We start from the raw sequence: 144179 nt of genomic DNA, 5'->3' as shown, positions 1-144179 counted from the left end.
ATGTAATTGGACCAAGTTTCACTAGGACTTGTTGCAATAAAACCACAGACATTTCTCACAAAGCAGGGCATCCAGCTGAAGGATGTAGACGATTTATTTAACATTGGTGAATACACAGCCACAGGGATCCAGAAGCCAGAACAAAACTAAGCACAAGCAGTAAAAAGTGCAGCAGCCAAAAAAGGGGCTGAGTGGGCAACAACGAAACCAGGAAATGCAGTGAAAGCTCCTCTTGCATTCAGTCATTCAATTCACAGAGGTTCAGTCATTCAATTCACAGAGGTCCACTGAGCAATCGCTACTGCAAAACAATCGTGCTGATCTCTCTCATTGCTTTTTAATCAATTGCATGTATCTTCCACTTGTTTTTCGTTTTTCAAAAAATGTTTTGAACACAAAGATCAGTTCTCACAGTATTCTTTCTCCGTTACAGCATTCGGCACAGTGCTTTGTATTCTAGTTCTTAGCAGTAGTTTTTGGTCTTTGCCAAGTATCAGAATATGATGGAATGGAAAGAGTATTGTACCTTAAGTAAAAAGACATGGGTGCAAATCTTGTTCTCCCATTCCACTGTACAATTTGGGTATAGTATCTAACCATTCCAAACTAAGTTCCTCAAATCCAATGTGAGGATAAATATGCAAAAGTACACCAGCAATAACCAATTTGAAGATACAGTAGGGAAAATAAGATATCAAAACTTTAAATAATCATTAATTACAAGAAATAATTCAGTTCAAAATACGTGAGATTCATGTAGATAAAGCTATAAGAATCTATTGAGAAATATAAAGACGATACAAGATACTAAGAGAATATGCTTCTTCTGGTTGGGATTATCAATTCTTTGTCAATTGTTTTTTTTTTTTTTTTTTTCAGTACGCGGGCCTCTCACTGTTGTGGCCTCTCCCACTGCGGAGCACAGGCTCCAGACGCGCAGGCTCAGCGGCCATGGCTCACGGGCCCAGCCGCTCTGCGGCATGTGGGATCCTCCCGGACCGGGGCACGAACCCGTGTCCCCTGCATCGGCAGGCGGACTCTCAACCACTGCGCCACCAGGGAAGCCCGTCAGTTGTTTTATGAATCAGCAAAATTCTAAAAAAAACACTTGATGAATTTTTAAGAGAATTTAATAAAATGATTTTAAAGTTCATTTAAAGAAGAAATAAGTAAAAATAGGTAAGAAACTTTTAGAAAAAAGAGTTGATGTGGAAGTTACCCTACCAGTTCCGATAAAATATTAAAAAGCCAAGATTAAAAAGAAAAACGCAAAATCACTAAAATAATACTGTATCAATACAAATATGAAAAGTGTTAATCAATATTAATCCTGGGTAGTGGGAATCTGAATGACTGTTATATTATTCTTTTGCTTTTTTACATTTAAATTTTTTTCAAATATAACTTAAAAGAGCCAATTGATGAGACGGTCAAGTAGTTAAGGCAACTGACTGCTAAAAGAGCCAATAAAAATATAGTTACCACTTAAAGAAGAAATGGATGAATTAACATAAATAGTCCATGCAAACCTTTGCATATGTAAAAATTTAATACATGATAGAGTAAGCATCATAAAACAATGGAAAAGGAATGAAATATTCAAATTATGTCAATGAGAGAAGTATTTATACAGAAACAATTCTTTAGATTTCTCATACCATACACTGAAATACATTTTAAGTTGCTTTCAGAAATCCACACCCCAAAAAACTATTTTAAAATAGAAGAAAATTTGAAAGAATATCTTATTTCTGAAGGAAGAAATGCTTTCCATGAAACTAATGGGAGAACTAAGAAAAGTGTCAGTGTATTTTAAATACAGGCACTCCTTGTTTTATTGCCTTCATTTTTATTGCACTTCACAGATATTGCGCCTTTTACAAACTGAAGGTTTGAGGCAACCCTGCATCGAGCAAGTCTACCGGTGCCGTTTTTAAAATAGCATTTGCTCACTTCAAGTTTCTGTGTCATATTTTGATTATTCTCCCAATATTTCAAACTTTTTCGTCACTACTATATTTGTTATGATGATCTGTGGTGACCTGGGGGCACCGTGCCCATATAAGACAGAAAACTTAATCTATAACTGTATGTGTTCTGGCTACGCCACCAACCAGCCATTCCCCCATCTCTCTCCCTCTCCCTGGACCTCCCTATTCCCTAAGACACAACAATATTGAAATTAGGACAACTGATAACCCTACAATGGCCTCCAAGTGTTCAAGTGAAAGGAAGACTCACACATCTCTCACTTTAAATCAAAAGCTAGAAAATATTTAAACTTAGTGAGGAAGGCATATCAAAAGCTGAAACAGGCCAAAAGCTAGGTCTCATGTGCCAAACAGTTAGCCAAGTTGAGAATGCAAAGGAAGAGTTCTTGAAGGAAATTAAAAGTGCTATTCTAGTGAATACAGGAATGAAACAGCCTTACTGCTGATATGGAGAAAGTCTTAGTGGTCTGGATAGGAGATCAAACCAGCCTCAACATTCCCTTAAGCCAAAGCCCAATCCAGAGCAATGCCCTAACTCTCTTCAATTCTATGAAGGCTGACAGAGGTAAGGAAGCTGCAGAAGAATACTTTGAAACTAGCAGAGGTTGGTTCATGAAGTTTAAGGAAAGAAGCTATCTTCATAACATAAAAGTCCAGGTGCTAATGTAGAAGCTGTAGCAAGTTATCGAGAAGATCTATATAATTAATGAAGGTGGCTGCACTAAACAGCACATTTTCAGTGTGGATGAAACAGCCTTATGTTGGAAGAAGATGCCATCTAGGACTTGCATAGCTAGAGAGGAGAAAATGTCTTGCTTCAAAGTTTTAAAGGACAGGCTGACTCTCCTGTTAGGAGCTAATGTGGCTGGTGACTTTAAATTGAAGCCAATGCTCATTTACCATTCGAAAAATCCTAGGGCGTTTTAGAATTATGGTAAATTTACTCTGCCTGCACTCTATAAATGGAACAACAAAGCCTGGATGACCTCATTTTTGTTTACAATATGGTTTACTGGCTATTTCAAGTCCTCTGTCGAGATCTACTGCTCAGAAAAAAAGATTCCTTTCAAAATATGGCTTATTGACAACACATCTGGTCACCCAAGAGCTCTGAGGGAGACGTTCAGTGAAATTAATGGTGTTTTCATGCCTGCTAACACAACATCCACTCTATAGCCCATGGAACAAGGAATAATTTTGCCTTTCAGGTCTTATTATTTAAATGCATTTTGTAAGGCTATAGCTGCCATAGATAGTGAGTCCTCTGATGGATCTGGACAAGTAGATTGAAAATCTCTGGAAAGGATTCACCATTCTAGATGCCATTAAGAACATTCATGTTTCATGGGAAAAGGTCAAAATATCAACATTCACAGGAGATTAGACGAAAATGATTCCAATCCTCATGGGTGACTTTAATGGGTTCAAGGCTTCAGTGGAGGACGTAACTACAGATGTGGTGGAAATAACAAGAGAACTAGAATTAGAAGTGGAGCCTGAAGATGGGACTGAACTGCTGCCATCTCATGATAAATCTTTCACAGATGAGGAGTTGCTTCTTATGGATGAGCAAATAAAGTGGTTTCTTGAAGTGAAAACTACTGGTAAAGATGCTGTGAAGATTGTTAAAATGACAACAAAAAAAATAGAATATTACAGAAAATTGGTCGATAAAACAGCAGGGTTTGAGAGAATTGACTCCAATTTTGAATGAAGTTCTACTGTGGGTAAAATACTATCAAACAGCCCTGCATGCTTCAGAGAAATCGGTTCATGAAAGGAAGAGTCAATCAATATGGTGACAATGTCAGTCATCACTGTCTTACTTTAAGAAATCGCCACAGCCATTCCAACCTTCAGCCGCCACCACCCTGATCAGTCAGCTGCCACCAACATCAAGGCAAGACCCTCCACCAGCAAAAAGATTACGACATGCTGAAGGTTCAGATGATAGCATTTTTAGTAATAAAGTACTTTTAATTTAAGGTATGTACATTGTATTTTTAGATATAATGCTATTGCACACTTAATAAACTACAGTATAGTGTAAACATAACTTTTATATGCACTGGGAAACGAGCAAGTTCATGTGACTCACTTCTTTGTGGTATTTGCTTCATTGCTGTGGTCTGGAAGTAAACCCACAATATCTCTGAGGTATGTCTGTAGTTTTTTGTTTGAAATTTTAGTTTCTCAAAAATATCTAAAGTTAAAAGACATAGAGCAAATCAGGAAAATATATGCCATAATATTATACAGGAGAATTCTCAACATGTGAAGAATTCATGGAAATTGAATAATGTAAACATATCTAAGAATCAACAGATATATGAGAAATGAATATTGGTAAAGTAATTAAACAAGGAAACCATTAGACTGAGATGGCTCTAATACCTTGGCAGCCTAGTAAGCAAAGTGAAGCCAGCCTAAGCCAGAGTTGATTCCTGTAAATGCCTCAAGTTAAGGAATTGAAAATTAAGACCAACCAGTCACAAACAGCCAAGGAGATTTTCCCAAATACGCTAACTGCTTAAGCTATGGCCAAACAATTCCCTTGCTTGTTTCCGCATCTGCTCTACGAAAGCCTTTCCCTTGGCTCCTGCTGGTGAAGCACTGCGAACCACTTCCGGTTTGGCATTGCCCTATTCAAATGGATGTTTGCTCAAATAAACTCTTCAAAAGTATAATGTGCCTCAGTTTATCTTTTAACAATATGAATAGCCAACTTATGGAAGAGAAATGAGAAAAATGATTCCACATCAATAGTCATTTTAAAAGTGCAAATTGAAATAACAATAAGATTTATTTTCACATATCTGAGTAGCAAAAACATTTTTTTAATGTTAATTATCTTGGTAAGGTGATGAGAAAACATACATTCTCCTACAATGTTTGTGGGCATATAAATTAGTACAACTTTCTGGAAGCAATTTATCAATTTTAAGAGCCTTATTCTCTTGCTCAAATAATAACTAATTCTAGAGATCTACCCTAAAGAAATGGTCAGAAATGTGGTCAAAGATTTATATAAAAAGATGTTCATGGTAGTACTATCATAGCAAAAGCTGTCCAAAAATGAGAAAATGACTAATGAAATTATGGTAGATGCATAATGGAATACCAGTCATTGTTTAAAAGTATAATCATAGATGTACTTCTTTTGACAAAGAATGACAGTCACAATATATTGTTTAGTAAAAGTAAGTATATAGAAATGAAAATAGAGTATAAATCTCAACCATACAAAGATATTCACATGGAGAAATGACTACTAAGTGCCACCCTAAAATATTAATAGTGCTTATCTCTTGGTTGACAGGAGTATAGGTTAGAATGCAGATTCCACTCCTGTATAAAGGCCCAAAACTGAGCATACAGAGTTTTTGGCTGATACAGTGGCTTCACACTTGAGGGACTCAAGCTCCTTCTATCTCGTTTGTTTAATATCCCTACAATAGTTCACATCTTCTTAATGTGAATGAAGAGTGTTGCCTTCATTCACATCAAAAAAAGTTCAGCCCTGCATTTACATTCCAGATAGCAGGAAGGAAGGAAGACAGATCATGATGGCTACCCTTCCTCTCTTTAAGGGTACAACTCGAAAACTCCATACATAACATCCACTCATATCCCATGGGCCAGAGCTTAAACACATGGCCACATGCAGGTAAAGTGAGGCTGAAAAGTGAAGTCATAAGTTGGTTGATTTTGTGATTAACCAAAAAGTCTATTACTGTGTAAAAAGGAATAACATATTAGGAGACAATTTCTGCCACAGTCTACCTCTTTGGCCACCTCAAGACCTATGTGTTCTTTTCCTCACATACATAGAACACGTTCACCCACTTCTCAAAAAAGACAACCCCAAAATTTCAACTGTTTGTTAAATGTAGCATAAAGTCTAGGAATTCTGGGAGAGCTCAGTCCTCTCCATCAGATTGAGGTCCTACAAAATAAAAGACAAGTTACCTTCCTCCTCCACCTAACACACATAATATACAATGGTTGGATAGAAACGGGGCAGCTGCATCAAAAATTCCCATTCATACAGTTGCTCCCAATAAAATAAAACTTACCAAATCATGTACACAATCTGTATGCTGAAAATTAAAATGCTCATGACAGATATCAAAAGAGACAAAGAAATGGAGATATAGACTGTATTCATGGACTGAAAGACTCAACACAATAAAGATGTCAATTCACCCCAAATTGATTTATAAGCTTAATGCTCCTACCAAAATCTCAGCAAGGAAATTTTGTCTATGTTTTTTCAGACAGAGACAAACTTACTTATTCTAAAATTTGTATGGAAAGGCACAGGTGATAGAATAGCTAGTACATTCTTAAAAAATAAGAATAAAATGGGAGGAATTACTCTATCCAATATCGTGGCTTACAATATAGCTATACAATCAAGACAGTTTGGTGTTGGCAGAGAGATAGACACATAGACCAAAATAAAAGAATAGAGAAATTATAAATAGACCCACACAGATATTTCCAACTGATTTTTGACAAAAGCAATTCAATGGAAGAAGTCTTGCCTTTTAACAAAATTATGGTAGCACAATTTGACATCCATAGACAAAGAAAAAGAAAGAACTCAACCTAAACCTTACACATTATGAAAATTAACTCAAAAGGGATCCCAGATTAAATGTATAATATAAAACTGTAAAACTTTAGAAAAAACATAGGATAAAATCTTCAGGATCTAGGTCTAGTCAAAGAATTCTTAAACTTAACACCAAGCCATGATCCCTGAAAGGAAAAATTTATGTTAGACCTCATCAAAATTTAAAACTTTTGCTCTGTGAAAGTCCCTGTTAAGAAGATAAAAAAGACAAGCTGCAAATTGGGAGAAAATATTTGCAAAACACAAATCCTACAAAGAACTAGTATCTAAAATACACAAGGAACCCTCAAAACTCAACAGTAAAAAAAAAATCCAATCAAAAAATGAGCTAAAGACATGAACAAACACTTCATGGAAGAGAAAAAATTTGTGGGAAAGAAACACATGAAAAGAAGTTCAACATCATTAGCCATTAGGGAAGTGCAAATTAAAACCACAATGAAGTATCACTACTGCAATATTGTGATTTATAGGAAAAATATATATTTGATCTTCTTTCACAGTTCCTGGCTCACAGCTTACAAAATCCTTGAAATCTCCCCAGTGATCAGAGCAATGGAATAATAGTTGGTCTCTTGTCCTCAGTTCCCCACCCAAAGGTGGGGGGCTGGTTGCAAGAGAATCAACCATGTGATTAGAGGGTTCGCAATTTCGGTCTCACGCGATTCTCAGGTAGGGGAGAGGGGCTGGAGGTTGTATCGATCGCGTTGACCAATAACTTGATCAATCATGACTATCTAACGAAGCCTCCATAAAAACCCAAAAGGACAGATTTTTGGCCTTTCTTGGAGAGCTTCTACACAGCGGAACCAGAATTCTGCATGCCACATGTTCCACAAGGACAGAAGCTCCTTAGTTTGAGACCTCACCCTATGAATCTCTTTGTCTGGCTGCTGATTCCTGTCCTTTAATATCTTTTTATAAAAAATCAGTAATCTAGTGAGTAAATAGGTTTTACAGAGTCTGTGAACCATTCTAGCAAATTAATCGAACCCAAAGAGGGGTCATGGGAACTCTGATTTATAGCCAGAAATAGAGGTAACAACCTGGACTTGCGGCTGGTGTCTGAAGTAGAGGGTGACCTTGTGGAACTTGAGCCCTTTTCCTGTGGAATCTGATTCTATCTCCGGTAGATAGCTTTAGAATTGAGTTGAATTCTTGGACACCAGCAGGGTGTTGTTGTGGGGAAGCCTCCACGTACTTCAAAATTGGGTTTGGGAACCCTTTTCCAGTACTACATGCTTATCAGAATGGCTAAAATAAAAAATAATGACAACCCTACACGCTGAAGAGGAGGTGAAAAAACTGGACTATTCACACGTTGCTAGCAGGAATACAAAATGGTATAACTGTTCTGAAAAATGGTCTGGCAGTTTCTTACAAAACTACATTTGCAATGCAACTACCATACGACTCAGCAATTGGGCAGTTATCCCAGAGAAATGAAAACTTAAGCTCATACATATTTGTAGAAGCTTTACTAATAATAGCCAAAAACTGGAATCAGCCCAGGTGTCCTTCAACTGGTGAATGGTTAAACAAACTGTGGTACATCCACACCAGGGACTACTACTCAGCAATGAAAAGGAACATCACTGATACATGCAATGACTCTACTGGATCTTCAGAGCATTATGTTGAGTGAAGAAAGTCAATCCTAAAAGGTTACATACTGCATGATTTCACTTATACAGCATTCTTAAAATGACAAAATAATAGAAATGAAGAACAGATTAGTGGTTGCCAGGGGTTAGGGATGGTATTTTTAGTGTTTATGGCAACTCTACTCATAATAGCCAAAACCTGAAAACAACCCAAATGAGGTATATCCATACAATAGAATGCTATTGTATGTTCACAATTTAAAAAGGACTACAATACACACAACAACATAGGTGGACTTCAAAAACATTGTTAAGTGAAAGAAGTCACACATCTATTTCTATGAAACGGAAACCAGGTTCCATTTACATGAAATCCAAATAGAGGCAAAATTAATCTACAGAAGTAGGTGTGGAGGTGGGAGCAGAAAGAGGCAGAAAGGGGCCCGTGGGAACTTTCTGGAATGATTAGAATTTTATCTTCTTCTGGTAGTGGTTACAAAAGTCTATACAATTGTCAAAACTCATTGAACTGGACACTTAGATCTATTTATATCATGTTATTTTATATCACAATATTTATATCATGCTAATTATATCATGCTACTTATATCATGTTAATTATTAATCTATTTTTTTAATGTAACTGATTGTGAGGTTAAATTGAGAGCCAATCTCCATATGACTTCACTCTGGTATCTCCACGGTCTAGGACTGTTGCCTTCCTGAGCCTCCAGCTGGATTCAAATAACTCCATGTTCATCTCACAGCCCTTGAGTTATTCATTCATTCAGTAAACATTTCTTGAATCCCTACTATGTGCCAGGCACATTCCGTAGGCACATTCTTCTCTCTTCCAACATCTCAAGGTTGGTGGAATCTGGAAAGAGAACTAGTTTGGGAACAGTGCCCAGACAGTCCTGACCCACGTCATCCTCCTGAGCCTGGAAAGAAAGACTGCAGTCTTGCTAAAGAGCAGAGAGGCCCAACAGACGCGTGTTGCTTCATGTCCTTTTATTGTAACTGGTGACTAACTAGACACATGCCATTAAATATATTACCACCTTCTGTAGCATATGCAACGGCTGAGCACATCCACGAGCCCTGTGGGCTGCTTAAGAACAGCAGAAATTCCCCACAGGACTCCGGAGCAGAAGAATGTCAAAGATGCCAGGTCCTGCCTTAGAAAGACAGATGAAGTTTTCAAAGCTTCTTTGCCTCTCCCCCTCTCTTCTCCTTTTGTTTTCCTTTGTTTTCTTTTGCTTTTTCATCCTTTCCAAAACAAGTCTACTCTCGCCTCTCATTTCCCATCTTGTTTTTAAAATAATTTGAATATCATAAAATAAAATCATATTTAAAGTTGTAAATGTCCTTTACAGGGTCTTACTCCTCTAAAAGGAGGCCCTGATAGATTAACACATTTTCGTAATAAATGAAATCACATAGGGAGGATCCCAACATGAAAAGAAAGCATAAAATACAAATTTTGAAAAAAGAAGCCAAATCAGGGCAATATAGTTGAGAAGAAATAGTGACCTTCTATCAAAGCTTAAAATGAGAAGCTAAAAAGGGTAAAACTTTTAATATCATTATGAACAATGTCATACACTGGAACTGTAGAAAGAGTGATCCATTTCCCTAGTATGGAATAATCCTAAGTTTTAAAAGCAGAGGTAATGTTTAACAACAACAAAAACTGCCAATGAAAAATATGAGCCTAGGGCTCCCCTGGTGGTGCAGTGGTTGAGAGCCCGCCTGCAGATGCAGGGGACACGGGTTCGTGCCCTGGTCCGGGAGGATCCCACATGCCGCAGAGCGGCTGGGCCCGTGAGCCATGGCCGCTGAGCCTGCGCGTCCGGGGCCTGTGCTCCGCAACAGGAGAGGCCACAACAGTGAGAGGCGCGCGTACCGCAAAAAAAAAAAAAAAAAAAAAAAAATGAGCCTAATACTATCAGTAATTTCAAAGGGTAGATGTGAAATCAGGTATAATTAAAGTTTCAGGAAACATAACATGCCAAGACATAATTATAAGCAGTAGTTTCTTAATCCTTGGCTTATTCACATATTTAGGAGGTAAGCATTCCCATAGAACATGGCACAAGGTCTTAATAACTTGCTTTGATGATTAGACAGTAACTGAATCATGGATAGAACCTAGATTTTCTAGCTCTTGGTGTCATGGCCTGGCTCCAGACTAGAGAGATATACCTTGTCCTTTTAAGACTCAACTTTGCTTCTAAGAGTTCTCTAAATGATTTCATGGATCACCTCCAGCCAACAGCATCTTAAATAGCACTTCCCATTGTACCAAGCTAGCAGCTTTTCCAAGCAATATCTTTGTTACTCATTTCTCATTTGACTCAAAGGAGATCATTTAATATCGAATTTTTAAAATAATTTTGTGCTGTTAGGATCCAAGCCATGAATTCAAAAAGGATAAATCAGCATATTATTTTTTAAAGAAAAAAATCAGGAGCTTATGTTTTAATATGTAAACTACAATAAAGCCATTCTCAGATCATAATATCAGTATTGATTTTTGGATTAGTTGTTGTAGACAATCATCCAAAGAGCTCAGAGACCCCCAAATCGTTCTACAAGAGGCAAACTATCGGTTTCTTTAGAATCCTCTCATTCATGCCCAGCAGGAGACCATGCCCTAAATAGGGACAGAAAGCTTGCCTTAATAAACTCAATATTTCATAGAAGCCAAAGATGGGATTATTTAATTTAATAGGAAACAAGCATTACAAGAATATAGGAAAGTAGCACAACCTGCGGTATTGATTGTGTTACCACTCATTTTACTAAACAGAATTCTGGCCCAGTAGTGCCAGCCTGAAACAACAGTGGCATAATTTTGAAACCGATGCCTTGGAAGACAACACGGCATAGGAATTCTCACTCAGGTTAATTTAATCTCTCCCTAAGATTTCTTATTTTTCTCTCTTATCTGCAAACACAGTAAGTAATAAGAATGATCATCCAGAAGTTGGTTTACTAGCATTTGTAAGAAAACCACGTAGGACTTCCCTGGTGATCCAGTGACTGAGACTCCACGCTTCCGCTTCAGGGGGCATGGGTTTGATCCCTGGTTGGGGAAGTTCCACATATCGCACAGTGCAGAAAAAAAAAAAAAAAGAGTTCCACATAATTTACACAGCGTATATAAATCTATCAAAGTTGTTGACGTGGGTAATTCTGCAAGAAAGGAAGGAGTTATAATAATACCAGGGAGCCACTGGTATAGATGTTAATCAGTTCAACACTATCCCATTCTGCTTTAAGAGTGAATAATCTATTTCTTACTGATTACCGGGAGATAACCTACTTTAAACGTCCACACTCTGTAAAGTTGTAATCTAAATCGAAAAATATGGACACACAGAAACGGTCAGAAACAGTGCTATTTCACATCGAAAACTTCAGGAAAATAGGCATACTTCAGCTTTGCTAGTAAAATACCATCAAGATTCTACAAGGCAGAAGACAGTAGTAGAATAACAACATTACCAGGCAGAGGAGGGCCATGGTAACACTTAACGTATAAGATGTTTTCCAAGAAGAGCAATACCCTCTTCAAGAATCTTCCTGGATTAATTCTAGGTCAGGTTGATTTTTCTAGCATCCCATCAACATTTATATATTGGTCTAGAAAAGTTGTGATCAAGGCAAAATGTCTACATGTATGCTATATCTCTTTCTAATGGAAAAGGCAAAGTTTTGATATAAGAGAGACCAGACTTTGAATCCTGGTTTAACTCTAATAAGCTGTATGATATTGAACAACTGACTTTTCCCATCTGTAAACAGGGATAGTACCTGTTTCAGGGGCTTGCCGTATGGCTTTTTTGGGGGGGAATAACATTTTCATGTTATTATTATTCATAAGCCAGTGGTTGGTAGAGAGTGGATACGTTATAAATATTAGTTCCCTGTCTTTTCCCCTCATGCTGAGAATCAAGGTTTCTATAACTTTTCTGATTCTTCCACAACTTAAAGAATTCTACATACAATGCACACTCAATAATTGCTGAGTGATGACATCAAAATATCTCAGCAAGACTGAATATGCAGGTTTTAGCCACTGCTACCTCCCTGTAAACCGGAATTCTACAGTGTGATTACAACTATAGATACACAAAAAGGATTAATGATCAAATTAAAAAGCAATAGAGGATTTCCCTGGAGGCGCAGTGGTTAAGAATCCGCCTGCCAATGCAGGGGACACGGCTTCGAGCCCTGGTCCGGGAAGATCCCACATGGCGCGGAGCAACTAAGCCCGTGCACCGTAACTGCTGAGCCTGGGCTCTAGAGCCCGTGAGCCACAACTACTGAACCCGTGTGCCACAACTACTGAAGCCCGCATGCCTAGAGCCCGTGCTCCACAACAAGAGAAGCCATCGCAATGAGAAGCCCGTGCACCGCAATGAAGAGAAGAGCAGTCCCCACTCGCCGCAACTAGAGAAAACCCGCACTCAACAACGAAGACCCAACGCAGCCAAAAATAAAATAAATAAATAAATTAAAGAAAAAAAAGCAATAGATATCTATGGCTTATATTGAAACAAATCTTAATGGTTCTAGAAAAAAATTTTTGAATTGAGAGATCAAGAGCTCTACCTCCTCCCCTCATACCTAAGTTAAATAGTGCCCAAATATATAAACATATAGTAGACTAACAATACAATTCAATATTGATTTGTTTGTTCAAAACACATAAAAAGCAAACCTTATGGAGAGTTTTACGATGTTAATAGTTTGCCTAATCACATCATTTGGCATACACTTTATTTTAAAATGAGTATAGAGCTTCCAGGAAGATGGCGGAAGAGTAAGACGCGGAGATCACCTTCCTCCCCACAGATACACCATAAATACATCCACACCTGGAACAACTCCTACAGAACACCTACTGAACGCTGGCAGAAGACCTCAGACCTCCCAAAAGACAAGGAACTCCCCACGTACCTGGGTAGGGCAAACGAAGAAAGAATAAACAGAGACAAAAGGATAGGGACGGGACCGGCACTAGTGGGAGGGAGCTGTGAAGGATGAAACGTTTCCACACACTAGGAAGCCCCTTCGCAGGCGGAGACTGCGTGTGGCGGAGGGGGAGAGCTTCGGAGCCACGGAGGAGAGTGCAGCAACAGGGGTGCGGAGGGCAAAGCGGAGAGATTCCCGCACAGAGGATCAGGGCCGACCGGCACTCACCAGACCGAGAGGTTTGTCTGCTCACTCAGCGGGGCGGGCGGGGCGGGCGGGGCTGGGAGCTGAGGCTCGGGCTTCGGTCGGAGCGCAGGGAGAGGACTGGGGCTGGCGGCGTGCACACAGCCTGAAGGGGAATAGTGCGCCACGGCTAGCCGGGAGGGAGTCCGGGGAAAAGTCTGGGCCTGCCGAAGAGGCAAGAGACTTTTTCTTCCCTCTTTGTTTCCTGGTGCGCGAGGCGAGGGGATTAAGAGCGCTGCTTAAGGGAGCTCCACGGACGGGCGCGAGCCGCGGCTAAAAGCGCGGACCCCAGAGACGGGCATGAGACGCTAAGGCTGCTGCTGCCGCCACCAAGAAGCCTGTGTGCGAGCACACGTCACTATCCACACCCCGGTGCCGGGGAGCCTGTGCAGCCCGCCACTGCCACGGTTCCGGGATCCAGGAACAACTTCCCCCAGGAGAACGCACGGCGCGCCTCAGGCTGGTGAAACGTCATGCCGGCCTCTGCCGCCGCAGGCCCGCCCCGCAATACGTGCCCCTCCCTCCCTCCCCCTCCCCCCACCCCACCCTGGCCTGAGTGAGCCAGAGCTCCAGAATCAGCGGCTCCTTTAACCCCGTCCTGTCTGAGCGAAGAACATACGCCCTCCGGTGACATACACGCAGAGGCGGGGCCAAATCCAAAGCTGAGCCCCTAGGAGGTGAGAGAACAAAGAAGAGAAAGGGAAATCTCTCCCAGCAGCCTCAGAAGCAGCGGATTAAAGCTCCACAATCATCTTGATCTACTCTGCATCTGTGGAATACATGAATAGACAATGAATCATACCAAATTGAGGAGGTGGACTTTAAGACCAAGATTTATGATTTTTTCCCCTTTTCCTCTTTTTGTGTGTATGTGTATGCTTCTGTGTGAGATTTTGTCTGTATAGCTTTGCTTCCACCATTTGTCCTAGGGTTCTATCCGTCCATTTTGTTTTTTTTTTAATTTTTTTCTTTTTTTCTTAAAAATTATTTTTTTATTTTAATAACTTTATTATATTTTATCTTACTTTATTTTATTTTACTTTATCTTCTTTCTTTCTTTTTTCTTCCTTCCTTCCTTCCTTCCTCCCTCCCTCCCTCGCTTTTTCTTTCTTTCTTTCTTTCTACTTCTACTAATTCTTTCTTTCTACTTTATCTCCCTTTTATTCTGAGCCGTGTGGATGAAAGGCTCTTGGTGCTGCAGCCAGGAGTCAGTGCTGTGCCTCTGAGGTGGGAGAGCCAACTTTAGGACACTGGTCCACAAGAGACCTCCCAGCTCCACATAATATCAAATGGCAAAAATCTCCCAGAGATCTCCATCTCAACACCAGCACCCAGCTTCACTCAACGACAAGCAAGCTACAGTGCTGGACATCCTATGCCAAACAACTAGCAAGACAGGAACACAACCCCACCCATTAGCAGAGAGGCTGCCTAAAATCATAAAAAGTCCACAGACACCGCAAAACACACCACCAGACGTGGACCTGCCCACCAGAAAGACAAGATCCAACCTCATCCACCAGAACACAGGCACTAGTCCCCTCCACCAAGAAGCCTACAAAACCCACTGAACCAACCTTAGCCACTGGGGACAGACACCAAAAACAACGGGAACTATGAACCTGCAGCCTGCAAAAAGGAGACCCCAAACACAGTAAGATAAGCAAAATGAGAAGACAGAAAAACACACAGCAGATGAAGGAGCAAGATAAAAACCCACCAGACGTAACAAATGAAGAGGAAACAGGCAGTCTACCTGAAAAAGAATTCAGATTAATGATAGTAAAGATGATCCAGAATCTTGGAAATAGAATAGAGAAAATGCAAGAAACATTTAACAAGGACCTAGAAGAACTAAAGATGAAACAAACAATGATGAACAACACAGTAAATGACATTAAACATACTCTAGATGGGATCAATAGCAGAATAACTGAGGCAGAAGAACGGATAAGTGACCTGCAAGATAAAATAGTGGAAATAACTACTGCAGAGCAGAATAAAGAAAAAAGAATGAAAAGAACTGATGACAGCCTCAGAGACCTCTGGGATAACATTAAATGCACCAACATTCGAATTATAGGGGTTCAAGAAGAAGAAGAGAAAAAGAAAGGGACTGAGAAAATATTTGAAGAGATTATAGTTGAAAACTTCCCTAATATGGGAAAGGAAATAGTTAATCAAGTCCAGGAAGCACAGAGAGTCCCATACAGGATAAATCTAAGGAGAAATATGCCAAGGCACATATTAATCAAACTGTCAAAAATTAAATACAAAGAAAACATATTAAAAGCAGCAAGGGAAAAACAACAAATAACACACAAGGGAATCCCCATAAGGTTAACAGCTGATCTTTCAGCAGAAACTCTGCAAGCCAGAAGGGACTGGCAGGACATATTTAAAGTGATGAAGGAGAAAAACCTGCAACCAAGATTACTCTACCCAGCAAAGATCTCATTCAGATTTGATGGAGAAATTAAAACCTTTACATACAAGCAAAAGCTGAGAGAGTTCAGCACCACCAAACCATCTTTACAACAACTGCTAAAGGAACTTCTCTAGGCAAGAAACACAAGAGAAGGAAAAGACCTACAATAACGAACCCAAAACAATTGTAAAAATGGGAATAGGAACATACATATTGATAATTACCTTAAATGTAAATGGAATAAATGCTCCCACCAAAAGACACAGATTAGCTAAATGGATACAAAAACAAGACCCATATATTTGCTGTCTACAAGAGTCCCACTTCAGACCTAGAGACACATACAGACTGAAAGTAAGGGGATGGAAAAAGATATTTCATGCAAATGGAAACCAAAAGAAAGCTGGAGTAGCAATTCTCATATCAGACAAAATAGACTTTAAAATAAAGAATATTAGAAGGGACAAAGAAGGACACTACATAATGATCAAGGGATTGATCCAAGAAGAAGATATAACAATTGTAAATATTTATGCACCCAACATAGGAGCACCTCAATACATAAGGCAAATACTAACAACCATACAAGGGGAAATCAGCAGTAACACATTCATAGCAGGGGACTTTAACATCCCACTTTCACCAATGGACAGATCATCCAAAATGAAAATAAATAAGGAAACACAAGCTTTAAATGATACATTAAACAACATGGACTTAACTGATATTTATAGGACACTCCATCCAAAAACAACAGAATACACATTTTTCTCAAGTGCTCATGGAACATTCTCCAGGATAGATCATATCTTGGGTCACAAGTCAAGCCTTGGTAAATTTAAGAAAATTGAATTTGTATCAAGTATCTTTTCTGACCACAATGCTATGAGACTAAATATCAATTACAGGAAAAGATCTGTAAAAAATAAAAACACATGGAGGCTAAACAATACACTACTTAATAAAGAAGTGATCACTGAAGAAATCAAAGAGGAAATCAAAAAATACCTAGAAACAAATGACAATGGAGACACGACAACCCAAAATCTATGGGATGCAGCAAAAGCAGTTCTAAGAGGGAAGTTTATAGCAATACAATCCTACCTTAAGAAACAGGAAACATCTCAAATAAACAACCTAACCTTGCACCTAAAGTAATTAGAGAAAGAAGAAAAAAAAAACCCCAAAGTTAACAGAAGGAAAGAAATCATAAAGATCACATCAGAAATAAATGAAAAAGAAATGAAGGAAATGATAGCAAAGATCAATAAAACTAAAAGCTGGTTCTTTGAGAAGATAAACAAAATTGATAAACCATTAGCCAGACTCTTCAAGAAAAAAAGGGAGAAGACTCAAATCAATAGAATTAGAAATGAAAACGGAGAAGTAACAACTGACACTGCAGAAATACAAAAGATCATGAGAGATTACTACAAGCAACTCTATGCCAATAAAATGGACAACCTGGAAGAAATGGACAAATTCTTAGAAATGTGCAACCTGCCAAGACTGAGTCAGTAAGAAATGGAAAATATGAGCAGACCAATCACAAGCACTGAAATTGAAACTGTGATTAAAAATCTTCCAACAAACAAAAGCCCAGGCCCACATGGCCTCACAGACAAATTCTATCAAACATTTAGAGAAGAGCTAACACCTATCCTTCTCAAACTCTTCCTAAATATAGCAGAGGGAGGAACACTCCCAAACTCATTCTACGAGGCCACTGTCACCCTGATACCAAAACCAGACAAGGATGTCACAAAGAAAGAATACTACAGGCCAATATCACTGATGAACATAGATGCAAAAATCCTCAACAAAATACTAGCAAACAGAATCCAACAGCACATTAAAAGGATCATACACCATGATCAAGTGGGGTTTATTCCAGGAATGCAAGGATTCTTTAATATATGCAAATCAATCAAAGTGATAAACCATATTAACAAATTGAAAGAGAAAAACCATATGATCATCTCAATAGATGCAGAGAAAGCTTTTGACAAAATTCAACACCGATTTATGATAAAAACCCTCCAGAAAGTAGGCATAGAGGGAAATTTCCTCAACATAATAAAGGCCATATATGACAAACCACAGCCAACATCATCCTCAATGGTGAAAAACTGAAAGCATTTCCACTAAGATCAGGAACAAGACAAGGTTGTCCACTCTCACCACTCTTATCCAACATAGTTTTGGAAGTTTTAGCCACAGCAATCAGAGAAGAAAAGGAAATAAAAGGAATCCAAATCGGAAAAGAAGAAGTAAAGCTGTCACTGTTTGCACATGACATGATACTATACATAGAGAATCCTAAAGACGCTACCAGAAAACTACTAGAGCTAATCAATGAATTTGGTAAAGTAGCAGGATACAAAATTAATGCACGGAAATCTCTGGCATTCCTATACACTAATGATGAAAAATCTGAAAGTGAAATCAAGAAAACACTCCCATTTACTATTGCAACAAAAAGAATAAAATATCTAGGAATAAACCTACCTAAGGAGACAAAAGACCTGTATTCAAAAAATTATAAGACACTGATGAAAGAAATTAAAGATGATACAAATAGATGGAGAGATATACCATGTTCTTAGATTGGAATAATCAACATTGTGAAAATGACTCTACTACCCAAAGCAATCTACAGATTCAATGCAATCCCTATCAAATTACCACTGGTATTTTTCACAGAACTAAAACAAAAAATTTCACTATTTGTATGGAAACACAAAAGATCCCGAATAGCCAAAACAATCTTTAGAACGAAAAACAGAGCTGAAGGAATCAGGCTCCCTGACTTCAGACTATACTACAAAGCTGCAGTAATCAAGACAGTATGGTACTGGCACAAAAACAGAAAGATAGATCAATGGAACAGAATAGAAAGCCCAGAGATAAACCCACGCACATATGGTCACCTTATCTTTGATAAAGGAGGCAGAAATGTACAGTGGAGAAAGAACAGCCTCTTCAATAAATGGTGCTGGGAAAACTGGACAGGTACATGTAAAAGTATGAAATTAGATCACTCTCTAACACCATACACAAAAATAAGCTCAAAATGGATTAAAGACCTAAATGTAAGGCCAGAAACTATCAAACTCTTAGAGGAAAACATAGGCAGAACACTCTTTGACATAAATAACAGCAAGATCCTTTTTGACCCACCTCCTAGAGAAATGGAAATAAAAACAAAAATAAACAAATGGGACCTAATGAAACTTCAAAGCTTTTGCACAGCAAAGGAAACCATAAACAAGGCCAAAAGACAACCCTCAGAATGGGAGAAAATATTTGCAAATGAAGCAACTGACAAAGGATTAATCTCCAAAATTTATAAGCAGCTCATGCAGCTCAATAAGAAAAAAACAAACAACCCAATCCAAAAATGGTTAGAAGACCTAAATAGACATTTCTCCAAAGAAGATATACAGACTGCCAACAAACACATGAAAGAATGCTCAACATCATTAATCATTAGAGAAATGCAAATCAAAACTACAATGAGATATCATCTCACACCAGTCAGAATGGCCATCATCAAAAAATCTAGAAACAATAAATGCTGGAGAGGGTGTGGAGAAAAGGGAACCCTCTTGCACTGTTCGTGGGAATGTAAATTGATACAGCCACTGTGGAGAACAGTATGGAGGTTCCTTACAAAACTACAAATAGAACTACCATATGACCCAGCAATCCCACTACTGGGCATATACCCTGAGAAAACCATAATTCAAAAAGAGTCATGTACCAAAGTATTCATTGCAGCTCTATTTACGATAGCCCAGAGATGGAAACAACCTAAGTGTCCATCATCAGATGAATGGATAAAGAAGATGTGGCACATATATACAATGGAATATTACTCAGCCATAAAAAGAAACAAAATTGAGCTATTTGTAATGAGGTGGATAGACCTGGGGTCTGTCATACAGAGTGAAGTTAGTCAGAAAGAGAAAGAAAAATACTGTATGCTAACACATATATATGGAATCTAAGAAAAATAAAATGTCATGAAGAACCTAGGGGTATGACAAGAATAAAGACACAGACCTACTAGAGAATGGACTTGAGGATATAAGTTGTGACAAAGCGAGAGAGAGGCATGAACATATATACACTACCAAATGTAAGGTAGATAGCTAGTGGGAAGCAGCTGCATAGCACAGGGAGATCAGCTGGGTGCTTTGTGACCACCTGGAGGGGTGGGATAGGGAGAGTGGGAGGGAGGGAGATGCAAGAGGGAAGAGATATGGGAATATATGTATATGTATAACTGATTCACTTTGTTTTAAAGCAGAAACTAACACACCATTGTAAAGCAATTATACTCCAATAAAGATGTAAAAAACTAAATAAAATGAGTATTAAAAAAATCAATATTTTCTCCCTGCACTATCTGTATGCTGCCTCCACACTATGCACTAAATTTTCCAAGAGTAATTTCAAATCAAAATTGCATCCAAGAGCCACCTACATTGGCTTCATTTGGACTTGCCATGAGATTATTGTTACAATACAAGCTACATTTGCATACATTAAAATACAGCAGAAAAGGTAGCCACTCTGCATGCCAAATAGTTGTTTTTCCTAAACTTAAATATCTCAGGTGGCTCGCTTTTATTCCCCAAGCCCCTAAGGTTATTTTTCTACATTAAAAATTGCTTGCATCCCAGGCAATTATTTGCAAAAACGCGAATCAACAATACCTTTGCTTATTCACGATATTGTCTCTATTTTTCTATGTCTGTTTTCAAGCTGCAAGGCTGCCATGAAAGTTGAATCTTTACAAGTTCATGTTCTCCTGCTGTTTCCCTCTCACCTCAAGTCAGTCTCTTCCGTTGCAGAGGGCATGGGCTAATGATCCAAGTCACAAGTGATTATATAGAAGAAAAAATGAAAAGGTTATAATCACATTAATGAAATGAAGAAGGGAGGTTTCAGGCAGAAAGTCTGCAAGGTTTTGAGCAGTGCCCCATTGTCATTCACACTACCTCTTCTACCTACTCCTAATCAATGCCAGTCTCCTACCTACAGCCTGGTTGATCCAGGGCCACAAGCTTGTAGATGTTCATACGTGGAAATTGTTATTCATTAAATACACTGTTCTATTTTAAACCACACCTCTTATTGCAGGCAGGTGTTTGCCTGAAGGTAGGTCATTGAAAGTCAATGCAAATGAAGGCAGTTCCACAGCAGGGAGAAAATTAACTTGGGGAACTTTGTGGGCACAGGTCTTTCTCAAAGCAGCACCAGTGGTGCCCTTTACGATGAAGCCCCATCACCCAGGTGCTGAGCCAAAGCCTCCAGACTGATTACTGAGAGTGAAGTCCCTCCCTGTAGATGGCTCCCATGGTGATTTCCAGTGACTCTGGGCTGCCATCACTGTAAATGAAAATAAGAAGGGTTACAGTGAGAGACACAGGATACCCTGTACAGTATGGTAATTACCTTGCTAGTCACTCTTCTACCTTGAGTAACATTCACTAGAAACTGTAAAGCACAAATCACATTAGAGGAGACACTACCCCTAACTAACCCTATCTTACGAGCTCTTGAAAGTCATAGAGAATATAGAGTTGAAAGCTTGAGTTTCTGGGGAACCTGAGTCTTAAGTTCCACAGAGAATGCAACCTCCTTTCTCTAGTCTCGGGGGCTCCCAGCTCAGATGAAGACATTGCTGTTGCTCCCAAGCTCCAATTTGAAATTGGAGGCTTATAAAAAGCCACAGGGTTGGGAAGGGGTCCTCTTTGAAGATTTCTCAGCTGGCTCTAGACCACTGGCTCTCAAACTTGGCTGTACACTTGGAATCACATGGGGGAGTTTTCAGAAATGCTGAGGCCTTGGGTGTGACCTTCAGAGATTCTGGTTTACTTGGTATGGATGGCTGGGCAGAGTTACTAGACAATTCAATTCTACAGAAAAGTTCAAGAGCGACTGCGCTAGACCAGTGGTTCTCAAAATGTAATGTACATGTGAGTCATCTAGGGGTCTTGTTAATTTGATTTGATTCAGCAAGTCTTTTTTGGGGTCTTAGATATCACTTTTTTGACAAGTCCCAAATAGCTGTCAAAGCTCCTGACCTGCAGACCAAGCTTTAAGTAGCAAGGCTTTGGGGACTTCCCTGGTGGTCCAGTGGGTAAGACTCCGCCAAAGCTCCTGGCCTGCAGACCAAGCTTTAAGTAGCAAGGCTTTGGGGACTTCCCTGGTGGTCCAGTGGGTAAGACTCCGCACTCCCAATGCAGGGGCCCCGGGTTTGATCCCTCGTTGGGGAACTAGATCCCACATGCATGCTGCAACCAAGAGTCCACATGCCGCAACTAAGAAGCCCCCATGCCGCAGTGGAGATCCTGCATGCCTCAACGAAGACCTGGCACAGCCATAATAGATAAATACATAAATAAATATTAAAAAGAAAAAGTAGTAAGGCTTTAGACTGAGTTGGTAATGCTGGCAATGAGATAATAAATCCCCTTTATCAATAACCTGAATCCTTAGCTTTAATCACACTAGTAACCCATTCTGGTGAATGTACAATGACATATGCAAATGATATGTATTTGCACTTGCTTGTAGTTGAAGAAGATACTGTACTGGAACAGCCAGCCACTAAATCTGGTACTGGGGGTATCATCTGCCAGTGAATATGATTCTGTTCTATGTTCAATTTAACACAAAAATATTTGTTTTGATATCAGGCAGATGTTTTGGTCTACTGCACCAAAAATTTAGGCTGAATCTTAAAACAATAAGTGCTACTGAGGAGGAGATTGGGGAAGATGGCGGAAGAGTAAGACGCGGAGATCACCTTCCTCTCCACAGATACACCAGAAATACATCTACACGTGGAACAACTCCTGCAGAACACCTACTGAAGGCTGGCAGAAGACCTCAGACCTCCCAAAAGGCAAGAAACTCCCCACGTACCTGGGTAGGGCAAAAGGAAAAAAGAATAAACAGAGACAAAAGAATAGGGACGGCACCTGCACCAGTGGGAGGGAGCTGTGAAGGAGGAAAAGTTTCCACACACTAGGAAGCCCCTTCGCGGGCGGAGACTGCGGGAGGCGGAGGGGGGAGCTTCGAAGCCGCGGAGGAGTGCACAGCAACGGGTGCGGAGGGCAAAGCGGGGAGATTCCCGCACAGAGGATCGGTGCCGACCGGCACTCACCAGCCCGAGAGGCTTGTCTGCTCACCCGCCGGGACGGGCGGGGCTGCGAGCTGAGGCTCTGAGGCTAGGGTTTCCGTTTCGGACGGAGCGCAGGGAGAGGACTGGGGTTGGCGGCTTGAACATAGCCTGAAGGGGTTAGTGCACCACAGCTAGCCGGGAGGGAGTCCGGGGAAAAGCCTGCACCTGCCGAAGAGGCAAGAGACTTTTTCTTCCCTCTTTGTTTCCTGGTGCGTGAGGAGAGGGGTTTAAAAACGCTGCTTAAAGGAACTCCAGAGACGGGCGCGAGCCGCGGCTAAAAGCGCGAACCCCAGAGACGGGCGCGAGCCGCGGCTGAAAGCGCGGACCCCAGAGACGGGCGCGAGCCGCGGCTGAAAGCGCGGACCCCAGAGACGGGCGCGAGCCGCGGCTGAGGGCGCGGACCCCAGAGACGGGCGCAAGCCGCGGCTGAGGGCGCTGACTCCAGAGACGGGCGCAAGCCGCGGCTGGAGGCGCGGACCCCAAGGCGGGCGGGAGACGTTGGGGCTGCTGCTGCCGCCACCAAGGGGCCTGTGTGCGAGCGCAGGTCGCTCTCCACTCCCCTCTTCCGCGGAGCCTGTGCAGCCCGCCACTGCCGGGTTCCCGGGATCCGGGGACGACTTCCCCGGGAGAGCGCACGGCGGGCCTCGGGCTGGTGGCCGGACTTTGCCGCCGCAGGCCCGCCCCGCATTCCGTGCCCCTCCCTCCCCGCCGCCGGCCTCCGTACGCCAGAACCCCCGAATCAGCGGCTCCTTTAACCCCGTCCTGTCTGAGCAAAAAACAGACGCCCTCCAGCGACCTACACGCAGAGGCAGGGCCAAATCCAAAGCTGAGCCCCTGTGAGCTGTGAGAACAAAGAAGAGAAAGGGAAATCTCTCCCAGCAGCCTCAGAAGCAGCGGATTAAGCTCCACAATCAACTTGATGTACCCTGCATCTGTGGAATACATGAATAGACAGCCAATCATCCCAAATTAAGGAGGTGGACTTTGGGAGCAAGATCTATGATTTTTCTCCCTATTCCTCTTTTTGTGAATGTGTATGTGTATGCTTCTGTGTGAGATCTTGTCTGTATAGTCTTGCTTCCACCATTTGTCCTAGGTTCTATCCGTCCATGGTTTTTTCTTAAAATTTTTTTTCTTAATAATCAATTTTAATTTTAAGAACGTTATTATACGTTACCTTCGTCCTTTCTTTCTTTCTTTCTTTCCTTCCTTCCTTCCCTCCTTTAGACAACGAATCATCCCAAATTGAGGAGGTGGTCTCTGACAGCAAGATTTATGATTTTTCCCCCTTTACCTCTTTTTGTGAGGGTGTATGTGTACGCTTCTGTGTAAGACTTTGTCTGTATAGCTTTGCTTCCAACATTTGTCCTAAGGTTCTATCCGTCCCTTTTTTTTTTTTCTTCTAATTAAGAATTTTTTTAATTCAATAACTTTATTATACTCTATTTTTACTGTATCTTCTTTCTGTTTTCCCTTCTTTCCCTCCTTCCTTCCTTCCTCCCTCCCTCCCTTCGTTCCTTCTTGCCTTCTTTCCTTCCTTGCTTCTTTCTTTCTTCCTTCCTTCCTTCCTTCCTTCCCTCCTTCCTTCCCTCCTTTAGACAACGAATCATCCCAAATTGAGGAGGTGGTCTCTGACAGCAAGATTTATGATTTTTCCCCCTTTACCTCTCTTTGTGAGGGTGTATGTGTACGCTTCTGTGTAAGACTTTGTCTGTACAGCTTTGCTTCCAACATTTGTCCTAAGGTTCTATCCGTCCTTTTTTTTTTTCTAATTAAGAATTTTTTAATTCAATAACTTTATTATACTTTATTTTATTTTTACTGTATCTTTTTTCTTTTTGTTTTTCCTTCTTTCCCTCCTTCCTTCCTCCCTCCCTCCCTCCCTCCTTTCGTTCCTTCTTGCCTTTTTTCCTTCTTTGCTTCTTTCTTTCTTTCTTCCTTCCTTCCTTCCTTCCTTCCCTCCTTCCTTCCCTCCTTTCCTTCTTTCTTTCCTCATACGTCTACTAATTCCCTCTACTTTTTCTCCCTTTTATTCTGAGCCGTGTGGATGAAAGGCTCTTGGTGCTGCAGCCAGGAGGCAGGGCTCTGCCTCTGAGGTAGGAGAGCCAACTTCAAGACACTGGTTCACAAGAGACCTCCCAGCTCCAGATAATATCAAACGGCGAAAATCTCCCAGAGACCTCCATCTTAACACCAGCACCCAGCTTCACTCAACGACCAGCAAGCCACAGTGCTGGACAACCTGTGCCAAACAACTAGCAAAACAGGAACACAACCCCACCCATTAGCAGAGAGGCTGCCTAAAATCATAATAAGGCCACAGACACCCCAAAACACACCACCAGACGTGAACCTGCCCACTAGAGAGACAAGATCCAGCCTCTTCCACCACAACACAGGCACTAGTCCCCTCCACCAGGAAGCCTACACAACCCACTGAACCAACCTTAGCCACTGGAGACAGACATCAAAAACAGGAGGAACTACGAACCTGCAGCCTGCAAAAAGGAGACCCCAAACACAGTAAGATAAGCAAAATGAGAAAACAGAAAAACACACAGCAGATAAAGGAGCAAGATAAAAATGCACCAGACATAACAAATGAAGAGGAAATAGGCAGTCTACCTGAAAAAGAATTCAGAATAATGATAGTAAGGTTGATCCGAAATCTTGGAGATAGAATGGACAATAGAATGGACAAAATGCAAGAATCAGTTAACAAGGACCTAGAAGAACTAAAGATGAAACAAGCAACGATGAACAACACAATAAATGAAATTAAAAATACTCTAGATGGGATCAATAGCAGAATAACTGAGGCAGAAGAACGGATAAGTGACCTGGAAGATAAAATAGTGGAAATAACTACTGCAGAGCAGAATAAAGAAAAAAGAATGAAAAGAACTGAGGACAGTCTCAGAGACCTCTGGGACAACATTAAACGCACCAACATTCGAATTATAGGGGTTCCAGAAGAAGAAGAGAAAAAGAAAGGGACTGAGAAAATATTTGAAGAGATTATAGTTGAAAACTTCCCTAATATGGGAAAGGAAATAGTTAATCAAGTCCAGGAAGCACAGAGAGTCCCATACAGGATAAATACAAGGAGAAATACGCCAAGACACATATTAATCAAACTGTCAAAAATTAAATACAAAGAAAGCATATTAAAAGCAGCAAGGGAAAAACAACAAATAACACATAAGGGAATCCCCATAAGGTTAACAGCTGATCTTTCAGCAGAAACCCTACAAGCCAGAAGGGAGTGGCAGGACATACTGAAAGTGATGAAGGAGAAAAACCTGCAACCAAGACTACTCTACCCAGCAAGGATCTCATTCAGATTTGATGGAGAAATTAAAACCTTTACAGACAAGCAAAAGCTGAGAGAGTTCAGCACCACCAAACCAGCTTTACAACAAATGCTAAAGGATCTTCTCTAGGCAAGAAACACAAGAGAAGGAAAAGACCTATAATAACGAACCCAAAACAATATAGAAAATGGGAATAGGAACATACATATCGATAATTACCTTAAATGTAAATGGACTAAATGCTCCCACCAAAAGACACAGGCTAGCTGAATGGATACAAAAACAAGACCCTTACATATGCTGTCTACAAGAGACCCACTTCAGACCTAGAGACACATACAGACTAAAAGTAAGGGGATGGAAAAAGATATTCCATGCAAATGGAAACCAAAAGAAAGCTGGAGTAGCAATTCTCATATCAGACAAAATAGACTTTAAAATAAGGACTATTAAAAGAGACAAAGAAGGACACTACATAATGATCAAGGGATCGATCCAAGAAGAAGATATAACAATTGTAAATATTTATGCACCCAACATAAGAGCACCTCAATACATAAGGCAAATACTAACAGCCATAAAAGGGGAAATTGACAGTAACACATTCATAGTAGGGGACTTAAACACCCCACTTTCACCCATGGACAGATCATCCAAAATGAAAATAAATAAGGAAACACAAGCTTTAAATGATACATTAAACAAGATGGACTTAATTGATATTTATAGGACACTCCATCCAAAAACAACAGAATACACATTTTTCTCAAGTGCTCATGGAACATTCTCCAGGATAGATCATATCTTGGGTCACAAATCAAGCCTTGGCAAATTTAAGAAAATTGAAATTGTATCAAGTATCTTTTCTGACCACAACGCCATGAGACTAGATATCAATTACAGGAAAAGATCTGTAAAAAATACAAACACATGGAGGCTAAACAATACACTACTTAATAATGAAGTGATCACTGAAGAAATCAAAGAGGAAATCAAAAAATACCTAGAAACAAATGACAATGGAGACACAACGACCCAAAACCTGTGGGATGCAGCAAAAGCAGTTCTAAGGGGGAAGTTTATAGCAATACAAGCCCACCTTAAGAAGCAGGAAACATCCAGAATAAACAACCTAACCTTGCACCTCAAGCAATTAGAGAAAGAAGAACAAAAAACCCCAAAGCTAGCAGAAGGCAAGAAATCATAAAAATCAGATCAGAAATAAATGAAAAAGAAATGAAGGAAACAATAGCAAAGATCAATGAAACTAAAAGCTGGTTCTTTGAGAAGATAAACAAAATAGATAAACCACTAGCCAGACTTATCAAGAAAAAAAGGGAGAAGACTCAAATCAATAGAATTAGAAATGAAAAAGGAGAGGTAACAACTGACACTGCAGAAATAAAAGAGATCATGAGAGATTACTACAAGCAACTCTATGCCAATAAAATGGACAATCTGGAAGAAATGGACAAATTCTTAGAAATGCACAACCTGCCAAGACTGAATCAGGAAGAAATAGAAAATATGAACAGACCAATCACAAGCACTGAAATTGAAACTGTGATTAAAAATCTTCCAACAAAGAAAAGCCCAGGACCAGATGGCTTCACAGGCGAATTCTATCAAACATTTAGAGAAGAGCTAACACCTATCCTTCTCAAACTCTTCCAAAATATAGCAGAGGGAGGAACACTCCCAAACTCATTCTACGAGGCCACCATCACCTTGATACCAAAACCAGGCAAGGATGTCACAAAGAAAGAAAACTACAGACCAATATCACTGATGAACATAGATGCAAAAATCCTCAACAAAATACTAGCAAACAGAATCCAACAGCACATTAAAAGGATCATACACCATGATCAGGTGGGGTTTGTTCCAGGAATGCAAGGATTCTTCAATATACGCAAATCTATCAATGTGATAAACCATATTAACAAACTGAAGGAGAAAAACCATATGATCATCTCAATAGATGCAGAGAAAGCTTTTGACAAAATTCAACACCCATTTATGATAAAAACCCTGCAGAAAGTAGGCATAGAGGGAACTTTCCTCAACATAATAAAGGCCATATACGACAAGCCCACAGCAAACATCATCCTCAATGGTGAAAAACTGAAAGCATTTCCACTAAGATCAGGAACAAGACAAGGGTGCCCACTCTCACCACTCTTATTCAACATAGTTTTGGAAGTTTTAGCCACAGCAATCAGAGAAGAGAAGGAAATAAAAGGAATCCAAATCGGAAAAGAAGAAGTAAAGCTGTCACTGTTTGCAGATGACATGATCCTATACATAGAGAATCCTAAAGATGCTACCAGAAAACTACTAGAGCTAATCAATGAATTTGGTAAAGTAGCAGGATACAAAATTAATGCACAGAAATCTCTGGCATTCCTATATACTAATGATGAAAAATCTGAAAGTGAAATCAAGAAAACACTCCCATTTACCATTGCAACAAAAAGAATAAAATATCTAGGAATAAACCTACCTAAGGAGACAAAAGACCTGTATGCAGAAAACTATAAGACACTGATGAAAGAAATTAAAGATGATACAAATAGATGGAGACATATACCATGTTCTTGGATTGGAAGAATCAACATTGTGAAAATGACTCTACTACCCAAAGCAATCTATAGATTCAATGCAATCCCTATCAAACTACCATTGGCATTTTTCACAGAACTAGAACAAAAAATTTCGCAATTTGTATGGAAACACAAAAGACCCCGAATAGCCAAAGCAATCTTGAGAACAAAAAAAGGAACTGGAGGAATCAGGCTCCCTGACTTCAGACTATACTACAAAGCTACAGTTATCAAGACAGTATGGTACTGGCACAAAAACAGAAAGATAGATCAATGGAACAGGATAGAAAGCCCAGAGATAAACCCATGCACATATGGACACCTTATCTTTGATAAAGGTGGCAGGAATGTACAGTGGAAAAAGGACAGCCTCTTCAATAAATGGTGCTGGGAAAACTGGACAGGTACATGTAAAAGAATGAAATTAGAACACTCCCTAACACCATACACAAAAATAAGCTCAAAATGGATTAAAGACCTAAATATAAGGCCAGAAACTATCAAACTATTAGAGGAAAACATAGGCAGAACACTCTATGACATAAATCACAGCAAGATTCTTTCTGACCCACCCCCTAGAGTAATGGAAATAAAAACAAAAATAAACAAATGGGACCTAATGAAACTTCAAAGCTTTTGCACAGCAAAGGAAACCATAAACAAGACCAAAAGACAACCCTCAGAATGGGAGAAAATATTTGCAAATGAAGCAACTGACAAAGGATTAATCTCCAAAATTTACAAGCAGCTCATGCAGCTCAACAAAAAAAAAACAAACAACCCAATCCAAAAATGGGCAGAAGACCTAAATAGACATTTCTCCAAAGAAGATATACAGACTGCCAACAAACACATGAAAGAATGCTCAACATCATTAATCATTAGAGAAATGCAAATCAAAACTACAATGAGATATCATCTCACACCAGTCAGAATGGCCATCATCAATAAATCTAGAAACAATAAATGCTGGAGAGGGTGTGGAGAAAAGGGAACCCTCTTGCACTGCTGGTGGGAATGTGAATTGGTTCAGCCACTATGGAGAACAGTATGGAGGTTCCTTAAAAAACTACAAATAGAACTACCATATGACCCAGCAATCCCACTACTGGGCATATACCCTGAGAAAACCGAAATTCAAAAAGAGTCATGTACCAAAATGTTCATCGCAGCTCTATTTACAATAGCCCGGAGATGGAAACAACCTAAGTGCCCATCATCGGATGAATGGATAAAGAAGATGTGGCACATATATACAATGGAATATTACTCAGCCATAAAAAGAAACAAAATTGAGCTATTTGTAATGAGGTGGATAGACCTAGAGTCTGTCATACACAGTGAAGTAAGTCAGAAAGAAAAAGACAAATACAGTATGCTAACACATATATATGGAATTTAAGAAAAAAAAATGTCATGAAGAACCTAGGGGTAAGGCAGGAATAAAGACGCAGACCTCCTAGAGAACGGATTTGAGGTTATGGGGAGGGGGAAGGGTGAGCTGTGACGGGGCGAGAGAGAGTCATGGACATATACACACTAACAAACGTAGTAAGGTAGATAGCTAGTGGGAAGCAGAGGCATGGCACAGGGATATTGGCTCGGTGCTCTGTGACAGTCTGGAGGGGTGGGATAGGGAGGGTGGGAGGGAGGGAGACGCAAGAGGGAAGAGATATGGGAACATATGTATATGTATAACTGATTCACTTTGTTATAAAGCAGAAACTAACACACCATTGTAAAGTAATTATACCCCAATAAAGATGTTAAAAAAAAAATAATAAATAAATAAATAAAAAAAAAAAAAAATAAGTGCTACTGAGAGTAGTCATACATGCAAAAGTATTAATTAGGTGGTAATATATTCATTATAGTATCTTTTGAATTCCTAATATTGTGTTTATCTAAATGACAAGTTCAATAGAATCACCAAATCTATCTTATTTTTAATCCTCTTTACTTTATCCCCACATCCCAAGATTGGAAGCAGGTTTTTCAAAGACATTGCCTATCAGATTCTAATAATCTCTCCTATCTTAATGCTAAAATGCATCTAGAGTATTTTATATCTATTAAAAAATAAAGTACTTTTAGGAACATAAAAATTCACACCACAACTAAGACCTAAAAGTGACAGTTTATACTAGTAATTGGGGATATTTTTCTCCTAAAAGGTCAAAGGAGTTGGATTAAGAATAATAAATAGAGGACTACCATGTTTCACCTCAATAATGATAGCTTACTGTGTGCCACATGCTTGTTTTAAATACTATATATCTATATATCTACCTGTTTAGATAGATAGAGACAGAAAGATAGAGAGATACATGAGTGTGTGTGTGTTTATGTGTGTATTTACACTCATTTAACCCTCAAAGGAATCCTACAAGATATTTTAATCCCCATTTTATATCTGAAAAAAATTGAGATATAGAGAACTTAAGTAACTTACGCAAGACCAAAGGGTTAAAAGTGTTGGAGCCAGACTGGGATTGACATATATACACTAATATGTATAAAATAGATAACTAATAAGAACCTGCTGTATAAAAAAATAAATAAAATAAAATACAAAAACAATGTTGTAGCCAGAATTCAAATACATATTTTCAGGATTTAGATCTCTGCTTGTACCCACTCTGTTACAATGCCTTTCAAGAAAAAGAGCAAACCTCTTCATCTGAAAGGTTGGAAGCTACGCTGACCATTCCTCCACCCTCAACCCCTTGCTCAGCAAAGCAATTTCCGTAATTCTGAGGGCTTGTCCCTCTAGGTACAAGTGATGTTTTTTGAGATAATCAAATGGCTTACCTGCTTCCCCACCTCCAGTTTTTCTAATTCCTTTGCAAAACTTCGATTCCAGGTGAATTAGAATCAGAGAGAATTTAGATGGCCACAGGATTTCTAAAACAACTAATATCAGCAGTTCCCAGGTAGAGTGGGAGTGAGGAGAAGGGTGGCACTTGGGTGCTGAAAAGCAGAAAGACTGGAATGGTTGCTCTGAGGGATTCATAATCCAAGGAATGAGGATAAAAACAGGATACTTGGTGTTACCAAATGATGGAAATTGTAGAAACCTCTGATTATTGAGGGTCTTAGTTTTCTCTGGAGCCTATGGTGACTGTAGAACTTTCAGCAGCTAAAGTCTAGATTGATTTTTGTGGTCTGGATATACTGCTGAGTAAAAAAGTATCAGAGAGAGACACCAAGGTAATGGCTGCTGTCAGAAAGAATTCTGAGACATGCTTAGAAAATTAAGCTTAACAGTTTGAGGTCCCATCCTGGCGTCTAGGTACTGAAAGTTATCAGAGTCAAAGATTAGTGCTATTCTGACTGAAATCAGGAGTCAGTCATTGCTGATAAGAACTCATTGTAACCAAGAAATAGAAAAGAGCATTCTCATGTTAAAAGTTTATTTTAGGAGCTAGTGATAAAGATGATTCTAAATGGCAAAACATTGGACCCTTGGTAATTAAAGACAGAAATAGGAGATGCTCACTATCATTGCTATTTTTAACAGTGTTCTGGAAATCTTGGCCAATGCAAAAAGACAAGATATATATACACGTTGCAAAGGAAAAGAATAAGAAGAAGTGTCCTTGTTTGAAGATGACAAGATGATCAGAAGGAAGCTTTATAAATCAATAGAAAGACTATTGAATCTATTAAGAGATTTCAGTAAATTAATATATTTAACAAAATAAAATTTTATGTATTACTTATAAGCCTTAATATATAAAAATCTTTTACAAATGAATAACATATGCAAAGCATGTTAATATCATGGGCAAAGTAAATAAACATAAACAATACAATTGAGTATATAAGAATCTCCTAAGTAAAAATTGAAATGTAAGTTTAAAAATATGAGATAGCAATATCAAATTGATAAAAGTATTTTTAATATTTTTAATAAATATAAAACACATAGATAATATTTTAAAAGGTAATTTGTCAAAACTCATAGAATATACAACACCAAGAGTGAACCCTAGTGTAAACTATGGACTTTGGGTGATAGTGATATGTCAATATATTGTCATAAATTTTAACCTATGTACCACTGTGGTGCAGGATGTCTATAGGGGAGGATGTGTGCAGACAAGGGATATACGGGAACTCTGTGCTTTTGGTCACTTTCTTTAATTGAAAAACAGTAGATGTTCAATATTGTGTTAGCTTTAGGTATACTAATTGTGATTTGACATTTGCATACATTATGAAATGAGCACCATGATAAGTCTAGTAGTCATCTGTATTAATACAAAGTTATTACCATATTATTGACCATATTTTTTATGCTGTATATTATATTCCTGTGGCTTATTTATTTTATAACTGGAGTTTTGTACCTCTTGTTCCCTTTACCTGTTTCTGCCCTGCCCCTCTTCTGGCAACCATCCATTTGTTCTGTATATCTAGGAGTTTGTTTTCATTTTGTTTTGTTTGTTTATTCCTTATATCAATTCATGCAGAAAAAGTATTTGACAAAATTCAACATCTCTTCATGATAAAAACTCTCAGCAAACTGTGAACAGAAAAGAACTTCCTTAACTTGATAGAAGACATTTGCAAAAACCTATAGCCAACATCGTACTTCATGGTGAAAGACTGAATGAATACTTTCCCCTAAATTCAGGAAGAACACAACTTCAGACTTCCACCATATTTGTCAACGATGGGTACATAATACCTTGCTACTCAAAGTGTGGTCCAAGGACCAATAGCAAGGGTAATACCTGGGAGCATGTTAGAAGAGCAGAATTTCAGGCCAGGTCTAGACCTACTGAGCCAGAATTTGCAGCTTAAGGAGGTCCCCAGGTAGCCCATATGTACATTACAGTTGGAGAAGCCCTTGTGTAGGGTACCAGAACAAAGCCTTGGGTTTCAATCTCATCTCCACTACTGTGCAGCTTTGGGCAAGTCACCTAACCTTTCTGGGTCTCTGATTCCTCAACTATGAAATATAGAAAACGATATCTCCCTTGCCGGGTTGTTATAAAGATAAATGACCTGGTAAAATCATGCTCCAAATTATGCAAGAAGCCTGGGACATATCTGCCATTTCTTTTATAATAACCATAGCTTGCTAGTGGGTAACAAGATAAGTGCAAAGGTGTAAATAGACAGAGAGAAAACTAACGTTTCCAAAACTGATAGGGAAAAAGCGAAAACAAGAACTCAGGTCTCCTGAGTGCCAGACTATCACACACTATGTTTGACTTTACTGGGCCCTTATCACAATGTTCATACTCCCCCTCCACGCAAGCTGTGTCCTGAATTGCTGAGTTATAAACTCCTGGGCATTATATCACAGTCACAGGTAACATTGCTCTATGTGTATATAGACATAGTATTGCTGTCATTTCTAAAGGCCAAATGGAGACCTAGGTAGGATATCTCCCCCATCTATCTACCTTGTCTTTCCCAACTTTAAAAAAGAAAGTTCCTTATTTCAACCTTGATAGCTGCTGTTTTTCAAACTGGCCACATACACAGAAGGCAAGGAGAGACTGAAGAAAGAGGCAGCCCACTCCAGGTTGGTAGGTGGCTGTTTAAATAGGCAAGGGAACTTAATTACAAGGCTTGTCTTGGGGAGCTGCAAGATGACTAGCTCTCCATATCCACCCACCAGCATCTTAAAAGTTTATATAGAGGCCTTAACAGGGTTCAGTCATATACATAGTCAGATGGGCTTGACAATACCTTACTCTCTCAAGGCTATGTTCCCACTGTGGGAATGGTGGGCAGAGTATACATTCCAAGGACAGGGAAGGGAGTGAGGAGTATCTTGGGTTCAGCTTGCCAGCAAACATGTCCTCTCAATGGTCTCCTCCAACAATAGCTTTAAAAGAAAATAGTAAAAATATCTTATCAGAGTGAAAAATGCAAAGTGGCAAGTGGAAAAGACCCATCCTAGAACTCATTTCAGCTCTAAACAGAAATGAAAGGAACAGAAAAATGAATTCCATTGTTCGTATTGGTCAACAGTGAAGAATTAATGGGCCTAAGGGTTGGAACAGGGCATCTTACTCTTAATTCCAATATTTTAGGAAACTTACAGCCATCATGTGTTCCTTCCATCTGATTTATTACCTTCCTCCTGCTGCTATTTTAGCCAGTGTCCCCTTTCTGTCCTTAATGACAATGTAGTACATTTGGTCACCAGTCATCTTTGCAAAAAGTTCCTGTGCCCTTATTCAATCATCCCTCACCTTTGTCCTCTTCAGCTTTGCTAAATTTTATCTTATGAACAAACCATTTTTCCTGTTGTCTTTCATTCAAACAAGATACCAAATCCATCCCCTTCTCTTTGTATTTGCCTTAAATCTGTTTCATCCTTTGAGCTTCTGAAATTGGTGTTTCTAGAAAGAGCTGTATAGCTCTCATCTGCCTCTTTAACCTCATGCCCTCTTCACCACACTGGGGGATGACCTCCTGCAGGGTCTGACACCAGATCCTGAGCAGTGCCAGTAGCCACCAGGGCCCCTCATCACTACTCAGTACTGTTGTGTTGTCCCACACCAATCCCAAACCCTGCCCATCAGACACTGCCCACAGTAACAGGAGGAAAACGAAGATACTACACTGAGTTTTCATAAAACTGTATTTACAGTAAGTTCCCTACATACAAACCTTCAAGTTGCAAAATTTCAAAGATGTGAACGTGAGTTCGCATGTCCAGTTACGTAAGTTCATGTGTCTGGAGTACATTGTCACGGGCATGCATCCTCTACAAGTGGCTGTGTTTTGTATAATTTACTGTACAGTACTGTATAGAGTACAGTAGTACAGTATCTTTATTTCAAGCCCAGGTTGTCTGGAAGCAAATGTAAAAGCAGTGGTATATAGCCGATTGTGTTAGTTGGGTACTTAGGCTAACTTTGTTTGACTTACGAACAAATTGAACTTACGAACGTGCTCTCGGAACGTAACTCATCCGTATGTAGGGGACTTGTTGTATTTCCATGGAAACAGTGACCTTGTATTCTGAGATTACGTGTTTCTCACTTCTGTTTTCTTCTTTTGTTGGAATAATATAATAACACTGCCCTCCTTTTTAAATGATCTTGCTTTGCAAAACTAAAATATTGCCAACCCTCTGTCAGGCTCTTCATCTTTGCCGTTGTTTCTTTTTTACTACTCTGTGAAATCTCAGAGTCTGGGTGTAGAGGTTAAGAGCACAAACCTTAACCTCTGTGGTCTGAGGTGGATTAGAATACCTGCTCTGCTTTCTATTGATGAAGAAACCATAGACAAGTTGCTAAACCTCTCTAAGCTTTTGGTTTATTCATATTACAATGGAGAAAACAGTACCTACGTTTGAAAAAAGAAATAAATAATATATGCCAAGTGCATAACATAGTACCTGGCACAGAGTAACAGATCAATAAATAGTAATTATCATTATTATTATGCTTCCTTGAGGGTTACTTGGCCAAACATTTAAAATAAGCTCCCATCTGTTGTCAAGGCCCCACTTCCCCTTAGGAGAGGAAGACCAACATGCCATCAACCTTAAAATCTCACCTTTGATTGCAGGTCGGTCCTACAGGACAGGCTGTAGGATAGAAGTAGAGCCAGTGTATTAATCATATATTTTTTCTATATTTTATGACACTTTGGCATCTTGGGGAACCTGTGGACCAGAGGAGGGACTGCTCCTCCCAGGGTTAGCTAATTCCTAGAGGTAGCAAACAATTTGCCTGGGAGTGCAACTTTGATATGCAAACCAACAGATCCAACCCTAAACACTTCTTTTAACTAAATCTCAAACACCAAACCAATATTTCCCCTGTTCTAAATCATCCCAGTCCAAGTACCAGACAACTAGAGATCATCCCTATAGCCTAGAGCCCACTGAAATTATTCAAACAAGCCAATCCTAAGGTGCTTACCCCACCCTGCCTTGCCTTTCCCGCAGAAACCAAAATAAAGGCTTGTGGTCATGCTTTCCCCTCACCCCTCTGCCTCCTGACTGACCCCGGCGCTTCCCCATGTGGCCCTGTATGCCATGCTTCCTGTTTCTAGGCAACTGGAAGTAAAAGCTTCTTCCTTCATGGCAGTTGTCTCCTGATCTGTTGGCCTCATCACATCTGACTAAATCAAATTCAGGGTACATTTTAATGTAGTCAGCAAATCTGACCTGTCTCAGATGATATTTTGGGCTGAATACCCCCTTAAACTTAAATATACCAAAATGTCACTATCAGTGTAAATATATGCCTCAATGATAAACACCTCCCCACCTCCACTCCAAATCCACATGGTACTAGACGTGTATATCCAGAATGACTAGAGAATACTTGGTTTCCTAAGGGTAACTTCCAAGACGTAGTATCATCCACATGGAAAGTCGGGCCAGGTCCAGACCCACCTCTGAATTGCAATGACAGGGTATTCACTTCAGAGAATTTTTGAAGAATAGGTTTCAATTATCTTACAATTGTCCTTTATTTCCTTGGAGTCAATGGCAATGCAGAACAAGCCGCCTACAAAGAATTAAGAAACTTAGACGCTGTTTTAAATAGAAGCTAAAATGGGGCAAAAATTGTGTTTTGCTTGTTTCCTGGGAAGAAACTCGTTTCTTATTTATTTACTTTCTATACTTTGATGGTGTTAAAGGTCCCTTTCAGATCTTAAGTTATATGATTTTATGACTATTACCATCATTTTATTTTCTCACCACTTTGGATCTAGTTCGCCGAGATATCACCAAGAGGTATGAACTGTTATTGTTAACAGGTAAAACTGAGCACAATATGTATATTTGTTCCATACAAGAAATAACTCTGTGAAAAAGTTCAAAAATGTAGGGCTGAGTTTCTTCCTATACCACTGACTCCCCTAGAAAAAGTCTTTTGGCCAAAATGAAAGTTCTCCGTGATCACCTAAGAAATTGCTCACCTTCCTGAGTCTCTAATCCCCTACCCACCACAGCCATTGAGGGTGGTAAATGGAGCACAGAATTTTAGTGGCTCTGAATCCCTCATGTTCTTGATCCATTCTGGACGTTGACCAGAATAACCTGCTAGGAGACCCCAATAAAAAACTGCCTAGGGCTTCCCTGGTGGCGCAGTGGCTGAGAGTCCGCCTGCCGATGCAGGGGACACGGGCTCGTGCCCCGGTCCGGGAAGTTCCCATATGCCGCGAGGAGCGGCTGGGCCCGTGAGCCATGGCCGCTGAGCCTGCGCGTCCGGAGCCTGTGCTCCGCAGCGGGAGAGGCCTCAACAGTGAGAGGCCCGCGTACCGCAAAAAAAAAAAAAAAAAAAAAAAGCCTTGACAAACCCTTTGCCTTTCCCTTCATTTGTAACTGAGGTGGAGCTTGTCAATAAAGCTTTCCAAAGGTTCTTCACCACAATATTCTTAGACAAGTATTTACATTCTTTCCTCCTCCCCCATCAAAAGCAAGACCATTAAAGAAATGAACAGGAGTAGAAAGCCATCGGAAGCAGACCTTAGCTTTTCTATCCCGGTATGAGTTTGAAAGATACCCACTCTCACAGAAATACATCCTGGACGATGCAAACATGCCCCACTTTTTCCTCCTGCTGTAGCTCTTGTGATGTGGTCTAAAGGAATTTCTAAAATGAGGTCCTGAAGTCCTTTTGCTGGGCAAACTGTCTGTTGGGCATATTCCGTGCCTTTTTTCTTTCTCTTTTTTGGTAACAAATGAAATAAATTACTGCACTCGTGCCCAGTTTTTTTCCCACTCATTGTTCTTATTGGTTTCCTATGCTTGTGTTGACATTTATGAAAATGAGCCTTTGTAGACTCCTGTTAAAAAATAGTAAAGTAAAACAGCTACACGACCACATCCCTTGTCTTCATCTTGTCAGTCACCCTCACCGTCTCCCACTGCATACACAATCACCAAATACTCAAGTAGTTCTTTTCTCTCCTTGTAATATTTACTTTATTTAACCTCAAAACGTATGCAAATAAAGATTAATTGTGCCCAGACTACGTAGATCATTTTTTAATTAGCAGAGTTCATTGTACTTAGAGAATATGGTGATTAAATAGGACAGCGAAATGGCTAATCCATCATAAAATTTGTAAGTTCCTCACCCCCCAAAATTTCAACTTAAGATGCTTTTATTCATCTGAACAGTTCAGCCCTGCAGTAAAGAAGGCAACTAATGTGAGCTAAAGCCCCGTATTTGCATTAGCATCAGTCAATAGAAGAAAACAACATAACCTATTTTTAATTACATTCAAGGTGTTCGTCCTATTAACCTGAAAATTAAACATGCAAAAATGAATTCCACCTGTGAAATATTACTTTCTAGCATGTTAGAAAAAGAAATAAAATCACTCTGGATATAAAGCAATGTGTGGCGAATCCTTCTTACAAACTCTTGCATGGTGGTTTCCCGGGAAACCAAAACTGCAGATGTACAAACTAAAATGCAGATGTGTGCATTTCAAAGAACTAAATCCAGTTTTTATTCCTAATGAAGCCAACTCATTTTCTGAGTTTACACAAAATGCTATGTCCCTCTAAATTGGAATAAAAATCTGGTCTCCTAAGCATGAACAATAATGTTGTTTGAAAATTAACATTTATTCAATCAAATTTGGTTTTTAAACCCGTATAATATATGATCTCCATAGACTGGCAACTAGTAAACCACTAGGTAACCTTGTTCTTTGGTATCTCACCAGGGGCCCTGCTGAATCATTGCCTTACAGGTTGTGTGCCAACTATGGAACAAACACAAATGTATATTTCCTTTCCAAATGCCTCACTTCTGCCAGGAAACTAACAGATGCACCAACAAATGTTGCAAGTCTGCCTATTAAATGGGGAGCTCATTGAATTTCTATTGCATTTCTCCAGCACAAGTGCATTTGGGGTAAAGAAAGAAATTAAAATGAAGTCAGGTGTCATTCAAGAAAATTACAGTCCCACGGAGGATAGTTTTGAGTTGCAGCTTTGAGTTGCCATGCTGTGCCTTTCACAGCTGCCTACAGTTCTTGTCATTAATAATCAGTAAATAAGATCTGCAGGTGGGCCTGGAAGGCACCCCAAGCCAAGAAGACGGTAGTTAGGGCTTCTGTCTCTAAGATGGGTGGCCAGGCTCATTTGCACTACCCAGCTTATGTTTCCACACAAAAGTGCAACCCTACTTAGCATAGCTTCAGGGAAGCTGCCACAATATAGGGAATGCTAATTACTGTAACCAACTGGCAACGATGCATCCAAAATTAAATGGCCTGTGACTGAGCAGATGAACAATTTTTATGGCCCAAAGATCAGGGAACAGGGATAGTTTGTTAAATTAACTGACAGCCTCTTTGGTCTAAGTAGGTGAGTTGAAGTCATTTGAAAGCCGTGTTTGCATGCAGTTACACACCAGAGTCTCTCCTGTGTAAGTACAGTTCCCCCTGCAGTTTTATGTGGGAGTATGGCTACAGTTAGCACATAAAATTAAAAAAGTTCCCCAGTTCAGTTCATGAATGACCAGGAGATGCTATTCTGAATCCCTATGGGATTGATTTTTCACACACAAAGGTTTGATTATCTTTAAGTTCACCTGAAACGAATTCAAATAGTTGCATAGAGAGGTTTTTAGTAAACCTATAGAACCCTGCATGAACAAAAGCTTTTAACTTCTAATTTCCAACATTGATCACACTTAGAAACCAAGCCATTTCACTCGCATATCACAAGTTGCTGTTATTATAAGTTCATTCCCAACTGTTAATGCAAATCTAAAAGTCTTCCTGAAAAACAATACAGAGATGAGAGCATACATAGCCTCTAAAATTTCCAAAGCATTCCTTTTAGTAAACACTTTTCATGTCACAATTTAGGCCATTATTTCTGCCTCTTCTGCTACAGGATTTCTCAGCTTCGTCACCACTGACATTTTGAACTGGATAATTATTTTTTCCTTGAGGTGGGAGAGTAGGGGGCAGAGGGAACGGTGCTAGAAGGACTGTCCTGTGCCTTGTAAGATGTTTATCAGCATCCCCAACTTCTACCCACTAGATACCAGTAGCAACACCTCCTCCCAAGTTGTGACAATCAAAAATACCTTCTGGCACTGCCAAATAAACTCTGGAGAATAAAATCCTCCCCCCAGTTGAAAATCACTGGCCAAGAGTTGAACAAATATTTATTGAATCATTATACCAGACTCTGTGCAAAGTGAGGGATGGGGTTAGGGTGAGGCTGAGAAATAACCTGTGTCAAATCATAACACAGTTGTGACCTGGAGGAGAGGGTAGTTCAACAAAAGAGACAGGCACATGAACAGAACGTTTCAATGATATATGATAAAGCATAACTTAGAGTGTGTACAGGGTGCTCTGGGAATAGAGGAGAGGTGAATAACTCCTGAAGGTTCTGATGAGATTTACTGGAGGAGAGTCTGAGTTGGGGCTTGAAGAATGGGTTAAAGTTGGTCAAGTGAAGAAAGATGGAAAAAGCATACTTCAGAGGGCACTCCACGGACAAAGACACAGAGGTGTGAACCAGCAGGGTATGTGTGAAGCACTGTATCCATTTCTAAGCAGTTCTATCCATGGATACTACAGTTTTTAAAAGCACATTTTTTTTTTTTTAAAAAAGGCAAGAACACTGAGAGGTAAGAGGGGAGTATGGCTTTTTTTTTTTTTAGAAGATGTTGGGGGTAGGAGTTTATTAATTAATTAATTTATTTTTGCTGTGTTGGGTCTTCATTTCTGTGCGAGGGCTTTCTCTAGTTGCGGCGAGCGGGGGCCACTCTTCATGGCGGTGCGCGGGCCTCTCACTATCGCGATCTCTCTTGCTGCGGAGCACAGGCTCCAGACGCGCAGGCTCAGTAGTTGTGGCTCACGGGCCCAGTTGCTCCACGGCATGCGGGATCCTCCCAGACCAGGGCTCGAACCCGTGTCCCCTGCATTAGCAGGCAGATTCTTAACCACTGCACCACCAGGGAAGCCCTGGCATGATTTTTGATGTTACAAGGAAGTTCTTTCTAATCATTAATTCAATAAATATTCATTTACTATCAAAGATATATATGAGACTCCTTGCCATCTAGATGCTCACCATTTGGTGAGATATGAGAAGTACAGGTACGACTCAGATATGTTCTAAATTGCAGACTAAACTACAACTCTCTGTGTCACTCCAGCCTCTAGAATCTTCTCCTCATATATTGAATTTCACCAGGAAATATTAAAATTGCCAGATTTCTATGACAGTCTTATGGGAGAATGTGAAGAAGGTGAAGACATACAGCCTACAGGAAACTTACAATTTGGTTAAGAAGATAAAACTCATGAAAAGGTAATGAATCACACAAATTATGAAAAATGCCAAAGAGGAGGTACAGACTCTTAGAGTAGCAGAAGAGGCAGGAAAATGGTAGCTCTCCATGGGCAGACGAGAACTTGAGAAAGACATGGAATTTATTCTGATCTTAAAAAATGAGTAGTATTAAAATCATAGAAAGGGGAAAACATTTTAGGCAAAGGGAAAAAATGGCAAGTACAGTGAAACAGATGTTGGTCCATGCCTAGCATTGTAATGATAGTGAGAAAACACACCTAGGTAGGCAAAGCAATGAGTTCCTACAGAAAGGAAGAATTAAAAGTAGACAGTAGCAAGATATGGAGAACCTTCAAGCTAAATAGTTGGGGTATGGGATAGGCAGGAGGTTAGACAGTATTTATGCCTACCATTGAAAGATGGATAGAATGATGATAATACTTAGGGGGAAATACATAGACAGTGGCAAGGAGGTGGGAAAAAGTGTATATCCAATATGGCATAAAGTTCCATCGGGACTTCCCTGGTGGCACAGTGGTTACAGATCTGACTGCCAATACACGGGACACAGGTTTGAGCCCTGATCCAGGAAGATCCCACATGCTGCAGAGCAACTAAGCCTGTGTGCCACAACTACTGAGCTCAACTACTGAAGCCCGGATGCCTAGAACCCGTGTTCCACAACAAGAGAAGCCACCACAATGAGAAGCCCTACACTGCAACGAAGAGTAGCCCCAGCTCACCACAACTAGAGAAAGCCTGAGCGCAGCAACGAAGACCCAACGCAGCCAAAAATAAATAAATTAAAATAAATAAATTTTTAAAATAAATTCTAAAGTTTAAAAAAAAAGTTTCATTGGCTTTGGGTGGTCTCATGCGGTGGATGAAGGGGTATATTGTCTGCCTGCAGTCTTTTTGTATTTCATGAACACCATTTCTGTTTTAGCATTGTGCTAACATAGTGATTCCCATAAACAATTACAAGAAAGTTTGTATTTTGTTAGGAAAATATTAAAAAGCCATGCTTTTTAATAGGCGTCATACCTCTGCAACCAAATGCCAAACCTCTAGGAAATGACTTCTGCCATTCTTCTCCACTCCTTCTGACTTCAATAAAATGACATCCACTTTTCTCAGCCCCACAGAATAGGCAGCAAATAATGCCTCCTAACCACAGAAGCCTCTGCCCCACGCCCCTTAGGGACTCTGTTGCCTGCAGCCAATAGACTTAGGTGCATTCCTGCCTAGAGCAGGTAATAATCAGTTAGCATCCTGCAAGTTAACACCTTCTCTCCCAGAGGCAGGTGTGGGAATCTCTTCCTGTTTTCCTTATACTTTCTTTGGAAGCACATAATTTTGATTGTAAAAGGCATGAGATTGGATATAAATTCTGCCTTCCTGTGACCCTTTTCCCCCTGCACAGAGACCAGTATTCATAGTCATGACTGACCAAACGTACAAGAAAAGACATTTCTGCCCACAGTTCTCAAATTTGGATGTAAATGAGAGAATCACATGGAGAACTGCAGCCTAGAAATTCTGATTCAGTAAGTATGGGGTTGGAAACAAATAACTGCTCTTACTTAGCTGGTTCTGATTTTTAGAAAGTTTTTAGAGGAACATGAAATATGTTTTTTAAAGGGTATTACAGATATCTTTCTGGAAGTAAGGCCATTGTTCTTAGCCTTGACTTTCTATCCTCTTGAAGTAAATAAATAAGTAAACAAATAAATAAATAAGACAAAAAGCAAACTTGTTGCCTCTGAAGTGTTTGGGTATGACAAAAATGTAGCAGGGATAGTCAATAGTTTAAAGTCACTCTAGGTGTCCTTTAAGGAAATCTATCAGCACAAGTCACAGGCTCAGAATCAAACCTTTCCATCTCACATAAATCATACTTTTCAAGGGATGCAAGGGACTCTGAGAAGACACTTGTCAAGGAATCTGCTTTCACTGAAAAGAAGAGAAACTCCTTCAAAATCCTATCAGTGGATTGAATGCCAGTCGTGGTTGGACTTAAGATCTGTCGATAGTTCCCCAAAAACCCACACCTCACCTGATCCTTTGCTCTCTCTCACTATTCTTTGCCACAGCAACTATGCAATCACAATTAGATAGAAATAGGAACGCCTGGACTAAAGTTGGGAACGATATTTGACACGGCCCTGCTCAAACAGCAGCCAAGGTGGGCCAGCAGAGTCTGCCCTTTCCCCTGGACTTGAAAGAATCAAAGAGATGGGGGAAAGAGAAAGAAAACCTTTATCAAAATTAAAAACTTTTGCTATTAAAAGATACTCTTAAGGAAATAAAAAGAGAAGCCCCAAACTGGGAAAAAATATTTGCAAAGCATGTATCTGACCACAGGTTTGTATCTAGAATATACAAAGAATTCTTACAACTAAAAACAAAGTCAAGCATCCAGTTTCAAAAATGGGCCAAAGATTTGAGCAAAGAAGAAAAATGATGGCACAAAAGCACATGAAAATATCCTTTAGGGAAATGTGAATTAATACCATAAGAGACACCACTGCACACCTATTAGAATGACTAAACTTATAAAAGCCTAACCATACCAACTGTTGGAGAAGATGTGGAGCCACTGGAATCCCCATGCACTGCTGGGGGAAGTATAAAATGATGAGCGACCTTGGACAACATTTTGCCAATTTCTGTAACACAAACACACAATCTAAAGTCTGACAATTGCAGGAGAGTTTCTATGTAGATAGCAATGGCGTATAAGACCTAAGAAACTCCAAATGGAGCCTCCTGATCTCCATCTGAAGCAAGGATAATCTGCCGGCATTTTTCCTCCCTGGGCAAGGGAAACACAGTAAGTCAACCAGCAGAAAAAGACCTGCCTTCGAATGTGTGGCTCAGGTCTGGCCTGTGAGTCCTACTGCCCCAGTGCTTAGCCTTGCATATTTCATGTCACTTCTGGTACTGAGCACACCTGTCGTAGCAGCAGCATGTCAGCGAGGGCTGTCAGTGGCAGCTGTTTCCCAGCTGTTTACAGCAGAGCTACATTGCTTCAGGCTGAGCTTCTGTGCTTTGTCCAGCCACCTGGTCTGATTTCTTCCACCTATCCTCTATAAATCTAATGATGATTGTTTAAGTTTTGATGCTATTGGGAATAACATAAAGGTTGATATTCTCTTTAAGAGTTGAACTACAGTTTTGTGACCCCAAAGTGGTACTAAACATTCCTCTTGGCCTAAACTTGTCATAAGATTAGGTCACGCAGCCCGGGAGTCATATCTGGCCCCTGACTCTGCATTTCTGGATTGATTTCAGAGCTTTCTGAACCCTTGGATTCACTCTGGGGGCACTCCTGTTTAGTATTCACTTTGCTGTTCAAAGAGCATATGGCTTTTTAGTCCTCAAAGAACAGCGAGTGCTCTGATGAGAGTGAATGCTATAATCTCACTCATTTTCATCCTCATCTACCAAGGCTTCCCTTAGCAAGTTCGGCCATTCTTCTAAGTCCAGACCAAGTCATTCCTGCTCCAGGAACTCTTTCAATATTCTAGCCTATAGAGATTCATCTCTCTCATTCCTGGCTACATTCAGAACATATAATATTCTGCCTTTTTATTCCACAATCCAATCCACTTTATACACTGTTGATAGGTTGGATTTTCTGAAGCATATCTCTGATCACACACTCCCTTGCTCAGAAATTTCCATTGGCTCCCAAGAGCTTACAAAGCAAAGTCCAAAGTCCTGGGACCCTCGACCACTGGCCTCAACCCATCTGACTGGTCTCTCTATGGCTGCCCTTACCCAGTTTGTTTATGCTCCAGCTAAACTGAACTGTCGGCTGTTCCTTAATGCTTTTCTATTTCCATAACTTAGTTTATGCTATCACTTCCACCTAGAACACCCTTTCCCCTACTCCATATGTCTATATAGGACAAGCCCAAATGATGTTTTTCTAGGAAGTCTTCTTTTTAACCCACTTAAAATAATCTTTCCCACCACCCAATTCCTATTATTGCACAGTTGAATCTCTCTTAAGACTCTTGCAATTTTATTCCTTTTTAAGAGTTATTTGTGTATAAGTATTCTCCCCCCACTGAACTACAAGTGCTTTGAGAATATGCAGGGTCCATATTCCATTTATCGGTGCTCATAGTGTCTTGAGTATAGTAAGAGGTTAATAAACAATTCTTTCCACGACAAGCTCAGTCTTGTCCTCCAAAGACAGCTGGGCCAGATTTTGTGAGAAGAGAGGAATCTAAATGTTTGCCCCCATATTTGCTAGCTCTGTGTCCTAGGGTAAGCCACTTAGCCTCAGTTTCCACAAACATAAAAGTAAAGTGATGACATCTTTTCAATCTGCTCACTGGGCCATTATGATGAGCTAATCAGATGATGCATTTGAAAACCGCAAAATCCTGCACAAGGCTTACAGTCCCCAAAGTCAGCGTCTGGCATATGCTTTCGGAATGCATACATTTTTATACACTGCATCAAGAAGTTTTAGACACATAGAACCATTAAAAATTAGAGTAACTCAGGGACATCTCATCTAGTACCTGTAAGGCCCAAGGAGCTTGGGACTTTGTCCCTAAATAGTGTCAGAGACACAACTCTGAGTCCTGTGCTATTTCCATTAAGCCATGTATAGCAGGCACTCAGAAACATTTGCTGAACCAAATAGATTCTATGACATTTTTATTTAAAGTTCAAAAGTCACCATAGATTGAGGTTCCCTGTGGAATGTACATGGCTGAGAAAACAATATTGAAGCAGTGGTTAAAGCTCACACACTACATCCCACCCCACAGTTACTCTCCTACTTTGAGCAAGGTCTCCAAACCTCTCTGAGCCTCTGCCAGAGGGTAATCTCTAAGACGGTGGGGACTTTGTGTCTATTTTATTCATTGCTGTGGACCTAAACCTAGATGAGTGCCTGGCACATAGTATGAGTTCAATGTGCATTTGTTAAATGAATGAATGCACCTCAGTTTTCTCAAAAGTGAAATAGTAAGAATCTCATAGGGTTGTCCTGAGAATTAAATGAACGGAAGCACTTAAAGCTCTTGACGGTGACTGGAATCCAGTAAGTAGAATCCAGTAAGCTGGCCATTATTACCATCCTGAAAACAAATCTCTCATCATCCCTACCATTTGGGGCTGGGGTTAAGGGGAGGGCTCCAAAAGAATGGGTGCTCTAACCTGAGCACCAAATCTCTGTTACCATGGATTGCAAATCTAAAACAAATTAGGAAGCACATTCTGGTAGATGTTGGTTGCCTAGAGATGCCTGTATCAAACCAAGCACTATCACTGAAGATCAGAAATTGGAACAACTACAGACAAAGAGAGCTAGAGAACAAAAACTTGAGAACTAAGCCCTAGACTAGAGAACAAGAATGGTTTGCTGACGCCGGACGATAAAATTATGTGTCAACTTTTTCATAAAACAAAGAAACACCCTTTTCCAACCAAATGCCTCAAAAATTTAATGTAGAAGCAAGATAAGGCAGTAGTAGGGCATCTAGGTTATATTCTTCGTATATTAAAGGGATGTTTTATTAAATGCCACATTTGCAGCCCTTATTGAAGATTGGTTGTGAAATTAAACTTGTTAACACCCTTTTTCACAAATACTCACACCTAAGCAAATTAAAGGACAGTTAATTAGCTATTTAGGTCAAGTGAGAGCAACAATATATAACACAGAAGGATAACCAATATTTAAATAATATAATAAAATATAATTAACAAGAATATTGACCTAGGCATAATTTAACATACCCTTGAGCATCCCAGAGGCATCTCAGTATTCTTCAGAGTCACAGAATCATCATTAAGAATTTCAATTATAACTGTGTAGTATTGATACTGATTACCTGAGCTTTCTGTTCATTTGAATTCAGTATGGGAGTTGTTAGTTATATAGGTGTATGAAGGGAAGTGTGTATGGGGGTGGAGGTGTGTATATACATACAGCATACACACAACGTTAATAGGGAATGTATATATTTCCTTCCTGCCTTGCTTTCCTCCATGTTCCCCTAAAAAGCACACAGTATTCTAATAAAACATTCTCACCAGTTTAAAAAAGGGCTTTAGGCAGTAATTTAAATTTTTTCCACTTAGCATGTGCTTTGACTCCTAAAGGCTTGTGCGTTTGTACTTTTAAAAGTTTATTTTTAAAACAATGAGGTTTCATCCCTTGTGGATCTTCCAAATAATGGTTAAAATGCCAAAATAATGACAGATCCATTCAAACATCAATGAATTTAAAATTTATTTTAACTGTATTCTGTTATCATTCAACAAGACTGACTCTTAAGGTGATTACCTGTCCACTATCCACTGACTACATTGGTCTCTCGTATCTATGTGAACGTTCTAAAACAGACCTTTCCTAGTTCGTTAATCTTTTACATACAGATTTTAAATCAAAAGGCGAGAGTCCTTCATGGAGAGGTTTGCATATTGAAGTGCTCCAAGATATATTCTGTTCTTCCAAAATAAATTCGTGCAACAACAATTTTTTAAAAACCTAATTTTAATTATGTCATCTTTTCCCACAACTAATTTCTTTCTGACAAATATAAACCTAAGAGTTTGGAAAGTGTTCTTTCTGCCAGGCAGAGAGTACCTATGCTAAGACCACAACGCTGAATCTTGAGCGAAATTAGAAAATTCAGTAGTTGCCCGTAATCCACTCCTTACCTTGTTGTCCAAGCTAGAAATCCTGGTATAACCCTCGTTACGGAAGACAAGTTTATGTGCCTGATGCACAGTGAGACCAAACAAACCGGAACGTTGGAGTTTGGAGCAGAGAAAGGTTTATCGCTGGGCCATGCAAGGAGAATGAGAATGGGGGTTCATGCTCAGAAAACCCTGAAACTCCTCCAAGGGTTTCAGCAAAGCATCTTTATAGGTCAGGTGAGGGAAGGGCGTCGCAGGGTAAGTGATCAGCTGGCGCACAATTCTCTGATTGGTTGATGGTGCGGTAACAGGACGGTCAACATTATATCAATCTTTGGGTGCCAGAAGGTCAGGGGAGGGGCGGCTACGTGCTCATAATCCTCATGTACTTAACTTCTTCCATTTGGTGGTGGTTTTTAGCATCTGAAAAACTCAGGAGATATGCACGAGATACTATTATCTGGATACTTCAGAAAGGAGATTAAAAAAAAAAAGAATCGTTATTAAAAAAAAAAAAGAGGAGCTACAGCAGAGGATATGGGGGCGGGGTCTGTCCCAGGAAGTCCCCTGAGGATCCTGCTCGGTTACACTCTGATGTCACTTTCCCCACCCAAGCTCTAGAGCGCAGGCTCAGAAGTTGTGGCTCGCGGGCTGTAGAGCGCAGGCTCAGTAGTTGTGGCGCACGGGCTTAGTTGCTCCGCGGCATGTGGGATCTTCCCGGACCAGGGCTCCAACCCGTGTCCGCTGCACTGGCAGGCGGATTTCTAACCACTGTGCCACCAGGGAAGTCTGATCAAGTCTTAAATGTATCTATAACCCCAGAGTGATTCAAGCTCCTTGAGAGCAGACACCATGTCTCACCCAATTTAATACCTTGCATGTATAATACATATTTTCTGGAGCACAATGCATCCTTGACAAGTGATCGTTAAATGAACAGCCACTGAAACACAAGACAGAAAATCTATTTACGGCATTTAGAAGCTATGTAGTTTTGCTACCTCTCTGAACCTCAATTTTCTAACTATAAAAAAGGAAGAAAGGTAGGCTGTCTATCAGGGTTGTTGTAAGGACCACATTGGACACATTCCAGAAATGTCTGCTGGGCTGAACCACTATTCTCATTGGCTTACCTTTTGCACCTCTGCCAGAGTTACGTGTCTGAGAAGGAAATTTTGGTGAAAGTCGGAACCTTTTCTTTTGCTACTCCTCAGTTTTTGCAAAGCTACAGCAATGTAATTGAAACGATTTCTTATTTATTTAGAGATTATTTCTTGAAAACATACAGTGTTTAATGATACTTTGGTGGAGGGGTAAGAAGAGGAGAGAATGGGAACAGGGAGGGAAAGTGTCCATCAAAGCCCCTTTGAGTCGCTAAACTACCTTCTTGCTTAGGGTGTGGCCGGGGGAGGATGAGAAGGTTCATTTATCAGATGACTCAAATTTTGACTTTTAACGTTATCTCAAAGAGAATCTAAAGACTTCATTGTAGACACACTGATGATATTAAAAGGAGGCATCCATCATTCAGCCTATGCTTGTATATCAAGATAATAGTTCTCAAAATTTTAGTACAAACCATAGTTAGAAATCTATTCTGTATCACAAGTCAGCACAGAATAATACCACTATCACATACAAAGCATTGTGTATTTGTGTTCTGTTCTCTTCTATTAAAAGTTTCTTAACGTGTTAGCTGCAACCAGGACAGATGGAGGTGAAGGTGATGGGATGGGAAAAGTGGAAAAAATCAGTATAAATTGCTGAGGGCTTGCAGTCTAGAAGTGGGGCAAACACAAATCCCAGGTAAAAATTTTCATCCAATTCATCCTGGTCTGGGGGGAGAGAGGGTGAAGGAGATTTTTGCACCTTGGTTTCCCTGCTTTTCACTCACTAAATGATTTCATGACCCACTAATGGGGATGTGACCCATGGATTGAAAACAAAGACAAACCAAATTTTACAAGCTATAACACTGCCTTTAGTGCCAAGAATTAAAATTCTAAAATAGATCGTATTTTGGGCAATGTGAAAGTAATTATATTTCATGGTATTTCACCCTGAAGTATTTTGTGCTAAAGGAATTAATCTGTTAAATATCAATATTCAAAATATAACACATTATTTGTGATAACTATTTTGACACTTTTTCATTTTTTAATATACTGAGGAGTCTTCAAAATAAATAAAAGACAAAAAGTTAAGTGTCCCAGCCTCTTGACCTCCTAAAGGTATTTCTTATACCTGTAGGTGATGAAGTATTTCCCCCAATGCCTTTAAACAAAGAAAGCCACCCTCTGAAAGTTAAATGTGCACATCTGACGTATCTTTCAGTAGGTAGACAGCATCTGAGGCCCACAGGAGCAGAGGTTGGCTGCAGCTAATCAGTAGGAATGGCACATCAACAGAACAAGTAAGTCACCAAAGGAGGACAGTGGGGAGACACCGAGGCACAGAGACCCATTGGCAGTATCTATGTGTCCAATCCTCTCTAGTAAAGAGAGGCTCTGATTCCAAAGATCAGAGAGAAGTTTTCTGGAAGATTATCTCCCCAGGATTCCATAGGTGGGAACCATGTCCCTCCAGACTCTCCACGTTCCTTTGTTCTGAAGCAACGATCACTAAATGAAAGATACAAGTCATCGGAAAGGGATTTGCCTCTTTGTAATTTCATGACTTTGCATTCTTCTTTATGTATGTGTCCATGAATTTGATTAAGGTGAGTCTGGTAAGTACTGACTGACCAGATATATCCTAGTTTCGGGACTTTTCAAGGCTGAGACCAGAACCCTGAGGCAAGTTGAGTTTAGTAAGATCGGGCCGCCTGTAAAGCCTCGTGACAGACAGTTCACAGTGTTCCCCATCCAGTCCACAGATCTGTTGGGTGTCCTACTGGCCCCTTGGCATTCCTCAGCCATTTAAGTCCTCCCTAGAACCATATAGAGGAATTTTTATAATTGATAGTTATTTTTATGTTATAATTATGTTAAACAAGTAGATCCAGTATTTCAAACTTTTTTAAAGACTTGAAAGATTCTTCAGAGGTTATTTAGCCCAACTGTTTTCAGATGCAGATGAGAGAACCAAGGCCCACAGAGGTGTACGTATTCCACTGTGTCACACACGCAGGTGAGGGCAGTGCCAGGGTTAGCACCCACCCCTTGATGTCAGGCATCTCTGAATCATCTTGAGGGCAGTTGTCTCTGAATTACTGTGAATTAAATGTGTAGGCAATAATCTTCTGATAAAATGTGTTTAGGTTAGTCCCAAGGCAGGGGCAAGAAAGAGAATATATCAAGAGAGGTAGGATATTTCATTGAAAACAAGAATATAGAACCTATATTCTAACACAAGCATATAGAACCTGGGAGAGGGATGAACTTCAGGTTGAAAAAAGCCCCTCAGTTCTCTCTTAATCTTCCCCTTCTCTTTCTTTCCCCTCCTCTCCCCTCCCCTTTCCTCCCTCCCTCCTTCCTTCCTATTGTTGCTACTTAAATCCAGTGGTTTCTTCATAGAATAATTAGGAGTTTGTTCATGAAGCAAGGAATAGATACACAGATAAGTAAACAGATGTGTCCATGTATGCATACAAGCATGCACGCACGCACACACACACACCTCTCTTATTTTCTTTAAAGATAGACATATTGTCACAGATTGGGTCTTCTGGGAAGAAGACACTAAGACAGAGTTGAATGTGCAGGAGTTTTGTCAGCAAGCACCCCTATGATCAACACCCACGGAAGGAGGGGAAGGAAATAGGATTGATTGGGCAAAGGAAGAAATGAGGCTGGGATGCAGGTCAATGGATACCTCAGCAGGTTGTACAGGGAGCTCCAGAGCTCAACTGGTTTGAAATGGTCAGGCTTTTATACCCCTACCTCCATCAGTTACCAGGTGTGGGTGAGCCTAGGAAGGATACAACCCAGCTGAGTCAAACCCCAAAGGGGCTGAGGGCCGAAGGATGTCTGCTGACAATACTCCCAACAGCTGGGGCCCCCACCTCCCCTTGAAAGGGAGGACTGCATGGTTTAGCTCTGTGTCCAGCACGCATGTATTCCCAAGAAAGGGCCAGCCTGAGCTGTATGTACAGACACAGGCACCACATGGAGTCTCACACAGAGTGAGCACGTAGAGGGCAAGGCTGTTGTGTTAGTGAGGATAGGCTAGGATCTGCAGCTACGAAAAAAAAACCAGTCTGAAGTCTCAGTGGCTTATAACCACAAAGACTCATTTCTAGCTCATGTTTCAAGTCTGTTGCATGTGGTCTGAGGCTGTGATCTACGTTGTCTTCACTGCAGTGCTCAGGCTGAGCGAGCAGCTGCCACCTAAAGATTCCCAGTCCTCACGGCAGAGGAAACAGAGGCGTGAGGAAGCGAGCGTGAGCTCTTTCAGCTGCAGATTGCAAGAGACCTATGTTACTTCTGCTCATGTTTCATTGACCAACGAAAGCACCTGATCACACCCAACTTCAATGGGATTCTAAAATATAACACTCTTCCAGGAAGGGGAGGGCAAGCTGTTGTTGGTGAATGGTAATATGACTTACCACAGTTACATTAATCTCAAGGAACACTCTAGCAAGACTAAGAACAATTCTACAAATCACCATTTAAGTTCAAGAAGTACAGAAATGGTGTGTGTGATCATTAAAAGTCTGTAACTGCAGAAAGGGAGGAAAGAGATTTGTGTGAGGCTCCTGAGGATGGCAGCCATGAGAGCTGGATCTGGACACAGTAGGCTTTCAGTATATTTCTATGAAATTGAATTAAATTTAGGGTTTCATGTGGGTTTCTTTTTTTTTTTTTTTTTTTGCGGTACACGGGCCTCTCACTGTTGAGGCCTCTCCCGTTGCGGAGCACAGGCTCCAGATGCACAGGCTAAGCGGCCATGGCTCACGGGCCCCATGTGGGTTTCTTTTGAATTTAGTTCATCACCAAGATAACCTAGGTAGCACATCCAGTAAAATACAAGGCATAATGATGCACGCTTTGAAGAATTTTTGTAATGTTAAAACTTTTGTGGTTATAAAAGTAATATTTTTTACAATTAAAAAAAGCATAAATAAGAAAACAATTTAAATCAGTATAAGTAAGAAAAACATATAAATAAATACGAGTAAGAAAAAAAATGTGTCTTAGTTAAGGTTGCCATAACAAAATATTATAGACAGGGTCGCTTAAACAACAGAAATTTATTTTCTCAGAGTTCTGAGACTGGAAGTCCCGGATCAGGGTGCCAATCCTAGTTGGGTTCTAGTGAGAGTTCTCTTCCTGGCTTGCAGACAGCCTCTGTTTTGCTGTGTCTCCACTTGGGGGCTGTGAGTGGTAAGAGAGAGTTGGTGGTGCGGGGTAGATCTTCCTATTCTTACAAGGCCACAATCCTATTGGATTAGGGCCCTACCTTTATGACCTCATTTAAAATTAATTACCTCCGAAAGACCCCATCTCCAGGTACAGTCATATTAAGGGTTAGGGTTATAATATATGCATTTTGGGGAGATACAATTCAGTCCAGAGCAAAAATTATAAATAAAAATAATCTCCCAAGGTTATTATATCAGGAGAGACTAGGTTATGCTCTGGTAGCACATCTTAGAGTCACTTATGATAATAAAGGTTCTCTTTCGGGCTATTTGCCTGAAATCTATCAAGAGTCAGCCAGGGACTATTTTCTTTGCTTCACTGTGGAATTGAAACTAACGGAGCAGAAACCATTTTAAATGTTCCTGGTTACCGTGGTAGAAAGAAAGAGAGCTCTCAACAACCTCAAACAGGCAATGAAAGGCTCCAGTCAAGAAGTAACCATAGGGGCTTCCCTGGTGGCACAGTGGTTAAGAGTCCGCCTGCCGAGGCAGGGGACACGGGTTCATGCCCCGGTCTGGGAGGATCCCACATGCCGCGGAGCGGCTGTGCCCGTGAGCCATGGCCGCTGAGCCTGAGCGTCCGGAGCCTGTGCTCCTCAACGGGAGAGGCCACAACGGTGAGAGGCCCGCGTACAGCAAAAAAAAAAAAAAAAAAAAAAAGAAGTAACCACACTAACTGTACCTGCATCCTACTCCCAAAACTGGACCAAGGGCTTCACCACAGACAGGAGGGCCAGGCAGGGCAGACCAACCACACCCTCAGGAGGCAGGGAATTGGACATCACTGTAAACAGTATTCATGGCTACTGTTATGGGTTGAATTGTGTCCCCTCAAAATTCATATGCTGAAGTCCCAACCCTATTACTTCAGAGTGTGACCTTCTTCAAAGACAAGGTCATCACAGGTATAATTGTTTTTTCGGATTATCTTTATTTGATATTGATTATATCTCTGGACTCCTGCTTTTCCCATTTAATCTGTGTGTTTACTACTTTTCACCTCATGGAATCCTGAGATTTTAGTTGATTTACTTTTTTTTTTTTGACATCTTTATTGGAGTATAATTGCTTTACAATGGTGTGTTAGTTTCTGCTTTATAACAAAGTGAATCAGCTATATATATATACATATATCCCCATATCTCCTCCCTCTTGCATCTCTCTCCCACCCTCCCTATCCCACCCCTCTAGGTGGTCACAAAGCACCAAGCTAATCTCCCTGTGCTATGCGGCTGCTTCCCACTAGCTATCTATTTTACAGCTGGTAGTGTATATATGTCCATGCCACTCTCTCACTTCGTCCCAGCTTACCCTTCCCCCTATCTGTGTCCTCAAGTCCATTCTCTACGTCTGTATCTTTATTCCTGTCCTGCCCCTAGGTTCTTCAGAACCATTTTTCTTTTAGATTCCATATAAATGTGTGAGCATATGGTATTTGTTTTTCTCTTTCTGACTTACTTCACTCTGTATGACAGTCTCTAGGTCCAACCACCTCACTACAAATAACTCAATTTCGTTTCTTTTTATGGCTGAGTAATATTCCATTGTATATATGTGCCACATCTTCTTTATCCATTCATCTGTCGATGGACACTTAGGTTGCTTCCACATCCATCACAGGTATAATTCATTAAAGTTAAGACGAGGTCATACTGAAATAAGAAGTCCCCTATTCCAATATGACTGTTGCCCTTATGGGGGAACTTGGACAGACATGAGCTCAGGAAGAAAGACATGGGAAAATGAAGGCAGACATCATAGGGGTGTTTTTGCAAGCCAAGGACCAACACAGATTGCCAGAAAACCACCAGAAGCAAGGGCAGAGCATGGAACAGATTCCTCCTCACAACCCTCAGAAAAAAACAACCCTGCCAACACCTTGGTCTCCGACTTCTGGCCTCAAACTGTGAGACAATACATCTGTATTGTTAAGCTGCCTGTTTGTGGTACTTTGTTATAGCAGCCTTTGCAAACAAAGACAGTTATCATAGTATCTTGTTTACGCCCCCCCCCCAAAAAAATCCAGTTACATCGTTAATTTATGGTGAATTAGAGTGCCTATTTGCTCATATCCTTGTCCCCACTGGAGATTCTCTTCTTTGGTCACAGAAGCTAAATTCTAATCAAACAGCCATGCCTTCATTATTAAGCCATGCTGAGGACTGTGGATAAGAGATCACAGAGAACTGTGATTTAATCATTAAATTACAATAACTTCAAAACTGTTTTGTGACCGTTCTAAAGGGATCATATAATTTCATGCCTTCTTTGAATGGCAATCAAACTTAGCTACTTGGAAGGAGTCCACTGTCCTTGTGGAGGCCACTTCAAGCTTCTGGAAATAGGACAGCACTTTCTAAGGGAGGGTAATGAAGACAGTGGAAGCAGCTGGTGGGGTAAGAGTGAAAAAAAAAAAGGCGCTTTCATGCTACGATCCCCCAGCTGTTTCTGAGAAAATAGCATCCGTGACCTATTCTGTGATGTGGCTGCACCTTTTCCTCTAAGTTCAATTTACATGATGTGTAGCAGAAGAGGCTGTTCCCCTAGCTTACCACGCAGGGATCCTGCCCATGGACTTGTTCTTCTGGACAGATCCTACTATTTAATTTGTATGATAGGGACTTCCCTGGTGGCACAGTGGTTAAGAATCTGTCTGCCAATTCAGGGGACATAGGTTCGAGCCCTGGTCCAGGAAGATCCCACATACCACAGAGCAACTAAGCCCGTGCACCACAACTACTGAGTCTGTGCTCTAGAGCCCTCGAGCCACAACTACTGAGCCCGTGTGCCACAACTACTGAATCCCAGGCACCTAGAGCCCGTGCTCTGCAACAAGAGAAGCCACCACAATGAGAAGCCCGCACACCGCAATGAAGAGTAGCCCCCACTCGCCACAACTAGAGAAAGCCCGTGCACAACAATGAAAACCCAAAAATAAATAAATAAACAATAATAATTTGTATGATGGTTTGAAAACATCATTCTTGGGTAAAAATACACACACACACTTGTTCTTTCTAAACCTGAGAACAACAGCTCGAATAAATTAATATACATTTTAAAATGGTGATATGCAAGTAAAGATAGAGAGACATAGAGCTAAAACTGGGATAGACTGCCAATCTGTAAGCCATTATTTGCTGAGACCCACTGTATTTTGTGCCACATGGATAAAATAGGATTCCTCATGATCAGGGACCTCCAGTTTAGTTAGGGAGAGATTTTTCCAAAAATGTAGAGCCCAACAGAGCCGTATATGCCACTGCACATGGTTCAGCTGGGTGCTCTCCCTCTCGACGCCTGCAGGAATTAACTCATTGTATAATTGATGGCTTATTAATATGTTTGCCTTCCTGCATTTAGAATGTAACTTTCACCAGGACAGGGCTGGTCTTGTCTTTCAACATTTTAACTTTAGCCTTTGTTGTGGTGCTTGATCCACTGTGGATGTGAAATAAGAGCTCGGAGAATAAATGCATGAGGTACAAAAACTGGTGGATGTAGATCATAAGTGATCAAGAATTTGAAAGGCAAGGGGATTATGAGCAGGCTGGAGCAGACAGGAGAAGCATCATGAAAGAGATGAAACTTGAGACTTGGTCATAGTGAATGGAGTGAAGAAAAGAAAGAAAAGTCATAGATCAAAGAGTTGAGGATGGTGAAACGATGGGGAAAGGAAGCCTTATTTTAAATAACACTTGTAATAAATGATTCAACTGCTGAAACAATGACTGGGAGTGTTGAGTGTGTAAAGGAGTGCTGATGCTTTTTACCTAAAAGAGGTAAAGCCACTTGGCAAGACTCCAGCCAGCTGCCGAGGACTCCACGGCCAAGTGCAGGATGTCTTTGTGAGAGAGGTACACAGAGGTGGAATGCAATTAATTATAGGGCTTCAGTAAATAGGATGAACAGAGGCCTGGTTTTGAGTTCCCATGGAAGGGTCCCACCTTGGAAGGGCTGCTCACACCTAAACTAAGGGCAAGAAGAAAAGGACTGTGCTTTGTTGGGCATCTTTTTTTTTTTTTTAACAGGCTTTTTTTTTTTTTTTAAATATTTTTAAAAGTTTTTTTAAACTATTTATTAATTTATTTTTCGGCCACACCACTTGGCATGTGGATCTTAGTTCCCCGACCAGGGACCAGGGATCAAACCAGTGAAGTCCCTGTCGGGCATATTAAAGACAAAGCAGTCAGGATCTCAGAGCTGGGGTTCCTATTCTGCTGCTCTGGCAAATCCTAGAACCTCTCTGTCTTTGTGATTCCTGTTACGATATTCCTGGACGTATTATTTCCTACATTCATTCTCTAGCATTCAACAAACATTTGTGAAGTACCTCTTAGCTTTAGGTGGAACTAAAATATTCTTTAAAAAGTTACCTAGTTTAAAACAATCACCCAATTTGCAACATTTTAAAATATTAAACATTATAACTTGCTGTGTCATAATGCCAGGGGCTAACCAATAGTGAGAACATCCATCCGGAAGAGAAATCACTGTCAAAATAGACATTTTATGGTGGAATAGAAGACTTGGGCTCAGTACTTCCATTTATAAAATGACTCATAATCAGTACAGGGGCTGGCATATCACTGATAATCAATAAAATATTTGTTGAATGAATAAATGCAGGTGGGGACATTATCTGATTTACAGCTGTCTGCCACATAAAAAAATTTAAAGATTGGTGGAATAATAAATAACTAATTACATTTATTTATTTATTCTGCAATCACTTATATTGTTATTACATAAAAATTTGATGTGTAGATTCAGTATTAAAACCTCAACTGCTACTCAAGAGGCCAGGATTTCATTCCAAACCAATAAAGCGTAAGTGTAACTTTTCTACTAGAATGTAAGCTCCATGAAATGAACTGTCTGAGTTAGTTTTCCTTAATGTTTTTAATAAAAATACATTAAATGAATAAATGCTAACTTCCAACAGTCTATTCTAGAAAGAAAAACAACAAAAAGATAACAACAAAAACCACTGTGCAAGAAAAACCCAAGTTCTTCCTTCTGCTGTAGTAAGAAGCATCTTTCATGATGACATCTTGAGACATTTTAGCTCAAAATTCCCAGCCTGTGAGAAGATGGTACCATCCATACAACTGGGCCAGCACCTCTGATTAATTGTTAATCCAACTTTTATGAGTTTTCTCAGTGTTAACCGCAATCCAATTGGGGGTGTATAAATTTAAAACCAAAACAAAAAAAAAGAAAAAAGACTGTCTCAGGAATGAAAAATAAATGTAATCTGAAATCAATATTTATGAAGTTGTGATTAATTGACTGATGACCAAATGATTACAAAACGTCTGCCTGAAACATCTACTCAAATTTATTAGCTTTGACCAAAAAAATTAAAAAACAATCTGAACTGGGTCAATGAAAGAATAATGCATTCCTAATCAATTTTTAATAGCACTTAAGATTTTATATTTTTTTAAACTTGCTTTTAAATAATTTATCATAAAAATGAATCTGATTTAAACAAGGAGTAAAAGGTGTTCCACGGTTATTTGATGGTTTTCTTAGCAAAGAAATTCAATTGTAACTGACTTTTTATTACTGAACTACTTTATTAATAATAATACATCTTGCACTTACATGAAGGCATTTAGCCAACAATCTCAAAGAGTCTAAGTGAGATCTAGGATTTAGTTCCCATTCTACCATTATCTGGTGGTTTACCTTATCTAGGCCTCAATTTCCTCATTTGCGAAAGGAAAGGCCTGCATAAAACCCCCTAAGATCCTTCCTACTTCTAAAAGTTTATAATTCTAAGGATTTAGGAGGCTTTAGCCTATCCCAGGTGCTGTATGTATCTGATCAAACTCCTCAGGTCACAGGACTCCTCATGGGGCTACGAAGAAGCTGAGAAAGAAATTAAGCAGAAAGTCAACAAGCCATGTAGTCTTTGTTTTCCTATTAAAGTAATGGCAGCATTATTTAATGATTTGGGCCAAATAATGTCTGTTTAGAATATGATTTGTCAAGATGCCATATCTTATTAAAATTAAAGCAAATGTGAATTAAAGCATTGCTTTGGTTTTCTATTGCTGTGGGACAAGTCACCCCAAAGCTTAGTGACTCAAAACAACAATAAATATTAATGATCTCTGATAGTTTTTGTAGGTAGGAATTCAGAAGTGACTAAGCTGGGAAATTGTAGCTTGGGTTCTTTCAGAAGGTTGCAGTCAAGATGTTCACTGGGGCTGTAGTCATCTGAAGGCGTGAATGGGGCCAGAAGATCCATTTCCAAGATGGCTTAGTCACATGACTGGCAAGTTTGTGTTGGCTGTTGGCAAAAGGCTTCAGATCCTCCCCAAGTAGGCGTATCCACAATGCTGTCTGAGTGTTATTTGAGGCACTTCCACAGGGCAAGCAATCCAAGAGAGCAAAGCAGAAGCTACAGTGACTTTTATGACCTAGCCTTGGCAGTCATACATGTCACTTCTACCATACTCTATTGGTCATACAGGGACAGCTTCATGGGCATGAAGCTGTGTAGTCACACAGGGCCCTACATTCAGAAGAGTCCTGCACTTTGTTTAAAGCTTTGATGTTGCCATGTTGATATTCTTAATCATTTTATCTTTGGACTTTCAAAAGTGAAGTCAATAGGAACCATGGAGTACACAGGTGAGCAGAGAAGGTACTTGCAGTATGTGTATTCACTGCTATTCCTTGCCATCCCTTTGCATATGGTGTTAGCAATGCACAGAATTCTGGTGGGAATTCAGTGAAACTCAAAGCAAGGACAACGTCAGCGTATTTTGGAAGCCTCCAGCTTCCAGAGTGTTGGGAGAATGTGCATGTATTAAGAAGTGAAATAAAGAGTTAATTTTGTGCATCACCAAAAAAGAGAAATGCCCTTCATAGGGCAGAGGGAAGAGTGAGTTCCTGGCCTTAAAGCATTTGAATTATTTAAAGCAAAGCCTGGGAATTGGCCTGGAATCAATCTGGACCTAGAGAGAGTCCTAGTCAGTCTGTATTGTTAATGATATTACTCAGGTGTGTGTGTGTGTGTGTGTGTACTTATTCACAAATCATTAGTGAGCAGAGCAGGTATGTTATGGTATGATCCTATCTGTGCTTATGCACACAATAATATATGAATGAAAATGTTTGTAAGGATATGCTCCAGAATGTTGATAGTGATTACCAATCAGGATCGAGAGGTAAGGCATAAACTTAGAGGAACTTCTGCTTATTATTTTATATATTTATAAATGGCTTAATTTTCAAGATGACTCTTACTATTGATATTTTTATAATTAGCAAAATGCAATACAGTCTTCCATTTTGAAGTGAAAAACAAGTAAACACAATGTGTAAAGCAGCCTGGGTCTGTAATAAAGGTAGTTGGTGGCTAAAGAAAATATTACGGTCTGTGGACTAGTCACTCAGTACCAGATACTAGATAAATCAAATACAATCCCAGGCCTCAAGAAACAGACAGTCTGTTGTAGGGGCAAACAAATAAACAATCAACTATAATAGAATGTTATTAGCCTAGTGCAAAAAGAGCTATATGGACAGAGCACTAGAACAGCACTGAGAAGCTGTGACAATGATACAAACGAGGGATGTTCGAAATAGTCTAGATTTAAACATTCTACTTAAAATGTTGGTTATGATTTTTTAAATATATTTTTGTGACTGAGTACTAACACCAATCATCAGGATGATTAACAAGAAATGAACTTTCCCTAGTAGCTTTGGAAAAGTCTTTTTTTTAAAAAACTGTCTTCAACGTGTCTTCCTATTGCACTGTCTCCAAGGCTTGGTGTGAGAGGCAGAACAGTCTCAGTCCTACATCCCCCTCAGAGGGTGGGAATGACAGGTCCTAAAATACCACATTAGGTATAAAAAAGGTGAGAACAAGGTGAGAACAGGGAAGAACACAGTAAGATGGGGAAAAGGCAAACCTTGAACGACGGTGGGTAATGACTTGGAGCTTTCGCATTCTGAAGCCTGAGATTTACAGCCAGGAATATGAAAGATGCATTTAGCAAAACATGTGAAGCCGAGACCCCATTTAATATGACTCCAAACAGCCAGGAAATAGGCAAAGCAGATGACTTTTAGGTCAGTCATTCAGAAAAAAAGTGGCCATTAAACAGACAATCAATATGACTCTTTTGCCCAGATCTCCTATCCCAAGCATGTGATGGTCTCCAATTCCTAGGAAATTAAGTTACTGAGCTGTTTGGAAGAATTCTCACTATCACCTGTGAGCCGATTTTGAACTGGAATTGGGCTACCTCAAGTGAATTACTAGCTGCTCCAATCTCATAATTGTCTGTTCCTTTTGTAGACGTGATAGTAAACATACATTGACCTCATTCAATACACACACACACACACACACACACACACACTTTACCAATGAGGAAGCTAAGAAGCAGAGAGGTTAAACAAATAGTCTGAAGCCAGTAGAGCCAGGAATTTGTTCAGGCAGGGATTTCTGCCCTGCAGCCCAGGTCCAGACCCCTTTCTTTTAACCATGAGGCTGCTTCTTGTAATTATAATGCTCTCTCCCACAAAAAGATTAGTAGAAGTAGTTGCACTGGTTTTGTTTCTAAATCTCCCTACTCACAGATTGTATTTGTTTGCATAAATTGATCACACTGGCTCTTCCTCACTTAAAGTAAATTGCAGTTAAATTCCAAATCTGTTATACTCAAAGATTCATTTAGGAACTTTCAGAGTTTTTCTTTTTCATTGGTAGGAAGTGCTAACTTATAACATCACACATTCTTCTTCAGAGTTCAGCAACATAGTGGTACATTTCATATCCAACCAGGCGCCTGAAATGAAGGCTTTAAACGCCTGTGCGAGTGCTGTCGGGGAGTGTGGATGGTTCACGCTCTTTGCAGCTTTCTCACACGTGGGTGTAAATCAGAGTCCACGGCTCAGATCCTAAAGTCTTTCGGATAGAAATCACAGCAGGACCAACAGTGAAAGCGTGTCTTCACGGAAAGCTGCTATTAATGTAAGCAAAACTTCTCTGAAACAAACAAGGAGACAATCACTGTCGTTTTAAAGTGACATTACATCATTTAAGAATGTAAAAAGACCTGAGCGCGGTAGAAAGTTGCTTGGAAAAGTTAAAATGTACAGATAACACATCAAATTTTTATTTGTCTTTCCTCTTCCCGTTTTGACTGCGCTGTGTTTTCTGTGTCGGGTTTACTCTTTAGGTGGAAAACTCTTCCCTCCTCCCCACCCTCCAGGAAAGATCCTGGGATTTTAAATCGCCTTTCTGCATCTTCCTCTCCTCCCTCCACCATTACTCTTTCATTTAAACTTTCAAGATCCTCGATGCCCGTAGCAAACCTCCTTCCTTCCCATTCTCAGGAATCCTGTAGCTCCCGAACCGGGGAGAGTATTTTTCAAACTGAAAAGCAAGGAAAGAAGGAAGAGAACAGCTCTAGCAGCCGCGCGCTGGGAAAGCGCATTTTCGTTGCCTCGACCGGCGCGGCGTGGCCCTGCTGGGCCACCGTAGCCGGCCTCGCGCGGCCTCAGTCGCTGTTAGGAGCCGCGGTCGGCGGGACTTCCGTGTTGGCGGGATTCTGAACGCTGCCATGGCTCAGACCGTGCAGAACGTTACATTGTCGCTCACTCTGCCCATCACGTGCCACATCTGCTTGGGGAAGGTAATGGGTGATTCCGGGCACGGCTACGAATCGGGGTCGGGTGTGCAGTGGCCCGCCAGAGCCGAGGCCGGTCTCTGTGTGTGGCGGGGACGCGGCGCGAGGCACCTGGCTGGTTGAGGACGCCGACCCGCGTTCTCCTTAGGCTGGGGTGGCCACGTCCTGGGCGACGGAGGGAGCGCGCCGCGATTCGTGTGGTCATCTCTGTGCCTTTCGGAGGAAGATGACATCGGTCTGGGGTGTGGAGGGAGGGCGGCCTCACCCGGGCGACTCCGGCGTCGAAGGAGGCCTGGTCAGAAACGAATCCCAGCAATTTACGCCCCTGTGCATCCCCATCAAAGCCTGAAAACACGTTTCCTGGGAGCCTCGCTAAGGTTCCTTCGTCCTCTGCACAAACTAGAGTGTTTTGTTCTTGGGCCTCCAGTGCTGGTTGGAGAGTCTTTTCCATTTCCAAGATCATTTCCTTTACTTAGCCCGGCGTTGGGAGTGGCCTTTGCTCTGGGTTCAGAATTAGAAAAATAAATAGTACGTGTCCCTGAATGACGTTTAGAATGAGAGATACGGTTGTTAATTCCAAGAACGGATCAGTCACGAGGTAGAATACCGTCTTTTTGTGATGCAAGAGGTGCCTAAGGTGTTTGTGAAACTAGGTGGAGAAAGTAGTTCAGAATTAGAAACGGAGTTTTGAAGGTTCTAATGCATTTGTCTCTTTCATTTCCGTTTGTGCCTCCCGTTCTGTTTAAGAAGAACATTTTGTTTTACTACGTAGGTCTAGAAGGGAGATTTTTTTTCCTCACCCTGAATTGTTTTTACGTTTGTGGTGTGTTTGTGCGTGTGTGTGTGTGTGTGTGTGTGTGTGTTTACCGCCCCTCCCCCCCCACTGAAACTGTAGCCACAGGCTTAGGATTGAGAAATGCAAACTTAATAGAGCAAACATTTGAGTGTCAGCCAATATGATCATTTGATCATCTGCTTTAAGTCTATGTAAATTTCCTGAGTTCAAGAAGTAGTAGGAAGTCAGGCTTGGAAGAAACTGATAACTCATGATATCCATCAGAATGAAATGCCAAGGAAATAGCAGATGTGCTGTGAGAGGATATAGAGATGGCTTGATCCATTCTGACTGGCGAGATCAAGGATGGCCTGTGGAGGGTGGTTATTTGAGCTGGCACTTGCTACCACTGTCTGCATACATAGCTGAGAGGAGGGGAAGATGTTTCAATTTGCTACAGTCTACATTTGGCTCTTGACTTGAAGTTCCCACAGGTTAAGTTCTGAGTGAATTTACTCCCAACAGTAGCCTGGTAAAGGGCTGATAAAATAACCTTCGGAAATAATTTTCACTTTGTTGTAGTTGTACACATTATATCTAGTTTCCTTTAGTTCATAGACTGTCTCTTGCAGTTGTGTTGAAAATGTGTTTTGCCTGGTTGATTTTGCCTACCTATGCTTCCTGTGTTTAACAAAACTGATAGCTAATAGAATATAGTGCTTTGCAGATTACAGAATGCTTTTGTATACATTTAATTATTTCATTTACCGCTCTCACCAGTGCTGTGAGATACATAGGGCTGATTTCCCCATTTTTCAAATAAGAAAACTAAGGCTTAGAGTCTCCAGCGTTTGAACCTGTTACCATTTGTGTCTTCAGTAAGTTACTTCCTAAAAACTCACTTGAACGCATGCATAACAGCAGACACTTTTGGTGTCTTTTTTCTGCCATGTACTGGTTAACTGTATTCTAGAATTAAATGTGATTAATTAATTAAAGGTTAATGATTTGTAAATAGGCATTTGTTTATGTCTACTGTGGAGGCAGAAAGGCGTAGTGGTTGAGGGCCCTGAGTACTGTGTTCAGACTAAGTTCTAATCTAGGTCTTCCACTTAATAGTTATACGACCTTATACACATTACTTAACCTCCCTCAGAGCAGTTTCCTTATCTGTACAATGGGAATGATAATAGTATTAACATTCATCCTTGTCTTTTGGGGAGGATTAAATGAAGTAATTCATATGCAGTGCTTAGCATGAAGTTTGGCACTTAATAAACGTTAACCTTTACTATGGACACTGAGGCAGACCCTCAGAATGAGGAAGCCAGCCTTTCCCAGTAAATGTTCTTCCCAGTTGCTTCATGAGACCAGTACACTCACTCAGTGAAGATTTACATTCCCAACAGAGTGGGACCTGTTTGTCCAGGAAATTGCCACAGTACATCCAGAGGTTTTAGCTGGTTCCCTATCCCTGTTGCCTTTTGTATAGTTAAAGCAATTCTGATCTGCTTGTGCTTCTCACCCTCCCACACACAGCTGTATTTGTGGGGTACTGGAGATGGTATGGCCTGGAGTAGCAGCGCGTTCCTGATGTTACTTCCATCTCCCTGACACACAGCATCTCCGGCCACCTCTGAGATCTGCCTTAAGGTCCTTCCTGAGTAGCCCTCTTCTGTATAATCATTCTTTTGCTGCCCTCACCATTTGTACCATATAGAATTAGCAGTCTTCATTTTTGATTTTTCTGCAGAATTAGGGGCCATTATTCTTAGAGGTTTACTGTAAAAAAAAAAAACCTTGCATATTACTTAAAGAAGATAGGGGTGGTATAGACCTTAAATCTGAAGAGATAAGGTAGATGCTGATTGGAATGGGGGTGGAGGTGGGGAAGAATGCGGGGGTGGGGGGGGGAGGGAGCAGTAGTAGAGATAGTCCAAGTATGTAAGTGGCTAATACTCTGTCTTTTGAATACAAATGTGCTTAAAATTGAAAAGTTTAAACATTTTGCATTTCCTACCTCTGACTCTACCTCAGTCTTAAAGGTGGATTCTCTCTGCCCAATAATGTTTAGCAACCTTGCCAATGTTGTAAGTAAGAGCTCTATGTGGCCTGAATAAGTTGGGTACATCCTGTGGGACAATTTGTATATAACATTTTCTTGCCTATTCCTCTTTGATTTTTTTCCATGCCTTGGGCTAATAGGCCAGCAGGCCAAAGTACAGAAATGATCTAGCCCAGGATATCTGTTCAGTGACATTTGGTCCTGCCGCCAGAATGCTACAGACCAGTTTATCTCTAGATAATTCCAGGCTTTTATCTTTTCAATTAAGATTCAAGCTATGAAATGAAACTGTTGCAGGTAATACTTTTATTGACCGAGTCAGCGTTTTGCCATGAGTGACAGCCAAATGTGGCCCATAGTTAGTTTTATCAAAGGACAGAGGAGGTTCTCAAGAGAAGTGCCAAGCAACTAGGCTTCTAATGCTGTTTAACATTAATATATCATATCCAATTATTCCTCACTTGAGTATGAATCCAGTTTGGGGCACCATGCTTTAAGATAAATATAAATAAACTAGAGTATTTGAAATCATTTGGAAAGGAATTGAAATTGAGGTTGGAATATAGATGGAATGGAATAGTGTTGGAGTGAATGAACATGATAGCAAATCATTAAATAAAGTATTTTCATTTGGAAGGGAATCAAGCTTTGGGTAGCTCCACGATATTAAGATTTGTACGTAATATAATGCAAGCTTTCTGGCTGAAATAATCAGAAATGAAATCAGCTTTCTTAGAATGTGGAGTGTCCGTCTCTTGAAATGTCCAGTAATAGCATGGACTCTTTCCCACTAGGAACACTGTGGAAAAGAACCCTTCTTTCAGGGAGGACTTCTTGCTTTGCTTTCCACACATGTAGTTGATTTAAAATGTTGCAAAGATAGAGCTAGAGACAAAGCCTTAGCAACTTAGCATCCTAACTCTAGGTTGACTAAATTCATTAATCAGTGTTCATTAGGGGCTGTTGATCGGCCAGCAAGCCACCCACCTCAGTACACTGAGCCCATGTTTGAGTCCTGATTGTCTCTCAGTTCCCAAGAGTAGATTTAAGAACCAGCCTTGTACATAATTGTCACAGGTAATTTGCTTTGAAAAAAAGTCATGTGGAGTATATAAATTTTGCATTTTCTCTTTTCTAGATTAAAATAAGCTTGAAGAATGCAGACACTTTCAGAAAAGTATAACAACGTTGTGTCTTAACATGGAGTATAATAAAAATTAACTCAAAAAAGTGTTGATATATCCTAATAATTTTCAAGGTTGGCATATAATAGCTGACATATTTACTTCACAAATAAGATTCCAGTTTATCCTTAAGGCGTTCTAGGTAGGGATAAAGATGGGAGAGGGGAAATGTATTATCTCTCTTTTTATGTAGACAGAAGTGGGGACTTAGACCGATAGGCATTAAGTATAATAACTTAGTTCTCGGGATCACACAGTTTTAAAGTTCTAGGTCCTAAACTCTGGCCCAGAGCCAAATATTTCTTGAAACATAGCAAGAGCAATCCAGGAATTTTATTTTTAAAAGTTTCCAAATTTCTAAGGTTGAGTAGGCGGGCCCCTACTACAATCATTTCTACCTCAGCTTTGTTTTTCAGTCTTTCTAGGTCTCCACTAGTGAAACCCATAAAATTTTGACATAGGTGCCAGAAGGATATTCTTTGGAGAAGAAGGATTAGCTCTAGTCTCTAGTAAAGGTGACAAGAGCAGAGAAGTTGATTGTAAGTGAAATTGCCAGGCCAATTTCAATTTCTACTGCCTTTTCCCTCCAGCCACCTCCATCAGTACAGTACCTCTTTTCTGCAGTCCCTACTGATCCTGGTGTCTTGATCCTTTCAGACATGTGTCTTCTATTTCTTACTCCCAGATTATTATTTACTAAACCTGCTCTAAGGAAGAAAGAACTATTTCTTAGTTGAAAGATCATTCAGTTTGCATGTGTAATGGTGGTTGAATGCTGACTCTGCCACTTAGAACCTGTATCATTATTTCCTTGAGTCTCAGTTTCTACAGCTGAAAATGAATTTGATACTATCAACCCCATTAGGTTGTTAGGGAAATTCATGTGAGTATCCCAGCCCAGTGGTTCTCAATGGGATGGGAGTACATTTCGTTCCACAGAGACATTTAGCAATGTCTATTTCTGATTGTCTTTGGGGGTGCTACTCATATCTAGTGGATAGAGGCCAGGGATGCTGCTAGCTAAACATCCTACAATATACAGGACAGCCTCCCACAACAAAAACTTTTTGTTCCAAAATGTCAGTAGTGTCGAAGTTGACAGACCCTGCCCTAAACCAATATATAACTCCTATTAGGTAAGTCTAGAATGGATATTAATGGACAACACCTTTAGGCATGACTCCTCCCAGGTACGTTTGCTTTTTATGAAAGGGGTTTTTGTGGTAAAGTCTCTTAAAACTGAAACATCTTCAGATAAAAGAAACTACATAGTAGAATTATATATTATAGGGTTAATGTTTTTTATACTTAGGACTGCTTCCTTGGGCCCATTGCAGAGAGGAGAGCCCACTTTTCATCCCTTGCTTTGTCTTCTCTTCCTCTCCTCACCAGCCTCGTGGGGCATTACCCTAGGATATCACCTCAGCATGCTTACTCCACATGAGTTTGGAATTGTACGTGCCACTTAGCTTTGCCATTGTCTTCTTGCATTTTTATTTTGTAAGAGTGCTTACTGTGTTATTGCCACAGATCTCATTTGAGAGTAAATTGGATATAAAGTCTAATAACATAGGCAAATTATGACTATTTCTGTATCTTGAGAAGTTCTTATTAAAGAAAATTATTTGTGTATGTGTTTTGGTGTTGTATATAGCAGGATCTGGGCAGAGGAAATGGGTGGACAGGAATTGAAGGAGGGCTAGATTCTTTGTATTTTGCTTCTGTAGGTTATGGTCAAATAAATAATGAGTAATTTGTTTTAGTAGTTCTTTCTCCTTTATAGGTTTCTGTTCTCCTAAGTAAATTTAAACCATTGTCTAGAAATCATCATCTGATAAGTACATGGTCCAAAGAAATGAATTAGTCAACTGTTTCAAAATCCAACACAATGACAATGATAATACCAGGTATTGAACAGTGAAAATGATTCTCCTTTGGGTGACATTGCCAGTGGCTGTTAGCAGACAGAGCCAAGTAGTCTGCCTGTGGTTGTTCTTCTGTATCATTCTGGCAGATTAAATGGAAAGGTTAAACTTTCACTTTTTCAGAATTTGGCAGTGGCCATTGACCTTTTGCTTCTTGAGATGCTTTTAGCAGCATTATCTCAGCCTTTTGTTTTAATACATCAAAATTCACTTCTATTAATCTTAGAGTATACATTGTATAAGTTGTTGTAGGTGGACATAAAGATGAACAGGACAGTGCCCCTGCCCCCAGGGAGCCTGAAATCTAATAGGGAAGGCAGGGTGTAAACAATTTTCCAAGGCCAGTGAACATTAAATCAATGTATAAGAAGTGCCCTTATAAGAATCAGACAAAGATCCAGTTAATTCTAAAAACGATTAGTGAAGGCCTTACAGAAGAGGTAACCTTTGATTTCCATCTTAAAAGATGGGAAGGATTTTATTTTGATTGGGGAAGTTGGGAGGCCAGTGGAACATATTAAGCTAAAGAATGAGAGTCCAGTAAACAAGGAGACTCTATTCTTATTCCTTTTGATGAACATTGGGTATATCTGTGTGGTTGAAGTATAGGTTTTGTCAAGTATTGAAATAGCAGATCAAAGATATGGCTATTTAAGAACCAGATTACATTGTTCTTTGGAAGCTGTACTTAAAACTATGAGCAGGGAAAAAAACGTTGTTTTGCAGGAGAGCAGTGAAAGCTGCTGCTCCATATGTTAGATGGCTAGCTCTGGCATCAGTATGAAAGGTGGACAGCAGTGAACATGTGGAAGCGAGGAAGCTTGGGAGGAGGTCATTGCAATAGATTGGGCTAAGAGAATGAGAACCTGAAGTCATTGAGGTGAAGATGGAAACGAAGTGATAGATGATAAGTAAAAGAACATTTAGAGGTAGGTTTGCCACATTTTGACTATTCTGGGATATACTTTCTTTCCCACGTTATAACATCTCTGAAATCTGGTTCTATTTTACAAGCGGTAGCATCTTGCAGTTGTAATTGGCAGCATTTTTCATTCTTCCTTTTTTCTTAGTGGTAAATAAAATATGGGTATATCTTAAAATCTCTGGCTTCCTAGACTGATATATGATACCAGCATTTGATGATTGATTGGATGGTGAAGATAAATAAAAACGGTGAGTCAGAGACAGCTCTCAGTATTCTAGCCTGAGTGGTGAGGTGGTGGTGCCAGTAACTTAGACAAGAAGCGCAGGATGGGGAGTGAGTGTGTGGAGGCCAGGTTTGGCTTTGGACATGTTATGGTTGGGGCAGCTTTAAGATGCCTACATGGAGTTGGCTCCTGGGCACGTGGATATAGTCCTTTTCTGCTTTCCCCTCCCCTCCCCAGGGATTGCTATGTGGAAGTCTCTGTGCTTACATCTTTATATTATTACATCTTAAGCAACATCTGAATGAAAAGTTTACTAGGTTAAACCATAGTTTTCAGAAGAGGAAACAGATGCCACTGTAACTAAAGGGTTAACCCAAGGTCAAACAGTTCAATAAGTAGCAGAGCTGAAGTCAGCCCCAGGTTTGTCTCTAGAAGCCTAAGCTCTGCCACTTACTAAGGTCCAGTTACAGAGGATTCTCAGGAACTGTTACCATAGAAAACATGTTAACACTATGTGATACATGAGATTGAGAGAGAAAATAGAACTTTGTCAGGTAAGGTGTCCCAGGACAAAACATTAGGGAAAGCAGCTGTACCGCCTCCTGTGCTTTGACTATGAGCATCTGTTCCTCTTCTCATCATACCTACTCTTCCAGTATTACTTCAGGCTTTTCAAGATCCATTGGTTGACTCTATCAGTTTGCTTCCACTCACATACTCAACAGTGTTTGGCAATCCAGCTCTGTACATAACCCTAATAAATTTACTTTCTTACCTTTCAAAACAACTGCTTTATTCTCCTATTTTCTCAAGTCGATATTCCCTCCTTCTTCTCACTTGCAGCTAGTAACCTCACCTCATATTTAATCACAAACAATAAGCAGTTGGAACATGAGTTCCCTCATCTTTCCATCAACAGATCTTCCATCCACTTTGTATTTGTTCTTGTACCCTCGGTTTTCCCTTTTGTTAAAATGGAAGACAGATCCTCACTCCATATAAGCCAAAATCTGCCCCCTTGTGCTTTGGATATCATTCCCCTCTTGACTTCTTAGGGACTTTGCTATCTATGGCTCTTAATCCCTCCCCCTCTTCCTCCATCATTAATTAATATCCCCTTTTTACTGTGCCATTCCTGTTATCATTTCTTACGCTGGCCATATTTTTATGCTCTCTTCTTTACAACAAAATGTGAAAGAATTGCCTATTCCCTCTGACAAGTTCCCCAATAAATTGAATTTTAAGTACTGTCCTAATAGCAATTACTTCATTCAACAAGACTTTATTGCGTACCTACTGTGTACTAACCTATTTTCTAGGTACCAGGGATTCAGAAATGAATGAGACGAAAGAAGTTCTTGCTCTTACAGAGTTTCCAGTCTAAAAGGGGAGATAAATATAAATTTACAATAAATATGTAAACAAATAAGTAGAAAACTAAAACAGCTTCTCTTCTATTTTCCCTCTGATAAAACAGCTACACAGTCAGAACACCTACATCGTTAACCCTGAGCAGGCCACCTAATATCTTCACACCTTGGTTTCCTTATTAGTAAAGTATATTTACTGTTTATCTCACAGTGTTATTGAGAGAGAGGGAATGCATGGAAAGCCTATTGTAAAATATAAGACAATATAAATGTAAAGTATTGTTATTTGATTACACTGAGTCAAAGATTTGTATATTTGGTGTATTTAAGTATTTCTGTCAGCATTGTTTGCTATTTAGATTGTAAACCACAAGAGCATATGTCATGTCTTTTAGGATTGTTGTAGCTTTCATGCCTCTGGTTTCGGGGACTTTCTAGTAAGAATCAGTGCTAAATTGTTGATTGCTATTGCTCTGTAATATAGTAGAATGACTTGAGGGAAGGATTTCAAGTCTTGAATGTCATATGGGTGATTGGACTAAATAATCTTTAAAGAACCTTCTAATTCTGACATTTCGTGATCCAAAAATAGAATAGTTGAAGGAAAATTGCCCCAGCCTCAGTGGAACAAAATGCATTTTATTTTTGGCAATAAGTGTGGTTTGGAACAAAATAAAACCATTTCATGATGTGTTCAAAGTTTCAGTCTCTATGACCAGATATCTAAGCTAGTATCTGTATTATACATGTGTAAGAAACAATGTGGTAGCACAAGCAGCGTTTTTATGAATCCTAGATATTATACTTCCTCTTAAAGCACCTACTTCTGTACTCTAGAGAAGAGATTTGCTCTAAGCTAAAACTATTGAGATTCTCATTACGACTGTTGCCCTGTACTAAAAGTAATGTTTCTTTTTTCAAAGGTACGCCAGCCTGTTATATGCGTCAACAACCATGTATTTTGTTCAATTTGTATCGATTTGTGGTTGAAGAATAATAGCCAATGTCCAGCCTGCAGAGTCCCCATCACTCCTGAAAATCCTTGCAAAGAGATTATTGGTAAGGGTCTATTTTATAAACATATAGAAATAGATTTGAAACAATCTTAAATAGTGTCTATTTGGAGGAAGACTGAAATAGACAATTTTCAGTGATGTTATTTTGCCAATATCCTACTGGATGGATTGGTCATTTGGCATAATCTGTAAGTGGAGCAATTGAGGAGCACAAAGCACCATGAGAAGTCTCAGAGCCTCCTGGAACTTGCGTTCTGGTAGAGGCTGTGCATGTGGACCAAAATATTAATGGTTTAAAGCAGCAGATGCTAACAGTCAAAAACAAACAAACAGAAAGGTCCACAGAGTTTAAACAGGGAAGTTCAGCTAGGAACACTGAGAAGGGATCCATGACACAGGTGGCCTTTAAGATGGAGATTTAAGGATGGATAAGTTTTCAAATGGTAAAGATGAGGGAGGGCATTTCATGCAGGGGGAATAGCATGCACTACAGTTTAGAAGTAGTAAAGTAAGGCATGTTTTTGGAAATGATCAATAGTCTAGTTTGGGTCTGACTGTTGAAGTAAGACTGAAAATGTAAAATGAGACTCTATTTTTATTTTTTTAACATCTTTATTGGTGTATAATTGCTTTACAATGGCGTGTCAGTTTCTGCTTTATAACAAAGTGAATCAGCTATACATATACATATGTCCCCATATCTCTTCCCTCTTGCATCTCCCTCCCTCCCACCCTCCCTATCCCACCCCTCTAGGTGGAAGGGAGGGAAATCACGGAGCTGATCTCCCTGCACTGTGTGGCTGCTTCCCGCTAGCTATTTTACATTTGGTAGTGTATTAGAGCAGAGCATCTTGAGTGACAGACTAAATCCGGGAACTGCTGTGTGGGTGAGAAGGGCGAGGTGGGCATGATGGTCTGAGCAAGGGGATGGCACAACCCAAAATGTGTGTAAGGAGTATCACTCAGGGGATGTGTGCAGGCTGGGCTCCAGGGGAGAAACAGGGCGTGAGTAGGTCAGGTTGGACGCGCTTGCCCAGGTGAAGGAGAGTGTGATTCTGGATTAAGGGAATAAAAAAGAACATTCAGTGCTACAGTAGTGTAGGTAAGAGGGGGATAAAACTTGAACTAGAAGATTCTTGAAAAATAAAGCATTTAAAGAGCTTTTTTAGTGTTATTTCTCTTAGATTGTTAAAATTAAATGATTTTTATTTGGTTTTGCTTTAGGAAAAATTGAAAGTGAATTCATGATAGCATGAATCATAGAAAAAAACCTTTCAGAAAACTTAAGAAGTCATTGTCATAGTCCCAAGTTAGGCAAAATGGACTTAACTAAAATTTTTATAATGGAAAGGAAGGTATATATGCTGGAACAAAAGAACAACCAGTGGAACTTTGGAACTAAGTGATCTGAAAGGGGAGTCGGAGCTGGCTCCAAGGTTTCTTTCTTGAGTACCTGGATGGAGTCTGATAGAGGAATATTTCTCTGCTGTGCTGGAAACTGGAGTGTTAACCTTAGCCTCTACTTTTCTACCTGCACTGACCTTTACCAGGAGTCAGGTCTTTCCTTGCGGAATATGAGTTTTGTTGATTAAAATAATGCGAATGTTTTTTCCCCAGCTTCTTTTCACATCCCTTCTCCCTCCTTTATTCATTCATATGTAAGTGATATTTCGTAAATTCTCTCAAGTAAAATGGTTCATCCATCCTGCCATTTGGATAGAACATCCTGAAAAGAATATCTGTATATGCCTTTGCTATCATGATGCTGAGAAGTACAAAGAAGGTAACCACAGCATAAGTGAAGAGCTCTCAGGAAGAAAACATTTTGAGTGTGTTTGTGTGAGTTATTATGGGCATACAATTAGTGCTGTGATTTATAATCGATCGCAACTGGGTTGTTAGAATCAGTGAAAAGACACATTAATCTTTTCAGTTGTGTAACCACATATGTTTGAATGAATACATTGGTTATAATAATATATATCATAATATATGTATCATATGTGATATATACAGATAATAATATGTATTTGATAATTATATCATGTACAGATAATATTGATAATATTTATACAACTTATTGGTTAGCTGTAAATATAATCATTGATTTTATCATTAACAGTTGTCTGGTACTCAAAATTTGCAGTCGTCCAAATGTGATCATTAATAAAATATAGCCTTTGCCTTCATTGAGTTTAATATAATAAGATACATAGGTAAGTAAACACAACATGATATTTTACTGAAGGTATTTCTTACGGTGTTATTTATCTTTTCTCAGGATTAAAGTACAGAAAAGGCCTAGGCAGCCCACGTGGTTATAAGGAAAAGGGTAGAAATTAAGCTAGAGAACTATATAGAACAATAAGAAAAGAGTTCATTTTAATTGTCATTCTACCCAAATCAGAATGAAAAGTTAGCTTTTTTTTTCCCTATAGGAGGAACAAGTGAAAGTGAACCTATACTGAGCCATACAGTCAGGAAGCACCTTCGAAAAACTAGACTTGAATTACTCCACAAAGAATATGAGGTAAATAATAATTAAAATGTTAAATGATGACAGCATTGAATTCAAGGTAAAACTGAGCTATCAGTCCCTGGACTTCTTAGAGTAAGCATCTAATGAAATCTTATTTTAAATGCCAGTTTAAAAATATCTTATTTGATAAATTTTTTCTTTTTCCCTTTCCTATTTCAAATAGTGGAAGGGAACAGATGGAAACATTTCGGTTTTTTCTTTCTTTTAATTTTAAATTTGTCCTCAACAGAAACATTGTTTTGTAAGTTATTCCCTCAAGAGGTGGGAGATAAAGGAAACTCCCTTGTAAAAGTCAGTCTTCCAGCCCCCACAAGGCATTGTGAATGGTCTGGCAAACAGGGACTATAACCGTCATTCTGTTTTTGTTTCTACCTATAAATTCACTGCTAATTATAAGTCTGATCAGTTCTGGTAAAGAAAATATACTTATGTCAGCTACCAGCAAAGAGATTTTGGTGTGAGATATGCTGTTTCCTAATTCTTTTTTTTTTCCCCATGTAAAACAGTGGGTTTTTTTTTTTAAATAAAAATTGTGTATATTTAAGGTATATAACATGTTTTGATATACATATACATGGTGAAGTGATTACATCAATCAAGCTAATTAACATAGCTGTCTCCTCACATAATTACTTTGTGTGTGGGGTGAGAGTACCTGAAATCTACTCTCTTCGCAGATTTCCAGTATACAGTACAGTATTATTAACTATAGTCATCATGTTATACAGTAGATCTCTAGACTATCTCTATCCTGTATAACTGCAACTTAGCACACCTTGAACCAGCTCCCTATTTCTCCCACCTCTCCATTTCCCCCACCTTGCACGCTTGGTAACCACTGTTTAACTCTGCTTCTATGTATTTGACTCTTTTAGATTCCACATATACGTGAGATTATGCAGTGGTTTTCTTCCTGTGAAGGTGATTTGACATGGTGATGGAATTTTTTCTAAATTAGCTTCATGTTAATGGAATACATATACTTTTGAATAAACATTAGGCCCAGTTGTCATTTTATATCGACTAAATGAGGGATATTATTGCTCTCTTCCTTTGACACAAAATATCTTTAAGTTATACTATGTAAATGGAAACTGCTTCAGCTGCTTTAAAAATTTTTTGAAATAAAGTGGGACATAAATAAATGAATAAATGTTCATTCATATGTTTTCCTGTTTATATTTGTTTATTCATTAATATATTAATTCAAACAAGTAAAGTGATTTTCTCATTTTATAATGCTATTTAACTTGAAATGTATTGTAATTTAAAATAGTAAATAGCACTATCTGTGTTAGCTCTGAAACGTATTCTTATTTACTTAATATTTATCACACTTAGATGCTAATCAAATTAATCCTTTAGAAGATCACTGGCATATTGACGTTTATTTTCTAACAACAAAATTTCTGACAATCTTAGTTTAAGATGAAATATCCATTATAGATGAATAAATTGTATCACAGAAAAGAGTTCTAACCCCAAATGTTTAGTTACTGGATTTAAGGTAGCAAGCAGTTCCACATGGGGAAAACTAATACTTGGAATAGTCTTAGCAGTAATTAAAGATCCAGAATGTAGAAGAGTTAAAAATTAACTACAGGTACTATTCTGAAGTGGAAAATGAAAGGACATGGTATGTGGTTTTACTCCTACTTCAAATATAGAAGCAAAAATATAGACATCAAACAAAACTATAAATCTTGATCAAAACTGTATTTTTAAATTCCCCTCAGTAAAGCAATTAAACATGCCTCAGAATTTTCTTCTGAGGAATCTACTTCCTTGTTGAATTCATGTGCCTTTTCGTGTTTTATGGATATCTAAAATAGAATCAAAGATTCGACATTTTAATTTTTTTAAATCACAAACTATCATTGAATTAAAATAAAAGCAATGGAAATGCCTTTTTTTTTTTTTAAAGAAGATGTTGGGGGTAGGAGTTTTATTTATTTTTGCTGTGTTGGATCTTCATTTCTGTGTGAGGGCTTTCTCTAGTTGTGGCAAGCGGGGGCCACTCCATTGCGGTGCGCGGGCCTCTCACTATCGCGGCCTCTCTTGTTGCAGAGCACAGGCTCCAGACGCGCAGGCTCAGTAGTTGTGGCTCACGGGCCTAGTTGCTCCGCGGCATGTGGGATCCTCCCAGACCAGGGCTCGAACCTGTGTCCCCTGCATTAGCAGGCAGATTCTCAACCACTGCGCCACCAGGGAAGCCCGGGAATGCCTATTTTTATCAGAGTCAAAATTCATTTTGAGAGTTTCAACTATATGTGACTTTCTGTCTGCAAAGCTTTTCTGATGCATAAAGAATCTATGTATCTACAGAATTTTGAGTATAAAATTTAAAAGCACATTGGCCTCACTCTAGCATATGTATGTGTTTAGTGTCTCTGTCTACCTGATGGCTATGCAATGCTTTTTCAGGATGAAATAGATTGTCTACAGAAAGAGGTAGAAGACCTTAAGAGTAAAAATCTCAGCTTGGAGTCACAGATCAAGACTATTCTGGATCCTTTAACCTTGATGCAGGGCAACCAAAATGAAGACAAACATCCAGTTGCAGATAATCCAAGTAAAATTGACCCAGAAACTGTAGCAGAGTGGAAGAAAAAACTTAGAACAGCTAGTGAAATCTACGAAAAAGTGAAAGATGATGTGGAAAAGTTGAAGGAGGTAAGCTGTGGTTGTTTTTAAAATTCTGTAGTATTTTAAGTACCTTCAAAAGTATAAGTCACCATATTATTTTGAGTCATCATTAGATGATTTGGGGGGAAAGGACAGAAATCCCTGGATGAGCATTTATAAGAAATAGGAAAACTTTTTCTCCTTAAGTGTTATTAGCTGCCAAGAAATATCAGGTGGTTCCATTTGTGACTATAATTGGAGACTCTGTAGTGCCTCTATATGAATTTGCATCTTCTTGTGGAAGAGTGACATCAATTTAAAGGATGTATTTCTATTCCTCTCATTGTGGTTTGGCTTAATTTTGTTTTTTAAGCTTATGTTAGTGACTACCCTGTATGCATAAAGACAAACACCTGTCCATTTCCCTACCTATAAAATGAAAGGTTTAGACCATATCTTTTCTAGCACTACCATTCTCTGATTTTTTTAATATTGTAAATAGTTAAATATTTAATGACTGCTTCCAAGAGAGCTGTGAGTAGCTGCTTTAGACTACTCCATGAAAGAGAATGTTTGGCTTATGAGGCAGGTTCATTTTTTTCAATTATTCTTCCATCCATACAACAAGATAAAGAAAGCATAGGTGAAAAGGGCAAACCTCTAGGATTTTCCAGTCTAGGAAAGGAGATGAGATCCATGCTATCAGCACTAGAGGTAATAATCAAGTGCTGTAGAGCTTTGCTGGCCAAAGGGACTAGCCTTTAGCTTGACTTCAGGTTTATCCACAGTGGAGTCTTGTGCTGAATAGAGATGGTTTTGTGGTATCCAGGTCCACAACCACCCATTCAGCCTATGTGCATTCTCTTAAAATACTGTTACTGTGCTGAATTACTAAATCCTGCCTCCTGAAATCATTAATGCTCCATATGATATTTTAAAGATGTGCTACCACATACTGATCTTCAGTGAGGTTAAGTAGCAGAGAAGTATCTGCAGCTTAGTGTGAATACTAAGTCATACCCATGTGTAAAATAAATGCCATTTAGGCTCGGAAAAGGCCACGATGAGACAAAGAAGGGAACTTAGTGCTTTTAGAGAAAAAAGAAACTACGGACATAATTGCACTGAGTTTGTTACAAGTTTAGGGGAAGTGTGTAATTTCTTTGGTTTTCGGTAGCCAACATTATTAGCATTTTGTCTAAGAAGAGAAGAGGACATGAAAAGGAAATACAGCTGGGAAGTCACAGTATTTATCTATCAGCCATGTCCCCTGTAACTTTTCTTCTTCCTGAACCATCAGTAAGTTCTATAGGGTCTCTTTTATAGTTATTGAATTGCATTTAAATTTTTGGTAATAAATGTTTCTTAGAGCATGAAGATGTGTATGAAAACTTTACTCTGGGCTTATAAGAGTGGTATGGGAAAAAAAAAAGAGTGGTATAAGAGATGTATGTAAAAGAGAGCTACATAAAATACAGTTTTTCTTTGTTCTTTTAAAGGTCACGTGTTAAATTCAATACCCAGAGCTACCCTGAGACCTCACAATTATCTGGGATATTTAATAAGCCCATTTTGGATGCCCAGTGAAGATATTAGGTAGAATTAGGCAATAAGCTGGGACATAAATAAATTTTAAAATGCAGCGGCAAAACTTGAATGTAAAGTACAAAATAACAACATACTGTAAATCAAATATAGGAGTACTAAACATTCAGAATAAAGGAATACCTAGAATGAGTGAAATGGACTTTTTTTCTTTTTTTCTTTGAAGTTTTGGATTGTATCTTATTTTTTTATACAGCAGGTTCTTATTAGTCATCCATTTTATACACATCAGTGTATATATGTCAATCCCAATCACCCAATTCATCACACCCCCACCACCACGCCCTGCCACTTTCCCCCCTTGGTGTCTATACATTTGTTCTCTACATCTGTGTCTCAATTTCTGCCCTGCAAACCGGTTCATCTGTACCATTTTTCTAGGTTCCACATATATGCATTAATATACAATATTTGTTTTTCTCTTTCTGACTTACTTCATTCTGTATGACAGTCTCTAGATCCCTCCACGTCTCTACAAAGGACCCAGTTTCATTCCTTTTTATGGCTGAGTAATATTCCATTGTATATATGTACCACATCTTCTTTATCCATTCGTCTGTCGATGGGCATTTAGATTGCTTCCATGACTTGGCTATTGTAAATAGTGCTGCAGTGAACATTGGGGTGCATGTGTCCTTTTGAATTATGGTGTTCTCTGGGTAAATACCCAGTAGTGGGATTGCTGGGTCATATGGTAATTCTATTTTTAGTTTTTTAAGGAACATCCATACTGTTCTCCATAGTGGCTGTATCAATTTACATTCCCACCAACAGTGCAAGAGGGTTCCCTTTCTCCACACCCTCTCCAGCATTTGTTGTTTGTAGATTTCTGATGATGCCCATTCTAACCGGTGTGAGGTGATACCTCATTGTAGTTTTGATTTGCATTTCTCAAATAATTAGTAATGTTGAGCAGCTTTTCATGTGCCTCTTGGCCATCTGTATGTCTTGTTTGGAGAAATGTCTATTTAGGTCTTCTGCCCATTTTTGGATTGGGTTGTTTGTTTCTTTAATATTGAGCTGCATCAGTTGTTTATATATTTTGGAGATTAATCCTTTGTCCGTTGATTCATTTGCAAATACTTTCTCCCATTTTGAGGGTTGTCTTTTTGTCTTGTTTATGGTTTCCTTTGCTGTGCAAAAGCTTTTAAGTTTCATTAGGTCCCATTTGTTTACTTTTGTTTTTATTTCCATTGCTCTAGGAGGTGGATCAAAAAAGATCTTGCTGTGATTTATGTGAGAGTGTTCTTCCTATGATTTCCTCTAAGGGTTTTATAGTGTCCGGTCTTACATTTAGGTCTCGAATCCATTTTGAGTTTATTTTTGTATATGGTGTTAGGGAGTGTTCTAATTTCATTCTTTTACATGTAGCTGTCCAGTTTTCCCAGCACCACTTATTGAAGAGACTGTCTTTTCTCCATTGTAAATCCTTGCCTCCTTTGTCATAGATTAGTTGACCATAGGTGCCTGGGTTTACTTCTGGCCTTTCTATCTTGTTCCATTGATCTGTACTTCTGTTTTTGTGCCAGTACCGTATTGTCTTGATTACTGTAGCATTGTAGTATAACCTGAAGTCGGGGAGTCTGATTCCTCCAGCTCAGTTTTTTCCCCTCAAACCTGCTTTGGCTATTTGGGGTCTTTTGTGTCTCCATACAAATTTTAAGATCTTTTGTTCTAGTTCCGTAAAAAATGCATTGGTAATTTGATAAGGATTGCATTGAATCTGTAGGTTGCTTTGGATACTATAGTCATCTTCACAATATTGATTCTTCCAATCCAAGAACATGGTATATCTCTCCATCTGTTGGTATCATCTTTAATTTCTTTCATCAGTGTCTTATAGTTTTCTGCATACAGGTCTTTTGTCTCCCTCAGTAGGTTTATTCTTAGGTATTTTCTTCTTTTTGTTGCAATGGTAAAAGGGAGTGTTTTCTTAATTTCTCTTTCAGATTTTTCATCATTAGTGTATAGGAATACAAGAGATTTCTGTGCATTAATTTTGTATCCTGCTACTTTACCAAATTTATTGATTAGTTTTAGTAGTTTTCTGGTGGCATCTTTAGGATTCTCTGTGTATAGTATCATGTCATCTGCAAACAGTGACAGTTTTACTTCTTCTTTTCCAATTTGTATTCCTTTTATTTCTTTTTCTTCTCTGATTGCCATGGCTAGAACTTCCAAAGCTATGTTGAATAATAGTGGTGAGAGTGGACATCCTTGTCTTGTCCCGGATCTTAGAGGAAATGCTTTCAGTTTTTCACCATTGAGAATGGTGTTTGCTGTGGTTTTGTCGTGTATGGCCTTTATTATGTTCAGGTAGGTTCCCTCTATGGCCACTTTCTGGAGGGTTTTTGTAATAAATTGGTGTTGAATTTTGTCAAAAGCTTTTTCTGCATCTATTGAGATGATCATTTGGTTTTTATTCTTCAATTTGTTAATATGGTGTATCACATTGATTGATTTGTGTATGTTGAAGAATCCTTGCATCCCTGGGATAAATCCCACCTGATCATGGTGTATGATCCTTTTAATGTGTTGCTGGATTCTGTTTGCTAGTATTTTGTTGAGGATTTTTGCATCTATATTCATCAGTGATATTGGTCTGTAATTTTCTCTCTTTGTAATATCTTTATCTGGTTTTGGTATCAGGGTGATGGTGGCCTCATAGAATGAGTTTGGGAGTGTTCCTTCCTCTGTAAATTTTTGGAAGAGTTTGAGAAGAATGAGTGTTAGCTCTTCTCTAAATGTTTGATAGAATTCACCTGTGAAGCCATCTGGTCCTGGACCTTTTTTTGTTGGAAGATTTTTAATCGCAGTTTCAATTTCATTCCTTGTGATTAGTCTGTTCATATTTTGTATTTCTTCCTGGTTCAGTCTTGGAAGGTTATACCTTTCTGAGGATTTGTCCATTTCTTCCAGGTTGTCCATTTTATTGGCATAGAGTTGCTTGTAGTAGTCTCTTAGGATGCTTTGTATTTCTGCAGTATCTGTTGTAACCTCTCCTTTTTCATTTCTAATTTTATTGATTTGAGTCCTCTCCCTCTTTTTCTTGATGAATCTGACTAATGGTTTATCAATTTTGTTTATCTTCTCAAAGAACCAGCTTTTAGTTTTATTGATCTGTGCTATTGTTTTCTTTGTTTCTATTTCATTTATTTCTTCTCTGATCTTTATGATTTCTTTCCTTCTGCTAACTTCGGGTTTTGTTTGTTCTTCTTCCGCTAGTTCCTATAGGTGTAAGGTTAGATTGTTTGAGATTTTTCTTGTTTCTTGAGGTAGGCTTGTATAGCTATAAACTTCCCTCTTAGAACTGCTTTTGCCACATCCCATAGGTTTTGGATTGTCATGTTTTCACTGTCATTTGTCTCTAGGTATTTTTTGATTTCCTCTTTGATTTCTTGAGTGATCTCTTGGTTATTTAGTAACATATTGTTTAGCCTCCATGTGTCTGTGTTTTTTACGTTTTTTTCCCTGTAATTCGTTTCTAATCTCATAGCGTTGTGGTCAGAAAAGATGCCTGATATGATTTCAATTTTCTTAAATTTACTGAGGCTTGATTTGTGATCCAAGATGTGATCTATCCTGGAGCATGTTCCATGTGCACTTGAGAAGAAAGTGTAATCTGCTGTTTTGGGATGGAATGTCCTATAAATATCAATTAAATCTATCTGGTCTATTATGTCATTTCAAGTTTGTGTATCCTTATTAATTTTCTGTTTGGACGATTTGTCCATTGGTGTAAGTGAGTTGTTAAAGTCCCCCACTATTATTGTGTTACTGTCGATTTCTTCTTTTATAGCTGTTAGCATTTGCCTTATGTATTGAGGTGCTCCTATGTTGGGTGTGCATATATTTATGATTGTTATATCTTCTTCTTGGATTGATCCCTTGATCATTATGTAGTGTCCTTCCTTGTCTCTTGTAACATTCTTTATTTTAAAGTCTATTTTATCTGATATGAGTATTGCTACTCCAGCTTTCTTTTGATTTCCATTTGCTTGGAATATCTTTTTCCATCCCCTCACTTTCAGTCTGTATGTGTCCCTAGGTCTGAAGTGGGTCTCTTGTAGACAACATATATATGGGTCTTGTTTTTGTATCCATTCAGCAAGCCTGTGTCTTTTGGTTGGGGCATTTAATCCATTCACATTTAAGGTAATTATCGATACCTATTACCATTTTCTTAATTGTTTTGGGTTTGTTTTTGTAGGTCCTTTTCTTCTCTTGTGTTTCCCACTTAGAGAATTTCCTTTCACATTTGTTGTACAGCTAGTTTGGTGGGCTGAATTCTCTTAGCTTTTGCTTGTCTGTAAAGCTTTTGATTTCTCCATCAAATCTGAATGAAATCCTTGCTGGGTAGAGTAATCTTGGTTGCAGTTTCTTCCCTTTCATCACTTTTAGTATATCATGCCACTCCCTTTTGGCTTGTAGAGTTTCTGCTAAGAAATCAGCTGTTAACCTTATGGGAGTTCCCTTGTATGTTATTTGTCTTTTTTCCCTTGCTGCTGTCAATAGTTTTTCTTTGTCTTTAGTTTTTGCCAGTTTGATTAGTATGTGTCCTGGCCTGTTTCTCCTTGGGTTTATCCTATATGGGACTCTCTGTGCTTCCTGGACTTGGGTGGCTATTTCCTTTCCCATCTTAGGGAAGTTTTCAACTATAATCTCTTCAAATATTTTCTCTGGTCCTTTCTGTCTTTCTTCTCCTTCTGGGACCCCTATAATGGGAATCTTGCTGCGTTTAATGTTGTCCCAGAGGTCTCTTAGGCTGTCTTCATTTCTTTCCATTCTTTTTTCTTTGTTCTGTTCCAAAGCAGTGAATTCCACCATTCTGTCTTCCAGGTCACTTATCCGTTCTTCTGCCTCAGTTATTCTGCTATTGATTCCGTCTAGTGTATTTTTCATTTCAGTTGTTGTATTGTTCATCTCTGTTTGTTTGTTCTTTAATTCTTCTAGATTTTTGTTGAACATTTCTTGCATCTTCTCGATCGTTGCCTCCATTCTTTTTCCAGTGTCCTGGAGCATCTTCACTATCATTATTCTGAATTCTTTTTCTGGAAGGTTGCCTATCTCCACTTCATTTAGTTGTCTTTCTGGGGTTTTATCTAGTTCCTTCATCTGGTACATAGCCCTGTGCCTTTTCATCTTGTCTATCTTTCTGTGAATGTGGTTTTTGTTCCACAGGCTGCAGGGTTGTAGTTCTTCTTGCTTCTGCTGGCTGCCCTCTGGTGGATGAGGCTATCTAAGAGGCTTGTGCAAGTTTCCTGATGGGAAGGACTGGTGGTGGGTAGAGCTGGCTCTTGCTCTGGTGGGCAGAGCTCAGTAAAACTTTAATCCGCTTGTCTGCTGATGAGTGGGGCTGAGTCCCTTCCCTGTTGGTTGTTTTGCCTGAGGTGACCCAACACTGGAGCCTACCCGGGCTGTTTGGTAGGGCTAATGGCGGACTCTGGGATGTCTCACACCAAGGAGTACTTCCCGGAACTTCTGCTGTCAGTGTCCTTGTGCCCACGGTGAGCCACAGCCACCCCCCACCTCTGCAGCAGACCCTCCAACACTAGCAGGTAGGTCTGGTTCAGTCTCCTATGGGGTCACTGCTCCTTCCCCTGGGTCCTGATGCACACACTACTTTGTGTGTGCCCTCCAAGAGTAGAGTCTCTGCCTCCCCCAGTCCTGTCAAAGTCCTGCAATCAAATCCCGCTAGCCTTCAAAGACTGATTCTCTAGGAATTCCTCTTCCCGTTGCTGGACCCCCAGGTTCAGAAGCCTGACATGAGGCTCAGAAGCTTCACTCCAGTGGATGGGCTTCTGTGGTATAATTGTTCTCCAGTTTGTGAGTCACCCACCCAGCAGTTATGGGATATGATTTTATTGTGATTGCGCCCCTCCTACCATCTCATTGTGGCTTCTCCTTTGTCTTTGGATGTGGGGTATCTTTTTTGGTGAGTTCAAGTGTCTTCCTGTCAATGATTGTTCAGCAGTTAGTTGTGATTCCAGTGTTCTCGCAAAAGGGAGTGAGAGCATGTCCTTCTACTCCACCATCTTGAACCAATCCTGGACTTTTTTTCTAATGTTTCCAGGGCTAAGTGAGTTTTGAACAATTTTGAAGCCAGTGTTGAGAATGCAAAATATAATAGTTAGCTGAAGTCTTCATTACTCTTTTAGGTGCAACAAATAGGCAGAACTCTCCCCTTTGTAACTTTACCCACCTGATTCTCCTGAAGTTGAAACTATCTCTGATAGTTGAGGAACTAGCCAGCCCATAAAGAGAATCTTAGAGAGCCACAGGACTGGTGAGAGACCTTGACAGAGGGGATGGGGAAAAGAAATCAGATGAGGTTCTAATTTAAGCCTGTCATTCGTCACCAAAAAGCATTCACTAAATGCCTCCTCTTATGAGGGCTTAATTCATTGTTTGTGTGTATGAGGAAGTAAATTACTTTTCCTGTGTCTTCAGAGGGGCAGTAATGGTATTTATCAGTCACTTAAAGAATTAACCCTCCACAGTCTTGGTTGGTTTGCACCCACGAAGATAAGCAGGTGCTTAGAGCTCAAAAGGCACCTAGATGAGTCTAAGTGAGAGAGTTAGGCTTGGTGCCCAGAAGAGTGTCCTCTGTCCTGCTTCTCTTGTCATCCTCTTGGGGTATTTGTGTGTTGACGGACAAATAATATAGTCAGAAGTTCTAGAAATTATTGGTCAGATTTTTAAAATCTGTTTTCAAGTTTTGTTGGTTTAAATCTCTTTGTTGACAAATGTTCTTGTGACCCCTTCACTTTGAATGTTAATGTTCTAGTCAGACAATGAATTCCTCTTGCCAGGTTGGTAAGATTGGTTCCTAGTCTAGGGAGTCTTATTTTTTGTTGGAATTGAAAAACACAATGACTAGGGGTTTAAATGAAGTAGCTTTTAAGAAGACTACAATAGACACACTACTTTTTGGGCTGTCAAGAATCAATATTGAGCTTCTAGATTTCCTAGCAATTAATGTTTTGTCATGCAGTTTTTAGGTATCATAGAACTCAAAAAAGAAAATCATACTTGGGATTTTTTTTTTTTTTTTTTTTGGCGGTACGTGGGCCTCTCACTGTTGTGGCCTCTCCTGTTGCGGAGCACAGGTGCCGGACACGCAGGCTCAGCGGCCATGGTTCATGGGCCCAGCCACTCCACGCCATGCCGGATCTTCCCGAACTGGGGCATGAACCCGTGTCCCCTGCATCGGCAGGCGGACTCTCAACCACTGCACCACCAGGGAAGCCCAGGATTTTTTTTTTAAATCAAAAGAGAATCCATAGAATTTATTAGAAAACATTGATTCAATTCTGAGAGTCCCAGAATTTGTGAGCCAGAGCATTTGAGAAAGCCATTTTGAAGAAAGCAAGCTATGTTATCACTAAAAACTATTTTTAAATAGCAACCAAAAATCAATCTCATAGCTCAAGATTCTTAGCATTAGTTTTGTGAATAATTGCATGTGGTATAATGTTATCATGCTTAGAGTATTCAGTTATGTGAAAAAGGAAAAGAAAAAAACATATTTGCCATTAGTTTAGTCCCTTAATGACTCTAAGCTGACTAACATAGTTCCGTTTATTTCCCTGGATAGGGGATTTGCAGAGTGCTTGGGGAATATGGATTAAAAATGCTTGGTTGTGTTCACAGTTTCACAAGTCATTCCCAACGGTGATTTTAAGCTTCTGAAGACATGTTCTAGTATTCAGTTTTCTGATATTGTTGCTCTAAAGAATACAGATGGCTCATGTCATTATTTTTACAAGGCACTTTTGTTTTAACTTGTGCTTAATTATTTTCAACATTTTTTTTTTCTAAGGCAAATAAAAAATTGAAATTGGAAAATGGTGGCCTGGTGAGGGAGAATTTACGACTGAAAGCTGAAGTTGATAACAGATCACCCCAGAAGTATGTATTTTGCTAACAGAGCAATGTTTCAGGTTATGTCAATGTTTTAGAATAAGCTGCTGTTATAGTTTGTGTTTGTCATTTGACTCTTTTCATTGAAGCTTGTAAGTTTAAATAGAATGTCTTACCTCTAAACATCAAGTGTATACTTATGTTACTGGTAAAATCTTAGTCATAGTTAAGACTAGTGTTGAAGAAAAGATTTCCCTCTGATACTTTTTCTGTATCTGATTAGCAAGAGGATTGTTTTATGTGACCTAAGATAGGTGAGCCTTCACTTCGATTTACATGTAACTGTTTAGTGGTCCTAACAAAGAGTAGGGAGAGTAACATAATGCCCTTTAGATGTTTTCTGAAATAATCATAGTTAAAATTCATATAGCGCTTTCTCTTTGCCAGGTACAACAACCTGTGATATAGAACTATTATTATTCTCCATTTACAGATGATGAAATGGAGGCATAGAAATCAAATTAATATTTCTAAATCTGCACTGCTAGTAAGTGGTGGAAATAGGATTTGAACCAATGTAGTCTAGCCCTGGAATCTGTGTTCTGTTACATTACATTGAAAACTATTACACTACCCATTATACTAAAAAGCCTATCTGAAATAGAATTTTAAGGCATCATTTGTTGAATTTTGGACTGATTTGAACTATACAGTTAAATGAATTTATTCTTTTATGATGGGATAGTTTTCACTCCATTCCAAAAGGTAAGCAGTTGGAACTATTGACCCACTTAACAGTTAGTTTAAAATGATAAGAAACCATTGAGAGTTAAGACTTGAAGATTGAGAAAAGATGGGAGACAGTGCTTAAGGTTGTTATTTTTCTGGGAAAAAAAATGACAAGTGAAAAGAGAATATGGCCCCCATCCCTCTGAGGAGTGGCATATCAGAACTCCACACTTTTCCCAACCAACCATTAGACTTCATTTTTTCCTAATGGAAAAAGACAAAGACAGACATAAACAAACAGTGGAAATTTATCCTACCAGGCGTAGTTCTCTGCTTGTCATTTGAAAAGGAGAAAATATTACCTTCAGTAGAACAAGTGTAGTGTCCAGAAATGTTACAAATAAACCATAATTACTCAAAGCAGAGATAACTAACCAATAGACAAAGAAGCATAGCTTTTACTTTTAAATAGTTCCTTCCCCTTTTTTCTTTCACTTCAGATAATGTTGTACTTTGATGAATTAGTGAAATAAACTTAAGAAGTGTTGCCATTATTATATGGCGGTTTGAGTCTCTGCTCTTCTCATTTATTGGCAGCTCGCCTTGCCAGTCATAGTAATGCTTGTCCATTAGCCATTTCCCACGGCAGGCTGAATGGAACTAAAGCCATTTTGTTTGTAGCTTTTATTTCTTGAAAAGTTGCCCACCAGATTTCAGATTTAATGCTAGCCACCAGGATGTGTGTTTTTAAATAGCCATGACTCCTACCTGATAAACAACTGAAGAATCTTATCTAAAGAAACCTCACTGCTGTCTATGCTAACAAGCAACCACACTTCTGAATCCCATATAACTTTAGGATTTGCTATCTTTAACTTCCATTCCTTCCCTTCAGGGGAAAGGAACAGTTTCACTTAAAAAGCGATTTGAACTGACCCCTATTCCTGATCAATTTGCAATGCATTGAGGTATTAAAAGCATGGCTTTTGATTTATAGCCTTAGTTTACTCTGCATCACAAAACCCTAGTGGGATTCAGAGAGAAGCTGACCACAGCTGAAAATACCCAGATCTGGTTCACCTGAAGAGAGCTCCTATTCGTATTGAAAAGAATATGAAATTTCAAGAGTTTAAAAGTAAATGCAAGCAAATAAAAACCATCTATTCCATTTCATTGCCTTGATTAGGAAGTGCCTTGACAAATTATTTTTCTCTTATCTACTTGGTTAGGTGTCAAGGTATACTTTTTATACACATGACCTTAGTTTCTGATGTATCTTTCAGGTTGTGCAGACGTATTCTACAAATCGTGCAGAAGAGAGAGCTTTAAAATTTAGATACTAGAGAGGAAAAAAATTAGGAAGTTATATTTGTTAGCTTGGACTGCCATAACAAAATACTATAGACAGGGTGGCTTAAACATTGGGTATTTATTTTCTTACAGTTCTGGAGGCTAGAAATCCCAGATCAAGGTTCAGCAATTTCGGTTTCCGGCAAGGGCTCTCTTTTAGGCTTGCAGACAGCTGCCTTCTCACTATGTCTTCACATGTCAGAGAGGGAGTGTGCACGCTCTGGTCTCTCTTCTTATGAGGATGCCAGTCCTGTTGGATTAGGGCCTCATCTTTATGGTCTCATTTAACCTTAATTGCCTCCTGAAGACCCTGTCTCTGAATATAGTCACATTGGGGTTTAGGGCTTCAACAAATGAATTTGGTGGGGAAGTTGGGAACACAATTCAGTCCATAGCAGAAGGTATTTCTTTTTAGGACACTCAAGCAAATATCATGCTATTGCCCCAAAACTAGACTAACATCTGGTGTCAACAAGGGGGACTTAGACATTTACCTTGGTCTCAAGTAGATAGTATTGTATAAAAGTAATAAATTTTATAATTTTTAAAAACAGTGCTATAATCTTTAAAATGAAATCTGGATTATCATTTATCTCCTATGCTATTGTTTTTCTAGTCTATCTTTTACCCTCCATTATATCCAGTCTTAAAGTGTACCTGCATATTTTTCCTTTCTCAACTTTAACTTAAAAGCCCTTTTGAGCAGTGTGGCAGATATCCTACTAATCGTGCTCTTCTAGGTTTCAATAATATCCATTCTATTCCTTGTCAAAAATTCATTGTCTCGATATCTAAACTGGTGGTCCAGAAAAATGCGATCTTTTTCTTTGACTTGATGTAGCCAAAGACTTCCTGAATTTGTCTTCTAATTTGTTTCAGCTGGAGAAAGCCGTCTGTTTGCCCTTTCAGTTTTCTCTAACATGGACTCCTAAGAGAATCAGATTTAATATTCAGAACTCAAGAGGTGGTGGTAATGTCCTTCAGTTTACAAGACTGTTATGCGAAGAAAACTTACTCTCCCAACCAACCCAGAAATACTAAAAGTTTATTTACTTGACAGTATCCTAGGTGCTTTTAACTATACAAAATAAATACTCTTTCTGACCCCTAAAGTAGGTTAGGTTCCCTTGCTGTAATTTCTCTTACTACCTTGTACTTTCCCTTTCTAGCACATATCCCAATTACTAATAATTAATGTTTTGTGTAATTATTTGTTTCATGTTCTTCTGTTTGAGTGAGGACTATAGTTTTATTCACGGTTGTAGCCCTGCATTTTATAGTGTTCTGGCTAATATTCTGCTCCTAGTATATATTTGTTGAGTAAATGAATAAAAACGTAGCTCCCAAGACTATGAGAAAACAGACAGACAAATCCAGAATATGGTACAATCAATTGGAAAAATGACCAGATTTCTTCATTAAATCATTGGCAAAATGGGAGGGGAAGCCTGATTTACAATAAAAGAGGACTAAGAGATATAATAACCAAATGCAGTACATGGATTTTGTTTGGATATTGATTAATAACAAATGTCAGAAGACATTTTTGAGGCAATTGGATATATTTGAATATGAACTAGATATTAGATGATACCAAGGAATTACTGTTAATTTTGTTTAGGTCTTATGGTTACTTAACAAAATGTCCATTTTTTTTTTAGAAATGCATACTAAAATATGAACTATAGTACATTTTAACAAAAAAAGGGATATATATATATATGTGTGAAATGAGGCAAAATCTTGATAATTCTTGAATGTGGGTGATGAGTATATGGAGTTTTTCCTGTTCTCCGATTAAAACCAACAAAACATAGTCCTTGCTTCCAGGAAGTTCATAATCTAATGAAGATGAGAAAAAATACATGAAACAATTAAATACTAAATAGTTACTAAGTCAAATAGCAGAGACAGCAATATGAGTTCAGAGAATGGCCAGTTGATTGGAGTGACGAGAGTCTTTATCTAAGAGGCAGGACTTGAGCCCAGCTTTGAAGGATGGAGATTTCAGTGAAGAGGAAGGCATTCTGAGCAAGAGGAAACAGCTTGAGCGGTAAGGAGTATTAAGAGGTCCCTTCAGCTCTAGTTCCTTGTCTCCAGAGTAGCCACAAGTCATGCCCAAGAAAACACTGTGGCTTCCTTCTCAAACTCAGCAGAGCAGAGGTCCTCTGTGTAATTTGCACATCTCTCCATTGTGACCGTCATCATCCCACTTAAACAGCTGGGGTTAGCACAATTCCACTACATCTAGTACTCCACTACATTCTGCTCTAAGCAGAAAGGCCTGTTCTCAGTCTCCTATTTAATGGGGAATGCCAAGTGTCACACCTCCACATGATAAGAAACAAGAATAAGAAGCTGAAGGGAGGACTTTAGAATTGCATTTCTCTATTCCTGAACTGTGCCAGGAAGTGTGATATATTTGTCCATGATAGAGAGAGGAGTTCCTTAGTGATTTTTTCGCTCGAAGGGGTATGAAGAATTGATTTGTAAAGCATTTGAGAGTCCTATGCCCTCTCTCTGAGATCTCTGTTCAGTTGTGACTTTTTTTTTGTTCTAGTCACGCTAGGCAGAGTTTGTGCCATGTTGCCGCCTATTATGAGGCTTTAGCAGAGCAGATGTCCATGCCTTTAGCTTCTAACTTACCTTAAAGCGTGGGGTATAAAGCTCCATATACAAAATTCCATAGGTCATGTAAATCAAACCTGGTTACAATTGGATTAATGGCTTTCCTTTCTATAAATATGTGTTTGGGAATGTCATTGTATCTTTAGTGAGATCTGTGAGTTTGATACTATGGTAGTGTTAAGCATCATTTTTACTGCCCAGCAGCCCCAAGGCTTATCATTATGGACCAGTCTTCACCCATGCCTCAGCTCCTTCTGGGGGAAGATAAAGGCTCCAGGTACTCTCTAGATGGTGAGCAGTATTTCCTATTATTAGTACATGAAAAAAGTGCTCTGAGGAGGAAAGAATAGACTTCATAAGTCATCACCTGCACGTTCTTCCCTTCTTCCTGTATTTGTGTTCCTTGAGCCGTCTTATCAACTCCCATGGCTTTAATAATCATCTACTTGTATGTCTGAGATTACAAAACAAAATCTAAATCTTTGGCCTTGCCTTTTTTCCTAAACTGTAGATTAGTGTTTCCATCTATCTATTTTATACTTTCACTCAAGATCCTATACCTTAAATTCACCACAAAGCACAGTAGTTAAATAAATGCTTCGTTCTGGAGACAACAGTACCTGGATTCAAATTTCCTTGCTTCCACTCTGTCTCTCTTTTCCCTACCCAGTTCAGTTTCACCATGCTCAAAATTGCTTTTTATAAAGTATAAATCACACTATTAAATCTCCTATCTGAAACTATCCAGTGTTTTCCTAAAATAAAATCCAGACTCTTCACCAACTAGTCTTTGCTTGCTTATTCCACTTCATCTCATTCTCATTCCCCCAGCTAATCCTGCTCTAGCCATACTGGTCTTCTTCCGTTTCTAAAACATGCTGGACTTTTTCCCTCTGCTTAGAATGTTTTGCTTCTGCATCGTTATGTGGCTGTCTCCTTTTGTCATCAGAGTCAGAAAGGCTTTTCCTGACCATTCAATCTAAAGCAGCCCTCTGAGGTTGTCCTTGTGACCTTACTCTTGTGGAGTTTAGAATGGAGAACACAGAACAAGAGGTCAAGCAACTAAACAAACATGGTAATTTCAGTGATAAAGGCTAAGACAGTAATACTGTAACATTGGTTGTGTGTTAACTATGGGCTCTATTATAAGTACATCTCAAGTTTTAACTCATTTAAACCTCACTGGAACCTATAAGATAGGTACTCCTACTGAGCACATTTCACAAAAGATAAAAACTGAGATACAAAAAGTTTAAGTATCTTCCCCCAAATCACAGCGCTAGTAAGTAGACAGAGTTCAGTTCTAGAGAGTCTGGCTCTGGAGCCTGTGCTCATAATCACATGCTATATTGCTTTGCCATGCCATGATTTTATCACTACGGTTAAGAAAACATAGGCAGAACGCTCTATGACATAAATTACAGCAAGATCCTTTTTGACCCACCTCCTAGGGAAATGGAAATAAAAACAAAAATAAACAAATGGGACCTAATGACACTTAAAAGCTTTTGCACAGCAAAGGAAACCGTAAGCAAGACGAAAAGACAACCCTCAGAATGGGAGAAAATATTTGCTAATAAAGCAACTGACAAAGGATTAATCTCCAGAATATACAGGCAGCTCATGTAGCAAACAATCCAATCCAAAAATGGGCAGAAGACCTAAATAGACGTTTCTCCAAAGAAGATATACAGATTGCCATCAAACACATGAAAGGATGCTCAGCATCACTGATCATTAGAGAAATGCAAATCAAAACTACAATGAAGTGTCACCTCACACCAGTCAGAATGGCCATCATCAAACAATCTACAAACAATAAATGCTGGAGAGGGTGTGGAGAAAAGGGAACCCTCTTGCACTGTTGGTGGGAATGTAAATTGATACAGCCACTATGGAGAACAGTATGGAGGTTCCTTAAAAAACTACAAATAGAACTACCATATGACCCAGCAATCCCACTACTGGGCATATACCCTAAGAAAACCATAATTCAAAAAGAGTCATGTAACACAGTGTTCACTGCAGCTCTACTTACAATAGCCAGTACATGGAAGCACCCTAAGTGTCCATTGACAGATGAATGGATAAAGAATATGTGGGGCTTCCCTGGTGGCACAGTGGTTGAGAGTCCGCCTGCCGATGCAGGGGATGTGGGTTCATGCCCCAGTCCAGGAAGATCCCATATGCCGCGAGGAGCGGCTGGGCCCGTGAGCCATGGCCGCTGAGCCTGCGCGTCCGGAACCTGTGCTCCGCAACGGGAGAGACCACAACAGTGAGAGGCCCGCATACCGCAAAAAAAAAAAAAAAAAGAATATGTGGCACATATACACAATGGATTATTACTCAGCCATAAAAAGAAAGGAAATTGAGTTATTTATAGTGAGGTGGATGGACCTAGAGACTGTCATACAGAGTGAGTAAGTCAGAAAGAGAAAAACAAATACCGTATGCTAACACATATATATGTATATAGGAATATAAAAAAAATGGTTCTGAAGAACCTAGGGGCAGGACAGGAATAAAGACACAGACGTAGAGAATGGACTTGAGGACACAGGGAGAGGGAAGGGTAAGCTGGGACGAAGTGAGAGAGTGGCATGGACATATATACACTACCAAATATAAAACAGATAGCTAGTGGGAAGCAGCTGCATGGCACAGGGAGGTCAGCTCGGTGCTATGTGACCACCTAGAGGGGTGGGATAGGGAGGGTGGGAGGGAGGGAGATGCAAGAGGGAGGGGATATGGGGATATATGTATATGTACAGCTGATTCACTTTGTTACACAGCAGAAACTAACACACCACTGTAGAGCAATTATACTCCAATAAAGATGTTAAAAAATAAAAGTAAGGAAGTAGAAGGTGCGGAAGCAAGGGGCTACTTCCGTCCTCCCACCCTTCTCTTTCTTTAATGTTTAACAGTGGCTTTATGAAGTGAATGCTTGAAAGTATTCAACATTAAATTCAGTGTACTTCACATTAATGTTTGCAAAATACATCGTTAGCAATTCTTAAATATTTCAAATCAACTAACTTGAAGTGCAGAAGGCTTGTTCTCAAATAACTCTTCTGAGGTGACATGAAAACTGAAAGCAGCCTATGACTTGAGTCCAGCCTTGCTGTCTATATGCTTCACTTGCAAAACCCCAGCACCTGAGAGGCACCTGATAAATACTTGCTGAAGAACTAAATAAGTAGATAAATAACATTCGATAAATTACTTGACCTGTTGGGGCCATTGCTTTCTTTATATAAAATGTGGATAATGTACTGCTTTGAGGATTAAAGGAAATAAGTGTATGTCCTTGGCACAGCATGTAACACAAAGAACTGGTAGAGGTTTGTGTCTAAATAACTGTATCCATTATCCATCCCACACAAAAGATTGTTTATCCTCTTGCTTTGTTCCTATGCTCCTTCATGGCTTTACTACTGGTCCGGTTGCCTAAGATAAAAACTCCAGGGCTTCCCTGGTGGCGCAGTGGTTGAGAGTCCGCCTGCCGATGCAGGGGACATGGGTTCATGCCCCGGTCCGGGAAGAGCCCACATGCCGCGGAGCGGCTGGGCCCGTGAGCCATGGCCCCTGAGCCTGCGCGTCCAGAGCCTGTGCTCCGCAACGGGAGAGAGAGGCCACAACAGTGAGAGGCCTGCGTACCGCAAACAAACAAACAAACAAAAAACTCCAGTCTTCCTATGTTTCTCCACCCCTTGTCCTCACCCCACACCTAACTGTTCAGTATATTCTATCCTACCTACTAAATGCCTCGGTAACGCATTTTCTTCTTGTTCCCACTAGTTTAGATCCACATGATTTCGTGCTTAGCCGATTTTAACAACCTTCCGACTGATAGCTCTTCTTTTCTTCTCTCAACCCTGGAGCATCTGCTTTATTGTTGCCTGAATTCTAAAATATAACTTTGATCATCTCACTGCCTTGCTTAATAACCTTTGGTGATTTCCCATTGCTCACAAATTGAAGCCCAAATTTCTTAGTATAGTACGGAAGCCGCTTTCCCAATATGATTTCAGCTTAGCCTTCTTAGCACCTCTCCAACCTTCTTCTTCTTATACTCTGCTGTGGCCATGCTGAATTTCTCCCTGGGCCGAGATTTGCCATGTTATGACATGTACCTTAGCGCATGTCTTTTCCTTTGCCTTCCCTGGTCCTCTCCATTAGCCTCTCTGTTTTTATTCTGCCTGGTTAATCCCTACCCATCCTTTGAGATCGAGCCCAGTTGTCAGTTTATCTATGAGACCCTCTGAGATTTCCAAGATGATTCTTTTATCATACTGTTTTAAGGATTACATCGTATACTGACCAGCTCTGACTGTCATGCTCAGTTAATCTGCCAGCTCCTTGGAACTAATACTTTTTTTTTTTTGGCCACACCACACGGCTTGCGGGATCTTATTTCCCCAACCAGGGATCAAACCCATGTCCCCTGTGATGGAAGCGCAGAGTTCTAACCACTGGACTGCCAGGGAATGCCCAAGACATGTTTTGTTTGTTTGTTTGTTTTTAATGAACTCAGTGTGTATCTGTATAAAGTGTGAGTGTTTGTGTGTGTGTATTTTTTCTCTGGGACATGGCAGAAGGAAGGAGTCCTTACACTCTAATACTTTATACTGCTCCTTGGAGGGAACTGACCAGGGAATTAAGATCTTGAGCTTTCTTGAAGCTTAAGGTATATAGGGTTTAAGAGGGCAGAAAGTCAGAGATTCCTGGCATTCTCCAAATGAGGAGAGTAGAGGGATTTCGTGAAGTTTTCCTAAATTGTACTAGAGATTGAGAGATAGAAAGAGGAAAAGAGGAGGTAGTGTCAGGGCTTGCCTGGCTCCAGGACGATGTTCTGGTCTGAGTCACCTTACTTGAACCAGGTTTTCCTGCCCTTACCTGTCTCTGTGCTGACAGTGAGCTGTGCCCCTTCCTGGTTCACAGGTCTGCTCTTCCTAAACTGTGTCTCAAGATGTGCCAGTACTACACCTGGCGTTCAGCTTCCTCAGCAGCATCTCTGCTCTTGCTAGCCTTGGCTGTTCTCTCTTCTTGACCTTTTCTGGCCTTTTTTGTTTTTCACGAGTCTGCTCTGACAAATGCCATGATTCCTGGTATTTGACCCCAGCCTGATCCGTTGACTGATTCTGCTGTGCCCTTTGGTTTTCCCGGAAGGGGAACTTGTAGACTGTCAGGGGAGCCTGATGATACCCTGGGGCCAGACTGTGACAGCTGGGTGTGCTCAGGCCCCTCAGCTGCCTGAGGGGCCCTTCTCTGGCTACTCAGCTAATTGGGGGTGGACAGTTACTGCAGTTTTCTGTCAACTTGCCTTTATTATATTGATAAGATATTTTAGGAGCCTGTAGTGCATGCTAATGACTAAGCGGTAAGGTTGTCAGAAAGATTATGAACTGCGTGAGAACAAGGATAATGTCTTCTACTCCTTTTGTTTTCCTTCCTCATCACCTCTCAGCATGCATTAGTCCTCAATAACTATCATCTGAGCAATAATTACAGAGTGGCTGGATCAGTTTTTTGTTTTATTTTGTTTCATGTTGTTCTTCATGCTGAGAGAGATTGATTTAACTATAGTGAAAAATGTATAGATACTATTAGTTCAGAGATTTTTAAGTATGCTTTTTTTCACCCAACAACAGTTGCATTCTTTTATACTGTTGAGATTTTATTGTTGTAGTTAAGGTTAGTATATTTTGGGAAAAGGTATAAATCCTTTATTCCTCTGAGAACTGTGAAAAGATATGAAATAGCATGTCTCAAGGTTCTCTCCTTCCATGAAAGATTAGGATTGCCATTTATGTCATGTCAACTTTGAGGCTGATCTTTTAGGGCAGAAAATTAGGGTATTTCTGCATGGAATTGAAATGAGATATATTTAACAAATAGAATGGAATTTATTCCACAGTAAAAAGAGTAGTCCATCTTCAGGCAGTGAATATAGATGTGGGTTAGCCCTTTTTAGAGACTTACCACAAAAAAGAACCTGTTCCTCTTCAATTTACATATGCTGCCCAGCACTTGGGTGTTTTCTATTAGGAATTTCTAGGTATTGCAGCAAGAATTTTCACCACAATTTTTAAATACAAATGCATGGTTAGTTCAATAAAATAAACACACACAATAAACCTTTCTTTAAAATTGTGTTAATAATACGAGCTTTTTTTTGGCTGCGTTGAGTCTTTGTTGCTGCATGCGGGCTTTCTCTAGTTGTGAGCGGGAGCTACTCTTCGTTGCGGTGCACAGGCTTCTCATTGCTGTAGCTTCTCTTGTTGTGGAGCACGGGCTCTAGGTGTGCAGTCTTCAGTGGTTGCAGCATGCGGGCTCAGTAGTTGTGGCACGCGGGCCCTAGAGTGCACGGACTTCAGTAGTTGTGGCGTGTGGGCTCAGAGGTTGTGGTGACAGTCTTAGTTGCTCCGTGGCATGTAGGATCTTCCCAGACCAGGAATCAAACCCGTGTCCCCTTCATTGGCAGGCGGATTCTTAACCAGTGTGCCACCAGGGAAGTTCCTGAGCTATTATTTTTAAACTCTGTTCTCCGTTTGAAAGCTTGCCAATCAGACTCTACCTTATTTATTTATTTATTTATTTTGCGGTACGCGGGCCTCTCACTGTTGTGGCCTCTCCGGTTGCGGAGCACAGGCTCCGGACGCGCAGGCTTAGCGGCCATGGCTCACAGGCCCAGCCGCTCCGCAGCATGTGGGATCTTCCTGGACCGGGGCACGAACCCGTGTCCCCTGCATCGGCAGGCGGACTCTCAACCACTGCGCCACCAGGGAAGCCCTACCTTAATTTTTAAACAGGACTTTTGGGAGGTGGAGGAAGAAGGAATGGCTGCAAGGGCCTTAATTCTTTGTCTAGTTCCACTGTCCATGTGACCTTTGTCTTTAGGGGGAAATTGTGGCTTTTTTTTATTCTTCCAAATATTGGAGCACTTTCTGTTTTGTGATGAATATAACAATATAAGATGAAATATAACATAGCTTGTGTTTTTTATTCCTATTAGAACCCTAGATAAGTAAGTACCTATGTGATATTTAGGTCCTAAAATTATACATTTAAAATTTTGCTCATTTCACATTGGTAGCTTTGTTTCCATGTAGTTGAAGATGTCTGCTGATTGTGCATGAGGTAGACAAGAAGATAATATATGCTTTTTACACATAGCACAATTAAAGGTGGAGCTTCCAGTTTATGGTTCTGGTTCAGATTTAGTATTCATATCTCTGGTTAAAATAGTCATGCTTTTTGGGTTGGCATTTGCCAGGTTGATCTGTCTGTGCTGTAGTTTCCTGCAAGGCCATTTTAATAAATGATCTTTGGAAGTTTGAAAATACCTTGAACTTATGTCTAGAACATAATAGGTGTTTGATAAATATTTATTGGCTTTGTGCATACATATCTGAATGTATTTCTACATCTTGTTATTTCCTCTCCATATTTCTAATAGCAAATGTATGTATTAATAAATAGTACAACAATTCTAGTCCCTTGACCATATATATATACAGACTTGGCACTCAGTAGACATGCTTGCGTTTTATACTATGTCATAGTATAAATAGGTGCTGACATTATTTAAGAAAGGATCTCATGTTCAAGCATCTCATATGGCTTCATACATGGTGTTTGGACTCAGACAGACTTGGCTTCTTGCTGCTTCCTTTCTGCATAACCTGGAAAAAGAGACAACCTTTTTAAGCATCTCATTTTTCATCTTTAAAATAAGAATAATAGATCTTGCTTCATAAAGTTAACATGACAATTAAATTAGGTAAGTTAATATATATCAAGCATATAGCAATGTCCTTGACACAAGTAAACTTTCAGTGAATTGTGGCTGCTGCTGTTATTGTCACCAGCGTTGTCGTTAGTAGTCACTTAGAGCATTGTGGAAGATTTGTCTGTTACATTTAATTTTGGTAATTTCCATCCCCAGAGTTCACTTGCCTTTATTTATTTATTCGGATGTTGGGCCAGGGAATAGAAACATTATCTTGAGTCTTCAGGAGGGAAGAGGTTTTTCCTGTTCTCTTTTGGTATGCCTCATGTTGTTTAATATATTTTTGTGGACTCAACTAGTGTGACAGGGATTGGCCATAGACAGTACTTTTATGATTAACAGATTCTCTAGGAATGTAACATTTTCATAAGTGTTTCATTTTAAACAGAGAAAACTCTCTTGAAGAAACACTGGCAAGTCATCAGGTTCAGCAGTGGATGAAAATGTATAGGGCACTTTCCAAAGCTTCTCTAGTAGTTTAAAGACAGAACGCTCTACCCCATCCTCCTGATACATACACAGGGATGAGGGTAGATATGAGTAATGCACAGACAGCTCATTAGGAGCAGGTAAGAGAAAGGCCCCCACCACCAAGTACAGTTTTGAGCTGCCGACAGTGCCGGTCCTCCCTGTGTTCTTTCCCTGGAGTACGCCTCCTCCGCATCCTGTACACACATGCGTACAGCAGAGCACAGCACTGGACCTCCCCCTTTCCTTCCCAGCCCTGCCCAAACTCAGATCCTAAAGAGCTCATATCACAGACTACTCACTGAAGTTCTGTGTAATCAAAAAGAGGCATTTGCAAACTTAAGGAATCTTTAACCCATATATTATGCTGTAGGAGAAAATACTTAGGAAGGGGAAAGGAACAGTAGAAAATCTTTTCCCCTAAAACTTTTATCTCTCTTCCATGTTTTAAGAAGATACTTTCCTAGTATCTCCATAAGTCAGGGAATGAGAAGATATGCAACTGCAGCTATATAGCCAGGCAGCTCTGCAATAAAATTTACTGTATGCCTGGGTCATTCTTTTCTTAGATGAATGTAACAGTTCTTTAAAAAATAATTGTTGAGGCTCACTCAAGTTTACTTGGTTTTCCCACATACCAAGCATTACTTTAGTACAGGTAATCCTCACTTTGCATGGTTGTATAGAATCATAAAAATGACCATTCAACCTAAAACCATGCAAAGCAATCTCAATAATCAGTGAGAAAAATCAAATTGTTCTATAAACTTTAATAATTTTTATCAAAACATTAACTCTCTTACTGTCAGTTATAAATGTATATGAAGATGAAAAAATAGTAAAACTGATACTTATTTAGTACATTAATATTTTTATAGTACAATTTAAAACATTAGAAACATTGAGAATTGAAATGTTTTATTTCTTTATAAAAAACTTACGGAGAATAATTTGAATAGTGCTTGCCTTCTTAGCGTATAGCTTATGATATGAAGGCAGCAACTTTTCTAATGCTTCAACAACTATTCCTAAGTTTGCATCAGCTTTACATTTAATCCTTTTGTGCTTTCAGTATTGTGAAATAGCTCCATGTTGCTCTAATGTGAAGTTTTTTGCCAGCCTGTCACTTCCTCTAGACATCTTTATCCTTTTCATCACAGCCACTTCTTTCATTTACGTCAACAAGTTCGCCTTTCCCAAGTTCCTCTGGCTTACCTAGGGTCTCTCAAATAGTGACAGTTTCAACATTCCCACAGTCAGCTATTCTCTACACTTACATTTGATTCTAACTTTACTACTGGCATTAATCACTTTTCCATTTCTTTGCCAAACCTCATCTTTGTTGCCTAGTGCTGTCTTTTGATTATCCATTTTTGTAAATGTCATGTGACAGCACAACTATATGTTTTATTGTCTGTGTATGAAGTGAATAACAGGTGCACAGTCACTTTCAGACTTTGAGAGAAGTGACCTGATTGGTCACTGTTCATGATGCACGGTCTGTTGTTTATATAGTGTTTTGTGAACTGAAAAGCTGGCAGTGAAGTTTTACTTTATGCAGCTACTCACAGTTAATATAATGTGGTAAATTTTAACCATGTTGTTCAGTGACTGGTGGTATTTAACTAAACTGTGGTAACTGAAATTTGTGCATATGGAAACCATCAAGGACCTCGATATTGAAGACCTATCAGGCTGGATCACAAAAGCTGGTCCATATCCAAAGATTGCTTTTACTTTGTTTCACTCTTACCTCAGGTAGTAAGTAAGGAAAATATATAAAATCAAAGGTACATGGAAGGCAGAGGGGCTCACTTCCCCAGAACCCCGCTTGTTCCTCAAGAAGATGTTTCTGAAGTTTGGTGGTCTCAGCAACCCACTGGGCTTTGCTGCATTAATCCCTTTTGTTGGGGCTGCCATTGAGAACTAGAGGGGCAAAGTAAATTACTCAAGTTTCACAGCTAGTTAATGGCTGCATAGCACTAGAGGTTAATTCTTTTGACACTTGGTTCTGGCATTTATTCTTTTATCACATTTGCTTTCTTCTGACGCCCTTCAAACACGTCCTGTTCCTCCTGTGTGATGAGCTATGAGAAAATGTGGTCTTGGGAACTTTTCATTATTAGAGATGCCCTTTAGTTATAATACCTCAGAGGTCAAACCAATAGGACTTTTCATTTCTCTTACTTCTAGTAGGGACAGGACCAGTCTTGTACTTATGTAGCTTTTTGAACAGGGGAGCTCTCAGCCAGAACGTGTCCATGAGTTAACGTTGCACGATGAAGAATCCTTTAAGCTTCTCCTTAGATTTTAGCAAAACACACTTCTGATATCAGATGCAGCCCCCAAACTGCTTTATGTTTTCTCTGACATAATGAAGCCCTTGGCCATCACTGCTGCTTTGAAAATCAAAGCCTTCTGGTCTCTAATGGAATGTTTATAAAAATACTCCATTTTGAAATTTGCGCAGGAAAAGGAAGTATGGTAAATGATATTAGAAATCCCTCTGGCTTGCCTTCTTAATGTTATGTAGTCTGGAAATATCTGGAATTAGTGTGAATAAGAGAGTATTAATACCCAAAGTTAAATAAGCTCTTATCCTCATTGTTTTCATCCATGGAAGTATAGCATCAGGTGTGCATCTCTAATTGTTATTTCTATATGATCAAGTAAATTGTCTCTTGCCAAATTTAATATTGGTATCTAGGGTAAGCTAAAAATATGTCAGAAGTCTCATCTGTTTGCATTCTCTTGCAAAGGTGAAAGTGGAAAGTTTTTTTGGATGGAGTAGAGTGTAGAACAGCAAGCCTGTAGAATAAAAAGAACTATGCTGTGTATGTATGTCATTCTCTGTTGCTTTCTCTGGTGTCAGTGAAAAAAAGAAAATAAGCAGTCAAACGTATGAAACATTTAGTTTAGTAATATAGTGACTCATAATGCTTACGTGTGAAAGAGACCCAAGGACCTTTGGATTATCCTGTGGTGTTGGCTCTGTCTTGATGTAAGGCATTGATGTATCTTAAAGTAAGAAAATAACATCTATTCAAAACATATTTGATGAGAAACTACTGTGTACTGTGAATTGTTCTAGGGAGCTAGCCATAATTCCTGCTTTCCTGGAGCTTATACTCTAATGGTGAAGAGAGAGACAGAAAACAGATAAGCCACATGGACTGATAAATTAATTGATCAGTTCATTGGGTTTCACTATATATTTCTTTTAGTTTGCCCACCAGCACAGTTCCCTTATTAGAATGGTAAAAAGGTCTGAATATTTGAATTGTTATAGACTTGCAGAGTATTGAAATAGAACTTAGGGGAATTGAGGGCATTGACCTTTTAGAAAACAGCCGGCTCCATCAGTGACTCCTTGCTTGTCCCTCTCGTATGTGCTTAGTTGCTAGCCTCTGTTGTTAGTTCTCATGGCACTTCAGCTTTCTCTCTAAAGTAATACAAAAAACATACTTAGGCTATCATTTTGACTTCAGCTCAGAACATTTGTTAACTAACTTCTTTTAAAAACATAATAATAAAAAAATTAGGGGCAAATATAGCATCATAAAATGACATTATGTCTGAAATTCCAGACTAAAATCTAGAATAAGAAGCTGCTAATATTTGGGGAAACATTCCTTATTTGTCACTACTTCTTATGTAGGCCTTTGAGTTCCCAAGGACATCCTTTGGTAACAGCTGACTTACTATCTAGTAACATTATTTGCTTTTAAACCATTTGATTTTATTTTTCATCTGAGGATAGTTTTATTATAAAAATTGCACTTAAGAAAAAGCAAATTTTGTCTTGGCAAGCAAATTTAAGGCTGTCACTTTTGCTGTTTGCATTAAATAAACATGCTACATAGTTTTTCCATTTAAAAATATGTGGGTTGTTTGATTATGCCAGAGTAGTTACAGTCAAGAACTCACAAATATTTATTTTTTACTTTTTTTTACTTTTTGACCACACTGCACAGTATGTGGGGTCTTAGTTCCCTGACCAGGGACTGAACCCGAACCCCCTGCATTGGAAGTGGGGAGTCTTAACCACTGGACAGCCAGGGAAGTCCCAAGAACTCACAGATATTTTTGCTGAATGAACTTAAAGATCTTTGTCCACCTTTTAAAATTCTCTTGCAGAAACTACCACTCTGTCAAATACTACATTTACAAAACAAAACATTTTTCTTTGGTGAAAAAGGAAAAACTCCCATCATTCATTTAACCAAATACTCATAGTAGTAAACTTTGTCTTTAAAACAAGGAGGCTTGTGGGCTTCCCTGGTGGCGCAGTGGTTGAGAGTCCGCCTGCCGACGCAGGGGACATGGGTTCGTGCCCCGGTCCGGGAAGATCCCACATGCCGCGGAGCCGCTGGGCCCGTGAGCCATGGCCGCTGAGCCTGCGCTTCCGGCGCCTGTGCTCTGCAGCAGGAGAGGCCACAACAGTGAGAGGCCCGTGTACCGCAAAAAAAAAAAACAAAAAAAAAAACCAAGGAGGCTTGTTACTGAAGTTGCTTTTGTTTTTGTTATACCTCTGGTGTTTGCTTTGATTTTTAGAGGTTGATGGGAGTGTGCTCTTTCTGGGAGATCAGTTAATTGCAGTGAGTAGGTCAGTATTTGGCAACATGTCTTTTAAGGTCCTTTCTAACCCTGAGATTTTATGAATCTATATTTACCTTTGTCCCTGCTTTTTTCCCTTAGTGACAAGAGCAGGGATCATGTAGGGGAGGAGCTGGAGAGTGAACTGGGCTACAGTTTAGGAGGAGCTGATGGGTCTTGAGTGAGAGTCATACAACATATAGTTGTTGACGCAAAGAGGTACAGTTACTGTTGGCTTCTTCTCCGTTTTAATTTTTTAATACTTAGTACATTTTCTTAATTGTAATTATTCTTTTGTAATTAGGGAAAAAAGAAAGAAAAAGATAAACCCATAGATTAAAACAATTTGTAGAAGTCACCTTCTCAAGTACCTTGCTCAAAACAGACAATCCTTGAATTCTTCAAGATGGGCCTATATTTACGTCATCAAAAAAATGATTAAGAAAAAGCTTTTTAAAAGAACTTTTGTGGAGAGAAGTTATTTTTCATGGGGTTAGAATGTAAGACTTATGTTTACTGACTCATAAGAAGCAGTTTCCTGAAAGATGAAATTTCCTTTGGTAGTCAGATCAGATAGAATTTAAGATAGATACTTTATGTCCCTTGGAGCTGGGACAGTCTTATTGATCCTTTTATCGTCAGCTCCAAATATACCATGAGCCATACTAGGTGCTCAAAACTTGTTTTCTTAGCTGAACCCCAGTACCCATTCTTAAGGGAATAGTGGAAACAAGGTAATCCCAAGTGAGAGGAGTGATTTTTTGTTGTGTTCTTTTTCACTTATTCTTCAAAATGTTCCTTTTCAGAAAATGTGAAAATGTTTTTATGTGTAATACATTGGAAGCACAAGCATTGACTTTGTACCTCAAAATTGGAAGAAATGAAATTGATGTCCCACACAGTCGTGAAATGCCAAAAATAAGTAGAGCTGAAATGAATTAAAGCCCGGTACTCAGAAAGGCCAAGTAAAAACCTCAGATCAAGGGTAGCTATAATTGAAAGGATCCAAATAAGTATTTAAACCCACTCCTGCTGGAACTGCTAAGATTTCTGAATTTCAAATTGGCATTTTATGTTTGACAAGGTGACACTGTATAAGGAATGTATTGTAAAACAGTGCTGTACGATAGGAAAATGATTGAATGTAAATATTTCAAGATGTGGACCACTGTTCAAATGTTATCATAAATCTTTGCCATTGTTTTAGGATATAACTCTTCATGCATATATGAGCTGAATTGATAATGCCATCTCTTAGGAGGGAAATCATCAGTGAGTTTCTGCCTCGCTGCTACTACTAGTATGATTTGACCACAGAAGTATCCTATTAGGCCTTTGCCATTATTATCATATGCTTATTAATACATAAATGGGGAAACCCTCTTTTGAAGGTACTACATCTGTCATTGCTCTTATCCTGTTCATTGAGTGGTCTGAAGTGTCACTGTTATGTGAAATTAGAATGGGTGGAGACAATTTGCACTCTTAAACTTCGAAAAGGAAAGAAAAAATCTTGAACTGTAAGGTTAACGATCCTTCCATTCTTTGTAGGTTTGGAAGGTTTACAGTAGCTGCTCTTCAGTCCAAAGTAGAACAGTATGAACGTGAAACCAATCGCCTCAAGAAAGCCCTGGAACGAAGTGATAAATATATAGAGGAACTAGAATCTCAAATTACACAGCTAAAAAATTCAAGTGATGAGAAGGAAGCTATGAATTCCATTTGCCAGAGAGCACTTTCTACAGATGGCAAGGGGAGCAAAGGCACCGAGGAGGATATGGCATCCAAGAATCAAGGTGATGGTGCCAGAAAGCAGCTTGGCTCATCAACCTTGAATTCACACCTGGCAAAACCTTCTAGCAGTTCTGTCAGACAGGAAAGCACCAGCAAAACAGAACCAAATTGTTCTAAGAACAAAGACTTATATCACAAACGGGTGGAAATAATGTTAGATGTGACAGATACAAGTATGGATACTTATTTGGAAAGAGAATGGGGTAATAAGTCAAGTGATTGTGTATCCTACAAAGATGAAGAACTCTATGATCTTCCAGCTCCCTGTACTCCTTTGTCCCTTAGTTGCCTTCAGCTCAATACGCCAGAAAATAGAGAGAGCTCTGTGGTCAAAGCAGGAGGTTCCAGAAAGCACTCAAACCATCTCAGAAAACTGGTGTTTGATGATTTTTGTGATTCTCCGAATGTTTGTAATAAAGATTCTTCAGAAGATGATAGAAGTGAAAGTGAGAAGAAATCAGAATGTTTTACTTCCCCAAAGACAGGGTTTTGGGATTGTTGTTCCACGAGCTATGACCCCAGCTTGGATTTTGAAAGCTCAGAAGAGAACACGATAGCAAATTGTGTTGGAGAAATTTCTTCAAAATTGAGTGAGAAATCAGGCTCATGTTTATCCAAGAGATTGAATTCTCTCCGCTCCTTTGAAATGAATCGGACAAGAACATCCAGCGAAGCATCAATGGATGCGGCTTACCTTGACAAAATCTCGGAGTTGGATTCAATGATGTCAGAGTCAGACAACAGCAAGAGCCCTTGTAATAACGGTTTTAAGTCATTGGATTTGGATGGCTTAGCAAAGTCATCTCAAGGCAGTGAATTCCTTGAGGAACCAGACAAGCTGGAAGAAAGAACTAAACCAAACCTTTCTAAAGGTTCTCTAACTACTGATCAGTTAGAAAATGGAAATGAATGGAAACCCAATTCTTTTTTTCTCCTCTCTCCATCTGACCAGGAAATGAATGAAGATTTTTCACTCCATCCCAGTTCTAACCCAGGAACCAATGAAATCAAACCCCCAAGCTGTTTGTTTCAGACTGAGTTTTCCCAGGGTGTTTTGTTAAGCAGTTCACACAGGCTATTTGAAGATCAAAGGTTTGGGTCATCTTTGTTTAAGATGTCCTCAGAGATGCATGGTCTTCATAACCACCTTCAGTCTCCTTGGTCTGCTTCCTTTGTGCCCGAAAAGAGGAATAAAAATGTGAATCAATCAACAAAAAGAAAAATCCAGAGCAGCCTTTCCAATGCCAGCCCATCAAAAGCAACTAAAAGTTGACTCATTAGAAAGGTGTCATTTATGTTTTTGTCCTGAGAGGAATATAAGATTTCAAAGTTAGTTTTTTCCGCTCATAAAAGCTCTATACCATTTTGAACTGATAATCCTTCGTCAGGTGTCAAGTCAGAATGGTGGATTAGCCTGTACCCAGGATACTTTTGTTCACTTTGAAGAGTTTTAGTCTTTTTCATTTTCATTTGGGGATCTTTTTGACCAGAAAGGGTAGGGTGAGAGTTTCTTTTTAATGAATATTATACGTATCTGGTTTGGGTATATTTTGTTTTCTTGAAGCCTCAGTTATCTTTAGAACTTGGATTTTTTAAATAAAACTTTCGGTGTTGTCCACACACTGCTCATAAGACACTTGAGTTTCTTTAAAGCTTTTCCTAGGGTGGAAATTATTTTGCCTGCCTCTTTTTATTTATGTTTAGTGATAGCCTAACTTTTATTCAAGGCCATGATGGAGAAATAGCACTCGAACCTTAGTCCAATACTCGTCTACTTTTTTTTTAAGTTTTATGTATATGTTTGCATTTTTAACGTTGGGTTCTGTCCAGTTTTTGTGAGAATGTGTTGCTAATATGAAAGAATACATTTTCTATATGAAAATACTTGTTTTATATCAGGTAGCTTTCATTCACTCATCTTTTTGTGTGTGTTGAAAATCAGAAATTGAGCCTACTTTAGCAAGAAGTCATGGAACAGTTGTGTTTGGAGGAGCCTAAACATGGTAGCTTCATCGTTTCAGATATACAGGTGCAGGAGCACTCATTGCCAAGTTCTTGATCCACTTATGTCCCAGGGGAACTTTCTTTGGAGTGGTAAAGTTCTTGTTTGCATGTTACTGTTCTTCATGGAAACCGTATGCATGGTAGCATTCTTGCTTGCACTGTTTTCCTTACTTAAGAAAAAGAAGTTTCAGTTGGCTAAAAGATTATCTGTTATGTAGGCCCCAAAAAACTTTTTCATGAAGAGTGTAAAGGGGGTGAGAATAGGTGAGCTAAGCACAATTTTTAATTTAGATTCTGAAAAGGTATATTATTCTAAACATGTTTGGTATGCCCATATAGGCCTTTAAAAATGGTTTGTATGTTAATGACTTGTTTATCTAATGTGCACTGAACATTTTACATTAATACTGTACTGTTTTACAGTAATACTGCATGCTTTTCTATGTGAATTGAATAAAGGATGTCAGAAGCACTGTAATCCTTGATGTTGGCTCATGTTGAATTAGCCTATAAAGACCAGTAAAACTTACCATTTTTTATTGATCTTTTAATATAGGGGTTGGTGGACTATGGCCTGTGGTCCAAATTCTGGCCTGTACCTGTTTTTGTGAAAGGCCTGTAAACCAAAAATGGTTTATAGATTTTTAATGGCTTTTAAAAATCCAAAGAATATTTCACAACACAGGAAAATGATATGAAATTCAAATTTCAGTGCTTTTAAATAAAGTCTTATTAGAACACAGCTGCACTTACTTGTTTACATTTTATCTAGGACTGCTTTTGCACTGAAACAGCAGAGTTGAATAGTCTTAACAGAGACCATATGGCCCACAAAGCCTAAAATATTTACTGTTTGGCCTTTTACAGAAAAATTTGTTGACCTCTGTTATAAGAGACTCAGGATTCAACAAAATCATAAAAGTATAAAAAGTCACTTTTATGATTTGGAGGATCATGACCTCTACTTTTAGAAGTAATAAGAGCCTCCTCCCCCCAAAACGGCTTAATATAAAGCATAATTTTTGTTCTATCATATTTTTTCCAATAAGTATTTATGTATTACTTTGTCTTTCTGATAATGTTTAAGCTAATGGATACTCTCAGAGATATTGCAGTTTAAATATCTTTGACAACGTGGATATGCATTTGAAATTCTATTAAATGTAGAAGTCTAACATATTTCTGAATAGAGTAAATTTGGGGGTAAACCTCACTCTAATTCTGTCTGTAACTCTTTTTTTTTTAACCATGAGTGTGTTAGGTTTTAATACAAACTGACACTGTGCCATGGAAATGCAGAGTGTGTAACCTGATTTACTAGTGCCTAACCAGGTGAGGGTGTCTCTATTGGGCTAGAGTATTTCCTAGCTGCTTCAGAAACACTGCTCCATTCTCTCCAAAACAATATTTCATATATTATATTAAATTAAAAAAAAACTGACATTCCTCAGTTGAAGGAAATAATCTGTTCAGGATCTGATTTTAATGACACATTCTCATTTGTACTCCTAATCTCTTTACCATAATCTGAAATGTCATGACAAATATGGTGGTCTCATTTTAAAATATATCTATTATATATACACACCCTAAAGCAAGACAAATACTTTTTTTTGAAACCAAGTACTTTGCTAACCTGTATCTCATGTAATCTTCTTTTCAAACTCTGTGAGCCAAGAATTAATTTTCCCCAGTTTACAAATAAGCGAGTTGAGAATTAGTTGTCACACAGCTAGAATGGGATTAGAACCCTGTCTCAGAGCTGGGCCTCTGACTCCAGACCTTGTACTCTTCCTCCCTCATGCATGGGATGCATGGGAGTTCACACTTATAGGCCAAAGGATGAATGGGTTTGAAGTTTCCAAGAATTCTTTTTAAAGTAGTGTTTTGGAAGTATTAGCATGTTTCTTTTCAAGTAGCATTTAATTCCTGACTGTGTCCTCAATCTAAGTCTACTACTAAGTGGGAGCTCAGTGATGGGAGTCGTGTGTGTGCCACTTTTAAGTTTATAAAGATTCACATTAACTCTGACATTTAGATGAATTTCAAAATAGCACTAAGGCTATGTTAGAAAAAGATGCGCTAGTGATAAAGGGAAAAGACACATCAGTTCATGTCTTTATAAAAACAGTATCTTTTGACTTCTCATCTTTTTAAAGTGCTATGGCTAAGAGAATGTGACATGATGTTAGATATTATTTTGACATGACCTTTAGTGTTTATCTTTTAATTTTTAAAATCTTCATCCCATCCAAAATGACAAGTCTTTTTCCTGTTCTGATGGATCAACTGAGACTTAAACTGAAAATGTCAGACTTGAAGATATATAGTCCCTTAATTTCAAATCTGCTCTGTTTTCTTATAAGTTCGTTTGTATTTACTCTGGTTTGAAACCTCTGAAGGTACCACTGAACAAGGGAAGAGCTTCGGTCTTGATTCTTAGGATGTTTCAGGAACCTGTTTCTATATACTTGAATGGTTTTCAATTCAAAGTGTAATACATGCACTAGACTTTTTCCCCCCTCACTTTTGTACCTGTGAATGATATTTGTAGAGAACAGTTTAGTTTCATGGAGTGTGGCCTATTTAGAAGGGTTTCCCAAGGCCTCATAAGAAGGTCTTTCATTCCTATTCGTGGGAGTCCTACAACAGTCTTTGCCTATCATGATGTAACCCGATCCTTTTAATAATACTTGGCAGAGAGAAAACCTTTTAAGCAGTGATCTCAGAGTGCATAGCGAACATTTATTGCTTAATTCTCGGAACCCCACTCTGAGGGAGGAAGCTGCAGCTTTCTTTTAAGAACCCATCTGAAGCTTAGGCTTGGATGATCTTCAGTTTGACATGACAGAGGCAGCCTAGAATAAGTTCGATTGAAGCTCCATTTCTTGAATCAAGGTAGATTTCTAGGTCTGCTGTGTCTTAACAGGGAGCAGACCCCCTCTAATAAATGTTAGTTGCATTAACCAAATGTGTAGAAGTGTGCGCCTAGTGTGACATATAATTTGGGGCTGTGAACATCCAGTACCCTAGGGCAAAGATTTGACTTAGGCATTTACTGAGACTTTCTGTGAGGAAGGAGGACCTAGTTCTGGACCATTTTAATTCTTATAACACTGGTGAGTAGAAAAGTGTCTGTATTGGGGATAGCATGGAGCAGAAAGTAAACCAGGCTGCTTCACGGAAGTGCTATTTGTATTGGGTCTTTAGGGATGAATAAGAGTTTGATGCGGAAGAGGACATCTCTTCTGCGCCTGTGTCCGCTCTCCTGCAAGGGGTTGCCTATTCATCAGATGTCTCAGAAGAGGTGCTGAAGGAACCATTCACTAACATCAGGGCTCCTGATGGAAAAGGTTTCCCGATTGCCCCAGCCTGAGCTGGCAAGTTTGGCTTTGGTCCGCCTCCTCTCTCTTGAGCATCCCCTGAGACTCTAGGCTCAGCCTCGCCGCCACGACCGGCGGCCTGCTGGCGAGACTGTGATTCCCAGAAGGCTAGAAGGCTCAGGAGGTGGCAGGGCTGGCCCATCATCTGTCCATTAAGCCGAGGCTTGGCGCTCCGAGGACCGGAAGGCGCGACCTCGCTTCCCTCACTGGGTCGTCTTTGTGCTGGGGGTGGGGAGGTGAGGTCTGGCCCGCCTGCCTCGGCTACGATCCCGCATTCCTTCCTCTGATTCCGGCGAACCCCTCCTTCCCGGATTCTCGAAGCCAGTGCCGCTCCCCCTTCTCCCGGGAGGACGGATCTGCCGGTGCCCCTCTGGTCGGAGTTTCCCGGGCTCTTGAGGGCGCTCTCAGCTGCTCTCTCCAGGGCCCCGCCCAAAGAAAGGGCCAGCTCTGCGGTTTCCTTTCGTTTTATTACTACTTGCGAAACCTGGCGATTAAGACGCGAAACCAACAAAGAGTTTTCTTTCCACCTTAACCTTGCACACAATCCTTTAACAAATTAATTAATCCTAATGAATTAACACTTCATTTATTTAAACGCGCTACAGTCCATGAATTAAATTTTCATGCAGTGATTAAAGGCTGTTAAAATATGCATGATTTCGTTAAAATTTTATAATAAATCAGGGCAATGTGTTACATGACAAGGCAACTATTTCCCAGTGCCTCGCAAGGGGCTTTGATTTGTGCAGGCGGCGGGGAGGAGGGGCGGCTGGCGGCGGCGCCTGCGAGCTTCGGAGCCGGGCGACAGGACCCAGCTCCGCACTTCGGCGTGTGGACTCGAGGCTTCGCGCTTTCCTCGGGGCGTCTGGACCCTCCTGGGGATCCCGCTCCTACAGGCCGAGACGAGTCTGCGGAGGGCGACGGGCGCTCGCCTCTCGGTTCCCAGAACTGCGGTCGCGGGGGCCTGGGGGTCCTCTGCGGTCCTTGTGCGCCAGCGGAGCTGCCTCCCACCAACGCGCGCGTGTGGCCGGGTGGGAGCGGCGGGCCCGCGGCTCTCCGGGGAGAGGAAGGCGACACAACTTCCATCTCGTCGCGTGGGGTCAGGGGCGGGCGTGTCTGTTGTAGAGTTGGTTTGTTCGTTGTTGTTCGTAACCTCGAAGCCCCTTCTCTGACCAGCGCGTTCTCCCTTTCTGGAAGGGGCCTGTGCGGGGCGGGAGCAGCTCTGCTTCCCTTGGGACCTAAACCACGGGGGCCCGTGGCCAAGCGTAGCGGTCCAGCATTGTCACTTGGACAGTGAAACTTGTTCTGGCAACTAGAGGGCGAGGGAGGCCATGCCCCTGTTAGGACGGAGACATAGTCCTACATCATCCCTAGGGCTTTCACAAGGTAGGTGGGTTTAAGTCCACCGAGGGGTTAGGGTGGAGATTATATATATATATATATATATATATATATATATATATACACCTAGATCTCTACAGATGTAACGCCAAGAGAGATAATGACCGGCAGTGAACTTTACTGCCGCATCATTCGGATCCCAAGTGTGTGTATCAGGGACATCTCGGAGTGGGGTGCTCGACATCCAGGAAAATGTTCCCAACGTAAGTGGCATTTGAATTAAACGGCTAGAAGAACGAAAACACTGGGTTTTCAGCGGCTTACTCGAGAACCTCCTCCGCAGGTCCCAGCTGGAAGCCTCACAGGAGCTGATCACCCCTGGCCTCAATAACTCACCCACCCCGGCCTTTGGGACCGAGGGAGACAAGCGGCCGCGGTGCGGGCAGAGCGGGGTAGAAAGGAAGGACAGTAGCCTGTGGGAAATCTCCCAGCTCTCGCCAACGAGAGCGTGGCTGTGAACTCGCGCCTCGGGCTGAGCGGTGGCACAGGGCAGGGCGACCTCCCAGGACTGCCTTGCGGGCTGGGCGGGCGAGGAGCCCAGTGCCCACACCGCGGGAGGGACGGGAACGGAATGCGCAAGGGTCAGCGCTTAGAGAGACCCGGGAGCAAAGCTGCCCAGGTTTGACGCTGGCAAGGCCGCCAGGAGGGGAAGCGAAAGCACGGCACTAGTCCCCCCTCTGTCCCACCCTTCGGACAGAGGGTGTCTGAGCGGAAGGGAGCCGGACCTCCCAAGTGCCGCCCCTCTTCCGAATACCGACACTCCCCCCCGCCCCCCTCCCAATTCTAGGCCTCCTAGTCCTCTGCTGGCCAGTTCATTCCCACCGCTTAAAACAACCCAAGCGGCCTCGGAAGCCGGCCGACTAGAGGCTCTGGCGACTTCCCCCGCGCAGGGCGCTGGCTGCGCGGTGAACGGGCCGAGTTTCTGGGCGGCAGCCGGGAGGAAACGTGGCGGCCCGCATCTGCGAGGAGCAGAGCTCCGTCTTGGGCCGCCTGGGTTTGCATGTTGTTCCAGATCCCCGCGTTTGGGCAAGAACGCGAGGCCCGATCCCCTTCTCTTGTACGCGCACAATCTCCACTCACTTCAGTGCACATTCCTCAGGACCACCGCTCCCCCCATCCTCCGCCCCCCGGCGTCCCCGAATGCGGATAGATAAATCGGGTTCAAGCTCAGAGGTGGGGCTGGGGAGAGGGAGGCGTGCAGGTAGGGGCTGCTGAGTCCAGAGCTAACTTTCCCCGCGCCGCTTCGGAAGAAGAAAGGCTGCCCAGCCAGTGGCAGCTGTGGAGGGGGCGGGGTGCTTAAAGGCGAGCAGCAGTCACCCCCAGCCGGTCCCGCCCTTGCGCTGCGCCTCTCCCGCGGGTCTTCACTCCAGCCTACCAACGTCTGCCCGCAAAGCCCGGGAAAGAGGCGCTGCGAAAGGAAATGTGAAGTGGGGCCTGCCAACGAAGGAGGAGAAAATTAATTAATGAGGGAAAGAAATGTGTTTCTGATCCAGATGATAGACTCCCTATCCCTGGGGGCGGAAATTCCTTGGAAATCAATAGCTGTGCATTCATTATCTCCCTCTTGATAAAATGCAAAGCTATGAGATCGGGTGAGGAGGGAATCTGTGTTGGTCATTAAACAGGAAGGAAAAAAAAAAAAAAAAGAAAAAACAAACCCCAACCTGCCCAGGATTCTATGCCAAGGCTCAGACCCCACGTGGGCATCACTAGCTCTGGCAGGGGCCATCTAGTTACTGCACTTGCCAAACCCGGAACACAAAGCAGTGACATTGATGGACTGAGCCCCAGTCCACCACCCTTCCCTTTCACTGCCCTGGGGAGAGTAGGGAAAGGCTTGATAAGGTCCAAGGAAGTACCGGCAGATCTACCACCGTGTCCCACTCTCTAGCCTGGGGCTGAGGCCCAGCAGGGATGTGACAGGATAATTCTCCAAGCATCATCCCCTACCCCACCCGGTATTTCTATACAATTCCCTCTCATCGCACCTGTCACACCTGTACCACAAAAACACCCCCTTCACCTGTAGCTACCCCACTCTCATAGACTGCCACCGCCCCAAGGCAGATGCCTGTATTTTATACCTCATTTTATCTCCAGTGTCTTGCCCTGGCCCAGACTGGTGCTCAAGGTAGGGTAGAAAGTAAATGAGGGAAGGATGAAATAAATGACTTTGGAAAAATTGCTGGCTGGAATCAAGATAGACAGCTCTGCATGGGGACAGCACGCCCTCTGTTCCAATCTGCATCTCCTTTTCAGGGAGAGAGGAGACCCCTTCGGCGATCTTCCTGCTTGCCCCCCACTCCCCATTGGTCCTGGCTTGCTGAACTCTCTTTGTTTTTCTCCCGGCCCTCGCCGTCTGCCTTCTCTTCCTTCCTACACACGTGTATTGTTCTATGGGGTATTTTCACTCTGTGACAAGCACCCTTCCTAAGTGCCAGGGTGGACACAGATGTGCCCTAAATGGGCTTCCAATCCATTAGTGGGGTGAGGGGGGTGGGTAATGAGATGGGAACTGTACCCAGGGCCCTATTTCTAGCCCTGGGGGAAAGTGAGACATTCTGAGCAGAGGTCTGAGCCCACCCTAAGCTGGGCAGGGACTCTGGTTGTCCTAAAAGAAGTGAACTAGGAGAGGAGTCTGGACAAGGTGATGAAGTCTTGACCTCAGGCCAGGGACCTCCCCGCTGGGTTAATTGGAGCTCTCTCAGTGTTGGAGGGTAAACCGAGATGGGCTTCTGGTACTCAGGGGCTCACCTCTCTCTCTGTCTCTGGGTCCATGTGGCCCCCAAACTGTGCTATTTGCGTTTGTTTCCCCTGCACTCTTTGGGGTCCCTAAAAGCCAGCGTTTCCCTGGGGGGAGGGGGAGACAGGATCTAGGCGCTCATCCTCTGCGGCGCCCTTCCTTCCCCCGACCCCGACCCCCCGACCCCCTAACGCAGGCGAGCTCAGGGAACCGCCTCGGTGGGTGTCAGGAAGGATTAAGTTAAGCCTGAACACCCGGTGCGACGACTACCGTAGGACTCATTCGCTCCCTCCAGCGATGTCCTGCTCGTGGTCCATTCCCCGCAGAGATAAAGTTGCACTTAGCACTCCCAAGGGACCGCGTAATGAATGGAAACGAGGCTCCTTCTCACACTAGCAAGTGAACATCCTTCTTAACTCTCCTCTCGGGCTGCGAGGGGGTGGGGGGAGGGGGAAAGGTAGAGAGAAAAGAAAAGACAGAAAGAAAAAAGAAAGAAAAAAAAAGCCGTGGTGACGCCTCTGGGCTCTTCTTGGAATTTGAGTAGGGAGCGTGTCCGCTAAATACGCACGCGTTTATCCAAAGAAAAGATCCAAGGCGAACGTAAATTTAGGTTTATAGAAATGAGATCTAATCTTTAGCGGAAATACAGACCTCCTTGCTGTGGGAGAGACCAGAAAGATTATTTATCTGATCTCTGCCTCCCCTACGCAGCCCCTTGCAGTTCTCCAGCTCTCTCGCTGCAGATGTGATAACATCTGGGCTGTTATCACCCCGGGCAAGGGCTGAGTCCCTGGGGACTCGGGCACCTGAACTATGGTTCCCCGGGAGGCCCTTGATCTGCCTGCCACATAAGGGCCACATAGCAGGTTGGCTAATTGATTTATTCTTCTTACGTTTTGATTTCACAATAATAAAAAATAAATAAAGCCTGGACCAGAGCTTGGGCCCCGTTCTTTTAAGTTGGTTTGAATTAATATTTTAATCACGCTTTCCTATAAATTGGCTTGATTCTGTTCCCTACTGAAGAAAAAAAAATGTGTGTGTATATATATACACATCTATACATCTGTATGTATATCTGTATCTGGGGGGCGGGGGCGGGCGGGTGGTGGGCAAACAAGCCAAAACGATGGAAGGGAAAATAAAGTTCTCTTCAACATCTTATTCCCTTTTCTCTGAAGCTATTTCCTTTTCCTGGAGTTTCCAACATAAAGTGTGTGTGTGTGTGTGTGTGTGTGTGTGTGTGTGTGTGTGTGTGTGCGCTGAAGAGAGGTAAGGATCCCAGCTACACCCTGTTAACTATTTTTCCTTTTGATTACAAGAAGCCTCAGATCATCCGGAGCTCGTTTGAAATGTGGGTTTGTACACGGTTAAAGGAGACAAACAATAAGAGAAATGCACAACTTCATTTCAACAACCAGCCGTTCCCTAGTAGAAAGCACACGCTCCTTGTGGCTCCTAAGTGGCTGTCACTGTCGGTGCCTGACACACTTATAGTCACAACAACAACAACAACAACAAAGTATGCGGAGGAAATTAAATCATATGGAAATCAATAGCATCTGACTGCTTCAAACAAATGTCTGTCACCGCGATTATTCATTCTCCAGGAACCTATTTATAAACCATGAAAGAAACAGGTTCTTGCCGCAAAAGACAGCACCTTCTGCATTTCTGTGTTATTTATACTGCATACAGAAGAATGCGCGGGCATAATTTAACATACAAATGCCCAGCTGTATACATTATATAACTGCTTGTTAGACGTCCCGGAGAGGAGGTGTGCCTAAGTAATGCGCATATATTCAGGGCTTGCGATCGGGGTGAGGGTGTGGAGGAGGGAGGGAAACCACCCAGGGGCTGGTGAGCATCGTCTTTCTCCCCCTAAAAGATGCCTACCCTCAAACAATAGCTGGCCCTTTTGATCTTTCCAGACCCGCGATGGGAAAGGTGAGAAGTGCAGTGCGCATGTCCGGGTAGCTACAGGTGCATCACCTGCGCTGTCCTTGCTGGTGGTCACTATAAGAGCGGCTCCCACGCGCGGGTCGCGGCCGGGAGAGAGCGCGCGCGCGCGCAGACGCACGGCGCCGCCGAGAGGGAGAGCGCGCGTCAGATAGACAGAGACAGCTGATGCCTGTCAGCGCGGCGGGCCTGCGAGCTCTCGCGAGAGCTCCCCGGACCGGCCGCGAGAATTGGGGCTCAGGTGTAAGAGGAGTGCATCCCGTCGGCGCACGGGGCTAGAGCTCTCGGAGAAGTGGGATCGCGAGGCCGGTGCGCGACGGTCTGCGCGGTCAAAGCAGCGCCGGGCGGCAGCGGCGGCAGCAGAAGCAGCAGCGGCCCCCGGCGCGTCCGCCGCCTCCGCGCCGACAGCCGCCGCGGCTGCAGCCTCCGAAGGGAGGCCGGGGGAGCCGGCGTGCGCACTTTCCCGCGGACTTTCGGAGTGTTTGTGGATTTACTTGCCAAGCCATCAAGATGATGTCCATGAACAGCAAGCAGCCTCACTTTGCCATGCATCCCACCCTCCCTGAGCACAAGTACCCGTCACTGCACTCCAGCTCCGAGGCCATCCGGCGGGCCTGCCTGCCCACGCCGCCGGTAAGCGCCCCATGCACGCGGACCCGGCCCGCGGGCCCGCCCCCTCCCCGTCTCCGAGACGCTGCATGTCGGGTGCTGATGTATGTACAGGTCCCGGTGCGGGGATTTGCGGGCAGGGAGTTTTAGAAGAGTCCCGCTGCGAGGCAGGCTTCGTACAGTGGAGCTTAGTGTCGTGTTCCCGTCGCCTCTGCCTCCGTGTCGGGCGCCGGCGATCGGAGTGGGGAGCACTGGGGCCATGAGTCTCGACTTCCCTCCACTCTTTCCTGTTAATTTCATGCCTTGGAAAGGCGTTTTCTGTGCGTGTTCGGGTGCGTGACACGGGTCCCCAGCTGCGAGTTACATCTGCACTTCTTCTTTCCCCCTCCTTTTCCGTCTCCCACGCCCGTCCCCGGAATGTGTTCCTGTGTCCCCCTCTCCTCCGCATCTGCCCCTCTCCTCACACTCCCGTCCCTTCTCATCTGACCCCCTGTCTCGTCCCCAATGTGTCCCTATTCTGTCTTTCCCGGTCTCCACTATCCCCACCCTCGTCGTTATTATTTTGCTTGCTTTGTGTTGGCCTTTTGCTTGTACTTTCCGGCTTGTGTGTGGTTGTTCTGTGTTTTTGCTTTTTTTGGTTTTGTGGTTGTTTTTTTTTTTTTTTTGGTTTGGTTTGTGTCGCCTGCAGCTACAGAGCAACCTCTTCGCCAGCCTAGACGAAACGCTGCTGGCGCGGGCCGAGGCGCTGGCGGCGGTGGACATCGCCGTGTCCCAGGGCAAGAGCCACCCGTTCAAGCCGGACGCCACGTACCACACGATGAACAGCGTGCCATGCACGTCCACGTCCACCGTGCCGCTGGCGCACCACCACCACCACCACCATCACCACCAGGCGCTCGAGCCCGGTGACCTGCTGGACCACATCTCGTCGCCCTCGCTCGCGCTCATGGCCGGCGCGGGCGGCGCGGGCGCGGCGGGCGGCGGCGGCGGCGCCCACGACGGCCCGGGGGGCGGAGGCGGCCCGGGGGGCGGCGGCGGCCCAGGCGGTGGCGGCCCCGGGGGCGGCGGCGGCCCGGGCGGCGGCGGCCCGGGGGGCGGCGGCGGGGGCCCGGGCGGCGGGCTGCTGGGCGGCTCGGCGCATCCGCATCCGCACATGCACGGCCTGGGCCACCTGTCGCACCCGGCGGCGGCGGCCGCCATGAACATGCCGTCGGGGCTGCCGCACCCCGGGCTGGTGGCGGCGGCGGCGCACCACGGCGCGGCAGCGGCGGCGGCGGCGGCGGCGGCGGCCGGGCAGGTGGCGGCGGCGTCGGCGGCGGCGGCCGTGGTGGGCGCGGCGGGCCTGGCGTCCATCTGCGACTCGGACACGGACCCGCGCGAGCTCGAGGCGTTCGCCGAGCGCTTCAAGCAGCGGCGCATCAAGCTGGGTGTGACGCAGGCCGACGTGGGCTCGGCGCTGGCCAACCTCAAGATCCCGGGCGTGGGCTCGCTCAGCCAGAGCACCATCTGCAGGTTCGAGTCGCTCACGCTCTCGCACAACAACATGATTGCGCTCAAGCCCATCCTGCAGGCGTGGCTGGAGGAAGCCGAGGGCGCGCAGCGCGAGAAAATGAACAAGCCCGAGCTCTTCAACGGTGGCGAGAAGAAGCGCAAGCGGACTTCCATCGCCGCGCCCGAGAAGCGCTCGCTCGAGGCCTACTTCGCCGTACAGCCCCGGCCCTCGTCCGAGAAGATCGCCGCCATCGCCGAGAAACTGGACCTCAAAAAGAACGTGGTGCGGGTGTGGTTTTGCAACCAGAGACAGAAGCAGAAGCGGATGAAATTCTCCGCCACTTACTGAGGGGGATGGGAGGTACCGGGCGGGGCAGATCGGGGAGCCGAAGGGCATTTCGAGGGGCTTTCCCCGGGCCTGTTTCCCCCCGGATTTAGAGTGTCCGTTGTCCTGCTTGCATTTGGGGAGCCCCTCCTCGAGCGTTCGCCTCCACCTCCTCTCTGCTCTCCCTGCCCTTACCCTCCCCAGCCTAGAGGACTGGGGTGCAGGGTGTGGACACCAGAGAGAAGGGCGGGGGGAGAAGAGGGAGCATTTGTGAGAGTGGGGGAGTCGGGGGAAGGAAAGCGGAGAGTGGAAGAGGGGTTGTGAGGGGCAGGATGTCTCTGGGGGTGAGGGTGGGGGGAGACTCGGGAAGGGTAGGGAAATTGACTGATTTTGACCAGAGACACTTATCAAAATCTCCTGGGGACCAAGGAGCTATGTACAAAAAAACCTACCAACCACCAAAAACTAGACAAATAAAGACAAAAGAAAACAAAACAGAACAAAAGCAAAGAAAAAAATGCTTTAGAAATTTAACTCCGGAGAGTCGTGTTCTGCAGCTTCATTCCCCCCTCCTCCCCTGCCCCCGCAAGGAAGAGAAAAAAGAGCACCACGTTATTACTATCGCCCAGCCCTACACACAGGAACTGAGTCAAAGACCGAACACCAGACGAACCGGAAGGTGAAATTCTGGGTAGCAAAGCTAGTTGTTCTGTTTGTGTGTTTAATTTAATCTTTCCTCTAAGTCTTACCTACACCCCATCCAAGTCCTCTTTGATTTATTTTCTCTTTTCCAATGAGACTCCGACGGCTGCTCTCCATTTCCAGAAAGTGAGTAGGGTCACAGCTGAAAGGGGTGGCGGGTGGCTACTTGTTTAGGTGAAGTCCAAGTTTTCCAGTGACCCAGCCTATACTCCTGTGGCCTGATAGGTCAGATGGGGGTCTTTAGGGAGAAAGAGGCATAGTCTTTGGGCTGACTAAAAAGCAGAATTTAGAGGCTCCGAAATAAATATTTTATTCTAGGAAAATAGAACAATTTTAACCAGGTTTTTACTCTTTCCATTTTTGCTCTCATATCTAAGATCTAGAAAACAGACCATCTCAAACTAAGCTTTCCCCCGCTTCCCACTCATAGAACTTGCTTGCCCTTTCATTTATTTTTCTCAGTGGCTTATTTTAAACTATCTACTTTTTTTTCCCCTGTTGATTCAAATAGATTGATGGGGTGGCAGACAGTAGGAGAGATACGCTGTCCCATTTTCTCCACAGAACAGGACCCATCTTGCTCTTCTAGGTCCCCTTTCTTCTCTCTTGGAGAACATGAAATCGTTGAAATATTGAGAAGTTTCTGCTTTCACTTGGAGCAGGACTTGGCTGTGAGAAAATCAACTAAATCCCAGATGAGAGGAAGACGGGTTTAAAGCCCTCCATTTATTTCAAAAAGGTCTGCATGTTGGGAGCGGGGGGGAAGCAGAACAACTGTTTCATTATTATTATTATTAAATTATTATTATTATCCAAAAGTAATTTATTGCTGGGGATAAATGTTGGGGAGCAAAAACTTTAATTTGCACTATCAGTCTCCCAAATAGAAAATCATGTATAGTATTTCATAGTAATAATCAAGGTACTTTATGAAACTACTGATGGATTAAAAAAAGAAAAAAAATTGAAGGTGGTTAGGTAAAATGCCTGCTTGGTGCACAAGACACTCTTTTGATCTCGGGTGGAGATGGTTTATTACCGTCCTTTAATAAGAACTAAAAAATTGAAAACAGAACAGATGAGAAAAGAAAAAACCTGCCATTTAACAAGACTGAAATCATGCATGATCTGAAAGGTGCAGAAAGAAACACAACTAGGTCTCACTCTGGTTAGGCATTATTTATTTAATTACATTGTTTATCATTGTTTGCAGCGCAAACATTCTATGCATTTGAAACTGAGCACTAAACTGGGCTAGCTTTCTGATAGACCGTTTTGTGGATAGTGTGATTTCACAGTCTACTGCCTGTTTTCACCGAAAACACAACATTCTTGTCATATTCTTGTATTTAGAGGAAAAGGAAAAAAGGAAGATTACTGTAAATATTTTCTTTAATGCACACACTCACACAGTGGTTACGAACTGCCAGTGTTAATCCTGAAATGCCTCACGGATTGATCTACCTGTCCATGTATGTCTGCTGAGCTTTTTCCTTGGTTATGTCTTTGCTCTATTATCTTCCCCTCCTCCCCACTTCTATCAGAACCACTTCTGTGCGCCAAAATACAACAGGGGGATATGTCCCAGTACACTTACAAATAAAATATAACTGAAAGAAGAGCAGTTTTATGATTTGGGTGCATTTTTGTGTTTATACTGGGCCAAAGTCCTGGGAGAGCCGGTCAACAAATGAGACTCAATTCAACCAAAAATACAGGGAAGGGGAGGACGTTGAAAGGGAGGTGAAAAGAGGGGAAAGGATGAGAATGATGTATTTTTCTGCTGAATCAGAATTCACTTTCAGATAACTCATGTGAAAGCGGTGCTCTGAATAAAATGAATTCTCTATTAGTTGCCTGTGTTTATCAAAGTTTTCTTTTTTTTTTTAACTGCAGAAATCCTTCAAGCACAGCCCTCGCTTCAGAGTGGTGGAAGGTAATAAATAACCACGCACTCTCAAAATATTTAAATCAAGGTTCGGTGCAGAGGCATTTGGAGGTTTGTATGTGTTGTTCTAGCCTAAAAACGTTTCTAAGAAAATGTTGTAACTAAATGACTTTTATTTGGAGTTTAACAAAAACCATCCACTGATCTGTCCAGCCATGGTGTCAAATGCCTCTGTTCATTTGGAACTTTAGTGTGCCACCTACTGCTCCAGAGGGACCAGAGATTCTCTGTTGGTGACCCGGGACTAGATCAGATGCCAAATGTAAAAAGTTTCTTAATAGCTGGGATTATATCTTCTGAAGTCATCCTACTTTAGCCAAATCTTTTTAATTTCACCGGCAAATCTGTGAAACAAAATGCTTGATGTTCAAAAAAGAAGAGTACATTTAAAAAGCTGTGATTTTAAACAATTGTTAATGTTTTAAAAAAATCACTAGAGGTATTTTTAAAATAGATCTCTTCCATCAAAATTGATTTGTTTCTGTTGTTATTAACTTGAAATGTCATCAAAGTTTTAAATAAAATACATTTGTTTAAAAAAATACCCACGTAATTTTATAGAAAAGTATGACCGGATTTCATTGTTGGAGAACCAGGAATGAACAAATAAACAGATTTACAAAGGCTGTTTTTTAAAAAAAATCTGCCCCGAACGGAAATGTTGCAGGCAAATATATTTGTATTATATAATGATGACTAATGTATGTAATAAGAACTAAGCATTTGTTTTGTATTAAGTAAAATCCTTACCAAATAAAGAGAAGACAATATTATGTTAATAAAACATATTATGAAAATACATGCTTTGCAGAGTTTCCTATTTTACGTAGTAGGAAGCTGTGCAAAACAAAACAGGAAATGCCTTGCTATCTAGTGACTGAATCTGTGTACTGCCTGAAGGAATATTAAGACTATTCTAAGATACCTTTGTCAATTCACGAACAAACAAACAAATAAACAAGTTAACAAACATCCTCCTGGAGAGAGTGCTAAGGCTCGCTACTCAGTGGTAGTTAACCTTTCAAAGTTTTCTGGTTCTGAAGAACGGAACTTCAAGTGAATTCTGGCACTAGTCAGTGGGTGGAAAGAGCGTGGCTCCGGTTCTTTTAAATAATCTAAAAATAAGTTGGAGTGGGAAAATTGTGCTCTGTTTGCATTTCAGCTTCTCAGGAAATGCAGGCGGTGGTGGAGTAGGAAAGGCAAAAGAAAAGTAAGCATAAAATGCATCTACCACGTTTAAGCCACCCATTCGTTTTAAATTTTCTCTTTTCCCCAGTCCTAGCTCCGGGTCCCGCTACTTCTGTAGGTCTAGGAAATGATGTCCTCAAGACGCTTCAACTAACTTAATAGATTTTTGTTTAATGCGTGTTCTGAAATTGCTCTCAACTTCGATTACACCCTCATAAATAAACCGTAGGCACCCACTGACGTGATTGTATCGAGTTTTAATTTCTTGTGGTATTAAGATGACTTCGGTCCGGTTCCTACACTTGGCCGCGCCAAGAGAGGACAGGGCGCCCTGGGCCGAGGACTCATCTGGCCAGCTCCCGCCCTCAGCCCCTTGCCCCGTCTCCCCGGTCTTTCCGCCAACCTAGCCTGAAAAATCCCTACCCCATCTTTCACTTGGATGGGCTTTCATAGTCGAATCCGTGAGGTAGGAATTGTGACTTCTGACCTGGCTAAAAGCAGCGTTCCCCACCCCATTCGAATGGCCTTGGTGGCCGGCGAGGTGATAAAGGTGACGACCACAGTTATTCTCTGGTGTGGTTTTGCTGATGGGTGTTACTGCCGCTGCAGTCTTAGCCCCAGTCCTCGCGAGCGGTTCCAGAGGAGAACGCAAGCTTAATTGATTTTTAAAAAATAGCAGCCTAATTCTAAATCTCACGGGGGGCCTCTTTCCCACCTGCGAGATAAGCCTTGTCGCAATAATTACATTATTTAATATTTGATCAAACCTTTGCGCCACCGCGGCGGGAGGGGCCGGGCCGCCTCACGCCCTCCGGGGGCAGCGGGCAAGCGGCTCTGCCCGAGCCGGACCGGGCACGTGCGGCGGGGGCGCGCGGCCGCCCCGCTCGGGTTGGCTTGCCCTTTGAATAATTCATGGCCTGAGGATTCTGGAAATTAATAAAATGAAGGATAACAAGAAGCTAATTAAAAACTTTCGTAATTGTTGTCAAGTCAGCCTGGTGAAGAGATTGGGCAGCTCTCCCTCTCCCCCTCCCCGAAATCCGGTGGCTCCGTAGGGCGGGGCGCGGGCCCGGAAGGGCCTTGAAACTGGAGCGGCCGAACGCTCCTGCGGCTCCCGGAGTGATTTCGGAGGCGGCCTCGTGGTGCTGCTCCCTCCCCTCCAGTCTCTCAGGCTAGACTTCGGACTTAGGAGCGGGTGCCGTTTCAAACCACAGGCAGAGCTGACTGGGTCTGAATCTGCAGCCAGGAGGGGAACCGCTCTCCCCCGACCCAGGCAAGGTTCCTGACCCCCTGGAAACACCCACCCAACCCTGGCCGCCCGCGCGGGGAAACCCCAGCCCCCTAGGCGTGCGAGCCGCGGCCCAGCGACCAGGTACGCTGGGTCTGTGCCCCTCCGCCGCCTGCCGCGACTCGCGGCCCGGAAGCTTCCAGCTGCCGGGAGCCTCAGCTCCTCTCGAACGGTGGGACAGCTACCGCCTACCGGCCCTGGCCGGGGCTTAGCCAGGCCGTGAATAACCGGAGCGGTCAAACGCTCGAGTGCCCAGCGTCCAGCGCGCGTGCGCAGGCGTGACCGGCGGGGTACGGACCGCTGGGAGCGCCGCGCGGACGGGGCGCGCTCCGAGTGCGCACGGTGCGCGCCGAGCTCGCGCAAGCGCGTTTTGTGTGCGGCGTCACCTCAGAGAATTGAGCTGGAGCCCCGCAGCTGGTAATTAAGTGCTCCCGAATGTTCTTTCCCATCCTGTAAGGGCTTCTGAGGGCGTCCTGCGAGAAAAGGGAATGGACCAGTATCTCGTAGAGGTTAAAAATACTCCCCTCCCCACAGTTTGCCTACGTCAACAGACGTCCTAAACACCACAAAACTTACAAAACTGGTTGACATTTTTTGGCAAGAACTGGGAGCAATAAGGTCTCGGCTTTTGTTTTGTTGTTAGGGTGCACACCAACAAAGCCCTGCTACGAATTGGACCTTACACCTGGCGCGGGAGGAAGGCTGGCCGCTGGGCGTTAGTCCCGGGGAATTCCGTAGAGTCCTGGATCGCAAAACGGAGGATGAAAATCTCGGTTTCGAGAGAAGTTGGCAAAGCTCAAGCCAGGGGACCAGTGTCCTGCTGCTGCAGCCCCAGGGGAGGGGCTAGGAGCGCCTGTCTCCCATCTGTTGCCCCAAGCCCGAGGGCCCCGGAGGTCTCTTCCTTCCGATTTAGAAAGCGAAGAGAATGGGAAAAAAGAAGAAAAACTAAAGAAGCGTGGAGAGAAGTGGCAAAAGGAGGGATGGAGAAGGAAGAGAGGCAGACTCCTTGCATTGATTAGGTAAAGCGAATTACAAACCAAAGTTTGGTAACTCTTGACGCGTGGCTTCAGTGAAGCATAATGCACACAAACTTTTGTAGGCATGGATCAGAATAAAACAAAGTGTTGACAATTTCCAGCCGCGAAAATTCTCTTACACCAGTCTTTCCCTCCCCCCCGCCCCTCCCTCGCCAAGTGTTGACAATAAACATTTAATGAAGGCTGGGACCCGGCTGTCTCCAGCCAGTGTCTGAATACTTTAAGCAGACCATTAGCACGGCTTCTTCCACTTCAAACATCGCGCGCTACACTCTAACATTTTATATATATATATATATATATATATATATATATATATATATATATATATATACAAAGTGTGAGACAAATAGTATGTTTATACGAATATCTTAAGTGGTGTGCAGTAGTTCTGATACCCCCTGTACATATTAACAGAAACCAACGCATTGTAGAATACTCGCGCTTAAAAAACTGTTAAATACAGTTAATGCAATATTAATCGCCCTTTGGTGATATAAAATGCAATATTTTCAGGCAGCTATCGAGCTTTTCTAGAAGAAGAGCTGATGAAAAGAGTCACAGCTGAATAGTGGAGAGAGAAAGCCCGGTATTTATTGCTTTTGTTTGGCTTTTGGCTACAGAGACAGGAACCTTCTAATGGGGTAAGGACATTTATTTTATCTGCAATCTATTGCTGCTAGAGCAGGGGCGGCAGATGGGGCTGGTGCAATAGTCACAGTGTAATTTAGAGCGAATCCTAATAACTAATAATGATTTATGTTAATTTTGATCACTTATGCGACTTTACCAAAGCGTTGTGATGAAAGAAAGGGAAAGCAAGAGAACCAGAACGTGACAAGGAGCTCTGAGGCTGAGATTGGAGCTCAGCTATCCTGCTTAAAATGTGTTTTATGAGTTAGCAATGGAAAAACAGGCATTTAAAAAAGCAGGTAGGATCCACTTGACTCTGGGCAGAGGTATCTCCCGGGGGCTTTCTTTTCTTCTGAAAAGAAACCTAAATGAGAGGAACCGTGACGCCTTTGAGCGGGAGTCTCTTTTATCGCAGTTTTAAAGAAAAAGATATGGTTTCAATTGTTTCATTTGTTTATATTCAACTAAGAGGTCTTGTGTGTGTATGTATGTGCGTGTGTGTGTGTGTGTGTGTGTGTGTGTGTGCGTGTGTGTGTGTGTGTGTGTGTGTGTGTGTGTGTGTGTGTGTGTAGGGGAATCAAGTGTGTGAGAGGCGTTAGTGCGCGCCGGGGTCTTCCTTCCAAAGTGTAATCTGAGCCCGAGGTTTGAAATCAGCCTTAGCGCCTATGAGCAGGCTCTCGCGCACTGTCGCCACGCCTTATGCAAAAGTTGTATTACTGCGTGCTTAAGCAAGTTGCCTTTCTCGCTTCCCACCTGATATTTGTTTGTCTAGAATCAACTTTTGGGAAGCTTTGCCTTCTCTGCCTCCCATCTTTCCCCTCCCTCAAGGGATCCCAGGACTTTTAAACTTAAAAGTGCTTCCCCTCTCCCCATCCTCCTGGTTAAGTGGCCCGGGTTCAGAACCCCAGGGGCTGCCAACAGGACGCAGTTCTGCACGGGAACAGGCGATTTTCGGCTGCAACGCGGTGCATTGCAGAGGGTCGGAGCGATTTTGAAAGGGAGGGTGCGCCTTGCTCGTGGCAATTTACTTTTTCGGTTACCTTTTGCGCGTTTCAACGCCTCAAGGCTATAGTTTGAAAGTAAGACAGCATCAAAGCAGCTCCTTATTAGCTCTGTATTTGAGAAATCCGAAGATGAAACTACCTAAAAGGTTTAATAGGGCGGAACAGCATTTATTTGCCAAGCAAACAGTCAGAGTACAGTTCAAAAGGGGTACAGTGGTTTATCAGCAGGAGGCTGGAAGGAGAAGAACGTTGGGTAAAGGGAATTTCAAGCTTCAGTTACGACGTTAAAGTGAATTAAATAAGCTTCAAGTGGGATGTCTCCTTTGATTTTGAGTATCATCTCCCTCGCCAAAAATTTATACATACGTACATGTGTATATATATTTCTGCATATATGTACATCCCAGAGGCTTACTCCCCCTTTCAGAGTTTGCCAAGACTTTGTAACTTTTAGGTTTTGTAGAGCAATAATAGTTATCTTTCTAGGGATTTGATCGCAAATGTATTTAAAATATAATCTTTTAAAATACAAAGTTTCATTATTTTTTCCCTTCTTATTTTAAGGCTACAGATGTAAAAATGCACTTAATTTCTTCTACTAGGGAAAAACATCAAGCTACATGATTAAGAGCTGTTTCTTTCCTAAATATTATGCTGTATATTGTTTTCACTTTTGAATCATCTCTATCAGTAAGTGTACTGTTATTGTACTGTTAATATTCCTGGTTTAAAGAGGACTTTAAACAAAATAAATCTTTAAACAAAATAAATCCAGGCAGCTAACGTTGCCTGTTTACTGGTAATGCTCAGGAGCTTGTGTGTGTTTGCGAGCTTGAAGCTGCGCCTCCACGTGCATATCCACATACAAACAGATTTTTACTGTGTTGTACTAAGTACAATTTTTACTGTTGTTGTTGAGTGTAGTGGAGTCTTATTTCTAAACTTTATTCTGGTTCTGTCCCAGTGTTTCAGGGCCAGAAGCAACTCCCTTAAAATTGAAGTCTGGTGCATTATTGAAACTCTCTATCAAACAGCTCTGGGGTGCAGCCTTTCTGAACACGCTGGCTCTAGATGAGGTCTGACTGTCTGACTGCACATAAGCCCCTAATATGTTAATGGCCGTAGGGGATGCCTAAGGTACTATCTCAAGCTGCTTCGCACACCATATGTCAGGCCGTTAGCCACATGGATCTATTAATCAAAAAGAGCTGGAGAGGGAGAAGAGGGTCTTTGAAAGGGTGCGAGAGCAATGGGGGAGGGGGGAGAGGGAAAGAGAAAGCATTTAAAACCCCCATCATTTTTGTTTCTTTTATTAAAAAATGAACAAAAATAACTAAAGAAGGCTCAATCAGTGAAGATTTCCTTTCTGTCAAGTTAAAGATGGTTTATAAATCCCTACCAAAAGAACTCGAATAGCATCTGATTCTTTTAAAATAGAAGGCAATTTTACCTGGAGGGTCCTGTTTAGGGTTCCTTTATTGCAAAACTTTTATAAGCAAGACTCTTGATACAAAAAGTTGTTTTTGTTACGTAGGTTGTTTTGTAGATGAGCTTTATTAAAAGTAGTAGGGGAGGTGGAATGAGTCAAATGTGTGTTTAGGGGATGGAAGGGGGCCATGGAGGGAGATGTCTGGAGGATTTGTAATGAATATATAATTCATCAATATGTATCTGCACTAACAGTAGAGCTTTTACCACCTTTAGTTCTTCTGATAGTAAATGTAAACTTTATATTTTTATCCCTTCTTTTAAGCTGGCTTTATGATAAATGAAACTGCAGAGTCTACAGGGTACAGAAAGTATTTAATTCTTTTAGGAGGAGAGGAAATGGGAAAATACTTTAAAACTCCCATTCTTTCTCACTTCTGCTTTATTTAGAATGATCTCTTCTTCCCCTTTGAATGTTTAAAAATAATTTTGGTTAGATAAATACTTTAGAAAGTTTTCACAGCCTTAGAATTGACTATGTACTCAACATGGAGATGGCATACATGAATAAGTACATTAAGTCTGTAAGAAAAATTTAGATTTTTTTCTTGAAGTAGTGAATATGTTTGTCATGTGCCACAAACTTAGCATTTTTAGGGAAATCAAATGAAAGTATTGATTTTAAAGTGTCAGAACTCTCAGAAACAGAGCAGTGAAAGGAAAACATGTAGGCACTTCAGATTTAAAAGTTCTGTTCTTTTCATGTGTTACCTAGGGATAGAAAAATATAAAATCAAATGTACATTCAGGTATTATTATTTTCTAAATTGATAGTCAGTGATTATGAACCATATGAAGACTCAATTTCTGGATTATAAATTTTAAATTTACAATCTGTAATTAATGATACAATTTAGGAAAGAATACCCTTGAATATGATTTTTAATGTTATAGTAGGCTTATACTAAAGTGTTTATAGGATAATGGAATGACTGAAAAATTTATTCATCTTAGGTTTTTAAATATATATATATGCAAGTGATTGACTATTTATATATATTTGAGAACATAGATTATTCATCCATTCCACAAATCCTCTGTCATTAACATAGATTCATAGTAGTCTATTATATTGGACTTGGAGAAAAGAGGGGCAGCAAAATGTTCTTATTTATGATTTAAAGATACCTAAAGAAGATACTTGTGAGATTGTGCTCAATAACAAACAAGAATCATATAAATGACATGCGTTACATTATTTATAGGATGTAAGTGGACTACTTTGTACTGTATGTTAGATTGGATGTGTTAAATATTTTTTATTTTCACAAATGCACCTATTTGTGTTTATATAGAAGTAAGCTCTTAGTTACAAGAAAAGGTTAACATTGGTAGGTGCCTTTAATTAAAAACACCAGTACATTAGGTTGTTTGGTTTGCCTGGAAAATCATCTGTAACTCTTTCAGTAAAAGGAAACAAACAAACAAAACATTTAAAACATAATTGTAGAGAATTATATTGTAGAGAACTGCAGTCAACCTGTAAATATGAGGGGTTCTAAAGCACCGTATTTCATCCAGGAGATGATGAATACATAAAGACAGATCATCCTGAATCTCAAGAGTAGCTGCATACAGAGAAACACTTATTATCTTTAAATTTTGGTGCATGCCACACGAGCCTTCATTTCTTTCCCTGTAGTTAAAACATAGCCCATATATCTGTCGCATTGGGTTTCCAAAGACTCGTAACTTAATTCCTTCAGGCTATTCATCAGCACAGTAATTAAACTAGCAAATGGATGTAAATAAAGTGAAATTGGTTTCATGACAGATGAGGCGAAGAGGCCTCTGACATGAAACAAGGCAGGACAATAATGATTTCGGCAGCATTGGGCTATGGAAGGAACCCCAGCTGGATTTATTAGGTGCTGCAAGTGATTTGCTGGAAGCGGGCAAGACATGAGCACTCTTTAATCTGACAGGAATTTTGCATCCTAAAGAGCATATTGAAATATAAATCCAGAAACAAGTTCAGGCAAACTGTAAACAGATGTATTATTGGACTGAAGGTACTATTCAATATTAAAAAAGGAAGAAGAATAGAGAACTACAACCTGACCCCCGCCCCGTAGAAGAGCTTAAATTGCATAACTTATTACCTAATCCTAGGAAGTGACAAAATAATTATGAAACATTCTTTTCTGCTTATGAATTCTGTTGCTACTTCAGGGCTAGCAATTTTGTGTTTCCAGGTTTATTTACTTGGGAAAACAACTAATACTATGGATGATTTAAAAACCAGCATGATAGAAACATCTGTAGAAATTATAGATACATGCATATCTGGGAGGGGAATGTGACAAACTGGGAGAGAAGCCCAGATGGGCAACTTATTTTACAGAGTGCAATTATTACTGCATTTAAATAAAATCTGGGATAAAGATCTGGTACCAGCTTATTGCCTCTAGCGGTCTGTGCCTGGATACCCAGAAAGTGCATTTCTAGCTACAGAGAGAAATGTCTTAAGCCCTTGATCAGACTAAGCTTTAAAATCAAATATAGATTTGTCCTGGCGAAATAAGCAGTTCCATGGATTAGGGGGAGCCAACCTATAGCCAAAAATTGAGAAACAAGAGAAGGAGAAGGTGCAAGGAATGAGTTGTTGGCTGGCTCAACAAGACTTAAATGGAAATTGAGTCACCAATTCCATTACAAGGCAGTCACACATAGAATAAATAAAAGGCAGATTTTCACACTAGGAGCAGATTAGCCCCTTTCACCACGAAAAGAGGAGAAATGAACTACTTTATGCTTAAATGTGATCTCAATTATTTAAGCCCCTTTTCATGAGGAGCAAAAGCCTCCATGAGTGGTGCCCTCCCTTCCCACAAGATTCACGCAGGATTTTCAGCACCGTGGCCAGCTCCCGGGAGGCGGGGGAGGGGGTGGCAGCGGGTCGGGTCGGGGCGGGGCAAGGGAGGAGGGTGGGGGGTAGACGTTAACCCAGGAAAGGTGAAATCTAAATACTCCTGAAATTCTTCAGGCGGTTTAATTATTTAGTAGTGGATTCGGATCCACCAGTGGGATACTAATGTGGCCCAAGTCCTCAAATTTTTTGGAAAGCTGTGTTTTAAAAAGAGATTGGGGGCGGGGGGAGAGTAGGAGAGTAGGTTATTAAAACTCTTAATGAAAATAAGAACTTTTAAAAACTAAACACCCACTGCACGCCCACTATTAGAAAATAGTGGGTGACTTTCAGGCCACGAAGGAATTTACGATGAAACTCAGTTGGCTTTCTCCCTGAGCCTGTCCTTTTTTTTTTTTTAACAGAAAAATATGCCTAATTATTTTACAGTTCTCTTACAATCACTAGGCATAGGCAAGTCCTTTAATTATAATACAGTCTGAATAGGGGGAGCATATGGAGGAGAATGTCAAGAAGAGGGTGCCAGGGGCAGATCCTCAGAAATCTGTATTCATTTCGGGCTCTTATTTGTTCAGTAATCTCTACCATCATAACTAAATCTTGAAGCACTGATGTAGTTCGAGTTGTTGTTGACTTAACGTCAAAATTCAATCACTGGGGGTTTTGCATCAGCCGGGCTACTTATTTGTCTAATAAATCCGTCATTTTGTAAGAAAAATATTTGAGCAGCCGTACTTGACCTCTTGGTATCCACAAGTCACATTTATTTCTCCCAGTTTACAAATGCAAAATCGAGATGATCATCTAATGCCTGGAGGAACTGTGTTGATTTCTGATTGGATTTTAGATGGAAATGTCTATTTTAAATACCTTGTGATTAAATTGTACATATAATAGAATCCATGCATTTTAAGCTGATTCCTGCTTGGAAACTTAACAACCTGCACTGCTAGTCACACGGACCAATGCCAAAAAAAAAAAAAAAAAAAAAAAAAAAAAAAAAAAATCCCACAAAATATCAAACCCACCTTTTCCAAACAAACACTTAAATTCAGTATCAATTTTAAGACTTTATTAAAACCAGAGTCTTATTTTTTCTTATCTTAAAGTAGTTCTCTTATGGATGGATTTTTTTCCCCCAGAAAATGTTATAATTCCTGGAGGGTAGGGCTTCATTATCCCAATCCCAGGCACAGCACATACAGGAGAATTCATGGCTAGCCCTGCAAACTCGGGGCTGCAGTTGGAGTATACTGCTACACTGTAGCTCAAGTCCAAGGAAATCCACATCTCCATTTCTGAATTTTATTAGTCAAGGAAAAGAATGTGTTATGTTTGGTTAAATTAATTTTATTCTTCAGAATAACAATGTGTTTGGAGATTGCTTGAAAATATTTGTTCCACCCGTCTTGTACGGGATCTCCTTTTAGCACCTTTTAGTGCAAGGCCCCTTCACAACTCAAGAATCTTTCTGAAATCTTTGGCTAAGGCACAACTGTCCATTTGAGAGAGTTTCTCTGTGTAGCGTTGGGGAGAACGAGTCATCACCAGGACCCCTTCTGTTGTGGCAAAGTGCTTGACTGAAAAGAGACGTCTTCAGAGTTAGACTGGAGAACTGATTTTGTCAGTTGGTGATGAGACTGGGCTAACTGAGGCCTCAGAAACCTGGAACAACCGAACGCATGCATTTATCCACGAGGCGTGTCCTGCACATGCAGTCCCACCCGCTTGGCGGGGATGGGTGGGGTGTATTCTGGTCGCACCTTGGCTGAGGGAGGAACAGGACCTGGCAACCCACTCAAGTTTTGGAACGCCTTTGTTTTGCACCCCTTTTGCTTTCTTGCTGCGGGACCTGCGTGCGTGTGTGCGTGTGTGTGTGTGTGTGTGTGCGCGCGCGCTATTCAATAACTGAGAGATGTGTAGAGAAGTGTTGCTTAAGCTTGTTTGTATCTGAAACTGTCTTGATGGTTCGACCCTGTATACAAGAGAATTCAAGCCCTAAGTTGCCATATAGGGGGAGGGTCCCTGAGCCCCTGCCGCCTATGCCCGTGCTCTGCCCTGCGTTTCACTCCCTCGGAGCCCCGCTTGGGTACCGCCTGAGTTTGGTGTTCGTACTTTTCCTTCCCTGCTCAGTTTACGCTCGGGATCCCCCCGAGCCTTCGGCTTCTCTATGGTGGTGATGAGAAAGATGCTCTTCTCAAACGTCTCGGTGCTCCCCCGCCCGGGCCGCCTGGGAGCTGGATCCCTGCGTCTACGCAGGGCAGGGCTAGCGGGTGGCTTGCGGCCTCCGGTCTAGGACGGTCCAGCTAGGGCAACCCTCCGAAGGGAGTTCGGCTCCTCGCCTGGGGCGAGTGTCCGAATGTGCTCCTGCTTTTGCTCGTTTCCCCCCTGAGACCTGTAGTGGTCGCTAGTAAGCAGCAGGTTTCCTGCCTCAACTTGCAGTGATCGTGCACTCATAAAGCTTAGTAGGTGCCTGTTACTGACCAGTCAGTCCTTCCTAGAGGAAGGCAGCTGGGATCCGGGAAACTCTTCCCGTCGTAGTGTGCAGTGTTCATTTCTGAGCCTTTCTCATAAACATTTCACTTCCATTTCCAAACCAGCCCTCCCAAACATTGATTACTTCATTTTCCCCCGATAGGACCTTAAGGCATTTCAGGTATTCAGAAAGACATTGAAAAACAAAACAAGACAATAAAAACAAAAAATAATTCTCAACTCTAGGCCCACCCTTCTCTGTGAGAGCAACAATCTACACGACTCTACTCCCAGTTCCAAGGCTTGTCGAGGATGGAAGGACCAGATTATGTCTCTTTGTGGTTTATGCCAGCGGGTCTGGCTGGATTGAAGTTCTAGTTATGAGGAGGTGAAGGAATCATTCTTTAGTATGTGATGAAACCGGTCAGACTGAATTGGCAAATTTGTTCAAGATTTGTTTCTGTTATGAAAACGTACTGATGGGGCTTTCTGAGTCATTACTCTGTCTTATTCTTTTGCCTCACTCCCGTCCTTGTCCCAACTTCCCCTCAGTTCTTGAGAGAAATGGGAAGGAGGTGTTCCTGGTGTTCTTGGGCTGTCTCCTAGTTGATTCTCTATTTTGCCTTCAGCTGTGGAGATTCTGAGGGGACTTCATTCCTTGAGTGTGGTTAGGCTAGGGAGACAAGGCAAGTGTCTAGGAAGGCCCAACTCCCTGGGCTTTGGTGCTAGACAAAGTTTGCTCAGGCCTCCTTTTGGCTTTCAAATTCTTCTCCATCCCCTGGAATGTTGGAGGAAGGACTTCTACATTTCCATTGGTTGCCTTTAGTTTTTCCAGAGTCAGTCACTCTATCAGAAGCTGGAATTAAGTGCAAGAAGGTAGTTGTGAATGGTGGGATAGTTAGGAGATAGATGAGGGCAAAATGTTTCAGAGAGAGATATATTTTTAAATGCAGATGATCCTACACTTACAAATGTATTAGACATCATTTCTTAGAGGAAACTTTGGAATATTTAAAAATACTCAAGACTTCTACCTATAGGGTTTTGAAGTTAGCTTTCACCTGCATAAAGTACTGACAAGTTTGTGAACTTTTTTTTGTTTGTTTTTGCGGTATGCGGGCCTCTCACTGTTGTGGCCTCTCCCGTTGTGGAGCACAGGCTCTGGACGCGCAGGCTCAGCGGCCATGGCTCACGGGCCTAGCTGCTCCGCGGCATGTGGAATCCTCCCGGGCCGGGGCACGAACCCGTGTCCCCTGCATTGGCAGGCGGACTCTCAACCACTGCGCAGGGAAGCCCTGTGAACTTTTTAATGAGAACAAAACTGGAGTGAAAAGGAGGAAGTACTTTGGCAGTTTGAAAATATTAATGTTAGCTTGTGGAAATAGATATACTACACTGTAGTTATTAACAACTTATAAAATTTTAAATCAATACAAATTAATTTAATTATGATTTGTAATCACATTATTCATGATCAATTTGAAATACTATGTTAAAAATAATTAGTGCTGGGCGCCATCACTTGAAACTCCCCTAGTAGCTTAATGAAAAGGAATGTCACGTATCACCTTTGGGTTAAACCTGTAAATTAGGATAAATGCTTGTTTTCCAATAAAAATGTGGTAAAATAATTGTACTTTTAATAGACATTTTTATGACTGAGTTGTGAATGTATAATGGATTTGGGGAGGATGGTATTATTATTTTTTTCCATGGACCTTGTTAAGTATTTATTAGGGTTGATTGAGCTGTCAGTGTTCTTTTCAGGATCAGACCTTGAGGATTTGAATGAAGACTAACTTTTATGTAAAAATATCATGCTGTCCTCGAAGCCTGTGCCAAGAGGTCACTGCAGATGGAGGTCCTAACTTAGCATAATGGGTTTAACATCTCCATGACATCATCAGGGAATCTGAAAGGAGTCTAAGGATAATCAGAGTGGTCATTCAGAAGGACAGTAAATATTTTATGAGGATATATAGAAGATAGGAAAGATGGTCAGAAAGGTGATTCTAAGCTCCTTAGCTTTCTGTGAAAGAGGCGTCTCAGTTACTCGAAGTTAAAAGAGCCACTGCATATTCTTATATTAGTGAGACCCTTTCCAGACTCTCGGAATAGGACCCAGATTCGGTCCTATTTTTTGTTTGTTTGTTTGTATATGATTATTTTTGTTTCCTGAACTCTTCGTATTTTGTCAAGCCACCTGTATTTATCCTTTATATGCTTGCAAACAGGAATACACATCCATTATTCCTGGGACTATTTTAGTTTATTGATTTCCCAATATTATCTAGCTCTGCAAGACAGGTTCTTTACTTTTATGGTGATAATTGAAATTACCAGAAGCATATCAGAAGTGCTTGTGAATTAGATGAATTCAGTAAACTCTATTAATTATTTGTTTTATTTTTTGCCCTTTATTAAATATAATATTTGAATTCTTATATTACTACAGGTGTTTAGATGGGATTCCCTTTAATCCGCCCCTGAATTTCTACCTCCAGCACCAAGCAGGCATTGAATATATCTCTATCTCTATCTGTCTAGAGAGTGAGAGAGAGAGAAGAAACAATAAAAAAAAATTCACGAAACTACATGATTCAGAGTCTTAAACATCTCTAACTTATGATCATTTTTTTTCCCACCAGACTTTACATGAAAGAAATAAACTTATTGTTTTATTTGAAAAGTAGACACATCCTTTTCCCCCAGAATATGTTGATTTACACTTGCTCAGGTTTATTAGTTTTTGTTTTTATCACACATTGTATTAATGGCATTAAATGTCTGACATTAACCGTTAAAATGGGTATTTTAGGCTCAATTTCAGAAAAACCAACTGGAATGAGCACTGAGTCTTCACAAATTTATTTGTTTATTGTTATAAAAAGTCCTTTTGAAAGAAGTCCGCATGCCAGAACTAAGAGCCCTCGTGCCGCAACTAAAAAGATCCTGCGTGCCATAACTAAGACCCAGCGCAGCCAAAATAAATAAATAAATATTTTTTTTAAAATAAAAAAAATCCTTTTGATACTTTTGAAAAGAAAAGAACTTTTATCATTCTCTGCAGAGGACATAAAATGCATTAAATGTTTGGAAGGGTACACAGAATATTTTAAACTCTAATATTTAATCTTCTCCCTTCCAAACTTGATCTTTCAACATCTTAGGGATGGGTACATCCTTAGAAACACAGGTGTCGTCATGCCATGAAGCCTTCCATGATCTTCTAGCTGGGAAGAAAACTACTTGTGAATTCCAAGGCCCGTTTTTCCTTTCTTTAGTCTCTTGATTCACATTGCCTTCTATTGTAAAGTCATGTTTGCACTCTTGCATTTCTACCATAATAAAGGCTTCTCAAGAGAAGAGAGTTTATCTTTTCTACCTATGTCCCAGAATTTCTAACACAGTATTATATACAGTAGGTAATAAAACTTCATGAATACATGAGTTAAGAAATGCAAAGTTTTTTTCCTGATTATCATATTGAACACATGTGTAAATAATGCAGTCTCTTGCTCTTCTTTTGTATAATTCCATTTTACTCTGGTGATTTCACACACAGTGGACAAATGGCAGCACTGACCTTTTCAGGCTGAGGTTATTCTCATATTTTATCTTAAAATTATGTTGCATCAATTAGAATTCCGTTCCACAAAGCTCATCATAGTTTTATTTTAAAGCAATTTAAAAGCTGTTGATATTTGAAATATTGTAATTGTCTTTATATAATTTGTGGAAACAAAATTTGTGCCCTTGCCTCATGTCATTGCAATTGGCTATGGACTGTTCTCATGACTCAAAGCCCTGATCCCTTTGCCTAAACCCCCAACATACTCCATTATTTGTCCCATTGTACACAGATCTTGCCTTAAAAATTCGGCATTATGTGGTTTCCAGATATTAACTTGAGAATGTCTCTGCATGATTCATCCTTTCTTTCCCCTTTGTACAGTCACTGAATATTGCAATGCAATGATTCCTGTAAGTGGACCAGTCAAAAGTCAAATCATTCCTTTATAAGATACAAAGTTTAATGTGCCAGTTAGCAAGATTTGCTTCTTGGTAATGGGACTCAGCAAATTTTACTTTCTGACACATTTTATAACCCTTCAAAGTAGGTACAGTAATTACAAATGACTCAACTTCCACAGCCCTGTTGGTGCCAGGCTCTGCTCTATATCTCTCTGAGAATGCTTTTGATTGCAACTGAGTAATTTTTTAGTGATTGATACTGTGATTCAATCAGTGCATCAAATGTTACAGTGTTATTTTCTGGGACTCCAATGCCTATTGGTTTTCAATACAGGAAGCAATTATTAGTGCTTTAAACAAAGAGAAGGATGCTAAAAGTGGGTAATGTAAGCATACGTCATTTGACTATTTCTATTTTTAAAATATAAAATCCATCTTGCATTTTAAAACACCAAAGAAATTTTATTTGCAATGACTGTTTTAACTCTAGTTCCTCATCTGAGAAATTTCTGTCATGCTGCGAGGTTTTCTTTGTCTACAATAGATAAGAAAACACAACATTTCTAGGTCCATTCCTTTTCACATTAAACAAACCCCCAAGGGGAAAATGTACCAGTTCTGGGCCTGAACATTACATTTCACGAACTGAAACCACAAGGACCAAATATTTTGTTAATCACCATCCATATTTTTTTTCGTATTTTGAGCTGTTTGCCAAACAAAGAGAAGGCAAAAGCTCCGCATTTATACATCTCTACATTAAATGTAGAAACATTAAAAAATTAGATTAGGAAATAGATGAATATAATGACCTTACTCTCAATCATATGCTGCCAGCTAAGTGTTTGAGACTGAAAAATTGCACTAATGAAGCTATTTGAAGGCTTTTGTGGACAACTGCTTCCTCTTTGAAGATTAAATGAATGATGTTGATGTGATTAATCTTAGTACAGGGAGTGATGCAGCAGCTAGAAAATACCTTGGTGATTTTCATAATTAAACTGAATCAACATTTCAAAGAAATGCCAGTGTTATCACTTGTATATTAGAATTACATTCATTAGACAGAAGAAACAAATAATTTGAGCAAACAAGATTTTCCTTTTCGTGTACTGAGATTTCTGTCATGTCTCAGAGTATCTTACTATAAATCATCATTACTGTTTAATTTTGTCCGTGCCTTTTTTAGCTGTTTTTATATCTCTGTGTGCATGCGCAGTGCTGTTAATGATTCAAAGCATCTTGCTGCTCTTTTAGTTATTTTTCAACCTTTGAATTTTATTTTTTCTTAACTCCACTTCCAAGGTAGCTGTCTGCTAACTATGAACTTAAATGGATAATATTTTAAAAATCCAATTTTTAATAAAAGAAGACTTCTTGGAATTGCTTTGGTACCTGGCAAAGAATTGAGAAAATCATATTTCTGGTCCACATATCTTTGATGTATTTCAATATCGTGGTACAGTATTATCTTGATTCATTTATTGGTTAAGTCATTTCTTGAAAAAACATTTTTTTTCTTTTTTTCATAAAAGGGTAATTCCAGCAGAGTCACATTTTTTAGTGCTTTGTGGATAATATAAATGAGAAAATCATCAGCACCACTCCCAAGCCACTAAACTGTGGGAAATTGCCTTTTGGTAGATCAACCAGAAACAGTTCTACTGACTTCTTAGTACAAGTTAGGTTCAAGGGGTAAGGATTACTGTATCAAGAGAGACACAGTGTGTTACTTGTTCTATCACCACTTTAAATTATTTTAAAGGTTTCTGGATGACTCTTGGTAACCCTGGTATTTGCAGTGCTCTTCTAGCTGTTGCACAATTTTTCCTTTCCTGGCTGTTTCATAGAAATAAGAAATGCTTTCTTTTACGTACTGGATAAAGGCTGTTTCATAGAAATAAGAAATGCTTTCTTTTACCTACTGGATAAAGGACTAGTCTTTCTCTTCAGGGACTCCAATTTGAGTTCAACCTACAATCTTAAGTGAAATGAGTCTGGTACCTGGTCCTGAGTCACTGGTGACTGACAATACTCAGCCCCAAACTTGTTTTTCCTTCCATTACTGTTGTCTGTAATGTAGACAACAGTAAAATTATCAGGTGCCCGATAGCTCCGGAACAAAATTTCTAAAACAAACAATGTCTGAAATGGATCTAAGATGCTGGTACCTATTCCCTGCTACAACTCCTCCACTAAAACATGACCTAATGGTCTGGAATCTGTTGGCGTTCTTCATGTAGTTGTTTGCATGCATGTGCTTGAGATCCCAGTCAGTCACCCCATGCCTGGAAGTTGCCAGTTAATCGTGACAGCCCATGAAAAACGAGACTTGCTTACCACATTCGGGACCATAGGATGTTCAGTACAAACAGCTTTCAGCGCTCTCAGACTACCCACGTGAAATCTGAGTAATTACTGAACCCAAAGCACAACTTTTCCTCAGATCCTTTCTTCCATGCTCGTTACTTGTAACCGCAGCAGTCACAAGAACAGGGGAAGGAGAAGAGTAAGTGGAGACTCAGGATGCTGGGGTGTGAAGCGACCTCCTAGGGGAGGGGAGCCCAGAAAACTTCACTTTTCAGGGTATTTGCCACGAGGCAGATGGGGAAACCAAGAAAGTATGGCTGCAGGAAGAGGGAGGGAAGACGGCGCCACACATGAGGGATATGATTTGCTTGGGGAGCAGCGAGCCCAGGGCAGGACCAGCATAAAGGAACGCTGGGAGAAGCAAAAAGGGAGCAAGGACTTTGCATAAACATGCAAGGGGTAAACAAAATGATTCTAGTGGCGGATGCAGTAAACAATCCTGTCAGTGAGGAGCAAGTATGGGCTGAGAAAGGGACAGAGAAGGGAAAGTGAAAATTACAGATACTGTGCAGAAAGAAAGTAGAGCTGCCTCGTGACTAACTGGAAAGTTGTGTATCCTTGAGAGGAAGCTCTTTCGGAGAACTCTACAAAAATAACTCACCCGACTTGTCTGCTGTCCAGATCCAGAGAGCTGAGGGCGGAAAGAGATAATTGTTCAATAAATCATCCTTATCAAGCACACTTTCTCTTTCCTGGAACACGAGGAAGTTGGAGAGATCGAGAGGTTATGAAATCGCTCCCTGTTCTCCTTCCAATATTCCGGCCACGTTCCTGAGCTAGCCTACTTCCCCCTCTTTCTTAACTGTTCTGCTGACACATCTAGACGCCCCCCACCCCCCACCGCCTTCTTCAGCTTCACCCTGGTTTTGGCCAGCTCATTTTTAGTGTTACCTTTTTCCCAGAGATGATTTAGATGTGTTTCCGTTTCTCTTCCCTCACCTTGCTTTCTGCTTTTTGCAGGTAAGACACAATTTCTTTTTGCCTCTCAGCCGATCTTCCAAAGAGTAGGTGGCACTGCGAAAATTTCCTTCGGTCTGCTTTTCCTCCAGGCCAGGCCTCAATGGCTGTAACCACATTTTTCTAAAAAAGAGGCTGATGTCTGTCTAGGAGACAGAGATCACAGGTGGAGTCCAAATCAGAACGTACTGTCGGTCAGCACTGAAAACTCCGGCTCTTCAGAGGCCATCCCATGCTGCCTAAAAATAAACCTGCATTGACCTTTACCTCACAGTCGGTATTTCCCCCTCTTCAATTCTTCCAACAGTGAAATGAGCATTTAGGGATCTCTACACTTGAGAGGAGATTTGTTTGTGTTGGAATGTTACAAAATACATTTTGGAGATAATGTCTTTTAACCCAATTATAACTTCATCCTCATAGGAATTCAGTTTTCACTAGAAGTGTTCTGGATTTCCATAACCTTTCCCACTGTAACTGTCTCATCTGAATTCTCCTCGTCCCCGCTCACCCTGGTCAGATTGTCCCCTTTACTCCCCCATGGGCACTCCATGCTCACCATTCAACTTCTTGCCAGAATCCCTTGCTCTTTGCCTGGCTAGGGTCTCTTTATTCACCACGTTCCAAGTCAGTCCACTTTCTCCATGAACCTCTCCAACCCTCATTTATCTTCTTTTCTGTAAATTTAGCACTCAACTGTTTTGAGTGTCAGTAGAACATGTTAGTTAAGAGCAAAGATTGGAGAATCAGAATACGTGGGTTTGAATCCTGGATCTGCAATCTATTAGCTGTATAACCTTGGGCAAGTTATATAGATTCTCTGTGCTTCACTTTTTCCCATTAGTAAAGTGGAGATAATAATGTGTTCTACTTCATTGAATGGTGGGAGAAT

At 40.8% G+C, this 144179-nt stretch overlaps 2 protein-coding genes across 4 annotated transcripts; both read left to right on the top strand.

Moving 5' to 3' along the window:
• Nucleotides 1-63811: 63811 nt before the first annotated feature.
• Nucleotides 63812-109924, top strand: OBI1 (ORC ubiquitin ligase 1). The gene is made up of 6 exons (XM_019921136.3): nt 63812-63966; nt 73351-73486; nt 75882-75973; nt 78407-78655; nt 88035-88123; nt 107193-109924. Exons 1-6 carry the CDS (start codon nt 63895-63897, stop codon nt 108706-108708), a joined length of 2154 nt encoding a protein of 717 aa, XP_019776695.1. The 5' UTR covers nt 63812-63894; the 3' UTR covers nt 108709-109924.
• Nucleotides 109925-119195: 9271 nt separating this feature from the next.
• On the top strand, nt 119196-123907 carry POU4F1 (POU class 4 homeobox 1). Of its 3 annotated transcripts, none has more exons than XM_033843674.2 (2): nt 119196-119561; nt 120226-121665. In XM_033843674.2, the coding sequence occupies exons 1-2, from the start codon at nt 119439-119441 to the stop codon at nt 121375-121377; spliced, it is 1275 nt and encodes a 424-aa protein (XP_033699565.1). In that variant the 5' UTR covers nt 119196-119438; the 3' UTR covers nt 121378-121665. The 3 variants fall into 3 exon arrangements, 1 of the variants encoding a protein (XP_033699565.1); XR_004523092.2 differs by lacking the exon at nt 120226-121665 and adding an exon at nt 122645-123907 and having other exon boundaries at nt 119460-119561; XR_004523091.2 differs by lacking the exons at nt 119196-119561; nt 120226-121665 and adding exons at nt 121674-122181; nt 122645-123907.
• Nucleotides 123908-144179: the final 20272 nt, after the last annotated feature.

Source organism: Tursiops truncatus, chromosome 18, assembly GCF_011762595.2.
Source record: "Tursiops truncatus isolate mTurTru1 chromosome 18, mTurTru1.mat.Y, whole genome shotgun sequence".
NCBI lineage: Eukaryota > Metazoa > Chordata > Mammalia > Artiodactyla > Delphinidae > Tursiops > Tursiops truncatus.
This window is presented reverse-complemented; position numbering and strand designations above follow the sequence as displayed.

Excerpts from the sequence above, each read along its gene's own strand:
- OBI1 (XM_019921136.3), top strand. The coding sequence starts at position 63,895 with ATGGCTCAGACCGTGCAGAACGTTACATTGTCGCTCACTCTGCCCATC. Across the intron at positions 63,967-73,350 it reads GCCACATCTGCTTGGGGAAG|GTACGCCAGCCTGTTATATG; the intron begins GTAATGGGTGAT and ends CTTTTTTCAAAG. Across the intron at positions 73,487-75,881 it reads TCCTTGCAAAGAGATTATTG|GAGGAACAAGTGAAAGTGAA; the intron begins GTAAGGGTCTAT and ends TTTTCCCTATAG.
- POU4F1 (XM_033843674.2), top strand. The coding sequence starts at position 119,439 with ATGATGTCCATGAACAGCAAGCAGCCTCACTTTGCCATGCATCCCACC. Across the intron at positions 119,562-120,225 it reads CCTGCCTGCCCACGCCGCCG|CTACAGAGCAACCTCTTCGC; the intron begins GTAAGCGCCCCA and ends TGTCGCCTGCAG.